Here is a 144179-nt window from a genome sequence, read left to right as displayed (position 1 = left end):
AAAATTGTTAAATTTTTTGCATGGAAATTTATTTTAGATTGTAGACTATAATTCACCGAATTACTCAATATTTACTTATAATTCACCAAATTACCGCATAACTCACCGAAACATGTCCAAACTTTTATAAATTTAATATTAAATTTTTTTTTATAAAACTTAAAAATCTTAAAAAAAGTTTAAAAAAAAAATAGTGTATAATGTAATGTACCTGTACAGTAGCTTATATAATATATATATAATACAATTATATATATATTATACAAGGGTTTCTTTGTATTGCACTCAATACAGCTTTTTTGTATTGAGTTCAACGCAACGGATTTTGAATTTCCTGCCCTGCCTCCCGCCCGCACCGACGCATACAGCTACGTCACCGGGAAACGCCGGTGATCGTCACTGCACTCGCCGGATGAAGAAAGAAGACAGAAGACGTGTCCGGAGGAGCTGCGGGGAGAAGGTGAGTATTTTTTTTTAGCGACCGACGCTGGACAGAACGGATCATCGCAGCAGGGACCAGGTAAGTGAGGGGATTTAAATAGTGAGAAAAGTTCGGGTTTACCGGTCGGGTGGTTATTCAGAAGCAATATGTACAGTAGTCTGTGATGTGACATTCCAGAAGCTTGCAAGGTGAAATTGCACTTTAACATCATGCTCCCGCATGTCATCCAGGTTGGTCCACTGTAAATAAAGGCGTGGTTTCTGTACAACAGTTGGGGACACTGTTGGAGGCTGCTCCTCACTTTCTCTGGTAGATGGAGTACCATATCTGCTTTTGAAAAAAACACAATCTCCTCCATAATCATAAATGCCAGAATGCGCAAATGCATACACATGCAGGCACCACATATATGTTGCGTTTGTAGGTGCGCACCAGTTATGCCAATGCCCACATGAACGTGCGAGCACCATTGCAACTCTATATATTTTCAGAGAAGTTCTTATCCCTTCTGCTTGCAACATTTCTGGCATAATATAAAAAAACATTTTGGAAAAAAACATAATTTATATTTAAGGTAAGAATCCACCATTTAATTTATTCCTCAAAATGTGTTTTTTGTATTGTCTCATAACTGTTTTTCTGTTTTCCTCCTAGAACTGTCCATTCCAAAAAAATAAAAAACACCTATGGCACCACCGCTGGCACCACCAGCACCACTTCTGCAACCACCAACCCTAGCATCCCAGGCATTCTCCAGCCCATAGACCAGCTGGCAGCTCCCTCAGTTAAGGTTGCCTAGACAAGCAGGCCAAGAACCATCTAGGCCCCTGGGCCCTCAACCTGGCAGCTCAGACAGTTTGAGCCAGCCCAGGGATTTTCACTCCTGAGCAAAATGCAACCCTTATGGAGTCCTACATTTTACCTCATTTTTTCAACAAATCCGTGGGTGCTTGCACTCCCAGACCTCACATGCCGAAAGGCAGGGACTCTGGGAGGAAATTGCTGGGAGGGTTAATGCAGTGGGCGGTACACAACGGACCATTACCCAGGGTCAAAAACGTGTGAGTGACATCTTCAGACACATCAAAAGGGTCCAGGGCACAGAGGCCGTAAGAAATGGGACATATCCTCAACACCTTGTGCAGCATCTCAGGGAGTATGAAAGATCAGCGTTGCCATTCATTGGACCAGAAACGGTGGTACGGGTAGACTACCCGGATGACTCCAATGGTTGGCAACCATGTAAGTACAATCCTTTTACACTAATTAGCTAACTACAAATATCTTTTTTTTTTGTTGTATTGCAACAGTTTAGTAATTTGTTCTAATGCCAAAGTTGTATTGTGTTTTTTCTTAGTTTTGTTTTGGTGGAAATCTGGGATCATTTTTCTAATATGAGCTGTTTATTGTTTTGTATCTTTGCATTCTTTTTACTTGCATCAACAATGTATGTATTTCTAACTTTTAACAATAATACGCCCTGGGATGCAGCAGTCGAGGATGAGGATGACGAGGATGCCACTTCACATGTAGAAGATGACACTGGTCCTCCTCCTGGTAAAATGAACCCTTATGGTATATCTTGTTTGACATCGTGCAGCTGTCCATAATCATGTTTAAAACAACAGTAATACAGTATCTGTAATATTTTCGCTCCCCCCAGTTACATTTCACGCATTTGTTTGTCTGGGTGTGTTATGTTTTTTTGTTACTTTTTGGGTAACTGATCAATACAAATGATCTTCTATAGTCAAGCTCACTCTATTTCTGGTGTTTTTGGGATATTTACCAGATCCACATAAACAGGAGGAGGCCTTGATGTGGGCAAAGTACACTCAAAATTAGTTACCAAAACATGATTGCATCTTTATTCACTAAATGAGCACAAATATAATTATTGGTAGTGAACAAATATGGCACGTTTCACTTCTCTGACACTTTCCCCTAACAAACAGATAAATGTGCTTGCTAATTAGCCAACTACATTTCTGTTGTTTAAACTGACATACTAAGCAGTTCAGCTGTGTATTGTATGCAAAATGTATTGTTGAATGATGTTATATTCACATTTAGCTTGAAGAGGACATATCTAACAAACACAACTACATTACTTTTAAGTTCAAATTATGTTTCAGGGATGACCATTGAGGAATGCAGGAATGGTGGCAACTCTTCAAAGTTTAAAAACTGGTGTAGGATAAAGAGCATGTTAGAAATGTTACTGTGCAACCAACCATTGTGTAAAAAATATTTTTTTTTGTTTTTGCTTTGGAGAACCAAGGATGTGAAGGAAAGCCTGTGTGGATGTTTTTAAATGTGTGTCAACAAAATAAATATAAAAATGTTGATATTTAAAATATAAAATTCTAAAACTTTACAAAACATATTTACATTTTTTATGTTATGTTATCTCATCAAGTTCTGACTGTTTTGTTGTTTACACCGAGCAAAACTGATTCCTGGGGCCCAAGCTAATAATGGCAAAGGAAATAAAGCGATGCAGTTTGTTGGCAATGAAGGTTGTGGGTTTTCACAAGGGACAAACTTGGCTAAGTGACATTTAACCTTTGGCTTCTGGTAAAAGCTACCTAGACATGAAGCTAGTCATACACTCCTAATGATACTTATTGGAGCTAGGCCTAACAAAGTATATCCTAGTTTATATTCATGGTTCTAAAGGAATGTATCAAGAAATACATTCAGGTGAGGAACTTGTGTTCACTGGAGGAGATAGTGTCAAGGTCGTTCCTATAGCTGTAAATAGCTGTAAATTTAGCCAAGGATAACAGGTTATTGCTGAACTTACAACAGATACTTTTTGGCTATGTCTAAAAATTGGGCTTAAACATTTGCCAGTAAAGTACAACTGAACAACTCATGTCTATTTTTATTCATGCTAGCCAACAACCTAGAAAGAACCTTCATTTGACGCATGATTAATGACTGGAAGCTACATGAAATCATGCTCGATCTTCGTATTTGTAACTAAAAATGGTAAAAGTAGTGTGAGAATGTGTTTGATTTAAACATTTTCAATAAAAGGTGATTATAAGGTTAGCTTACAGGCAATGTCCTTGGCCTCGGCCACCTCCTCTCCATCATCTGAGGACTAGGCTGCTCAGCAACCACCATGATGGAGAGTGGGATGTAATATAGAAAAAAACACAAACATTAAAAAATAATAAAGGTAAAAAATCTAGGAAGTGATAAACAGTTCTAAGTCCAGACAATACTACCTTCGCCAACCAAAATACATTCTAAAACACCGTTCCTTAACAATAGAAGAAGACAAAATGCAATACTTACCAGACAGGATGCGGTCCCGCACTTCGCAGAGGAAATCCAAGTAAGCTGTAACTGGCTAACACTCGGGCGGCTCCCTGCAGGTGCCACAGCCTGTCTGCTAGGCTCTCCATAATCTGCTGCTTGGCATATATTGACGGAGGCTGATCGTAGAGCCGGAAAAGCATTATCTAAAGAAAAACAAATATTTTTAATTTTTTAAACAAACACCCCTTTATAACAGATTGATTTTTTGGTGCAAATTGACACTGCTTGTTTGTAATTGTGAACTGTTAATAATGTGTGTTTATACAGATAGATACATTAGTATAGATATGTATGTGTAAACTATTACTAATAATCTTCATGATTCAATCCCACTAAACTAAATCTATAATAAATCTCTACTAATTAGTCTCCTAGATGTAAACTCTCTTCATCCTGTTTCAGTTTGAGTGAAGCATAAGTGCCAGACATACATGCAATCTAGGGGAAAAATATTAGCACAGTTGCATAGAGTCCAAAAATGCAGCACATGTTTATTTATTTTGTTGCCACTATAAGTACACCAAAAAGGGGAGAAATACAAAACACACTATCTATGTGAGAGGGTCGAATCATGTGCCTTTCCAAAAATCGTGATCCAGAGGACATTCTCCCACAAGGCTTCCACTGTCCTCTGGACAAAGAGAGTTTCCAGCCTTGTGTGATAGCTAGGAGACTAATTGGTGCTCTTCAAATGATCTAGCTATGAGTCAGCTTAGTGGGGTAGAATCAATAAAATTATTAGTAATAGTATACATACACACACACCTAAATATGTGCTTGTACATAGTTGTCACCAGACCCCTTTTAGTGGGTGAAACGCCCGGCTGCCATGCCTCCTCTACCCGGCTCTCATCCGCAGCTCTAATCCATTGAAAGGACAATGGAGAGGCCGCTCCGTTCTCAGCTGTCATCCATGGAGAGGATTCCATCTGCTGACAAGAGCTGAGCAGTGAGAACAGCACAGCTAGAATAAAATGGGGACACAGGCTGTGCCTCTCCCATTCTATAGCTCTGCTGTGGCTTCTATTAAACTTGTAAAAATATATACGCCCAGTGGGCATGTGTAATTACATCATTGGCACAGTGTGATAGCTGTTTGTGTTAATGCTGCATGTCATATCCTGCAGCCTTACAACACTGTAAAACTGTCAGGAGTCCCAAAGTTGTACTCATAACATGAATGCAGCTGTGGGAATCCTCCATTCATTGTGGGATAACCTGTAAAAAAAATAAGAGTTTAAAAGTTACACTAAACACACACATTTAATAAATTACTTCAACCTTAAAGCCTTGTTTGATTTTTTACACATATGTTTAACCCTTTCAGGAAATGAGTAAGGGGTTTTTTTGTACCCCTGTACTCATTCCCCAGGGTGGGGTAGCGGAGATCTGGGAGTCTCCAATGCTGCTAAGAACGCTTAGAAAAGTCTTTTCATATTTTTATACTGTATTTATTTGCAATTATATATTTATCATAGATCTGTATATGTAAGCAAACATAAATGTCGGTGGATGATCTAGTCCGCTGATAAAAGTGAGGTCTCACCTGCCACAATTCACAGGGATTTATCAGCAGGCGGGTCCTCGAGTCAGGCATCATAAGAGTTTAAGCATTGGCCTATGTAAACAGCTGAAATCAGTTAACTCTTTCCAAACCTGGAAATATTAGGGCATTTAAAAATATGCCTTTTCTAAGCTAATATATATGTTTTAAACATTTGAACACATCATACATTTTAATTTAGGGCTAAGTGGCTTAATGCAAGCTTGTTAGTCTCAAGCCGCCGGAGATGCGTGCCTCGAATCGCCAGATCATTTTGGTTCATAAATTTCAGGAGAATATATCAGTTTAATCTCAGCAGCTGATAATCCGTTGACAAATCGGTTAGAGGTGTTTGATGACGGATCGCAAATACTCGCGAGCGAACTTCTGAATTTGTCTGATAAATCAGGGCCAATGTCCAGTCATATGAAACACAACATTATTCGTGCAACCTGCATTATGTATGAAGTTAAGCAAACAAGAGTATTATTTTATAGCACAGTGGTGTCACACTAATGAAACTCATGGAAACAGAACACAAAACCAAAAGCTTTGCAAAGTTCAGAATTCTTGCTTTATTATCAGCTATTACCAGCTCTGTCACAACATGTTGCAATGCCAAAGTTTTGGGGCTTCCCAAGGTCCCTAGTAACATAGTGACAAAAGGTATGGATTATACCTGTAATCCCACCCCTGTTAAACCCACAATCCTGCCTATGCAGACATGACCAATCCTCCAAATGTGAGTTGTAGAAGTACAAAATAGGAAGAGATCAGATAAACCCAAATCTGTCTATTAAAAAGGGGAGGGGGGTTATCAACATTAAGGTTCTTTAATTCAAAGAGTGTATACATGTAACAATTTTATTATATCTCATGCACATTAGGATACCGCTATGCAGTATAGTTATTAGTATACAATCATTTGAGTTTCTGGTCTATTGGGAAACAGTAACACAAGTTTTTTATTGATATATAGGCTCAAGTCAGTCTTAAACCCCAGTGAGTTTGCAACACTTGCTTGTTTGGGGGATGTAGGTAGTCTGATATCAGGTAACTCAAAAGTTGGACATTGATGGATGAATGGACACCTGTTAGTTGAAATGTATGGATGGATGCCTTTTAGTTGGAATGTATCAAATGTCCCTTTTACGTGGAGCAGCCATATCCAAAGAAATATTGGGTTCCATTCATTTAGACTGAAGGAAACTTTCTTATACTGGTAAGACCAAATCTCAGTTTGGAGGTAGGGTTCAGAAAGAAAGACCCTACAACTCAATGGGGTATAGAAGAGGAAAAACCATGTCTCTGGAGTTATTTCTTGGAATGAAAACAGATCAGAATCATATCAGGTATCTAAATGTCTTCGGGATTACTTCAAATCTATTCTGGAATTCCACACTTACCTCTGACTTTACCCAGTCCATCCATTGGTGTAATTTGCTGTCCAGGTTCCTTTGCTGGTCCTTTCGGGGGTCGTCTTATACACCTAGTCGTCCAATATGCCAGAAAATACGGTAATCTTATCTGCCTGATCGTTGTTTTTTGAAACACTCAGTTGTGGGCCCTGCCATCTTCACTCTGTTCACTTCTGAGATACCGATCTTTGGCCACCTTGATTGGATAGGCCAGAACAATTCAACTCTAGTGTAGGAGCAAAGAGGTTCATTCATTCCTGACATCCAGAGACATGTTAAGATACCAGATATTGTATGCTGAGCTGTATGTGTGCAGCTCAGTATACATCAAGAAATCGACTGAGATCAGGAAGGTAAGGCCTGTGCCTTTTTAATATTTAACCTGCCTACTCACAATTTTTATATAAGGTAAGTTCCGCTTTATCACAGGGTCCCTACATTGGTATCATCACTTATGTGTCCCTATGTGATGTATGTACAGTCCTATTTTAGGACATGCATGAGGTGTTAGAGCTGTATGAAGCACACCAAATCACAACAGCTAAATATAAATGTAAAAAAAACTTATCTTCCTTATAGTAACATATCCAGTGGACACCTTAGATGAACCAGATCTCAGTGGTGATATGTCAGACTCCAAACATTGATTAGAGATCATTGGACACTGTAAATCCATTACCAGCACTGAAACAGCTGAAGAGCAAAGAAACAGCACCATTGCTTTGGCAATTTCATTGTTGGTCTTTTATCTTGTGGAGACTCTGATTTCAAAATTTTCAAATACATGCATCGTACTGGGAACCAAAAAAAACCTCGGCAACGGCGTGAAGATTCACCAAGTTGGTCTTATTCTTTTTGTTATGGGGATCACTAACATCCTGATGCAATGTTTACTGACCACCGAAAGCATCTGCTTAGTTTCTTCAGAATTTTATTGTTTAGAAGTTTATCTTGTTGTGGTCTTTTTTTTATCTTTTTTGTCGTACGCTTCAACTAGTGGCTCATGGCCTGGCTCTGTGCCTGTTACTGCACCAATATCACCAGCTTCAATCACAGAATCCTCATCTTTATAAAGAAGGTTATTTCCAACTCCTTGTTTCATCTACTCTTTCTGTCCAGCATCGTCTTACTTGGTCTTACTCTTGTTCTCCATGAAAGGTGCATTCAATTCTTCTCCAATTCAAAAGCTGAGAAACTTTTCAATAATCCTATCCATTTCTCTGGACTTTTTTTTTCCCATTTCCTCTTATTGTCACCTCTCTCGTGGTCACTGTGTCCTCTCTCCTAACACACATCTTGAACATGAACAAGGCCAGAACTTGAACAATAGATTCCCCACACATTTAAAACTTGGAATGTTGAACTCCTGTTGGAAAAATCTTTTTATTATTGCATCAGTTAACCTCCATAGCGGTAACCCCAAGTGTGACAGGGGGTAGAAAAAAGTTGCTAAAACTGGTAACCCCGAGTCACACTCAGGGTTGGAACACCTATGGAGTGTTAGTAAATAGAGCGCTTACCTTATCTGCCAGGGTCCCGCGCTGTCCAACGGCGCGATCTCCGTGTTCTTTCTTCTTCCTGCTTCTGCATCCGATGAGTCCCCGGGGGAGTACCCAGGGACGTTGGTGCGTGTGTACGCCCCGGCTGGGCGGGGTGGGAAATTCAAAATCCATTTGTATTCCATTCCATACAAAATAACTGTATTGAATGCAATACATTGGATTTTTATGTGGAAAAGCAGTACATTGTTTTCAAGAACATTTATTTTACAGTATATATAATAGTATGAGTATAATGTGTATTTTTTTAAAACATATAGATAAACTTTATTATACTCATACTATTATATTATACTGTAAAATAAATTTTCATGAAAAACAATGTACCGCTTTTAGACATATAAAACCGGAAACAAATGAACCGCAAGGGAGGTTAAAAACAATAATCTAATGACATGTAGTTATTCGTGTTTCAGAAGTATTTGCCTTTGTAAAACAGCACAACTATTTTTGCAGACATATTGATAGCCATCATTAACATAATAGAAGCCGGGGTCAGGGCTACACCTCCTGGCAGGTGACCCGGGGTTACCTGGGGTATGGAGCCTAAATATTTCTCCAGTCTTCAGCAGAAAATATAGGTTATAGGCCAGGGACCCTAGTGGGCACTGGACTACTTTGCTGCAAGGAGAACACTAGATCACTGCCCCCAGGCTCTCCCCACCCAGGGCTATCATTCCTGGCTCCTCGTATCCAGTATTGGGTCACATGATCTTGTTTTAGTTCACTTTAGATATGTCATTTCCAAAATTTAAGTTAGATGTAATGTTTACTGGAATTTGGTAGTCTAAATTAGGACTCTTAGAATATGAGGTTCTGAATTAGATTTTATTTAGTACATGTACACAGAAAATACATTACTCAGACAGCAATCTGAACAAAAACATTCTTAGAGGATTCTCTAAAACTTATGATACCAAAATATCAAATTAATATTTAAAAATGGTAAAGAGTAAAGAAGGTTCTAGACAAATAAGATGCTGTAGCCAATCAGAAAAAAAGTGATCTCCATCAGCACAGTAATAGTTAACAGAAAATGTACCTTTACTTTTTTAAAAAAAATTCTGCAGTTTTTGACAATAGATTTGATTTCTCTACCCAGAACCTTGCACAGTATGGGTGCTGTTTGAAATAATGTTCTAATAGCATTGAGGACAAATAGGCAATGCAAATATTTCCTGTGTATAACTTGAACTAATTGCTGTGTTTTCACTTGGTTAACAGTCACAATATGAGAAAACAAACACATTTTGTACAGAACACTGAAAAGAAATCTAACATTATAACTGAAATTAACTTCCATTATTTCACTTGCTTAGCAGCAGTGGTGGTTGTATAGTTCGATTTGGAGTCAATTCAAAATCTGAGCTTAATTCCGAGTTCAGATATCTCTCAATCATCCAACATAAAGTGACCATGTCTGTCTCTATCCTCTACAGAGGGCTGTCAATGCAGCTTGATTTAAGATGGAGCACAGCAACACAAGGTGCCATTTTCTGTTACAATGTTAATTAAACCGAGACAGAGCTTGAAGCATCTAACAAGAACAAATAGCAGTAAGGTTGTTTCACTATGGACTTGGGACCATGGGTGCAACATGGGAGGTCTGACTCTGCCATGCGGGATGTGAACTAGTGCAACATGGAAAGCCAGTCAATGTCATGGTGGATGCTTAGCAAAATCCCTACAAACATTGCATGGGAAGCCAAGCACTGCCATGGGGGATGCCTACTACTGCAGCATGGAGAGCAACATTCATTTTGTAAAGTGAGAGTGTTCTACTCCCATGACTAAAACTAACAGAACCTGGGAATACCTATATAGACTTTTCACATTGACTTGTGATTGCTGGTGATTGCATCATTTTATATGTTCATACTTACTATAATAAAATGTAAGATATCTTTTAGTAGTATCACTGAAACAAGACAAAGTGTGAAAATCTATATATTCTAATTTTGTGGTGTGTTGACCTTCACTTTTCACTGAATATTATAGAGTGTTTGGCTGTACTCAAGTTTTTGTGTGTGAATAGTTTAGTAAAATGACAGTGTCTAGATAAGTAAGTTATGGAAACAAGATAGAAATGTGCCTTGTACTGATAAACTATAGCTCCATAGTTCTGGATTCTTGACCTGTAGTGTATAACAAGATACAAGCAAAATTGTCAACGAAGATACTTGAGAAAACTTCAATAGGTCTTTGTGTGATAGTAAAGAAAAATAGAAAAATAGCCTCCATCAGCAGCTGCCCCTTAGCATAACTAAATGTAAAATAGAAAACGCTGGAAAGTTATTCCAAACATTTATTAATTAAAATAATCATACATTTGGTGCTCAACTCTTCTTGGACAACTGGAGCCCATCAGAAAATAGCCGGCACAAGGACTTACTAGAGAGTAGGAAGACGTACTACAGACTATACACAAAACTACTCTTAAAACATCTTAACACAGGGTCCTTGCAACATTAGGGATAATTATATCATCATTTTTTTAAATATACGCATCCCTAACACATCATTCTAGAACAATAAAACATATTTTTGTATAACCAAATTCCCTACCTTAGTAGTATATCTGTAATTTTTTCACCTGACCTATGTCAAATCTCGATGTCCATTTGCATTGGTCAGACTCCAAAAATGAGTTTAAAATCATCACACACTGCAAAGCCATTACCAGCAAGGAGAGAAAGAAGCAGCACCATAAAATATCTCGTTTGTTATCTACTTTGTCAGCTATCTGTCTTGTGGAGACTTTGACTTCATTTATTTATATACATGCATCATAATGGAAATAGCGAAAAGCCTCAACAATGGTGTGAAGACTAACCGATCTTTTTCATCTCATCATGGGAATCACTAGCATCATGATGCAAAGTCTACTGACTGTTGACATTTGCTTTTGGTTTCCAACATTTTATAATTCAGTTTTCCTCTTTTTGTTTTTTTCTCTTCTCTTTTTCAAACACTTCAGCTATTATTGCCAGTATTGCCAGGTTCAAATACAGAATCGTCTTCATAAAGAAGGTTATTTCCAACTTCTTGCTCCATCTGCTCCTCCTTTCCGGCATGGGGTCACTTGGTTTTACTATCATAAACTTTCGGCGTGTCGTATCAGTTTTCTCTGATTATATGAAAGGTGCATTTAATTCCACAGAAATGAGTAAACTAAATACATTTCATAACTTATATGAAACACTTTTCATATCTCTAGCCTATTTTTTCCCATTAATTTTTCTTGTCACCTCTCTCGTGGTCACCGTGTCCTCTCTTCTAACACACATCTGGAACATGAACCAGGCCGGTTCTGATTTCAGGCAGAGTATTCAGGTCCATGTCAATGCTGCAACAATGCTGCTACTTCTTTCAATTGTTTTCTACATCTCAACAATTGTTACCGTCACAAACACAGGAACATGTTTCTTACATGGCTATCAGATGGAGAGTTGCTTGGATGTGGGAAGTGAGCCTTAAAATTTATTTTAAGAAAGAAATGGAAGAGAGAGTTTGAGGTTCATCTCTTACATACTATGGGCAGATTGGGGAACTCTTACTTCTTTGCAGTCAGAGTTGTACTCTGACGCCTTATTATTTCAATATACCTATTATACTTTAGACTTATTTCTAAATTTTAATATTTAGCAGACCATTTTTCCCATATTATTTAGATAAAAATATCTGATTGATGTGGAAATAATATTGCTTGTGTATCAGTTCCTAGCTTATTTCTGTATTGGTTTATAACTGTGTTAAACTGTATTTTAAAGATATTTTTTTACTAGATTGGGGTATTTAATGTTACTTCTATATTGTGTGGGGGCTTTGTATGACAGTTTACTGTTCAGTTATTGTTTTCTAAATCTCAATAAAAATGTGACAAATACATGGCAAAGTCTCTCCAAAATATGTGTGTGCAATTTTTCCATTTTTTTATTCAGTCTCAGACCAATGACTCCATTAGTAAAACTGCAGGTGACAAATAAACACAATAATAAATACAAACTGCCATGTATTATGAGCTGAGATTTTTTTTACAATGCACAGTGTAATCTACAGAATAATATTCCTGTAACCTGCATTATATATCCAAGGATTTTTTATTCCAGATCAATGGAGTTAAGCAAACCAAAGTATTATTTATTTGTTTTTTAGCACAGTCAACATCAATAAAAAGGAGTGGCTGGGGAAAGTTGTTTTTTATTATTCACATTTTGTAGATTGCCACGTGTGGCTAATTGGTTTTGGAATGGATGGGTGAGAATATAGAGTTACCAAGGGTGGGATTATACTTTCCTTGGGTATATAAGTGTTCTGCATGCTTTACCTTTTGTTGGTAAATTTCCTTGAACAAGTAGCCTTGCACGACCCCAAAACACTGGCATTTCAGAATGTTTCAACAGTGTTTGATTAATAAAGCAAGAATCAACATAGAAGACTTCTGTCTCAATGAGTTCTATGGTGCCATCCATGGTTACCATTTCCTGGAACGCACTTGCTATTACTAAAAACTATGTTTTTGCTTCCTTTAAAGCATTTATAACTACACACAACTTTTTTGTCCTCCTACATAGAGCTTCTTGCTTAATTACTATTTAGATGATATTAGTCAACATATAGATTTCCATCTTGCAACTGATTCTGTTTCTACTTGCTACTTTCCTTTAACCTATTTTCTTTTCCAGACAGATCACACAATCACTTTCTGGAACAAATATTTTCCAACATGTTTCCAAAGTACTTGCAATGACTTAAAATCCAGAGGGGTCTCTATTTGTATCCATATGTCTCATACTTGTCTGGTTTTGGATGAATACCTTTATCCTGTAGGCAGAATTCTATTTAAGAAAATCTTTATTCGTGGTAAAAAAAATACACCACAGCACAGCTTTCCCATCCAAAACCAAATCACTTTCAGACTCCAGATTTTGACTTGACTTTTGAACTTTCAATCTTCTTCTAGGCCCAACTTTGGCCTCATCTGCTCGCAGTATACCTTATTCACTCAAACCACTGTTCTCACTAAAGCACCAACACACTTTGAATGCCCCCCGCTAGAAGGTGAAAAACTCACTCATAGTACCAATTTCATCAATCTAATTCTTCTCCAAGCAACCAGACAGAGCACTTCTCAATTTATGCATATTTGGGGGAAGGTAATTTGGGGGAAGGTAATTTGGGGCACCTTCACAGCAGCTGAATGGGGAAAACCCTTTTCCTTAACATATAAACTGTCTCTATCTAGCAGCAAGGTTCAGGTGGTTTAATCCCATGTACCCTACTCCTAGTATGATGACAAGTCCATTCAATTCCACTCAAATACAGAAAAAATATTCAATATTAAAATTCATTATAATGTTTTAAAAATCTTATCTTATTTTTTTAAACTTTTTTCCCATTTCTTATTATTGTCACCTCTCTCATGGGCCCTGATTTATTAAAGCTCTCCAAGGCTGGAGAGAATACACTTCATCAGTGATCAGTGAAGCTGGGTGATCAAGAAAACCTGGAATGGATCTGGTCCAGGATTCAAAACATTTGCTAGCAAATGATTTAAAGAAATCCATTCCAGGTTTTCTGGATCACCAAGCTTCAGTGAGGAAAGTGTATTCTCTCCAGCCTTGGAGAGCTTTAGTAAATCAGGGCCATGGTGTCCTCTCTTCTAACACACATCTGGAACATGAACAAGGCCGGTTCTGATATTAAGCAGAATATTCAGGTCCATGTCAATGCTGCAAGAACAATGATACTGCTCCCTCTACTTGCTATTGCTTTCTACATATAGATAAGCAAGCATTTGATAATGGTAGGGCATATAAATGGGACAATACACTGAAATAAAAAAATAAGGGGGGTATCGGGACACTACTCAATTTGAAAATGGAGATATGACATACACTGAAGTCACCGAGTCCGATAGTTCATCACATACAACACATGCCAATACACATTTGAGATCCCTGAAACATCAGGGATATAAAAGATCTACAAGCACAACGTATAGAAAAGAATCATCAACCAAAAGGCTGCCATCGCAGACAGATAATTCCAATATGTCAAAGACTTTCACCAAAGCACTTAACATGCAGGACATTATTTTGTCACTAATAACCAATAGGAATCATCACACCAATGCTCAACCTGGGCATGCCATTATGGAGATGCTCCCCCCTAATAGTGCTGCAAGACATAGGGGAACATCAGTACTACCTGTTCAATCTTTGGATTCTGCTCCCCCTTCTTTTTTAGGAAATCCCACAAAGGACAACACGGCAAAGGGCCAGATAAATAATTCTTTCAGAAAATCAATTAACAAACCCTAACTTTGATATCGTCAACTTATCAAGTTATACTAACTGAGATGGAGACTTCATTATTGAAATTAGGACTTAACTTTTGCCCCCCCAAAAAAATTGGATCACTTCTCCTTGGTGAAAGACATACATATATTTGCATGAAATGTCTACTTTAAATCAGTCTTTGATAAGTCTAGAGTGGAACAGGAGGAGAAAAAATATTTACAAACAGATGAATTTGAATCATTTAATATGCGGGACTTTTCGGTGGAGGAACTGGACGATTGGAGTGCGAAACAACCATTGTCTTTGGAAACTATTCCTGAGGTTAAAAAGAATACCCCTGAGCTATTGAAATTAATAAAGGATTTGACAATACTGTCAGAGTCACTCATCATTATCATAGATATTGGATGTGCTGATTCAAAAGAAGAAAAATAATGTATTGGGTTCATCTTTATATCGGAAAAGTACAGCCAGGAATACGTTATTGTTTGCTACCAGTGCCTACCCTGCCCCACTCCATAGCATCCCCTATTTGCAGTATCTGCGGGTGAGAAGGATGTGCTCGGATGATGGGGACTTTGAAAAACAAGCTAAAGAACTACGTGACCATCTAATAAAGAGAGGTTATAGTAAAAAAAAGTTTTATTAAAAGCGTACCAAAAAGAAAAAAATATCCAACCCACATAATTTACTCTATCCTAAGAAATCAACAGGAAAAGAGGAAACAGTAAGACTAATTACTACATACGCTAATGACCATCAACGAATTAGACAAATTATAACAAAATTTTGGCCACTTTTGATAAGTGACACTAGGATTCAAACACAAGTAATTTTCAAGAAATAGAAACCCACCAGAGATAAGGAAGGGGAAGGTAAAGTGCAACTCATGCAGTCAATGTAGATGGATTTATGAACCCGAAGATAAATCTAATAAAGGGAACCTACTCCTTGCTGTTAGGCTCAAATTGAAAAAAAAATGGTTACTTGTGGTACTGTTGGAGTGATTTATATGGCCTTTTGTACTTGTGGGAGGTATTATGTGGGCAAAACGAAAAGATGTTTCCGAAAAAGAATATACAAACATATTTATCTGATTAGTAATGAAAAAATCATCACTCCTCTTAGCCGTTACAAAGCACTACAACACAATTATGTCAAAAACTCCATCATTTTCCAATTAAAAGCTAATTATTTCCCTGGATTGAACGACGTTGTTAGCTTTAAATCCTTTCTATAGACAATAGGGAATAAAACTAGAGAAAAGACTTTGTCATCTCTGACAATCCTTGTTATTCGATTTGGTGTCTTTGATGTATGTGTTTTGTGTTCTGTAGTTGTCTAATTTAGTAGTTGTTTAATTTGTCTTAATAGTTTTGAATCTCACTTTTTGAGTGGATGCACTTCTGGCAGGGACTCGGAGGAGAATTATGATGCCAGAATAGGTGTCTTATGTCTCCCCTTCAGCCTAATACATCAGGCTGCAAGATCAGGTGACTACACCTTGTTACACATGAATTTATAAATTATGAATATAAATATGAATCTGTAAATTATGAACAGTACAGTTGATGTCCATTTGGGGAGTATATTGTAAACGTCATTGGTATATAGTAGCACACTGTACTGTCATATAACGGTGTGCGATGTAATTAAATGCTGACATTGTAATACATTAGAATGGTTGTATAAATCATACTGTACTGTTAATATAAATGCTGTGAAAGCTGTACTGTTCATGATAATTGTTGTAGAAACTATATTTTATAGATAGGAAAAAAGGATAGAGATAGAGATAAAATGAATGTAATATTTCCAAGATGTATTGAATGCAATAGTTGAAAATCAACCATGAGGCTACTGTGTATTGTCATCTTAGGATGCTTGCAACAATATGGCCACACAGATTTTTGGGGCTATGTGGGCAATATCTTTTCCCCTGTTTATAGCTCATTTGGAATTGCAGAAAACTGCAAAATAAATGCCCCTTAGAAGAATTATGATGTCAGTGTGGAGTATGTACCCAGTGTGGGGTATTCTGCGCAGAGATGAGCCGCAGGAAGTTTTCCTCCCTGGTCATTCCATTTTTCAGTGGGTGAGGATCTCCACAGTGCCTTGCATGCCGTTTGGGCACCAACAATTTTTGAGGACCATAAGGACTCCCTCTTGATCTTCTAGCTGGAAACACCGTCAGTGATTTTACAAGCAGAAGTAGGTACAAGGGTAGAATCTGGAAATGTATGTAACAGATGAAGGATAGATAAAAAGATCTAGTGGCTACGTATGGGTTACATATGGGTAATGGTTACATATGGGTAAACGCTATAGTATATGCAGTGGTACCTTAACTTAATTTGCTCCAGATCCTTGGACTTATACCAAACAAATTTTTCACATAAGGTATAAAAGGAAAATGATTAATCCGTTCCCATGAAAAAAAATCCTATTATGTTTGCATATTATACATTGATGGGGCTGTATGAAATAATTTAAACATTGCTTAATACCAAAATACATAAATACAAAAGCAATTAGATGAAATAAATTAAAATTTAACCTCACTTTACCTTGCTGAGAAGAGTGGAGTGCCTACTAGGATGGTGCTGAGAATGGAGGAGGAGGAGATGTTATGTAATTCACAGAGTTATAGCGCGGGTTGTTCACTGAATGGTATAAACTGGCATACTGACGCTCGTACCCAGTTGTGAACATATTATTGGAAATCTAAGATTATGAACAATATATGTGCAGATCCCCCAAGTTATTGACTCCCTGAAATTAATGAGAGGATCTAGGTCCTAATTGGATACCCCCTGTTGGAATGTCACATAAGTATGTTGATCATTGAATGAGAATTTGGAAGGTGTCTGGATCGGCTCTTGATTGGTGGGCCGTGGCTCTTGCCGTCCCCCTGTGCTTGCCTCTGCACTGGGCTACAAAGTGAATCCTTTATATTGTGAGAGTTACTGGTAGGTAATTAGTGAAAATTAAGATTGTGGCATGTAAATTTTTTTTTATGTTTATTGAATATGACATGATACATGGCAATACCAGTAATTTCTGTATTGTAGTGCTGAGATACATAAATGTGTTAAATTGCATCCCTGAAGAAGTGGACTTTGTCTGCAAAACGTGTTGGATAAGGAATAATCTCAGCATATGTATCAAATGCAAATATATGCAAATATGATATGTTCTTAATTTTTTAAGGACAATTTTAGTGGAAATATTTTGTAATAAAGTGTTTTAGATTTTATGGAAAATGACTGTAGTGAAAGTCCCACTGGTGTATTCCCAATTTGTTTCTTTATTGCAGTTTGTAATTGGGGGTGTTGACAGTATTTAAATAATTTGGTATCCTACAAGATAAAATACAAATTGCTTTCTACATCTCAACAATTGTTACTATCACAGAGACGTACAGTCCTTGAAATCTACCGATTGTGGTTTGCTGGGTTATGATCAACATTTTCCCAACAGCTGAAGGTGCTATTCTTATCCAGGCCAGCCCCAAGCTGAGGAACATGTTTCTTACATGGCTATCAGCTGGAGGATTGCTTGGATGATGGAAATGAGCCCTAGAAATAAAGAGCATTTTCAGAAGAAAAGTATAGGGGAATACTCCGTATCAAACAATGGGCAGTCAAGTAATAGACATCTGATTGTGTCTGGTATCATGCTGGTAGCCTGCGTCTTGTATATTCTCCTGTAGGTTGAGGGGTTCCTGGGGTGTTTTCTCATTATTTTATCAAATCTAATGATTTACCTGATTTATGGCATGATATTTAACACATCTGATTGCATACCACATATTGCTTCTTAATGTCAGTTTACATTGACAGTCATATTAGATTTTGGGATTCCAATGAATAAAGTTTTTCACAATTTATTCTCTTTTTCGTACGCTTTACTTACTGGTCCATGGCCTTGCTCTGTGCTTGTTACTGCACCAATATCACCAGGTTCAATTACAGAATCTTCATCTTCGTAAAGAAAGTTATTTCCAACTTTTTGCCTCATCTGCTCCTCCTATCCGTTATCCCGTCACTTGGTTTTACTCTCATCCACTTTATATATGTTATGTCCTTATTCTCAGATTACATTAAAGATGCATTTAATGCCACAGAAAATAGTCAGCTAGGTGCATTTTATAATATTTCAGAAACAATATTAATTTCGCTGGACTGTTTCTTTCCATTTCTTATTGTTGTCACCTCTCTGGAAAATTTTTCGTGTCCAAACAGGACTTATACCAAGCTTGACTTATTCCAAAGCGGACTTATACCGAGGTACCACTGTACTTGAGGGGTGGTTGTTACATATAAATATGACACTGTATTTTAGGGGCAGTTACAATGTACAAGCATAATATGATGAACATGATATTGGAAATCTAAGATAATGAATAATATATGTGCAGATCCCCCAAGTTATTGACTCCCTGCATTGAATGAGAGGATCTGGGTCCTAATTGGATACCCCCTGTTGGAATGTCACATAAGTATGTTGATCATTGAATGAGAATTTGGAAGGTGTCTGGATCGGCTCTCGATTGGTGGGCTGTGGCTCTTGCCGTCCCCCTGTGCTTGCCTCTGCACTGGGCTATAAAGTGTATCCTTAATATTGTGAGAGTTACTGGTAGGTAATTAGTGAAAATTGAGATTGTGGCATGTATATTTATACCAGTAATACCAGTAATTTCTGTATTGTAGTGCTGAGATACATAAATGTGTTAAATTGCATCCCTGAAGAAGTGGACTTTGTCTGCAAAACGCGTTGGATAAGGAATAATCTCAGCATATGTATCAAATGCAAATATATGCAAATATGATATGTTCTTAATTTTTTAAGGACAATTTTAGTGGAAATATTTTGTAATAAAGTGTTTTAGATTTTATGGAAAATGACTGTAGTGAAAGTCCCATTGGTGTATTCCCATTTTGTTTCCTTAATGCAGTTTGTAATTGGGGGTGTTGACAGTATTTAAATATTTGGTATCCTACAAGATAAAATATGTATTGCTTTCTACATCTCAACAATTGTTACTATCACAGAGACGTACAGTCCTTGAAATCTACCGATTGTGGTTTGCTGGGTTATGATCAATATTTTCCCAGCAGCTGTTATTCTTATCCAGGCCGGCCCCAAACTAGGGAACATGTTTCTTACATGGCTATCAGCTGGAGGATTGCTTGGATGTTGGAAATCAGCCCTAAAAATAAAGAGCATTTTCAGAAGAAAAGTATAGGGGAATACTCCGTATCAAACAATAGGCAGTCAAGTAATAGAAATCTGGTTGTGTCTGGTATCATGCTGGTAGCCTGCGTCTTGTATGTTCTCCTGTAGGTTGAGGGGTTCCTGGGGTGTTTCCTCATTATTTTATAAATCTAATATGATTTAGCTGATTTATGGCATGATACTTAACACATCTGATTGCATACCACATATTGCTTCTTAATGTCAGTTTACATTGACAGTCATATTAGATTTTGGGCTTCCAATGAATAAAGTTTTTCACAATTTCGAGTTTTTCACATTTTTTTTTTTCTGAGTTCCTACAGTAGGTCTTTTTCTTTTCATTATCATGTTACTGTGTTATTTATTTAGAGGATAACACTGGATTGGGGTATTTAATGGTACTATTTTAATATCTGGTGGTGATGGATCTTTGCATGACAGTTCATTGTTTATTTATATTAAGATCCTAATAAAAAAAACTGAAAAATAAAACAATAAGTCTTATTGTTGTTGTCTTATGAGTATTGTAGGTGCTCTTTTACCATCTATCTATTCAGTCTCAAATATTTTCTCTATAAACATATTTATAAATACAAATTGCCACTGATCATAAGCTGAGATGGATGAGATTTTGTCTTTTAATTTTTTAGGGTTATTAAATGTCGAGTGGTACCTACAGAACAGAACAATCCTGCAACCGTAATCAACGGGTTTTATATTCCAGATCAATGGAAACAAGTCGTATTGTTTTTTCATAGCTTTACCAAATTACATTTATTTCTTCTTAGCAATGTAAAAGTAAAGATGAGAGGAATGAAAAACATCTGAAATATTCACTATAAAAAAAAGGAATTAGGACTTTCAGTAATCAAATACAATATATTTTTTTTTTCAAATGACATGTTATTCAATTCATCATAAACTAAACACCAATATAGATATTCATTCTACAAAAATGGCTATCCAATTCTATAAATTAAATTCATTCAATAAATCCAAAAGATAGGCACACTTACTTTATTTCTTTACTCCATTTATGACTTTACTCCATTTCTAAAGATAGTAACCACATTGGCCTTACACCAATCCATTGGTACCATGCCAGTAATTTAGGACTCTCTAAAAATTAGAAATAATGGCTTTGAAATAACTGAGCTCAGCTCTTTGAGGACACGTGGGTGTAATCCATCAGGTCCTGGTGCTTTATCGTCCTTCATTTTATCCAACTGTTTCATATTTTCTGACCAGATAAATTCTAAACCATTGTGATTAGTTAGTAATTCGTCCACCACATGCCAAACCCTGGCAGCAGGGAAACAGCAAACCATTCGGTTGAGGTGATCGGGGGCACAAATTATTCCATCAGTCCTCCTGATTATAGAATTCCCTCATATTACCGATTGTTTCCTGTATTACCTTCCCCATCCCTACTAGATAGGCTGCTCTCCTGTTAGGGGCATTTATGACAACGAAGGGCACCATCTCTGGGTCTGCCAACATGTCTGAAACATGAGCATATAAACTAACATAGGGAATTGAGGGTTCATCTCCTAAATATAGCAGAAACTGACGCAAGATGTCTATTAATTTATGTCAATAGTTCATGCCTCTCACACTCCCTTGCAGATAGAGTTGTTCCTAGTCCCACCTCTGAAATATGTTTTCCCTCATCACAGAAATTAACTTTAGGATTTTTATGGAACTATAAAAAAATAGACTTCATGAGTTTATACTCTCCAGGAGAGAAATGGAAGGGGTGCAGCTCTTTCTGAATAATAAAATGTATTATTTGATTCCTCTTTCCGTATATCCCTAGGATCCCACTACACATCATACACATGTATAGAATGTAGTCTATATCAAGTCTTCTGAGATAAAATATTCAGGGTTTTATATCTAAATTTTCAGTACCTATCTCAACCTCACCCCTGTATTACTTAATATTACTTAATATTTATTAACATTTCCATGTTGCTGTGGAGCAGGTGTGTGAACTGAATAGAAGCTGTAGAGATGATGATTTATTAGGAGAAAAGCATATAAGAATTATATGAGCCCTCATTCTGACCTATAGTGCCCGGGGATCTCTCACTTAGAGGAGGATTCTCACCGCTCCATTCATAAATGCAGCCGTGGTACTTCTCCTCTCAGAGTGAGTCATGCGGCTTGCGTTTATGAATGAACCAGAGGATTTTTCCCACAGCTGCATTCATTTATGAGCAGCAAGTGAGAATCACACTGTGTTCCTGAGAAACTCTATCCAAGAACACATACAACCAGTAAAGGGCTGCAAGAGCAATCAGGGGAGAGGACAGCTCCGCTCCCCTGATTGGTCTTGCAGGTCCCAAAACTTCAGTCTCGCCAGCCGAATTTACAAAGGTCGTTCCCGTCTACATGTTTGGTAAGCCAGAACATCCCAAGACCGAATTTAATAAATGAGAAACCGACTTTAATAAATTATCTTGCTCATCCCTAGTCATGGCCATCTCTTCTCCAGCTGGGATTCTCACCTAGGTGGATATGGGTCCTGTTACCCTTCCCTCCACCCCATCTTGTATCTTCCTTAACCCTAACCCACCCTCCCACTTTTTACCCTCTTACCCTATCTCTCTCTCTCTGTGATCTACTCATTCTCTCTTCTTTCTTGATAACCTATTGTATCTTTCTGCAATTAATATAAACTGTTATAAAGCTACCATTTCATGTTATATCTCTCTTATTGCCACTTGTACAAGGAGGATGTGCTTCATTCAAACACTATTCCATGCAATATTTTGTGATATTTTCTCACTAAGTGCTATATTTTGTTTTCCTTGTACCTTAAAACCTAAAAACTAATTACACATATGTTGGACTTTTTTTATTATGCACTCATGTGTACACCGTATTTTAGGATACACATCAGCTTTTAGAGCTGTAACAAGGACAACAAATCACTTCAGGTACAGACCAGTTAAATAATTTTGCATAAAAACCCCACCTTAGTAGTGCACCCATCATTGTGTTAACTGACCTAATCCAAATATCAGTGGCCATTTGCATTGCTGAGACTCTAAACATGAATTTAAGATCCTCACAAGCTGCAAAGCCATGACAGAGAGCCAAGAAGCAGCACCACACAATGTCTCCTTTGTTACTTATTTTGCTGGTCATCTATTTTGTGGGGACTCTGATTTCATACTTTTTAAATACATGCATCGTATTGGGAACTGGGAAAAGCCTCAGGCATGGTGTGAAGACTAGGCAAGTCAATATTCTTGTCATGGGAATCACCACCATCCTGATGCAATGTGTAACGACTACCGATAACATTTGCTTTTGGTTTCCAGAATGTTTTTTTTCACAAGCTTATCCTGTTGTGATTTGTCCTCTAACTTTCTTCACACGTTTCAGCTATTGGCTCATGGCCTGGCTCTGTGCCTGTTACTGCAACAATATCACCAGGTTCAATCACACAATTTTCATCTTCATAAAGAAAGTTATTTCCAACTTCTTGCCCCATCTGCTCCTCCAGTGAGGCCTGGAGCAGGGAACGAAGTGAAAAATCAATGGAAGGCCTGCATGACTGGGAAGGGATGGGAGCAGGCAGGGGAAGGGTTAGGAGTTAACATAGAGAAGGGGGGGAAGGTGCTGAATTCGTATGGCAGGAGTGACGTGCAGGGGGGAGTGAAAAGGGGGGTGAGTCGGAAAGGGACGGTCTTTTTTCAGCGTGACGGAGAAAAGGAAAGACGTTTTTCCCACCCACCTGCCCTGTTTTAGGTGCGTTGGTGAGGTCCTCGAGGGAAGGAGTTGTATTGGACGGTGAGGGTCTCATCTATGGTATGGGACCCTTGGTAAAGTTGTTGTTGGAGTGTTAAATTGTTTTGTGGTAGGGCTGCGAGTGCTGCTGGTATCATTCCCGAGCTGGAGGTGCGGCTGGGAGCATTACATATCACGGCAGTGCAGACCAATTATGTGCAAGGGGTTACAATAGTGGGGCCTTCGAGGACCAGTAACCAGGGGGTGTGTTTAGGTAAAGGATGTTTTAATAATGTTATTATTTGTTGATTATGTGTTTTTAAGTTGTTATTTATGGTTATTTTAAGGTTATTTATTAAAAGAGTTAATATTTAAGTTATTTGTTAATTAAAGGCCCAAAGGGGCCATTTAACCAAGTTGTTGTCTCAGTGTGTGTTGGGGGTAAAGTGGTGGGGTGGGGGGAGGTGGAGTGGGGCACGGCCTCCAGGAACTCAGCCCTATCACAGTCATGTCCGGTATTGGATCACTTGGTCTTGCACCTGTCCACTTTGGTTTATATTTACCTGGTATGTCTAGAATCTCAGATCCCAAAAATTACATTTAATTCCACTCAAACACACAAAATGGATGGATTTTCTAACTTTTTAAAAATATTGTCTATCACTCTGGAATATCTTTTCCCATTTCTTATTGTTGTCACCTCTCTCATGGTCACCGTGTCCTATCTTCTAACACACATCTGGAACATGAACAAGGCCGGTTCTGATATTAAGCAGAATATTCAGGTCCATGTCAATGCTGCAAGAACAATGATGCTGCTCCTTCTACTCTCAGTTGCTTTCTTCATCCCATCAGTAGTTCTTGTTACAGTGATGTACAGTCTAGAAAATGTAATAAGTGTTGTGTGCTGAGCTACGATCACAATCTTCCCAGAAGCTGAAGGTCCCATTCTGATCCAGGCCAGCCTCAAGCCGAGGAACATATTTCTTTCATGGCTATCAGCTGGAGGATTGCTGGTATGTTGGAAGTGATTCTTACGTTTACTAGAAGAGAGCATCAGGAGTTCTTCAGAAGAATACATTTGGCAGACTGGTAATAGATGTCTAACAGTTTATTGAAGCCCACGGTTCTTGCATTCCCTTGCAGATTAAGATTTTAACTAGCTGATGCCTTATTGTGGTATATCCTGATTTTAAACCATGATATTTAGCGTATCCATTTGTACTTAATTTTTACTAATATTTCCTAATTGTAATTCTCAACAACAGTTAGATTGTATTTCTCTGTTATTTTATGTTATTTTTTGGTGTTTCCAAAAATGTTCTAAAAAACCTCTTTGGTGTGCACTAGAGTGTAGCTGCATTGTCCTGGATTTTAGTTAAATATGTTATTTAATATTACTTTGGGTTATTATATGATGCTGTGGGGGATTTGCATGATAGTGTGCTGTTCATTGATTTTAAAAAATCAATAAAACTGCAAAAATATAACAACAAATCTTCAAATTAAGTGTGTGCTATTTTGTCATTTATCTATTCCTTCAAACATTTGTTCTCAGTACAATGGACAGAACTGCAGGTTAAAATTAAACAGGTTAATAAAAGAAATGTGCCACTAATTTTTATTATCTTGCTTTTAAAATTCATGTAATTTGTAATATCCAATAACATTCAAATCTGGGGCAGCAAGTTAGATTATTTTGCAATTTGTGGTAGTGTTACATTTATTAAACTGATTTTATTTTATTAATAAATGATGACAAATCTCAAATACAGTAAAATAGACAGAGAAAAGAAAAAATGTTTTGTTAAATGTTTAAATGTTGCTATATTGCAAGCATTTTGTAAGATTGGAATCTTCCCTTTCTTTTTCCTTCTATTTTCTCCTCTTTTTCTTTCTTTCATTGATTTTCATTGCCTTTTCTTGTCCTAACATCCTTGTTCCAGTTTTAGTTAACATTTTCCTTTTCCCATCCATTCCCTTCTTCCTTAGACTTTCCTTTCTCTTTCTTCTAACTTTTTTATTTATTTCTTTCCTTTTTTTTCATTCCATCCTTTTTATTCTTTATCCTTTCCTTCTCGTGTTCTATTGTCCTCTTGGTTTCACCTGGATGTGATATTTTTAGTACCCCTTCAGAGTCACAAGGTGAAGATTTTCCTTGTTGCATTCTGCTAATTAAACAACCACCATATTATTTATCAATTCAAAGCCCTAAGATGAATAGGATTTCAAAGTTTCACATTTGTTTATTGTGAGCACAGACATGGACGTAGCTATTTCCATAAAGGCAGATTCGTTGTGATCCATGAAATCGAATCCATGTACTGAACATATACAAATCATCTTTGAGACACATGAAAAATATAGTAACCAGGAGACATAGGGAAACTATTTATTCTTAAAGTTACTTTGTAGATAGTTATATCATCTGAATGCATACAAATCATATTTGAAACACTAAATGTTTGCCTTTTAACTTGGTATAACCTCCATAGGAAAATCTATACATAATATTAGAGGGGAGAATGTTGAATGTCCATAGTTTTCTGGTATAACCATAGAAAAATATATTAATTCTTCCCAGGCATTGTACCCTTTATTGATATAATAAAGAAAAATTTATAATCACAAAAAGGAAAACAAAAATCATGTAATATTCATGTGTGATATATAGAGAGAGACACATTTCTTAGAGTAATGTTCCAGGACCTAGAAGAATGCTGTGCAGGAAATTTTTTTTTGTAATTACATGTCAGGTGACAGATTATGGTAAATGGGGCTAAACATATTTTACCTATGGTAAGTACTTACCTGAGGACGTGTTCTGTCTGCACAATGCGATTCATGGATGAAGACTTTGGCATTCTTGAATTTGGAAACATTAATATCAGCTTGTTGGAAATGACTGGTAACAACTGGCTAAGGCTCAACTCTCCTACATCAAGGAACTCAATATTTTCACTTTAAGCCTTCAAGCAGTGGTTTTTGGACTTTTGGTATTTTATAATTAGCATTTTCTGATGACCCCTGGACATCTTCTCTTCCTTAAATCTTCTCCCAACATTGGGTGGTCCAGGATAATGCAATAAACACAACCGACATAATGACATTGGTACTGCTCTCTGCATCCAGGGTGTAGGGTGCAAGGTTTTGCCCCTTAAATCTGACCCCAGTCCTCTTAAGGAATAAAATGTTCCCATGTTTATAGGCCCCTAAGACTGGGAACAAATTGTGGTGAAAATTAGGTATTGTTAGGAACAGCACCAACTTGAAGGTTACTATAGACGTCACACCTATTTCTTTTTAATGTCTTTTTTTTGAGACTCTTTTTTATTAAATGAATGGTCCAGTAGCAAGAATTTGAAGCACATATGTCTTGGGTAAAACTTTTGGACTGCTATTGCTCTCTCTCACTTCTGAAAATACTGGTTGCCCATCTGCTTCCAATTTAATACAGATCAATATATAAATATCACAAATTTATCAATTTTACAGAAAATGTCTCATGACTCATCTTTATCTATTACTGAGGTCAGTGACTCAGAAACAATGAAGTCAAAGCAACATACTGACAGCATTGGGCCTGATTTATTAAAGCTCCACAAGGCTGGAGAGGATATAGTTTCATCAGTGAACCTGGGTGATCCAGCAAACCTGGAATGTATTTATTAAACATCATTTGCTATTTGTTAGCAAATGTTTTCAATCCTGGACCAGATTTATTCCAGGTTTTCTGGATCACCCAGGTTCACCAATGAAAGTATATCCTTTCCAGCCTTGGAGAGCGTTAAAAATATGGCTTATTGTTTTTTAAAAGTAGGATAAGCAATGGCAGGCCTTTGATTTTGCTCCTGACAGATGTACGTTTAGTATATTTGACTGTGGTCAACTTTGTTCCAGACTGATAGCTTTTCTTACTTACAATATGCAGTATAAAAGTCAAAATATAAGAAAGAAGAGGATGAAAGCCAGGTTTTTGTTTGTTGTGGCAATGTATTAATTATAATGTACAATGTTATTCCTTAATTAAGGAACTTGAGGATATCGACAAAAAAATGTAAATAGAAGGGCAAATGTTTTTACAAACAATCCATTATATGTACAGTGAGATCCACCCTGATGTGTCCAAAGACATGAGGGTGGTTTTTAATCTCTTATCTAGACAAAATATCACTATTGATGTTTAGAGAATGAGAGATACGATTGAGTCCCGACGCGTTTCGCCTTTTGGCTTCCTCAGGGGACCATTGACAACAAAAGTAAATATTGTCCAATGCGATCCAATTAATCACTGATAGTGTGATTATATTAGAAAGTAGAGCATGAGTAAGCAGATAGTGTATCAATATCACAGTTTTCCAGTTAACTAAGGAATGATGATGAATATTCAAACAAAGCGTCCTAAGGCTGTGCTGCGGACGCCCTGGTTAATACCCTACCACCACACTGAACCACCAATGTTAGAAACTGGGAGTTCAAAGACCATTTCCAATCCTTAAGAATATTCATCATCATTCCTTAGTTAACTGGAAAACTAAATTGATATATGGATATAGATACACTATCTGCTTACTCATTCTCTACTTTCTAATATATTCACACTATCAGTGATTAATTGGAATGCATTAGACAATATTTACTTTTTTAAAGCTTCACTTACAAGAGTGTATCCTGCCCAGTCTTGGAGAGATTTAATAAATCAGGTCTCAAAATGCCAACTGAGGTTCAAAGTCTTTTGAAAAGTGTAAGTAAAAGGAAAAAATTAGGGTACAATAAGGTTGTGGTGAGAAATTGTAGTTAAGCCCACCAATGATAAAGAGCCTCTTCACTTTAAGCCATGGGAGATCACCTGTCCCTGAAATGGCCTTAAAAAAAAATAATTGCCTGGAAAATGGTGATCTGCCCTCCATTTTTTTTTTTAAAAAGAAAAGAAAAATAGGATTGTGTCAAGGAATACCAATAAATTGGTGGGATGACATACTGGGATGAAGTTTTACTGGAGGTGGATGTTCCAATTAACCTCTTTGGAGATTTGACAGGCCCAGCAGTATTTGTGGACGTCTGTAAGACTGATGCTACCAAGGTATTTATGAGCTGTCAAAAAGCAAAAAGATGTCTGCCCATATAAAAATGTATAAATCAATGGCCCTGATTTATGAAAGCTTTCCAAGGCTGGAGAGAATACACTTTCAGAAGTGAACTGGGTGATCCAGAATCCAGAAAACATGAAATGGATTTTTAAAAATAATTTTCTATTTGCTAGCACATGTTTTGAATCCTGGACCAGATCCTTCCAGGTTTGCTGGATCATCCAGTTCATTTCTGAAAGTGTGTTCTCTCCAGCCTTGGAGAGCTTTCATAAATCAGGGTCAATGACCGAGCAGCTTGTAAGAATGTCTCAGGAAGGCATATCGAGATGTCTTGCATGAAATAAAGAATCTGTGGTACGAGATTTATTTTTGGAGTAGCCGGTCTCCCAAACCAAAAAATGTGTAAAGTGTAGGTCTAAAAAAATGTAATTAACTTAACTAAGTTTAACTGGTGAATGGTGGTCTGGAAGTATATAAGAAGCCAAAATATGGGACAGAACTGGTTTTCCAAGAGAAGGGGAAAAAACGCTTACATTCATGCAGCATCTCAGGCTGAAGTAAACTATTGAGAGAAGGTAATTTACTATAATTGATTTAAACATGGAAAGAGCTGAGACTTCTCCAAGATTGACAGCAGGACTAGAAATGAGGTCTGAAATAGAATAAAAGAATGTCATCAACAAAAGCTGTTTGTTCGTATTGCTTGTTGCCAAACCTGAGTCTGGTGATTGACCCCATCCAGGTACATCTCAAGAGGAGCTCCAGGGACAACACAAAGATTAGAGGTTAAAGGGGGAAACGTTATGGTGAACCTGATTGCAGAGTGGTCAGGGATATTCATTTGCTCTATACAGGCGGTGGTCAAGTACAAAAGATCCTTTTGGGTAAAGAAAATCGAATGATGGTAGCATGTTCCTACAAAACTACAGGTTTGGGGGACATCAACAGCAATAAGTCTGCAAGGACCTCAAGAAGGACCATAGTAGGTGTAAGTGATAAGTTCACAGTCTCCCAAACACGAAGGCCATAGTTCCCTCTGAAATGCTGATGACAGTCCTTGTGGTTGTATGATGTCAGATCAAACGTAACAGCACCTGTGCTATGAGAGATTACAGGGTGCCTTGGCAGCCAGGCGCGATGAGCAGGGCCGATTGAAAAGAGAAAGGAGAATAGTCAAAACACTTTAGCCATGACAACAAAAACTGTGCGTTAGGCTGCACAGGACAGCATTATAGTATTGTGGTGAAAATAAAATGGTTGGCCTTGTCTACTAATCCCACCAGCTAAAGGCTACTGTTTGTTTAAGAGGATCTGGGAAGTGTTACAGCCGGGATACAAGATTGATCCCACGCTATAATAATAGGGTGAGGAGTAGAAAAGCTGCTATGCGAGAAGGGAATTGTGCTCAATGTGCTCAATGTGTCAGTGAGGTTGGTATCAGTGAGAGCTCCCTCTGCTGGGCTTACATGGCTTTTTATATGCCAACAACAGAGGTGTGGCTAATAGGACCATCCAATGATAGCAGGGTGGGGGCTTTCTGAGGGGCTATGACCACATGGATTGTGGACACTTACAAAATGCCCTGGTTCTAGCCATTATTAATATTTTCGTACAGGTTTTATAAACTGCCAACCCCCAGATTGTTTATCACCACAAAATACGATGTTCATAGAGTCAAAACTAGGTATGTCTGGGACTTATAGTTCCCCAGAACAGGGTAAATTAGGTTTCCAGGCTTCCCTGCGGCCTAGGAAACCAGTTCTTGGTCCCAAAATGCTCACCATAATGATCCAGCTACAAATCCGTCATCTATTACTTTATACAGAATGGTATATTGGAAATATAAAGATTAGGAATAAATACATATTAGAGATGCTCTGTCTGGCCTTATCTGAGGTTTTTGACACCTGGGACACAAGACTCCAACTTTTACAAACTGGAGACACGCTGTCTACAGACAATGAATTAACTGCACACTATTACAACTTAAGACCTTTTGTTATTTTAAAGGGGAGAATAAATTCAATTAGAATAAAGACATTACACAGGAAGACCCTTTGTTAATTTTAAAAGGGGAGATCCGAACCTAATATTTTCCACTATATCACACTAAATATTTCCACAATATCACACCTTCCCCCAATAGGAGAGAGAATGGGAGGGATTACTCGATCCTTGCCAGCGCAACTGTCCTCCACTGACTCGGTCCGGCTTCATCCGCGTTAGCATGTGTGCTGCCTTTTTTGTGTTGGATCGTGAAGTCATACTGCTGAAGAATCAGACTCCAAACGAGCAACTTTCCATTGCCTCCTGCACTACGGTTCAGCCAAGTGAGTGTGTTGTGATCAGTGATGACTGGGAAGCTTCGGCCATACAAGTATGGCGGCAGGCTCTGTAGGGCCCACACAATTTCAAGGCATTCTTTTTCAATGGTGGCATATGCCACTTCCCTAGGAAGCAATTTCCTACTAAGGTAGAAATTTGGATGCTCTTCTCCCGCTTGATCCACCTGGCTTAGTACTGCACCTAAGCCATAAGAGGATGCATCGGTTTGTACTAAAAATCGTTGGGCAAAATCTGGGGCTTGAAGAAGAGGAGTACTCGCAAGTGCTTTCTTCAAACTTTGAAAAGCTTCCTCACACTCCATTGTCCATTCCACAGTTCTGGGCTTTTTCTTCTGGGTTAGATCAATCAGGGGCTTGGCCAGGGTGCTATAATGGGGTACAAACTTTCGGTAGTCACCGGCAGTTCCCAAAAATGACATAACATGTTTCTTAGTTATGGGGGTAGGCCAGGTCATTATTGCCTCAACTTGTCCTGTCTCTGGTTTCAGGGTGCCACCTCCTACCCGATGTCCCAGGTATTGGACTTCAGTCATGGCAGTCTGACATTTGCTGGGTTTCACTGTCAGATTGGCAGATGCAATCTTGTCCAGCACCTGTGACAGATGATCAAGGTGTTCTTCCCAGGTGTTACTGAACACTGCTATATCATCCAGATAGGCAACTGCAAATTCGCCCAGCCCTTCCAATAGGTCATTTACAACCCTCTGAAGGGTGGCTGGTGCATTTTTATCCCAAAAGGCATAACCAAAAACTCAAATAACCCAAAGGGGGTGATGAAAGCAGATTTTTCCTGGGCTTCTGGTGATAGGGGAATATGCCAGTACCCCCGGCTCAGATCCATTATTGTCAGGTAGTCGGCACCTGCCAGCTTATCCAACAACTCATCAATTCTGGGTATTGGGTAGGTATCAGAGGAGGTGATGGCATTAAGTTTTCGGTAGTCCACACAGAACCTGGTGGGTCGATCCTTTTTGGGGACCAAAACTACCGGGGATGCTCATGCACTGTGGGACTTTTGAATGACCCCTAATTGCAACATCTCCCCATTTGCCTTCTGCATGTCAGAGAGTAGCCCTTGGGAGACATGGTAGGCTGTCTGTCTCATAGGAGGGTGCATGCCTGTGTCCGCTTTGTGGACAGCAAGGTGCGTTCTCCCGGGTTTTGCAGTGAATGTGCACCTGTACGGTGTGAGCACTTCTAGCGTTTGATCCTTCTGGAGGAGGGAAAGTTGTGAGTTGGGGCTTGGCTCATTACTCACCTCCTGGGTATCAGCTAACAAATCTAGCAATGGATCGGCCTCTCCCTGTTCAGACTGACTGCATACAGGCATGACATAAGCTGTTCCCTCATGGTGTAATTTAAGCATATTCACATGAAAAGCCCCCTGCTTCCTACCACCAAGGTTTACTATGTAGGTTACCTCATTCAGCTGCTGGGTGATTGGGTACGGTCCGTCCCAGGCAGCCTACAGTTTGTTCTGCTGCATTGGTAACAGAACATACACCTGTTGGCCCACCTCATATGTCCAGTCCCGGGCATTTTGATCATACCAGCACTTTTGTTTGACCTGAGCCACTGCCATGTTCTCTCGGACCATCCCCACCAATTCCTCCATTTTATCTCGGAATTTAAGTACATAGTCCACGACAGTAACTTCTGTAGCATTTACAATCCCCTCCCTAGACTCCCCAATTAAATCAAGTGGACCTCTCACTTTTAGCACACAACGCCTCCATCAGGTTAGACATGAACTGGGGACCCTGGTCGCTGAGGAGCTCAGCCAGAAATCCAACTCGGGTGAAGATTGCCAGCAGGGCAACAGCGACTTTGTCTGCTCTGAGGGAAGAAAGCGCCACAGCTTCTGGATAACGGGTGGCATAGTCCACTACTGTCAAAATTTCCCGCTTGCCTTAGCTATTGGCAATGGATACGGGCCCAATGATATCTACTGCAAAACTGAGAAAGGGCTCATCACTCAGTGGAAGAGGGTATAAGGAGGCCATGCGCACATAACCGACATTGCCCACCTTTTGACAAATTGTACAAGACCGAAGGTAATGAGCTATATCTGCACCCATGTTAGGCCAGAAAAAGTTTTGCTTTACCCGTACCTTGGTCTTGGCAACACCCAAGTGACCTGCAAGGGGAATTTCATGTGATTATGTGATATGCATTAAGCCCTATTTTATAAGACACTGATACATGACAGATGGGCTTTTAGAGCTATAAAGAGGACAACAAATCACTCTTGAACATTAAAATATTATTATAAATAAATTACTTCCCTACCCAGGACATTTATCATTCAGTCACCTGGCCTGAACCAAGTCTCAGTGGCTATTTGCATTGGTTAGACTCCAATTTTCTGTTTAGATTCACAGACACTGCAAAGACATTGCTAGTAAGCTAGTAAGCAGGCAGCACCACAAAAATGTCTCCTTTGGTAATTACTTTGTCAGTCATCTGTCTTGTAGTGACTCCGATTTCTTTTTTTTTTAATACATGCATCATAATGGAAACTGGGAAAAGCTTCATCAATGGTGTGAAGACCAATCAAGTCGACCTTATTCATCTTGCCATAGGGATCTCTAATATCTTGATGCAATGTATACTGACTACCGATGATATTTGCTATTATTTCCCAAAATTGTATAATTCGAAAGGTTATATTGTTGTGATCCTTCCTCTAATGTTTACCATACGCTTCAGTTATTGGCTCATGGCCTGGCTCTGTGCCTGTTACTGCACCAATATCACCAGGTTCAATCACAGAATCTTCATCTTCATAAAGAAGACTATTTCTAGCTTCTTGCCTCATCTGCTCTTCCTGTCCGGCATCGGGTCACTTGGTCTTGCTTTTGTAAATATTAGACGTGTTATGTTAGAAATCTCAGATCCCACCGAAAGTACATTTAATACCACTCAAATACAGGAAGAAGATGCATTTATATATCCAAAAATCCTATGCATTACTCTGGAATATTTTTTCCCATTTCTTATTATTGTCACCTCTCTCATGGTCACCGTGTCCTCTCTTCTAACACACATCAGGAACATGAACAAGGCCGGTTCTGACATTAAGCAGAATATTCAGATCCACATCAATGCTGCAAGAACAATGATGCTGCTTCTTCTACTCTCTATTGTTTTTTACATCTCAACAATAATTGATATTTTAGTGACATACAATCCTGAAAATATAGAGAGTAATATTTGCTGGATTATGGTCAGCATCTTCCCAGCAGCTGAAGGTGCCATTCTGATCCACGGCAGCCCCAAGCTGAGGAACATGTTTCTTACATGGCTATCAGCTGGAGGATTGCTGGGATGTTGCAGTGAGATTGCTAAATAAAAATATTGAGTTTATTGGAACATTGGGAGTTTATGAATACAATGGGCACAATGGTGAAATATTTCTATTACTCTCTGGTATGATGTGAGTAGCCTGACCTTCTCTTACTTCTTAGCAGATAGAAATAATCCTAAACTGGCACCCCATTATATAATCTTGTCTAATATAGTTTAGAAATGATAATAATAGATTAAATATTTTTTCCTATGTGTCAGTTCCTAGCTAGTTTTTAAAGTGTAGATGCATTAACCTGGCTTTCATAGAAGTTAATACTGCATGGGGGTATTCAGTGATATTTTGTTTTAATATCTGATGCTCTGTGGCTTTGCATGTTTGTTGTTGTTTATTTATTTTATATTCTAAAAAAAGGGAAAAGTCACCCAATTAAGGCAGATCTTAAGAAGATATACAAATTGTACCTTAGCTGTCCTCTTGGTGACCGGGATAAATCTCGGGCTCCATGTGTCATCTGTATCAGTTGTTCTAGTTGACTACAACTTTAGCTAAAGCAACAAAAGGCAAATATGCCATCTGCAATCCCAATGGTGTGGAGGGAAGAACATCTGAAGGTTTGTTAAAGTGAATTCTCAGCTAAAGACAAGCACCAAATTGTATATCCCAACCTGTATCCTGCAATCAGTCTGGTTCCTCATAATGATTCATTGTCTGTACCTGTACCAACACATATTGGATTTGTTTCTGTAGAGGTTGATGAGGAATTTAGTAAAGGGGCAACTGGTTACAATCAAAAATCACCTGATCCTATTTACATGGCCGAAGATTGGAATCCAGAGATTTTTACACATAGAGAGCTGAATGATCCCATTGGTGATGAACAGCAGAAGGACTTGCTTGTAAAGTGTGTTACTGTAATTAACTACAGAACATGAAATCATAACTTGACAACTTTTCTTCATTGATGACAGCTCATTGTACTATTGCTATGACACGAATAGACTCTTCTACAGTTTTTCACAAGATCGTGTTCCTTGTGAATGGCGTCTCTTTATTGATTGCTCACAAAATAACTTGAACACAGTCCTAACGCATAATGCCAATTCCAAGCCAAGTGTACCGATTCTCCATTCTGTTTATCAAAAGGATTCCCACAGCAGCATGAAGATATTGCTTTAAGCAATCCAGTACAAAAACACCAATGGAACACCTGTGCTGAGCCAAAGGTCATTGGCATGTAATGTGATTTCAGGTGTCAGATGCATGTCTCTGGTTGTTCCCTATAAAATCTGTCTGCAATATGTCTGCAGCTTCTCCATATTAGGCTAGGCTTAATGTAAAAGTTATGGTTTTCAGTGCCTTGTTAAAGAGGACATAAACTCAAAAGGTTTATTTTACAGAAAATGTTAGACAACCCTTAAAGAATAAATTGAATACATTTATTAGAATTATTAGAACAAATTAGAATAAATTATTTATTAGAATAAAGAATAAAATGTTTTTTTTTTATTGCACCAAGACCCTTAAAAAAAAAAAAAAAGGTGCAGTACCTCCTCTTTCTGTCCTGATTGCAGTGGTGATCAAGACTGAATGGGAGTGCAGAACCTCCCAGTATACATATGTCACACATCCTGGGATGCTCTGGGTGAAAAATGGTGATCTCACGCATCAAAGTCACCCAATTTCACACCTGCGCAGTGCAAGATGGGGCTACGTATCAAGAAAAAGGAGGGAAACTGTAGATGATGGTGGCACTTAGTGCTTCCTTTACGCCGGCCAAAGAAGGATACCGGGACAACGTGGGACCCGGTCAAAGAAACCTTTGGATGGATCGTTGGATCTTCGGGATTACAGGTAAGTGTGATTTTTTTTTTTTTTAGTTTAGTTTCGCTTTAAGAATATAAGCACTGCCAAAACGAAGGAATGATATTTAAAGGTACACAGATGAAGTCTGGTTTGCAGGATGAACTTTTTAAACATTCCCTCCCAGCAGCTAAGCTTGAAGCTTGAGGGGCCTTCAAATGGCTGTGGGAAACCTTTCTGGGTAATCATCAGTCTCCTGTATACAAGGAAGGAGTTCAGAATCTGCTTAGTTCATATCAAATTATTTATAAACAGTATTTATATAGCGCAATCATATTACACAGCGCTGTACAAAGTCCATGGTCGTGTCACTAGCTTATAGCCATAGTCATATGTCATTAATGTAGTCTAAGGCCAATTTTGGGGTGAAGCCAATTAACTTAACTGCATGTTTTTGGAGGAAACCGGGGTACTCGCAGGAAACCCACACAGACACGGGGAGTACCTGTAAACTCCATGCAGGTGATGTCCTAGATTTGAACCTGGGACCCAGCACTGCAAAAGCCGGAATGCTAACCACTGAGCCACTGTGCTAGGATGTCACATGTAAAACATACATTTCTCACACTCCGCTCTAGAGTTCTTTCCAGAAAATTTTGGCAGGTGAGTGATGAGCAAGGACAGGGATTCACCATCACAACCATAGCTAATAGAATAAGAATGATGGTCTACTGGATGCTGTACAGCAACAATCCGGGCACAGCATACACAAGAAAATCATACTCTACAATGGTAACTGACTGACCCCATTCGTATATCTATGCCATTTTGTACCTATATGACTTCACATGAATGTAGTGAAAAATTTACTCTGTTTTAGTAAAAAAATCAAGCAAGCACACTGAAAATTAACATTACTCATAATTCAAAAAGCTGAAGTGACACTTAAATCACAGGAGATCTGAAATTAGCGTGAACAACTGATTAAGAATTGTAATAATACTTTGTGGTCTCTGAAGATTCCAAAAAAAGTTTTATTTTTGTTGCTTTGTGTTATTTCTGCACTTGGGGGTGGTGTTAAATGTAATAAACTGATTTCTGATTATTGGGCTAACTAAGTTTTTGGTGTATTTTATTATTAAATAACAATCAATCTAACATTTTCAGAAAGTAGACCAGGAAAAACATTTTTTTTAGGTAAAATCTAGCTTTCTTTTTTTTTTTTCTTTTTCTCCCTTTCCTTTTCCATGCAAATTCTCTCCCCCTTAATTTCTAATCATTTTCTTTGACAATGCTCTATCTTCTACTCTCACTTTCCATTTCCTTTTCTTATTCTTTCCCTTTTTCTATCCTCTTCCTTTTTCATTGTTGTATACTTTTGTTTTGCTTTTATTTCCTGTTCCTCTTAATTTCACTCCTTTTACTGACTTCCTTTTTTCCTCCTATTTTCCTTCCATCTTTATTTTTCTTTCTTCCATGCCTTCCTTCTCTTGTCTTCATGTACTGTCCTCCTGGGTTCCCCTGGATAAGACATGTTTAGTAGACAGACCCTCATAGATTCACAAAAGGTCATTTTTTTCTTTTTTTGAGTTCTGCTAACTAAACAACCTGCATGTCACTATCCGAAGATTATTTGCTGTACCTGGCTGTGTAGCCTGAAGCATTTGGATGAATAGTATTTCAAAGATTTCCATTGAAATTTCCAAACACCCGTTTTTCTTTCCGAGATGAGCACAGGATTAATGTAAATCAACGTAGATATTTCCATAAAGGCAGATTAGATCAAGCTGTGAAGTTTAATCAATGTACCAGAACTGCATCATCTAAACACATTCAAATTATGCTTGAGACACATAATGCTTGTCTTTTTACCAGATATAAACCCAACTAGAAAATCATTTATTCTTAACTTTAAATATCAAGGAGACGATGTTTTGCCTTTAATAACATAGGTCCAAGATTCAGTTGTTACACCACAACACTGTGAAGGGAAATTCTGATCATTCTTCCCTTGCAGTGTACCGTTAATTGCTATATTAGTATAAATCAAAGAGAAATGCCAAAAAAAAGAGAAGGAAGGTTTTTTATTAGCATTTATATATAAAAAGCCTTCATTTTCTTCTCTCTATTTCCCTTTGATCATACTGTACTGTCTAATGTTCTTAGACAGTAATGACTTGGGACCAAACCTGCTGGCCCTTTGATCTATTTTTGTACAATTTATTTCCTGACCTGTCATACAATTTTCACCGAATATTATACATATTCATCTATGATAAGAAAAGAAAACCAAAGTCAACGAATATAATATTTATGTGTGATATATCAACAGACAAGTTCCTTAGGATAGGTAATTGGGATCAAGGAGAATGCTGTGCATGAAATTAGTTTCTTTTTATTTTTGTAATTACTTATCAGGTGACAGATTATGATATGGTAAGTACGTGCCTGGGGATGTATTCTGCGATTCATGAATGAAGACATCTACATGAAGACATATAAGCTTGTTGCAAATGATTGGTAACTGATTAAAGCCCATCATCCAGAGGACTCTGCATTCCCCCTTGAGCCTTTCAGATTATTTTACTTTTGGTAATTTATATTTAGCAATTTTTAATGTTTCCTGTCAGCTCCTGGTCTTCAAATCTTCTCATGGCATTGGGTGGTCCTGGAGGAAAGAGTGAGCAGAGCTGGCATGATGATATCAGCACTGCCTCCAGGGGGTGTGTAGGGTGCCGAAGTTATACCCCTTCAGGGTGCACAGCCATGAAGCCCTGAACTCCCAACCTAAGAGTTAAACTATACCCAATGTCATTAAACCCTTAAGACTGCGGACATACCATAATGAAAAAAAGGTATTGCCAGAGACAGCACCCCAATATACTTTTTATTTAATAAAATACTAGCCCAGAAGCAGAAGAGATTTTAATCACACAGGTCTTTATTCAAATGTTAGGCTGCTATTGTTGACTCTTGCTTCTGTAAATACTGGTTGTCTGTCTATATCTGATTTCAATACAAACCTGGAATAAATGTATCAGCTTTATGGAAAAAATGGAATGACTTATCTCCATGCTTGCTCCAGGTTAGAGACACAGCCAATGTTTTTCTGGGGCAGAGTAAGCAATGGCAGGACACATGAGGAAGTAGAGCACAAAGTTTGGGAATATTTATCAGAGCTCCTATTGGTAAATGCCAAGGAACTACCCTCTTGGAGGATTTGATAACGCACAATAGGACCTCTTCCCAGAAATAGTGAACAGTTGGGCATTCCCACCATATATGTAGAATAGTGCCTTTTGAGGGTTGGCAGCTGTGGACAAAGGTGATTTGTGGGTCAGAATAAGGGGCTTTTCCCTCCCAATTTCAGTTATTTTAGTACAAAGTTATAAAGTGGATGGGTCAAGTGGCCTGCTTCAGTATACCATATGGAGGCAGAATCAGGATACTATAAATTAGCACTCTTACCTTCAGTGATAAGTGCCAAGATCAAATCTTGGCCAGGACACTATTTGCAAGGAGTTTTAGGTTCTCCCCAAGTTTGCGTGGGTTTCCTCCAGCTAATCCAGTTTTCCTCCAAAAAACAGTTAGGTTAATTGGCTTTTCCACAAATCTGACTTTAGACTGTAATAAACATGACCAATGTATTAAATTATGAGTCTCTTTGACTATGACTTTGGACTTTGTAGAGTGCTGCATTATATGTTGGTGCTATATGAATACTGCGTAATAATAATTTACGAATAGAAAGCAGGTAGGTGCTAGAATTATGTGCGTAATGTGTCAAGGGAATGGCTTTCTTGGTGTTATCTCAATCTTGGTGAATGAGATGTAGCAAATAAGGGGTAAACCAATAGGTTTGGAAATTTTTGATTTCTACATTAAGGAGAAATGGGCCTATAATTTGAACAGACTGTGACTGTCTAAGAGAAGTTTAATAACAAAGATAGGATGCTTCTCTCTTCTTAAAAGCCAGGACAGAGCATTGATGGCAAAGAGATATGCAAAAAAAAAAAGATTACAAAATGAGTAATACATGTCCTAATTTATAGTCATACATAATATTGAATACAAACAGTATTGAACATACCATATATCACATATATATGCAGCACACATTAATAGAATATTCATTTGGATAAAACATATAAGCCATGCATACAAATATATACTAAGCACAAATAAATGTAAAGTAGAATACATCATTATAGGCATAATGTGTGCAGACAGAATCCTAAGCACTAAGGTGTTCATTAAGGCCAGGATATATGTTAGCTTCCATCCATTTTGTTTGGCTTTGTAAAGTAATTGGTATGTTGGAATGTACACAATCAAGAGCAGTTAACATTTTCCCGGTTGGGTGGCTTTCATGATGTCTTGTAAAACTCTGTACCCCAGGTGTAGAAATATCAGTCACAAATAACTTTGATGTGTTCATATATATGATGTTTGAAGGGGCATGCTGGTTTCCAAATTAGAACGCATTGCATGGGCATGTGAGAAGTTAAATTATATCTTCGATGTTGCAATCTACAAAGCAATCATTATCATATCTTCAGTTTGGGGTTGTTGACATTGATGACAATGGCCGCATTTGCATGTGTCTTTGGGCAAATCATGACATGGGTCCCATCCACTAGATCCTTGATAATGGTTTTATAGTACTTTTATCTCATTTTGATGTGGCTCATCCATATATATGGCCATTGGGACCTGAAACCTGAGAGTCACAAAGTGATCAATGCTCATGGAACCCCTAGCAATCTCTAGAAGAACCCCAAGGTTCCACAAAACCTTGGTTGAGAAATGCTTATGCAGAGGGTTTCACATATGTAGGAACATAAACCGATTACATGTGGATGGAGGAAGTCATATTTACCAGCATTGGCTGCAGGACTGCAGGACCCCATACTTTGGGTTTACAAAGCGGACTGGTAAGGGTGTTACCTTTTTAATCAGGGTTCATTGCATGTTTGGATTTTAGGTTGTTTTTAGAAAAAATTGGATGTTTTTTTTTTAAAAATCAATACATCTGTACAGCAATACATTGAGCAAATTACATTTAGCATCTATAACACTGGATACTAAACATCATGTTGGGTGGCTTTCTACAGTTTGGTTTAGACACACCTCTATTGGAGCCACCATTGCCTCTCTTTTAGAGCACACTTTAGGAAAAGGAAAAATAAACTTTCATGACGTTCCCAAATTTTCAGGTGCTCCTCAATGCCACAATAATTTTCAATAACTCTTACTCATTCTCTGACTTACTTTAGCGACCATAGCAGTGATTAGCTAATTTGTGAGTTTTTCAACAGTGAAAGCTTAAGCACCATAATTACCAGAATTTAAGAAGCTTGGGGACACTACGTCATTAAGCTTGATTTATAAAATATTGTAAGTCTTCTATTGCAGAAACAGGTGACGCTCCTTCCTCCATATTTCTTAATCAAATTTACCTATCCTTGCTGTGTCAGTAGTTCCGATACATTCACCTTGTCCTCCTCAGGGAGCTTGATCCTCAGCCAACATTGTATGTGTATGTTGAAGAGAGAATCCCAAACAGCAGGTTAGGTTATTTTATTGCAGATGTGACATTATCTGTGCCTTCTGAAATATTGAACTTGTCTGCTTACGATTGTTTTCTTAGTTCACCTTTAACACGAGGTCCCTATATTTGTATCATCATTCTTTTATATGTTTATGTATGTCATTTTATGATGTGTGCAGCCCTATATAGGACACACATAAACTGCCGAAGCTGTAAAAAACACAACAAATCACTCCTGATATAAAACAGTCAAATATTAATGCATAAAAAATGATCTTGCTTAATAGCTCATCTATGATTTTATTAACACAACTAAGCCAAGTATTGATGTTTATTTTCATTGGTGAGACTCCAAACATGAATTTAATATCATCACACGGCAAAGCCATTACCAGCACAGAGAGCAGACAAGCAGCACCAAAAATGGTTCCTTTGGTAATTACTTTGTTAGTCTTCCGGGGATTCTGATTTCATTTTTGTAAATACATGTATCATAATGGAAACTGGGAAAAGCCTCATTAAGGGTGTGAAGACCAACTGAGTCGATCCTATTCATCTTGTTATGGGGATCACCGACATCTTGATGCAATGTGTAATGACTACTGATAACATGTTTTTGTCTCCCAGAGTTTTAGAGATCAGAAGTTTATCTTGTTATGGTCCAGCTATCGGCTCATGGCCTGGCTCTGTGCCTGTTACTGCACCAATATCACCAGGCCCAATCACAAAACCTTCATCTTCATAAAGAAGATTATTTCTAACGTCATGAATCATCTGCTCTTCCTTTGCGGCATTGGCTCATTTTGTATTGCATTTCTACCCTTTAGATGTTTTAAGTCAAAAATCTTTGATCCGATGAAAGGTGCATTTCATTCCACTCAAATAGGTGACCTAAACACATTTCATAATGTTTCAAAAATCCTGAACATTTCTTTCATTATTATTGTCACCTCTCTCATGGTCACTGTGTCCTCCCTTCTAACAACATCAGGAACATGAACAAGGCCGGTTCTGATATTAAGCAGAATATTGAGGTCCATGTCAATGATGCTGCTCTTTCTCCTTTCTGTAGCTTTCTATATCTCAACAATTGTTTCTGTAACAATGAAGTACAATCCTGAAAATCTAGTGATCGAGTGTTGTCTTCTGGGCTATGTTGACCATCTTCCCAGCAGCTGAAGGTGCTATTCTGATCCAGGCCAGCCCCAAGATGAGGAACATGTTTCTTACACGGCTATCAGCTACACGATTGGTTGAATGTGGGAAGTAGAGATGAGTAAAAATGCCCCTGGCATTCTTGCGAAAATTTCCTCGAAGTTCTGATGGGTCCGTGAAATTTTGCAAAACCATCGGAAATCACTATGGCAGGATTATCGAGGCTGCATTCATAAATACAGCCGTGGGAATCCTCCTGTCAGTGAGTAATCCCGGGTACTACAGGTCAGAATAAGGTCCTCATTCTGACCTGTAGTGCCCGGGGATCTCCCACTGAGAGGAGGATTTTTCCCACGTTGCATTCATTCATGAGCAGCCTGCCGTGGACTCACACTGTGTTCCTAGATAGAGTTTCCCTGACAGCTCCGATCCCCTGATTGCTGTTGCATCCCTGTAGTATGTGTTCCTGGATGAAGTTTCTATCTTTACGATTGCTGTGAAGCAATCAGATGTTCCCTGGATTAGGAGTCTCTGTTGGATAGAGTTTCTCTATCCAAGAACTACAAATACAACTAGTAACTACACATACAACTAGTAAAGTAGCTGAGAGCTCCGATCCCCTGATTGGTCTTGCAGGTCCCAAAAATTTGGTCACGCCAGCCGAATTTACATAGGCCGTTCTCGCCTACATGTTTTGTAAGCGAGAACGGCCCAATTTGCTTGCTCATCCCTAGTGTGAAGTGAATCTTGAAGACAAATACAAAGATTTATTGTACTGACAAGTACAATAAAACAATAAATAAATAATATCTAATAGTCCAGTATAATGTCAGGAGCTCGAGCTTCTTACTCCCTTGCAGATGAAGGTCCTTAGCATATACCTTAATATTGCAACATGCTTATTTTACTTTTTTTTTATTTTCCATACTTGGTGTTTGCACTGCATGCTACCTAATATTATCAATTCACAAGAATTTATGTTTTAATTCATAAAGTTTTTCAGCTGTCAGAAGAAAATCACATTGGTGTAAAATTATTCCTTTTGAGTCTTAGCTCTTAGCTAGCATTAGAATATAACTGTGTTTAACTTGATTTTAGAGATATTACATTGACGTTAGAGACGTTGAAAAAAGACATAAAAGCCCATCAAGTCCAACCACTGGGTAAATTAACATGACCCAGATGAAACCCTAAAGACAATATTGATCCAGAGGAAGGTTATAAAAAATCTCTGGTTCAATTTACTCCAACAGGGAAAAAAATTCCTTCCTGATTCCATGAGGCAATCGGATGTTCCCTGGATGAGCAGTCTCGGTTATCTTTACTTTAAATCGTTAATCCCCAGTTATATTCTGTGCTTCTAGAAATCATCCAGCTTTTTCTTAAAGCAATCTATAAAACTTTACTCTACAGAAGCAAAATGTGTGTGTGTGGAGAGTAGCTCTTCCTGATTTTCATAATAAACATAAGGAAATGGGGATATTGTTGGAAGAATATATCATTGCTTTTCCCATAACTTCTATCCCTTGAATCCCAAATCATCTTAGACCCACTACACATTATACATACATTATACATATACGTATATACCATTATCTTTATCACTTTATCTGTATGAAATAATTTTTTAAGAAAAGGCCTGACATCATCTAGGTCATGGAACCCCAAGCACCCACTGGAGGAACCCTAGGATTCCATGGTACCCTGGGTGAGAAAGATTGGTCTAGACTACGCTGTGTTACCTTTGTTTAGTAACTAAGAATTTCCACCAACCCTGACTAAATTTTATCATGGATGGTAGAGACATATCGCAAAATATGCCATTTAGCATAGTCTTACCCCTTTTAGCAGATTTGGATGTTGCACTTGCCCTTTTTGGATAGGTAATCACCAACTGGCAGTTTTCCTTAACACACTTAAACACCTAAAAACGTCTCTATTGCAACTAGTAAGCCAAACTCCTTTACTCTGAAGATAAAATATTTAGAATTTATTTAAAAATGTGAATGCTGATCCGCACCCACCCCTGTGTCACTTTAATTTCGATATCCCTTGATATAATAGGAGGGAGTATGTCATGTTAGCTATGTTCAAAATAGCAGGATGTGGGATTCATTTATTAATACATATTATCCATTTCATTAAGTTCAGATATTTTCTATTTACTATGACCATCCAGCCTATGTAATAACTGTACAGGGCACAGGGTATTATATTATGTGTTTTATTATTATGTATGGTGTTATTGTATGTACAAGTTATTGGGAAGTCCTTAAGTGCAGTTTCAGGGGCAGCACAAAAAAATGGACCAGGAGGGGACAGAACATGGAGGGCCTTTCATTACAGAATCCATTTTCTTTTCTTTACAATCACAAAGTGATTCCAATGCCACTTGGTCACACGTACATCCCCAGCCTAAGTTTTATAGAGGGAACATTGCTAACACTCCTTGCTACCACTTGCCATATCATTTGTTGATGTTTTTAATGATTTGTTTTTAATGCCATAACAAAAATGTTGTCAGTCCTGTCCAACATATTGTTACTTAGAAATATGTGAATTTTCCTTGAGACTTCAGCCTGTTAAATGGGAGCTTTACATGGCAACATATAAATAGTAACACTGAAACATGTAAATTACACATACATACAACATATAAAAAACACAACATGTAAATGATATTCATCCCCTATCTCACTTTTGTAATTTACTGTTTTCATTCCCATACAATGGAGCTGATACAATGCCGACATATTTATTATTTCTAATGTTGCATCTATATAAATCACTTGTACAGAGAGAATTGTTTGATATGTAAAAAAATATTTGTGACTGAATACAGCGTGATATTATGGCATTTAGTTGTAGTTACATTTTTCCTATACAATACAAATGTGCCAAATCATAAAAAAAGAATTAGACTGGACCCATTGGGCCTGATTTATTAAAGCTCTCCATGGCTGGACAGGATACACTTCCATTGGTGGAGATCCAGCAAATCTGGTCTAGGATTCAAAACTTTTGCTAGCAAATTACTTTGAAGAATTCCATTTCAGGTTTGCTGGAGAGCCTTGGAGAGCTTTAAAAAAATCAGGCCTATAGTGTCCAATATTCCTAAAATTAAGAAACTTTTTCCAGCGATTTTCCATCCACATTCATTAATAGTAACTCTGGGTGTGTATATAAGAATGGTCACGGTATACAATGATATAAGGAGCACAGCGGGAAAACCACAAAAGTCACATCCAACCACAATAGGAAGAAAAAGCTGTGGTCTACAATACAGAAATAATAATACAGAGAGTACGTTCCTGAAACGTAATGTGGAGTACTGTATAGCTATTTCATCATGTTATTAAGATAATTCTAGAAGTTTTTTTACATTTATTTTTGTTATTGTTGTGTATCTTTACATCAGACCCAAGCTAAGTATAAAATATCTTCCCTGATATATGATAAAACTGTATATCTGAGTTTTCTACATTCCAATTTATGGTGTTATATATTATAAATCTTGTTATAATAGAACCATTTAAAGTGCTAAACCGCAAAGTGAAATGTTGATACTAAAAAATGTAAACTGGAAATGTCCAACCTGTTCAGCTTGAAGTCTCAAGGTTTTTGTGGGTGGAATCAGTAATCTCTATTTAGTATGACATAACAAGTTTAAGGAAGTCAATGTATAATATGAAACTACAAATGCCTATAGGCGTTTTATGTGTTTATGCTTTTGTAAACATACCTTTTAAAGAGCAGCAGTAAAGCTGAAATGGTATTTGCTAACAGACTTTATTTAGGAGCAGTTTGCATTCATAAAGGATCGTTACATATAGCAGATTGTAGAAGAAGACGAGGAATGTCTCTTCTCTTCCTCCTGGGTCTGCTCTTTGCATCCCAGGGAATGACACGTGAGTTAACCGATGTGGATAAACCTGGTAGGGGGAATTTGGGGAGGTCTATATTTCATGGTGATTGATGGTAATGAATAGACACTGCATGGAGGATGAAGTGTGAAGACTTAACTAAGAATCACCATTCTCTTTTTACCATTTGGCAGGTTCTCAACAAACTTGAGAGTATAATGTAAGTCCATTTCTGTTCACAAAAGATTACTTGCAGGACTGACATGGTGTGATAGTCAATAAGACAACCCCCAATTCAATATCAAATATTATCTTTAAGAACATTACAGATCCCATTTTATCATGTAACAACAACATTATAACTCAGAGTTGGCGACAGGAGACAAGGTGGGAACAAATCATAAAAGGCCATCATCATCACAATCATATTTATAAAAGGCCAAGTGGTTGAGTCACTCCCTTTCAATTTCTGTATAGATCTGTGATTATCACAAGCATGTTTAAATCAAATTACTGATAACTGATTCACCAGAAAATTCTACAGTTTAATTTTGAGTAAATTTGTGTCAAATAATGGTTTAGGCTCAGGTGGGAGAATTCAAGTTGGTGTATATTTCATGGTGGTTGTCGGTGATATATACACATTGCATGGAGGGTCGAGCTCCATTTCTCAATATAACATCTACTTCTTTAGGACTTTGTGAAAGGTTCATCATCATTCCTATATTTGTAATATTTGTCCGGTCCTCAAAATATTTGATTAAAAAAAAGTGTTATATAAGTTAATTTCTTTTCTTTAAAATCACAAAAGTTTACCAGCATCAACCACATGTTGTGAAAAGGAAAATAACATTTTATTGTTTAAATTTTATTAAAATATTTAGGATTATAAATGTTTATGTTATATTTGCTGCCTTTAAAGTCCCATATAGCGTTTGTTTTATTTGTGTTATCCAAGATATGTTTAAATCTAATTACTGATGACAAAGAAGTCTCCTCTAAGCATTCATTACTCTTCCAGAAATTAAAACTTTTTACAAATAAATTCGAAAAGTGACTCATGGTATTCTAATTTTCAAGTTTTTTTCTGGAAGTTAATTGAAAGTAACTGCAAACCTGTAAGTTTAACTTAGAAGACATTTGAGAATTTGATAAAGGGTGACAGAAATAATAAGGTCTACATTTATTGATATGTGCACGCAGTATTTTTATTTACAGCACAGCTTATATATAACACATGTGACAGTGTATCCATTAAAAATGTCAGGGAAAGTGTAAGAATGGCTCCAGTGAAATGAAAGTGGTTGTTTGTATAGGTTTTTAGGAAGAAAAAACAGATTCTTTAGGGCCCTGGAGCTGGCCAAAGGAAGTGAAGGGTGGATTCCTTGGCTGAACCCTGATTTGGGATATATCCAACTTCACTCAGATGCAAGGGGGGAGGGGATGTGATCAGAGGTGGGAATGACAGTCAGAGGGTTCCCGGCTGAGAAGGGAGGCAGAATCTATTCCAGGCAGGAGAAGGGAGCCAGATTGGGTTCCAGGCTGCATGAGAGGGGACAGAGCTTTAGGAAAGCCAGCGGGCAATCAAGACTTGAACTGTGAGTGAAACAGTGTTGATATTGAGTGTTAGAGAGACAGGCACCCAGCTAGATGCCCAGCCGGGCCACTGTTGTTTATTGTTTTTACTTTATAGTGATGGAGAAAGTGCTGTAACACTTGGCTAAAGAAATAAAACTGTTGGTATTTTGGACAGTTGGTGTCTGCTGTCTCTTATCTGCCCTGTAAGCATCCCCTTACCATGAGCAACCCCCAGTAATATACCACACACAGCTGATGTTTGGTTCTTGGCTGATTTGACATTCCAAACAAACAACACTTCTCTGGATCAACAGTTGTTTAAATAAGTTTTTTAGCTTTTCCACCTGAATAGGTATGCAAATACCATAAATATATGTTACAGCAGATGAAATGTCCACCATAATTAGTTATGTCCCCATCTATTCAGAGACTAATTGTGGGACAAGAACTGCTTCACATTAGTGAAAAGTGGCTTCTCCATTTTCTAGAAACAATGAAAAATACAATGCGCCCTTAAAAACAATGCCTCCTCCCTAAATTTACCTTTAATATTTCACCAAATTATTGATTTTATATTCGTACATGGCACTTTACAAATATCTTATTTTCCCTTTAATAAGTTTGTCTTTCTAACAATTTTCATACATTAGATCAGTTTTAAGATCATGTTTTATAATACAGGATGACACCTTCATTCTTTCCAAAAAAAGCAGGAAGAGAAACCACAAACATCTTTCTTTATAGTAAGTTTGAATGTTCATTTATACACAGAAAGTTGAGTATCAAGTAACTCTAGACTAGAACTAGAACAAATGTGTGGCCTTGATGGGATGATCTTGGAGAAGCTTCACCACCTAAAAATAAAAAATCATCAGTAAGATCATTTGCAATGCAATGGAATGGTCTACTGATTTCCAATGAACATTTCAACATGCCTCATATACAGGAAAATGTTATCAGCCCATTGCTATTCCTGCAGTTTTTGGGGTACTTTTGTCTGAACTGCTATCTCTAGGTTTCCCTATACGGAAATGTCCGCTCTCTCTATTAAATAACATACACTGACAATACAGCTTCTCTAAGCCCACACTTTTATAGAAAAGGGGCCAGGTTATTCAGTCCTTCAAATTATTGGCATTTGTGACTTAGCTGACCAGGAAAAAAGGTGAGAATCCCAAGAAATTGCAGCAACTGATCAAACCTTAAGGTCATCTTAATGGAGGTTCCAATTCATTTTGAGGCTACCCATTATAATTTTGTTTCTCCAACATCTATCTGGTATTTAATACAGAAATAGAGTAAAAAAGGTTCTTTGTGTATCACTATGGCTTACATTGACTTATGCAGCCCCCCTCCAAACAAAATGCTCACCTTACCTTGTATTGTATGAAAGCTAGTAACTCATGATGGTATGGATGCTGAGATGGCACATAGAGCAAACCTCCAAATATCTCTACAAACTGGAAATGCAATTGTGAAAACGTGTGTAGAAAATTGTGATGATATTGGCGGTCCATCAGGGACATCATTCTCATAGAGGTTTGCTTTTACCTTTTCAGATAGCAATTGATATTTGTGGAAATATTATCAGACTGTAAATAAGACTCCTTAGGGTAAAATCCAAACCCATCGTGGGCTGTGTTGGTCTTTTTTTTTTTTCACAGGTTTATGTGCATAATTTTGTTGAAGTGAAATGTTTGACATGCCCAAAATGGTACAAGAATTCTGTAACCAGAGGGCAGAAACATTAAAGAAAAGCAGTACTCCGAGGCAGTCAGGTGTTAAATAACACTCTTCCAGATTCACACAGCAAAAAGAGACAACGGGTCTGACGAATAGCAATTAGTGTTCAGTCACAACTTAGCCAGATCTGAAGAGTGGCAACAATACCAGGAATCTGTCAATACACAATACCTGTCTCTTCTAAACCAAAAAAAATGAAAACAAACTCTTACAGTAATCTATAATTTGAGGTCATCAGTTACTGATCTCTCTTTCACACACACACTGTAAAACACGTCATGCAAAAATGACAAAATAAATCGATTCTAAGGCAAAGTGCTCAAACAAGCTTCACCAGCAAACTTACTAGCTAGCATGCAAAAAAGTTGCCTACTTTTTTATATGGCTGGCATTTGGGCCCTTCTCCCTATTACCAATGTCTACCTTTCTGTAGACCATCTCCTTAGAAGCAATGCCCATCTATTTATAAACCACATAGTATAGTAAATACTATAAATCGGTCTAGATGGTGAGATGAATAAAATATATCCAACAGTACTTTCCTTATTTGTATATTGTATGAGTTTCTCAATGTGCCATAAAGTTATTTCTTTAAATCATTTCTTTAAGTTACACTTCCAGTCCACAGTTTGTGGAGAAATGTGTATTTGCCACTTTTCGGGGTGTTTGACTTACAACTTCATCAGGAATACAGGAGTTAACATTGGGAACTACATTTTGTTCCTTTATGTGGAATCCACCATATTGTTATAACATGATAACGATTAGCAGATTTTCTGCAGAACATTTGCTGAAAATTTTAATATGCCTCCAAATGAATCAAATGATCTTATGATTTGTGTCTGATATCCTAATAGTTCTGTGTGTCCTATCACCCCTACATTCACACTTCTCCCCTATTACTTTACCACTTGTTGCTGCTAGTCTTTTGGGTTACGTGATAACCAAGGTCATCCAACCTATATTCTGTTATCTCTGATTGTTATGGGTTTGCTGAGGTTATACCATCACACAATGTCAGCTTAGACTCGCAGCATTTATGGAATGAGTAATGCACACACAGACCGTAACATGTTAACTCAATCTTATAAAAAGAACCACTCATTGCTGGAACAGCCTGAAGAAATCAGGAAGAACATGGTAAATGTGTATGGACTGCTTGCATAAAGAGATCTAACCCCTCGCAGTTCAATAATCCTTCAAACTTACTTTACTGTCCAATATTATGACTGACGAATTCACACAGCATTGTGCAAGATGTAGCATGCCTGCCTACAGAAAGAGACAATTTTAGTTAAAATGGAGCCCTATATAAATATGAAATGGGGACCCCAAATGCCCAGCATTTACAAAGTTTATCCACACCTAAAGCCCCAGAGCCCCAATAGCTGGCACATTTCCTTGTTGGTTCTTTACATTTTAAAACAGTTTTCTTAGTGTGTTTATGTTGTAATTTGACGACTATAATGAATACTGCATTATGTACATATTATGAAGCTGGGGTGTCTAGACGAAATTATTGAGGTTTTGACATTCATTTGACATTCACTGATGTTTGTAGTGATGAATGATTTGCAAAGATCCCAATCATTTTGCTTTTTTTCAGGTACTGAAAGCCATCAATGTACACAGAGAGGTAAGTCCTGAATGACAAATCTGTGATACAAGATATCAGTCATATAAATAATGACAAATAATGAAACGAACTTCACAATGTTAGGCTTATTTTGGGTGAAATAAACTAGAACATGTTAATATTGCCATTTGGGTTTATTGGGTCAGCACAAAAGTCTTCATTTTATATGATCTGCCTGGATGGAGTCGATGGCCCTGATTTATTAAAGCTCTCCAAAGCTGGAGAAAATACACTAGCAAATAGCAAATGTTTTTTGTGATTCCATTCCAGGTTTTCTGGATCACCCAGCATCACTGATCAAATTGTATTCTCTCCAGCCTCGGAGAGCTTTAATAAATCAGGGCTAATAGGCTTTTATAATGCGCAGAGTAACAACTAGCTATCTTAGGTTTAAAAAAGACATCTTTGATGATCTCCCAGGAGCAGTGTAGTTAACTTACTAAAAGAGTAGGCATTAGACTAATTGGGCCTGAATTAATAAAGCTCTCCAAGGCTGGAGAGAATACACTTTATTCAGTAAAGCTGGGTTATCCAGCAAATCAGGAATGGATCTGGTCCAAGGTTAAAAACATTTGCTAACAAATAGAAAATTACTTTGATGAAATCCATTCCATGACTTTGATGAGATCCATTGCTGGATCACCAAGATTCACTGATGAAAGTGTATCCTCTTAATAAATCAGGCCCATAGAAGTCCAATTGCGTACAAGCATTTTGTTTACATGAATTATTTATTTATTTATTTTTATGCAAGCAGTATAAGTAACTTGATTTGATCAGAGCTCAGAGAGGGGGGGCAAGAAGCAGCAAGGAGCCAATCAGATATGCTGCAGTATAAATGAGAGATAAAAATGTGTTGATTACTGAGCTGCTTCTTTTTTACTGTCCATTCACATAGCAGGGTGTAGAAAAAACGTGTAAGTGAAAATAAAAAACTGGAGCAGGGAGTGATAACGACCTTTTCTCTGCTGCTTAGAGCTGTGTACATCTCATGAATAGATGTGAAGAAAAATAAATCTTTTAAAAACTCAGTTGCTTGCCTGGAGTTCCCATACTCTATGTCTTTTTCTTACAATAATTTAGCAATTAAAGTAACAGCAGCATTGCTTCATTTATATAATTATGTGGCAGCACACTGTGCAAAGTGAACACCTTGATTAATGAATTGTCTTTGTTAGCAAATCCACGCCAATGTTCCTCTAATGCTTGTGTTCAATAAATCATCGAAAGATAATCGTCTGAGCTGAGCAATTTGTGCTACAGATGGGGCATCCCTTACCGTAATGATGGATGAGTATATGACCTTTTGGAGTACTTCAAACTACTTAGAAAATGTTCTGAATATTTTATCCGATAGATTCCCCTGCGTTACACGACAATATGTGTCAGTAACCCTGGACTATGCAGGTAAGTACATCATCAGAACAAGAACTGTCATTTTAACATCTGTATGATCTGCTCTATTTAAGGGTTTATAATTCATTTTGGTGAATGCTCAGAGTTTATTATGCTCCTGTATTCAATACAATCAAAGTAATATTTCAGTCTGATATAACATACAATAAAATCCTCCCAACTCCTTACTACCCATATAACTATCTTACCCACCATCATTCTATAGTAATGTCATCTGTGTTAAACGCACAAATCCTCCCATTCCATAGTACATTGATTGGGTTTTTTATTTTTTAGACATATTTTTACTTACTGTCCTGGAAAATCTTGCTGGTTTACTAATTCATTAAAAGTGTATCTCCTGCTGAGGTTTTTATTTTTTTTTGGTTTATTGGTTCTATTGGTTTGTTATTTATATGGTTTATTACGTTATTACTCATGCTTTAGTGTGGCAGGCATCCAGTTTTCAATAAAACATTTTGTTATTTTTTTTTTAGAAGTAAAAGAAACTATTACCAATGATAGGATTTTTTTCTGCGGAAGCATAAGAAGAGACTATGATTATGACATTGCTGAGTATAGTATTTACTATAATCATTTACATAACTGTAACCAGTCCCTCCTCTATGGGCTAAAGAGATCTCTGCAGATTTCCCCCGCTGAGTCCATCATTGTAGTATTAACTTCTGGTTCCATGGTGGATTATGATGACACTCAGCTCCTGTCTGAAATTTATACATTGCTGGAGGAGAAGAAGTCCAAAGTAAGAACCTTCCATATATAATTATAAGTCATCTACGTATCTCTGACCCATAAGCAAACCTTTTATTTTTCTCTACAGGTTTATTTTCTGTGGTATCCATGGTATTGTACAGTGAGTGATTCAGTACTAGATGTGCTCAGTGAAATTTCATCTTTTTCTTATGGGGAATTGATAAATATGCGACACTCTACAGATGCAAGGGTAAGAATCATATTAGAAGCATAGAAAATATATTTTATTAATGATGGTGAACACCAATGAACATTTACTGTATGTACTTTTAGATATACTGTTTATGTAGAGCTCTTTGATGATAATACAAAGAATTGTGGGGTCAATACAAGTCCCATAATAATGAAACTTCTTTAATACACTTATGCTTGCAGGGAGTAATTTGATTTATTATTAATTTTAATAAACGGTATATATAGCGCCAACATATTACCCAGTGCTGTACATTAAATAGGGGTTGCAAATGAAGACAGATACACACAGTGACACAGGAGGAGAAGAATAGGAATTTCTTATAGGACCAGGCATTAGCTTTTCAATTTCTGTACTGATGACATATAGTGGATGGTTTGTGCCAATAAAGTCATTCTTCATGTTATTAATAAAATATCTTTGAGCTATACACTTGATTTCTTTCACAGGTTATGAATTTAGTGGAATTACTGTTGTCTATACCTCTGAATTCATCGTTGCACATCCTGAACGTCAATACCAACGTCACCGACACATACACTGAACAATTTGACGTTCCATCTTCCATAACACATTTATTAATCATAGGAGATGAAACATTCACTCTTCATTTCACTGATCCAAACGGTAAGTCTTTTATTGTACAATTACAGAAACAATTCATAAAAGTAGAACCTGAAAGAAGTGGGGAAGAATAAGAACTTCTATTAGGTTTTGCTATCCAGGTCATTGATATCCAGGTTCCTATGGCAAAAGTTCTCCTAATTTCCTGTGAAACTGACCAGGAATGGGAAGTCCCTCAAATGGAGCCACACATATCAGAGAAAAGCTATCAGAAGTCTTTATCCCTTTGCACTTTATTCAAAACTATAAAACTATAATATTTTGGGCATATTTCACTTTAAATTGCCTTTTACATTTATTTGTATGAAGAGACTAGAAGTACCTGACCATCATACTAAGAACTGACATCACATTCTAATATCTAGTAATCCCAATACATGCTCTGACGTCCTAACTCTGACCATAGTATTATATTACCTATGATTATATATCAATGTCGTTGATGAATTGCCAATACTCCATCATATTACAGACCATGAGATGACAGCAATGGCTGGCAACACAATTCAGATTCCGACATCACAGCTGTTTTATTGCATTTTGTAAAAACTGGCAACATTTTACAACAGACAATGACTATTGTTGACATCAACTATTTGCCTCCGTAAAAGTTATACCTAAAGTGAGGTGGCAAGTATGAAACATTGCAAAAGTTATAATAAAATCTAGGTTTGGACCACAAATGGCAGTAAACTCTACTGAAATCCATGAAAGTGGTAATTGGGAGCAATTTTTGACCATTTTCATCAAAATCCAACAAAAGGATAATTTAAAAATGAAATTTATCTTACATAAATCCTAAATTTATCCTAAATGTTTGACTTGGTACTGTCAGCAAAGTGCTGGTAAGGGTTGAGAAAATAAAAGAATGTTACTTGTTTTCTTCTTCTTACTGCACAATACTTTAATAAGGATGCCCAGGGGTGCCAAAGGGCTATTAGGAGCCTGGTGAATTCCCTGCTTTAGCCGACGTACAGTTCATCATGACGATCAATGTTAAATGACAATTACTGCAGAAATTCTGGTGCTTGTCATTGAATATTTAAATCTTTTTTTCTTAATATAATAATTATTATGTCATGGATAAGGCACGTTTCCAGCTTGGTGTCACTCTGGAGGTAATTTTGCGGATGGTATATTTATAGATTTTCTAACAAGTATTTCAAGTTACTTACAAGTATTTCTATTGTTTAACTTTTTCTATTTTAGGATACACATTTACATATGAGAAACCTCCTTCCCATTATTATTATAATCCCTACTACTATGATAATAAAGATATTTTAGGGTCCTATTTGTTGAAAAGTCCAGCTGCAGGATCCTGGATTATGAATGCTCAGGGGAGTTCAATATTGTTTGTTCAAGTTATAGGAATTTCTGGTAAGTTATATTATACCTGTGAATATGAATAATTCCTGCTCTGATTTGTCAAACAACATCATCCTCGGTGACTTTGATGTTGCAGTGGATAGACCCCAACCATCCTTCCTCAGCTAAACTGCTCTTCATTACTTCCTCCTTTAGACCCACACAGAACATAAACGGTCCCACACATATAGCCGGACACACTTTAGACCTGGAATTTTCCAAATTCTGCAATCTTCCTCAACAACCCTCCTTGACAACTCACCCTTTCCCCTTTCTGATAATAACCATATCACCTTCAACCTATAGAACTCTTGCCCTCCTTTGCCACATGCCAATGGCAAAGAGATATCCGTAAGTCTCCTCTCCTCTCTCATCCTCTCCAACTACTACATGTCCACTTGACCCGATTCCCTTTGATCTCCTCTGTCTCAGTACATCTCAGGATGCACCACTGTAGTCTTGCTAATTGTCATCTGCTACACTGCACCTATTTCTACTGCTGTTATCATTTTAACCCAAGGCTCCAGTATTCCAGGCCCACGTGGTTTCAATGCTGCAAAAATATGAATATGATAATTCTGATGACTTTTTATAATTTAATTTGTCTCAACAACTTACCTAATAGAATTGTCTACTACCCCCAGGTCCTATATTAACCCAGAACTATCCTTCCAAAGTCATCAGATTCCAGTACAAATTCTAAAATACCTTCTGATTATTTTCTGTCCTGTAAAAAGAAACCTTTTGTGGATTAAATATACAATTTTTTTATATACAAGGTTGTAAATAAGTTTGAGCCTAGTACCCCAGTCTTGCATGGATGCAATGCTATCCACACATTGTGCATGATAATGTATCATGGAATATAAGCAGTTGGGAATGATTTTGTAAAAATTGAAATTCATTCAACATTCACCAAACTTTGATTTGACTTTTGGGTCAGTTGCACAAAAAAGGTCAATAATACGTTTTTTTTAGTTAAATTTTTTTTTAAATAAAAAATTCATGTTAAAGTATAGGCAGGAACAGACTTTTTGTAGGCTGACTATTGTTGGCCGCTGAGTTTATACTATTGCTACTAAAGTTCATTTCATGGGGCACCCACGGGGCCATGACAGAAGACAAAATATTTGAAAAAAGCAAGTGAATAGTTTTAAATGCTGGCCACTGCAGGTTGCTGACTTTTGTATCTTTTTTGCAATTCCTTGAATATTGTTTTGTCACCAAACTATTTTAAATAATGGGAACATTAATAAAATAGCTATTGAATGTATTGCAGTGGAGTAATAAAATAACTAAAAATAAAATAAAAAAGAACTGTGTAGTGTAAAAGGGTAATGTGATATAACAGGATAGCAGCAGTCCAAGATGTTTTTATCACTCCACCAGCCCTAGAAGAGCTATAAACACAGCTTTAACTGCTGCCACACTGTTACCTCAACCTGTCATTAATGTCAATTAATAAATCAATAAAAGCTCCCCGGACTTCCCCTATATCTGGGAATTCTATAACTCCTAATACCTACTTTCTCATTGAGAAACTACATATCCACAAGTAAGCAGCAAACTCAATGTCTCTATGCTCCACCTATGCTCCGCCTTATGGAAAAACATGTTGGGAAATGCGATAACTGCACTCCTTTAATCATCTTTTTACGAAGTTCATGTCTTTTAATTTGTCATGTTTAAAGTCCAGTTGTGCATTGTCTAAATCTAGCTTCCAACTAATAGAATTTTTAGTAAAAATGTATTAATAATTACTATAAAGCCCTCTCTTTCCAGTTTTTTCTAATTTACATATACTATAGTAGGAACACCATTTGGGCATTGTTGTATCTTGCAAAAATAAGTATCAGTTAAAATTACAATACTTTTTTTATAATGCATTATTTTTGGGACTACTCTAAACCCTTTCTTGGTTTAGGTAGGATAGGGTAAGTAGGGTAGATAAGGGTAGCATTGTGATGATGAGGCTGACTATGGCTTTGGCCACTATTGGGGGCAGTCGAGTTGAAGTGGTTGCCAAAACAGATGCCTTCCTTTTATGTCATTCCTCTTTTTAGCAAACCAGACTGTAGAGGACCTTTAATGAACAGAAGAGGGGGCACACACCATTAAGGCCCCATTTATTATCTACGAAGGTCCTAAGCCTGTGGTTTTAGAAAATAGAGATGTATTTTTTAAAATTAACAAAAAAGCACTAGCTTTAGCACACCCTACAGTCATGCTATAAATGTCCCCATTACTTATATTGTATTCTATCATGCTACAATTGTTTCTCTAGTCCATTATAACACAATACATTGATTTTGATTTTTTTTTAACAATACTGTGCTCAGGGGTTTTGCAATTAACAAGTTGGTGTCTACCTAAAGACAGTACCTTGAATAAAATGCTAGCAACTGCTTTACTTCAATTAAAAAAAATACATTTTTGATATATTTTCTTTTGGTCCCACAGGTCCTATAGACATTCCCAGAAAAGAAGGTTGAATTTCTGAATTTTCCTATAGTGGATATTTTATGTATCTGGTTAAATTTCCTATGCTCCTCTCTTGTGATATTTTGTGTGGACCGTATAATTATAGTTGTCACAAAATGTCATTTCATGCTGAGTTGTGCTTTTTAAATTGCATGAGATATATGTTGAGGAACAAAGTCTAATGTTCTCATTTTTACGTTTTTTGCAGGGCCGGAAAAACCAGGTAAGCCAGAGTATGATGATTTTGTTAAGTATTATAGTTTCATATGTTATTATTATATATATATATACTTTCAAATGCAAAACATCCGTTCACAAATTCCATTCACAAAAATCCAATGTATTGCAAAAGTAGCTGGAAATTTTTTCAGTCTGCATCATTGCAACAACCTTATAACTCATTCATAATATATAATATAAAGCTTGTAACTTCCTAAAGGCATACATGTTATTAACTTTTAACACCACATCTTTCATCCTTCTTCAGGTATGGAACTGTTTGGTTAGTGAAGGTGGTGGGGAGGTAGTGAGCGACTGTACTTCTGCTGTCCATACCAAGCCCAAAGGCCTGAGAGGGCAATAAGCCTCCCTCCCCCCTTTTCTGTCCATATCAGTCATTTATCCTTCCTGGTGGGGGGGTATGTTAAATGAAAAAGCCTTGTCAAATAGTTGTAAGACATGTGCTCCTGCAATAATTCAATTCCAACAGCTGCATGACTGTGGCAGTGCCGCATTTATTAAATTCCCCCACCACCCTCACTTATTCGCTACAAAAAATCTTACACAACACCATATTGGACCATAGGCTTTATATTACAACCTGAAATAACCTCTTATATACCATTGGCAACTTAACAACAACAAACACCGATAACCACAAGACATAACATCCACAAAAACGCGCCCACAGTTTTATATATCATTCTCTTAACTGTATCCTGAGCTTCATAAATCCTTGGTTACTGGTCCTTGAAGGCCTCCCCAATCCACTAACCCCCTTTTAGGATCTGCACCACCATGACATATATGCTCCCAGCTGCAACCTCACCCAGCTTGGATATCACAAATATTCACAGTCCCCACCCCACAACCATTCCAGCCAAAACTGTTTATTGTTTGGTGTGAGATTTCACACAAAAAGATTGATCTCCCACCACCACTGATAGCACTTATAAAACCTCTCACTGACTCCAAAGGACTGACCCACCACCCTTGCCCTTTCCTTTATAAAACTTTAACCCCATGCCTACTCAAATTTTCACTCCTCCATAACAAACCTTTTCCTAGCCCCACCTTAACTTTTTAATCTTTTTCTGCCTGTCCCCTGTCCCCCACAGTCATGCAGGCTTTCTCATATGCTTCTATGTGTTCCCGGCGTGTTTTCAGAATCAAAAATGATATGACTCTTGACTCTTATTTAAATTGATCATTTAAATAAAATCCCAAAATGTCCCAACAGACCAGATGTGTTGTTTGTCAGAGACTTTCCTGACACCAACATAAAGTTTTAATCTGCAAAGGTAGATGGACCAGAGGGAAGGACAGGTGAAGGGATAAGAGGCATTGGACCAGCATGTCTCATTACACCTGAAAACTAACCTTTTACAGTATACGTTTCCAACTAAAAGTTAATTTTTTATTTAATAAAAAATCCATCTACTCAAGAAAAACTGTCTATTTGTTTTTTTTTTTTTGTTTTTTTTTAGGGACTTGTTTAGATTCTGATTGCCACCCGAATGCATCTTGTTCGGAGTTTGGAGGATATGGGCAATGCACATGCAAAAGAGGGTTTACTGGAGATGGAATGTCTTGTAATGATATAGATGACTGTCAGATCTTTTACCCCAATAATTGTAACAATTATGGTCCCTGTGTGAACACTATCGGATCTTATACCTGTAGATGTGAATATGGATTTGTATTTAAGGAAAGATTTGGCTGTGTTGATATTGATGAGTGTGCAGACAGCTCTCTTAATGACTGTGATCCGGTAGCTGTATGTGGAAATGGTTTTTATGGATTTTATACCTGTACTTGTCCCTATGGATATTACGGAGACGGAAGACACTGTGAGGTCGATGAATGCCAACAAGGAACTCCTTGTAGCTCAGATGAAGATTGCATTAAGTACATCGGATCATATTCCTGTGTTGACCCGTGTTACAACCACACCGTACTTAATGACCCCTGGCGTAGTACTTTTAAAACATATTATTATTATTATAATTTGCATAATCAGTATCATTGTGACACTAGACTGTCCGGCTGGTATCGGTTTAAAGGAAAATTTGACCAGAAAATTCCTGAGTACTGTGTACCACGATACAGCTGTGGGACTTCTACACCTATTTGGATGAACGGCTTCCACCCAACAGCTGGTGATGGCATTGTTAATCGTACAGCTTGTTCCAATTCTTATTATGATTGTTGCACACAACCTTTTAATATCTCAGTGAAAATGTGTCCAGAAGGATTTTATGTGTATAAGCTACAGAATACACTAGGCTGTGACTATGCCTTTTGCACAGGTAAGCAGTGACAAATAAACATTACAGTATGTTGTCTTAAAAACATTCTAAAGTCCTTTATTATAAAGCATTTTTATAATTTTTTCTTACAGAATTTAATTTTAGCTGTCCAGGGTTGAACTGTGCTCCGGACGAGGAATGTAGAATTGTGGATGGCATCCGTGGCTGTTACTGTAAAGATTTATCATATCCTACTAATGTGATACTACCAGAAAATCTAGCAGGTAGGTTATAAATAATGGTTTTTCCGGGCTAAGACACTTTAGAAGTAGCTTTAAAAACATTGGTAAATGTCTGATTTTGAAATATGCATTGTGATATGTTCTCAGTAACCACCAAACTGCTATTAGCTTCCGCCGTGTTTAATGGTATTTATCTGGCATGCCACCATCTTATTGGATTCATATTCCAAAATGGTTACTGAAAAAGTACAGCTGTTTGTTGTGTTTTATGTTTTAAAGCCCTTTACTTTGAACTGAGGATACTGCATACATATTCTGGTGAAAATTCACTGCTAAAGAAAAGAAATCTAGCAGCTGGTTGTGTTGAGTCCAATATGGGAGCCGACAATAATGCATTCCGTCCAATCCCTTCCAATACATTTTACATTATGGATAATGATTATTACAGCATCCCATGGTACTGATCACATAGAAAAATAATACAAACAAATACAAAAGAGTTGATTAAATAATTCAAATAAAATTAAAAAAAAAAAAAAATAACATAAAATAACTTGTTTTTGTTTTAAATATGTTGAATTCCTATTAAAGAACATATGTTCATGAATATTTGAAATTTTAAACAGAGTGAATGTTACCCAATGAATACTTGGAAAATTCTGGCTACATATCATATAAATTACCTTTATGTATAAAAGGAGCCCATAAAAATCTTTGTGTTGTGTCACATTACATAAAATTTGCATAAATTCAGCCTAAATGTTACACTTTTTCTTTTTAATTTTATATTAAACATAAAAGAGGTTACCATTGGATTTAATTAAAGATGAAGAAGAACTTCCATTATTTACTGATAACAGCTTTTATTTTCATTTTAAAATCATCACATGGACACGTTGTTAGTTAGCAGCAATCACAGCATGGTCTTCTCTTCTGTTTCTGCAGATTATATTACACCTCAAGTCACCTGCGGCCTGGAGAACATAGAAGTGAGGTTCAACAAATGTCTCCTGGAAAATCTAGGCTATAATACCTCATCCATCCACCTAAGAGACAATTACTGCCGAGGAGTCACTGAGAAAAGTGATAAAAGTTACATCATTCTAATCACACGGCCAGCCAATGGTGCCTGTGGGGGGTATACTCAGGTATGTAGGTGTACCCTAATGTTATCTCTGATTTGACACCATGGATGACTTGCTACGTAGGATTCCTAAATCTTAGAGGGAAGATATGATCCTGGTAGCACAGGGATAGAAAATATAAAATATATATATTTCAATACAACTGAACACAGATGTGCATGTGTAATAATTAATTAATAATTAATAATAAATATGCAATAATTTGCAGAGTTTTATGAATAATTACTGAGTTGAGTTACTTATAGACAAGTGTATGTGTTACCAGTCTGCCCACAGATTGTCTGTTTATAAACTTGCAGCCTGCCTTTAGTTTTACTCAATAAACCGGAGTTATTACAGCTTTCCAAGGCTGGTGGGGATACACTTTCAACAGTGAAGCTAGGTTATCCAGCAAACCTGGAATGGATCTGGTCCAAGATTGAAAGCAATTGTTAACAAATTGCAAATGACCTTTAAGAAATTCATTTCAGGTTTGCTGGATCACCCAGCTTCACGGATGGTGTATCCTCCCTAGCCTTGGAGAGATTTATTAAATCAGGCACAGACACAAATCCCAGACACACTGTGTACAGCTAGTGCCGATTAGGCGGTATGTCTTGCAGTCTATGAACAGATTAGGTCCTGGGGATGATCCTGTTCTGCTTTTGGCTTCTTGTCCTATTGATTTATGTCTTCCTAGTTCCAGGCTCTGGTAAATGGATTCTCAGGTGTAATCTGCTATTCTATCAGCGTGCTCTTGATTTGATTATTCTGGATTTGGACCTCGGCTTGATCTCTACTCTGTTTGTGATTGCCGCTTGTCCTGATCTCTGGCTGTTGCACAAACTGCCTTGGTTTCCACTTGCCTCAGCTTGGTAAACTCTTCTGCCACAACCCACTGTGTTCCTGTTTGATTGGTCATTCCTATCCTAAACCCTGTCACCCCTGGTGGGCAGAGCCTGGGGGCCGTGACTTGGTGACCTCCTTGCGTCAAAGCAATCTGGTGGTCAATGGCCAAACACAACTTGTGGAGTGCTCTGGTGAAGACTAGGAGCCAGTTTAGGGTTAGCAAATCCTTCATCTACTTTAGTTATTCAAATCAGAGAAAAATAAATGGAATAAATAAAAAGATTCAAGTGGCAAGTGGGAAGCTTTAGACAAACATTTGTAATCCTTGTATTATGTATTTTATTACAGTTTTCATTTATCTGCTCTTTGTATTTCTTTGTAGACTAGTTTTTGTCTTCTGATTGTTATAGAAAAAAAAATAAAAAATGGGGTGTAGCCTTTATATAGCCTTTAAAACATTGTATTTCATTTTGGTGTACTGTTTGTGTATTTGGTCTTTGTGGTTTTGCAGACAAGAAAATATCCAATCAGGAAAAAAATGAAAAAGAAGCTAACACAAGAGTTCAAATGTTCAAATATAACACATTTTACTCACACATCACTGCTTTATGATTTAATTCATTGGCTATTTGCATACCACCCTAAAAAGCTTTTTATTCTTTACTGTAAATGTTATTTATTTTTCAGAACAATGCAACTGATACTATATATAAAAATACTGTATACCTATTATCAACATATGATGGAGTGATAATGAGAAATGAGTATCCCATTGACTTCCAATGCTCTTATCCATCCAACATGGAAATCAGCGTTCTAAACCCTATCAGCAACAACTACACAAAGTGAGTCCCATCGCCTTGGTTTACTGTTTACAAGATGTAGGTGTAGTGATAAGTGGGCTGTCATTTTATTTTATTCAAAGCACATGAAATATAATGAGTGTATAATGTGCAGTATTGGTCAATAATATGTAATGCTATTGGCCTTGGTAAGATTGTAATAACTGGGGGATCCTGGAAAAGAAAGAGTGGGTGGTGCACGTAGCATGTCATGGCTCCCAGTGGATTTGGCTAACAGTGGGATGGACTTAAAGTGTCATGGCCGAATAAAACCTTAACATTCTCGCTGTTACATGCATATGCCATAGTCCTTTTACTGCAGGATCCTCTAAGCCTCAATTGCTGTGGGTTGTCCGACACTCTGGGCAAATTTATTCAAGCTCTGTGGACGCTGGAGATGAAACACTGTCATCAGTGAAGCTGGGTGATTCAGTAAACCTGGAATGGATTTCCCAAAAGTAATTTGCTATTTATCAGCATTTTTTTCAATACTGGACCAGATCCATTCCAGGTTTGCTGGATCACCCAGCTTCAGTGATGAAAATGTATTCTCTCCAGCTATGGAGAGCTTTAATAAATCAGGGCCTCTGAGCTGGAAGTAAAGGATTCAAACTCACCAGCTCCGGATTTTGTTCCAGCAGTGTGTGGGGTGGGGGGTGGGGGCACATGCTGTGTAGCGGAAGTGGAGCCAGCAGGGCTCTGTCGGCCATGTCTAAAGATTTCTATTTGGTGATAGGTGGGTTACTTTGTTTAGCTAACTCAAGTGACACAGCCAACCATAGGGCCAGTAAAATGTTATTATCGCCACCTTGAAAAAGATGAACCCAAGAAAGAATCAAGCTACTTGGGCACTGTGCTGTTCTCCTCATATTCTCCAAGACCCCCCACTAGATATTATTACTTTATTCCCACCAAGGAATGTTTGAGGGAATGTCAGATAGACCCTATAGTGTTTACTATAGAAGAGGAAGTAGGGTTACACTTTGATATATGTTGGGAAGGCAAAAAATTATGTTTACATGAATAATGAAGAACTGTTGGAATAAAATCATCCAATGAAATGCAATGGTGGGAGATATTTACCTTATAAACTTCTTTGCTCCACAAAACTACAGAGATCCCAAAATAGTACCAGTAACCCCCACACTTAAAGTGTCTCCTACTTACTTACCCACTTTTTAGAGCCACCCATATAACTTCTCATTTACAGCTCACTTCTTTGAGCTAAATGATATTGGGTTCTCACCCTGTAACTAGAGGGAATTGTGCTAGTCTTTGCAGATATGCAGTTGCAGTGTGTGGCTATAGCTCAGACCGGGCACTACTACAATGTGTGTTACCATAATCTCAATATTCCTCATGGGGTAAGAGATAGAAGGCAGACGGACTTATCATGGCAATAGCTAGTGCTTTGTGTTTAGATGGCCATCCATGCCCTGGAGCCTTGGATTTCTCAATCATCCCATATTATATTCACTCACAGATTTTATTGGTGTCTGTGTCCTCAGTAAGATTCACATTCTATGTCTCTTAATTTGTCCTGGTGACCAATGACCATTGTCACTGAAAATGTAAGAAAAAGAGAGCTGAGAAATGTCTTTTATTGGAAATACCTATTTCTGTGATAACTGTCTAAGATGGGAATTTCTCTAAATTTGGAGAGATTTCCTCTAATTTCTTGCTGTTTTTTTACAGAATGAGAAATGAATGTAAATCTCCCCAACAAGACCCATATAGAAAAAATAACATTATGAGAGTTGTAAAACTTGAATATTTTATCTTAAATTAAAAAAAATAATTATACTGTATATGTGCCCCAAATCTATTTATCCTGAGACATAAAACCTGCTATCTCTATATGATAACCGAGTCTAACAAATTGTTTCCTTCTTTTTTATCTTTCACCAGTGTAACTGTTATCAATGTTACTGGAACACAAAATTTCACAATAGTAATGGGTCTATTTAAAGATTCAAGCTACACCACCCAATATACAGACTCCGAGGTGTGGCTGGACTCCTCCTCCATGCTATATGTTGGTGCCATTGTAACTGGAGCTACAAGCTCATCTCAGTTTGTCCTGGTTGTGAAAAACTGCTACGCCACTTCAACCATTGACGGCACCTACGGCATGAGATATGACATCATAACGGATCTGTGAGTTTGTTGATATGTGTTGTATATCCCTCTCCCCAAACTTAGATAAGCATTGCATTTATTTAGATTTGTTACTTGCTTTACTTACCAATTTTCTACAGAGCACCCTGTCAGATTCCAAATCAGCTCCCTGTCCTCAGTCCCCCACAATTAGAGCTATATAGTGGGGATAAGGGCCTGTACCTCAGTGATAGCCATTCTTAGGGGCAGATAGGGTTTAAATGTTGTAAAAGAGAAGAGGGCCACACACACTTGGGCCTGGTTTTTGGTCCTGGAATGGATTTCCTAAAAGTCATTTGCTATTAGTTAGCAAATGTTTTCAAACCTGGATCAGATCCATTCAAGATTTGCTGGATCACCCAGCTTCCCAGCCTTGGGGAGTTTCAATAAAACGGGCCCTTTGTGTCCCCTTTAAGAGGTCCTTTTATTGATAGGAGAGGTAACACGCACATTGAATGTCCCATTTTCTATCCAGGAAGGTCACAAGCCCATTTTGTCCTTTTTTCAAAAAGTCTCAGCAAATCCGAGTGCTGAAATATGATAGCTGTCTGCCGGCCTAATTGGGTAAACTGTGTTCCATTTAGTGTTGATTGAGTTTTCCTAGATCAGCCCTAACATTGGGGTCAACTTGAGTGAACTGTACTGTAATGGCCATTTTAGCAAAGTTCTGCCACAGAAAGGATTTTTTGAACGCATTTGCATGTGGCCGCAGTTGCTCTGGACCACAATGTGTTTCCTAAAAGAGTCAGCTTTCTTCCAGTTCTGCGATTGCTTTTCCCCATTGGGAGCAAAAATGCACCTCAGCCTCACATAACTGCATGACAAAATGTTAAATTACGTGGAGAGAGGAGGAGGCAGGGAGTGGCTGTCAGCTGTGGTTCTGTATTTTAATTACAAGTCTGAGATTCACCTTGCATCCTTTTAAGGCATATATATATATGAACGCAGAAGATATGAAAGAAGATGTGCCCACCGCCTGAGCTACCTCAACTCTTGCACTCCCTCTGGTGGCAGGTTGTGTTACCAAATTGTCACATGGTCTCCTCATCACATGATTTTTCCTATTTAATTCACAGTCAACAGGATGTTGCCTGAACAAGAAGGTCCATCCAGTCTCTGTTTCCAGGTTCCTGCTTGCACGTTCAGATTCTGTTGGTGGTCTTTGTGACTTCACCTTTGCTTCACATACAAATCCTTTGGTATACCTACTCCAGCTCTGTCAAGACCATTCCTAATTGCTGTCTGCCCTGACCCGACCCAGAGTCTCTGCCTACTGCTCTTATACTACATCTTTGGTTCCTTCCCAGTCAGCAGTCAGCACCCCCTGCATGTACAGGGTACACACAATCTGGGTACCACCCTCCTAAAGTCCATACAGAGGGTCCATAGCAATCAAAGTAAAAAAAATAAAAAAATAAATAATCTCCTTTTTATTGGTGCTGCTATTGAATGTGCAAACAATTCTAAATTCATTTTTTTCTTTCTTCATATTTGAACTCTCACTACGTACTGCCTTGACTTGGTAAAATCCAGGACCACATACCTGCTGTTTTTGGCCCATCAATCGAGGACAGTTTTTGAATTAGGAAAGGTGAATCAATCCTTCAAAATACTATAGACAGATAAGGAAAACTGCTAGTGAGAATGCAAACATGTGAATTTCTCGCATTCCTAGATTCAGTGTGAAAATGTAATTTATGTTATTACTATTTCTCCTTCTTCTTTATTAATATTATTATTATATTCTAATCCTGTTCTGATGATTCCACTTTCAGATGCCCCAACAGGAATGATCCCTCAATCTCTGTGCTAGAAAACGGAGTGTCCCTCAAATGTCGTTTTTCACTTCAAATATTTAAATTCCTGGGAGGCTTCAATCAAGTTTATTTACACTGCCAGGTCGGCTTGTGTGACACCTCCCGGTATTCCTGCTCAACTGTGAGTATTGACTTATTCATTGTAAGGCCATGGTCCAACGCTCACCAGATGCCAGTTCCCCATTCTAATTCTGCACTCTTCATCTCTATGATGCCCCGTTCAACCTTGGGAGGCTAGTTGTCCCATCCCAGTTGCCCCTGGGATATCTAAGGATGCAATACGGCGAAGGACTTACCAAGGGTAGAGCACAGAGCAGGACAAGAGAAACAAAAGCAAGTCAGACAGTCTAGGGCCAGTAACCAGATGATTCACAGATGTTGTAGTACAGGACAGTCCAGCAGAAACAAGCCTAGAAAACAGATCCGGCGGTCATACACAGGTGATACGTCTACCAGACGAGATATCCAAGGATAAAGTATTTTAGTAAAGACAAAGAAAGACAGGCTTTTTCTAGCCAAATACAGTTAAATGTCACAGTTTTATTTTGTGAAAAAGAATATACCTGGTTAAGAGCTACGTATAACAGACCTACTACACTAGTTTCTGTGCTATTCATAGTTTTACTATGCTGTGTATTGCATTGTGGGTTCCGTGTTATCTTATCATCATCTTGATATAATTCAACTGGATCAATTGGTTTCTTTGTCTCTTTCCCGACACGTTTCCCCAAAGGACTTCCTCTTGGCGCTGTTTGAGACCAATATCAATTTCCAGTAAAGAGAATGTTTAGAAGAGAACGCAAAGGATGATATTTCAGTTGACAAGAAGCTTGCCTATAGGAACATCTTTTAATGTTGGTGTATAGTGTGGGTAAGCCGTATTTCAGCAGTCAGTCAGAAAGGCTAAAAATACTATAATTACCCCCAGGCTTGGCCAACAAACAGAACCACTATCTCACTTCTCACAATATACAAGGATAAAGACAAAGCAGACAAAGAGTCAGGGTCCCAGGCAAAGGGTCGGTCCAGCCAGTAACAGCTGCAGGGTCAGGAAACAGCAACAGAAAAGCTAATAGATACCCCATCAGCAGGGGGTCAGCTAAGCTAAACAATGTGACTTGGAGCAGAAGGGCCATAAAGTTCCAGCAGCCAATGGCAGGGCAGGATTGAAGCCAGGTACTAATCAGCTCATTGGCTGCAGCACACAACCCAAAGTTCCCTTCAGCTGAGCAAAACCTCGGTGTACGAGCTGGGGATGCTGAAAAAGCTAAATCTCAAGGGGAGGGTGCACAGCTGAATGGAAATAGTGAATACTGCGGGTTGCAGAGCAGAGGGTAGAAAAACAATTTCTTGGTTTTCCACACCTCCCCATTCCAGAAAAATTGGTGTTCAAATTTGGAAGCAGGCCTTTCCCTATGCTCAGCCATTAGTTTGTTCCAGACCTGTCTATACAGTAGCTCAGGACAGTCAGCTTTATTGAGACCGTGGTTGAATTGCATTTCCCATTAGTATGCAACACAAAAGCAGAGGTCTCCCTTCTACACAGGGCTCCTAGAACCTCTTGCTAGTGACTGGAGGTGAGTGAAATGGAAAAAAATTCTAAACTACATCGATTCTAGTAAATGGAGAAATCTAACCTAATTCATAAATTCCAAGTTGGATTTTTTTTTAACCAATTTAAGATTCTTGGAGTTTGGAGCTGTCTAGTTTAATCTAGTTTTCCTTTATTTCTACTTTACTTGTGATGTTTGTGGTTGTGATGATTCAACATTTATACTCACAATATGAAAAAAATGAATAAAAACTGTCTAAAGTGAATGAAACTGAAAATCCTTGTAATAGCCTTTTTTTCCACACACATGTATACATTGGGAGTTCTCCACATTTTAAATCAAATCAAAACATGATGGAAAATTATTAAATTTGTGTTCTTCCTTTACATAAATGGATAAAGGGGGAATATCAGGCTGTTCAGTATAATAGCAGTGTCTGCATCCTTCTTTATAAACATTTGTGTATAGGCTGAGAAATGTTTCCAGATTTTGTTTTCCCTTTAATCACTAAACTATTATTTAGTAGTATGACCTTGGTGTCTGAGAACTGCTGAACCTCTGTGTTGTATGGACTCCACCAAATTCTGTCACCTGTGTACATCCAGCCAAGGATGATTGGATGACATTCCACAATCCCTCTGCATTTCTTGGTTTTGTCTCCGAAACAACATTTTTATTATAAAATTAATGTCCAAGGATTGGGCTGACCATTCCATAATATCAATCTTGTTGGTCTGGAACCAAGACATTGTTCGTTTACTGGTGTGTTTGGGGTCGTTGCCCATTTCAAGGGCATTTTCTTCTCGGCATCAGGCAACATGACTTCTTGTCATGTATTTAAACTGATCATGATCCCTGGTATGCAATAAATAGGCCCAACACCATAATATGAGAAACATTCACATATAATGATGCTGCACCACCATGCTTCTTCACAGTACTTCTATGCTGTGGCTTGAATTCAGTGTTTGGGGTTTTTTGACAAATTATCTGTGGCCCCTACGGACTATGGGGACATCATCCCCACCCCTCAAATTCCAAATCTACCCCTGACATATATCTAACTGTTATAACACTGTTATTCAGCCCTCCCCTCAGGCACGTTGTCTTGGTGTTACCTTTGACTCTGCCCTCTCAATTACCCCCCATATTCAGAACATTTCCAGGTCCGCTCACTTTCACCTACACAACATCTCCAAATTCCGCCCCTACCTGTCCCCTGAGACCACCAAACTCCTTGTACACGCTCTTATCATCTCTCATCTGGACTACTGTAACCTCTTCCTCTCTGGTATTCCACTAACCCGACTCTCTCCTCTACAATCTATCATGAATGCTACAGCCAGAATTATATATCCTTACCTCCTACCTACCGAACTACCCATACACAGCCTTCCCACCACTCCTATTCATCTACATCTCTTTGCAGTTCTCTCCATTGGCTTCCTTTTCACCTTAGAATCAAATTTAAGCTCCTGTGCTTTGCCTTCAATTCCCTACACAGTTATTGTCCCACTTACATTTCTGACCTGGTAAAAAAATACTCCCCCTGCCGCTCTCTCCGCTCTTCCAATGACCTACTAATGACTTCCTCACTCATAACCTCATCACACGCACAAATACAAGACTTCTCCAGAGCTGCCCCGACTCTCTGGAATGGTCTCCTCGTCCTATTCGGCTTGCTCCTACTTTCTGCTCATTTAAAACAGCGCTCAAAACTCATTTTTTCAAACTTGCCTACCCATCCTCTTCTGTCTTTTGAAACCATCACTACTTCCCACCACTACATATCTCCCATCATATTGTGTGTAAATCCCCCCAGCTACTAGATTGTAAGCTCTTCGGGGCAGGGTCCTCTCCTCCTGTATCACTGCCTGTATTCATCTGTCATTTGCAACCCCTATAAAATGTACAGCGCTGCATAATATTTTGGCGCTAAATAGATACGGTGTGTGTAATAATAATATCTGACCTCAAAAGACTAAAGTTCTTATCAGAGATTGGAATAGACATGAATAATAAAATACATTACCACTCAGAAGTTATTTTTTCTGATTTCAGTGGTGTCCTTCAATGAAATCCAATTTAGATGGTAATATTACTGCGAGAAAGATGACTGTTGGACCTATTAAACAGAAAGGTAAGACCAGTTGAAGATAAAATATTTATATACTGTACAAAATTACTGCTCATACCTTCTCCCATCTATTCACAAATATTTCATATAACATGGATTATGGGGAAGGCAGTTCTCTTCTGCTATATCTAGGCACCAGAGTATTTCCCTACTTTAAAATCACATTTATTATGAGACAAATAAAATAACTAATATTCTGTTCTTATTTCCTTTTCAGTTACTGAAACTTCTGATGGAGGTGAGCTTGAAAAGTGAATATAATACGCTGCACTGTATGGTCATTTAGAGCACCTGTGCTCATTAAATATTCAGACAGGTGATATATTCAGACAGGGGATAATGGTCCCACCATTAATGGGATATATTTATCAAACAGTGAATTTGACATTCACCAAAGATTCTCTGGTAGAGAATCAATGACTGCCATTTATACTCAAAATGTCCCATAATTCCTCCAACCCCAAGGACATTACAAGGACTAATGTGTGATGCCATCTAAAAGTTCCAGGTCAAAGTAAATTTATGACGTAGATGTTTGACAACAGATTTTAATACCAGGGTTAGAAGGGGACACTTGAAGACCACCGATAGTCCACCAGATGGACTCCAAGCTGTCTCTTCACAAGCTCCTAACTTGTTGTCCAGCACCCAGGTAGCCATAAATGAGGTGACAATCCCCAAAGATCCATGTTCCCCAACTTATCTCTAAGTCCCACCAACCATCCATGTTTTATAAATACTCAAAATGGGGTTTCCTGATTTTGCTATATAATAAGGTTAATTTAGGTGTTTTGATCCGATACAGAACTCATATCATCTGAATAGTTGGCTGTGGTGTTCACAGTTTGGGAATGGGGGAGAGTTCACGTCACCGCAGACATCTATTCTACTGGGAAAATTGAGTTTTACACCCCTGATGAAAAAGTCTCAACTGATGCTTCTGAGTCTTCAGACCTCAAGGCTCCTAAAAATATGCAGATGAGGTTATTCTCATTTAATATTTGGGCAAACATTTGATCATCACCATTTCTATTTGTTTCTCTTCTAGGCACTGTTGTACCAACTCCAAAGCTTTTCATCTCCACCATTGTTTTCCTGTTACTAATGTATTAGTAATATTCTGGCTGCGGATCAGTATAAGGATATCTTAAGTAATCAAAGCAGATTTTATGTAGGAACAAACAGCGTGAGCTGCTACTGGAACCTGGACAAGCCGATGATTTACAACTATCTATTCCAACCAGAGCTCCAGCATATCCATGACACCCTATATGACTCAATATTACTATGATATCAGGACAGATAGAGGAAAGAAAAGTTTGCTGGGCTTAGTAGGTAAAGAAGTCAGAAAATACAGAAGGGACTTCTGAAACATCTACAGCACTATACATTCATCTACAGCAGTCTCTTCCCTGCATATGACATTTTACTGGGATCAGCTGGTTATATAAATGGGTGAAATGGCATCCTTAGTCTTTTAAATGATAATAAATAAAATCAGACTTTAAAATGATTTTTAGTGATTTTGCATGTGATCCTCTTCTATATCTAACTATACATATGATATAAAAATCCAAATAGATTTGTGATTATTGCACTCTTTAGAGATGGGAACTACATTTTAGTAGCTTTCAGAGAGTTGGGAAGAGGGAGGTATGGGCATTATGTGTAAGAAATGCTCTGTTTAAATTGAAAAATAATAAATAATTTCCAAGTATATTGGATAGCATATTGTGTATGTAGAATAGGTTAGGCAGACATCTTTACTTTTACATCAGTCATTTTTGTTAAATTGTCAGCAGTCGCCATATTTAGTGTACGTTATATTGTGTGTATTACACTCTTAGGTGTTGTTCACTGACTGCACATGCACTGAAGGTACAGTTGTGGTTGCTGCTACTTGTAGTGTCACGCATAGCTAGTCAGTTTTGTTAAATTGTAAGCAGTCAGCACATTTAGTGTAATCTATATTGTGCCATCTTTTTTTCACACTGTACATTCACTAAAGCTAAATAAAATCAACTGCAAGTTCCTATTTACCATTTGGTACAGTAAATTTCTGTTCTACTGTAAAATAAATGCAGATATTTTAGTGTTTGATACCTCTTCCTGTTTACCAAATAAACCGTTTGGTACAGGTGCATTTTTGCACGAATAAGTAAAAGATGAGCGGTAGACGCAGGGGAAGGCATGGCGTTGGCAATCTGCTGCATCTGGCAGGGGGCATACTCTCCGGGAGTCCGCCACTGTAGGGCAGAAGCAGCAGCAAACTGTTGGAGGCAGCAGCACAAGTTGTCACACAGGTCTGAGATGTGTGCGGAGCACCAGTATGCTGGTAGATTTAATGAGAGGGCGGACTACAATCATACAGCCACGTCATGTGGAAAGTATTGTGGACTGGGTCTCAGGGGCCTCAAGTGCAGCAGGCTCTGCAGCAGCAACCGGCACAGCCGTGACAGAAGCAAAGACAAAAGTTAGCGTGGCTAATGTGCCTGTACCTCACAATGACTTTCCCATGTTGTTTTACGAACAGCCTGAGGATCTCTCAGTACAAAGCTCAGAGCAGGAGGCAGACTTTGAGACCCTTGGAGAGTGTGGTCAGGGCTTGCTGGGCGAGGGTTCTGGATCAGTGGCTCCATTTGCAGAGGTTGGCTTAGATGGGAACCACCGGTGTGTGTAAAGGCTTACAGCAGTTCCGAAACAGACATAAAGAAAAGGCAACAGACTGGGGATGGAAAGGGCCACCAATCTGCCTCATGTGAGTCCCAAAGAAGAGACAGAGGAGTGGGCACAAGCAGGGGAACAGTCAGAGACGATGTGACCATAGGGGGGGGGGTGGAGCTGGAGCAGACGCAGACGCAGGGCACCCAGCAGACGCAGAGACAGGCAAAGAAAGAGTAGCAGAGTGGTTGCACGCATCTCTTCCGTGTGGTCCTTTTTCACGCTGAAAGACGATGATGAGTATGTAGCAATCTGCATCCTGTGACGCAGGCAGATCCGCAGAGGACAAGCCGGATCACATTTGGTTACAACATCCCTGCTTTCCCATATGCGCCAGAACCACAAACCAAAATGGAAGCAGTACTTGCGTTCTCTTAAATGAGGTGCAACCACGTCATCATCTCTTCTTCCACCTCCATTGACTCCTACTCCACCTCCAACTGTCATTGCTTCTACATCTCAGGAGGTTGGTGCCAGCCAGACTTTTATAGGTGGAAGTGTGAAGTGCGGGGGCATAACCAACCAGAACGGATGAAGTGCATGGTGCACGATTACATTGGCTCTTTTCTGGCTGGTGTTGGTGGTGTTGACAACAGCAGTTATGGAGGATGCCTGTCCTGACACTAGTGATGCCATTAATTTTTGAGTCAACAGGCTTGAAATCTGCTCGTAATTGCAGAACCTTCAGTGCCGCTAACAGAGTTGTCACAGATGACCGATCACAATGGAAAATGTCAATCGCCTCACCTTTTTGAAACGAAACGAAAGGTGGGTTAATAACAACCATCATACTCCCACTTCAGATGTCACTGATTGACTGACACAAGGACTCACTGGCCAACCAAGATGCCTCTGTGAACCCGCACTGCTCCTGTGCCGAGTCTGTGGCTGCCTATCACCAATACCCTGTCAGCTGAGCCGGCCTCGGTTGAATTTTAATGTTAGCTATCGCAACATACAGGGGTGGCATTCATCACCAATGTCATGCTTGCCATTGTGCCAGCTAGCAATATACTATACATTTCTGCTGCTTCTGCCACACTGATAGGTATCATTGCCTTTGCCTAATTTTTTAGCCATGTATTGTAAGATTTAGGGTTGGCATTCATGTCATCCACTTCATGATGCAAACTAGCAATATCATCTACCTTCTTACCACTTCCAGTACCACAGACCACAGCAACAGTGCTGGCCCACAAAACATCTTGGTCTGGCCCTTCTACTTTTAATCACAAATTTCAGATATTTGTATTACACACTTCAGGGTGGCATTGACGAGGCACTACACCAAGCTCTAGATGCCAGTTACCATTTATAAATGCATACCTGATCAATAGAAAACATTGAACATCCACCACATAACACCATATCTGGCAGGAACACAGAATATAAAAGTAACAAAATCAGAAATAGTACTGACTTGGTAAATAATATTTTCACTTTAATATTATTGTCCCTACAGACCAACCATATTTTCTGTCAATTTTCTTGCAACTTCTATACTAATCAATATTAAATTTTACTCATATTATACTTCTAATGGTACATAGAGATAGAGCAGGGGATTTATTTTATATAATTATAATTAATTTTATATAATACACACATACAGTATTTGTATTATCCATGTCATTGAGCATAGATCCATATACAATTATCTTCCAGTCCAATATTATATTACATTACTAGTGATAACTGTACAACACGGAGTGCAGGGGTCCCATGGATGGAACATAAAACATGTATGGAATTTGCTCTGAAGTCTTAGGATCCGCTCATATCTTGTACCACGGTATGCACATAGGAGGACGAAGAGGAGAACAGGAGATGGTGGGTCTCATGCCCTGGAATCCATGTTGCCTCCTTCATGAACCCAAACTGCTTCCATTGTCATCTGGGCACAGATACATCATCTGTGCTATATTGGGAACATTCCTGAATGCCTCATTTACTGGTAACACACCTTATTACTGCTTGTCATACTCTGACTTATTTATGTTATTTATTCTTTGACTTTACAGCCCAAACAAAAATCTTGTCACACCTGCCTGAAGAATTGTTACCCAGAAACATGTGCACTGCCCTTGACAACTCAACTTGAGGAAATGATAACGTGTATTACACAACGTATAAATGGCAGCATGGAAATGATTTTATCTCAATTTGTGTAAATCACTGTTTTTTATTCCCACATAAAGGAACTGACACAATCCCAATACAACATCAGCTGTAGAATATTCCTTTATGTTATATCAATAGATATATATATCTTTTATATATTATATTCTAATATTATATATATATATATATAATAGATATATATATATACATATATGTGTCTAACTTCTACCTGCTATACCATGATGTGAGTAAAGCTTTACAGATGTGTTTGCTGGAGACTTTGATTTGTTTGTTTTTTGTTATCTGCATAATCAATCACTAGAGGTAGGTTCCAGCATCAGCGGTAGATGTGTTCATGAATCACCAACAGGTAGGTACCAGAATCTCTGACAACAGACACAGGCCAGTGGTATATACCAATATCAGTTCATGCTTCACACCTTTTATGAATTTATTTCAGAATAACTTTTGGACATATAATTTTATTGATGTACTTTCTTATGGTTATGATTAATTTAGGTTTCCTTCTATGCAACATGTATGTTTGGTCAAGAACTAAACTTGGTTACACACCTACCTGTTTTGCATATCCAGGCACAAAGTTTTGATTTTCATTTCTAATGTCATGTGAATTTACCTGACAACCATAAAGAATATGAGCAAATGTCTGAAAATTTTCCAATGTTCGTTATTATTCTTCATCTGTGAGATTTAGTTGGGTCTGTTACGCTCAGTCAATGTTGCTGTCGCTTTTTTTTGTGCTAAAATATAATTGTAAATAATAATTTTGAAAATGTGTTCATTTACTTTTTGATTTGCTGTAGTTGTTGTATACATCCTTTTTTTTTTGTCTACTGGTTACTGGAAACTAATCATATCCAGCTGTATACATAATAACTAACATTTATAACATGTCATCACACAATAGTATTCATGTTAAACAAAAAATGTTCCACAGCATTGTGAATCTGCTCTGAATTTCATTATGGTCTTGCTTTAAAGAAATGAAGTCTTCTAAATCTTTTTTCCAAAATATTATAATACGTGTATCAAGGAACATAAAGTGATTTCACTTGTGTGAGTATGTAAAAATAGATTTTAATGTATGGAAATACATATGCATTTTCATTTTTACTATTTTACCTGGACTGGTTTGTGTGTGTGGGGGGATTATTCAAGTTTGCTTGTATGGTATGCATTGATGTGATTTGTTTTTCCTTCATTATTGTTATCTTCATCTGTTTCTGCAATGTTTTTGTGCCCCTTTGGAAATGATACAATTCTTCAACCTGTTTTCTTACAATGTATATGTTAATCATTGTTATTAAGGGTTTTGTCATTTTATCCATGAATATTTAGTACACATGTATGCATGGTTTCCACTACAAACTGGTACTTGACCCCACTCATTGCCTTTGTCCCATTCTCAAAGTCATATTGTCACATATTAGTATTTGAATGCATAATGTAAGTGTTCCTTTTATAAATAAATTGTCATGGTTTTTATGTACCTACATGGTTGTGTTATATGTTTGTTGTCATTGTGCTGTGCTGCCTGATCTTAGCACTATTGTATGCAAGCAAACTTCCACTTCCAGGCCAAACAGATTTTCAATTAGCACTACAGGTATTCCCTGGGTTACATACAAGATGGGGACTGAAGGTTTGTTCTTAAGTTGAATTTGTATTTAAGTCAGAACTAGGACAGATATTTGCCTCAACATTTTATTAGGCAGTGAGGTGTCAGTTACTGTATAAAATTCTCACTGTGAGTTAATCACAATCAAAGCAAAAAAAACCCATTATGGAGCCTAAACATTCATTACTTCTGGAGCAAGCTGTGCTTTGATATGCAAAAAGAAACAACTGCAGAGTTTGTCTTGGTGATTGAAGAGTTACAAGAGGCTGCATAAAGAGCTCACCCTATAAATCATCCACAACCTCAGCTGTGTTTAGCAAAAGATTTCTTCTGCAAGTCACGAAACCCGTCCCCCTCCCCCATCCAGCCCCTGTCCTGCACGGGAGCGAGCCGTTCATATGGAGGAGTTGTTTGTTTATTGGATGTCCTTAACCTGGGGAATCATTGTATATGTATGAACAGTGAAAATACCAAGAGGAAGAGAAGGCTGCCCGCTTTCCTTTAAAGTCTTAAACCAGCTGTGAGCCAAACCCATGACATCAGAAATCATTGGAAGAAATAAGCAATCGTTTCAATTTGAAGGAAATACATGTTAAGCAATTTGCCCAAAAAAACCTGTTTGCCTATTTCTTTCTATAATTTCTTTTATTTGTACACACATATATATGCATACATACACAAGTACACAAAACAAACAATATACACATAAAAAGAAAAACATACCTGAAAGCACACCAAACACATGTAAACCCACACTTCCATATAAAATATTTCAAAAATGGCCCAAAAATCTTGCATTCAAAAAATACTTACCAACCAATAGGCAATTTGTACCTATGAAGGGTGGAAACTGGTATTGGAAAATATTTATGCAGGACAAACATTTAAAGGTGATAATAAAGACATATTATTGCAATTAAACAATAAGGCCACAAACACAATAACATAGCATTACCAGTGACTTCTTAATTGCAAAATGGACATTGAAATTGAAACTCAAAGTTTAAAAAAACAAAAGCAGCTATTGTACTAAATGGTAAGCAAAGTATGAAATGTAGCAACATAGATTAGGCTAACACACCCAAAGTCACCCTTCCCCCCCTCCTCCAAGATAAAAAAGGCAAAGGAAAAAGCAAACTAGACAACACCCTTATATATGCCGATCTTTATGTGCACAGCTGCTACAAATTCACCTGTAATTGGGATGTGCACTATATAATAAAAATAAATACAAAATAAATATAATACATATATATATATATAATAAAATACACATATATATGTGTATGTATTTTAACATGTATATATTTGTAGATGCAAACAAGAACATGGGTGTATGATCTAGTCTGCTGGCGAGGTCTCGTCTGCCAGTTCTCAGGGATTTATCGCCAGGCGGATCTTCGGGTCAGATATCATAAGCGTTTACGGAGATGTAAACAGCTAAAATTGTTTAAGTCTTTACGAATCTGAAAACATTAGGTCATTTAAAAATATGCTTATTTCTAAGCTAATATATCATTTTTAAACTTTTGCACACATCATACATTATTATTTGGGGATAACGGGGAGATGTGTGCCACTTGAAAAAATGATTTGCTGTCCCAAGAGTTCATTTTAATGCTAGGGTCTAGCTGCCGCATGGAATCCCTTTATCATTTGAGTTCATAAATGCTGGGAAAATACACCAGAGTATTTTCGGCACCTTAAAGTGCGTTGTTAAATAGGTTGGATGGGTCATATGTCGGATCGTGAATATGCACTCATGCGCAAGCATACGACTTTGCTTGATAAATTACCCCAATGTGTTTCATTTTTTTTAGAAACTTTCTGGGTTTTAACTTGTCCTCAATAAGCTTTTTGATGTTTGAGATATATATTTTGTGCCAAACATTTTGGTGAATAACCATAGACCCTTTGGTTTTATTCTTGTGTTGGTTACTCTACCATATAGGGAGCTGGCAACCCCAAATTTCAAAACTAAAGCTGTTGGGGTTCCCTATAGTTATTTTTGTAGAGTCAATATCCCATGCTATATTACAATTGTATTTAACTGTGAAAAATATTGAAGTGTTAATGAACTGGAAATTCCTGACCTATTCAGCTAAGAGTCTCAAGGAATGTTGAAGATTTGTTTAGTATGACAACTGTCATTGTATGAGAAGAATAAGGTATAAGGAAGTCAGGTGAAAATATGAGGTGACTTTTGCCCAAAGGCTTTTATGTTTCAGCTTTTGTGAAAAAACAAATCATATGAAAGGCAGCAGTAAAGCTGATATGGTATTTGTGAACAAACCATTGTTGAGAGCAGATTTTGTTCATGACGGATCGTTACATATAACTGATTGTGGAAGAAGAAGCAGAATGTCTCGTCTCTTCCTCTTGGTCCTGCTGTTTGCATCCCATGGGATGACACGTGAGTAGATTCAGGTCAACTAATATGGTTAAACCCGGGTGGGAGAATATGGGGGGCAGGGGGTCTATGTATCATGGCTGGAGTCCGCTCTACGCATTCACTACTCTTCCAGAATTATAAAACTTCATACAGCTTCATTTTGAACTTTGATCCTGGTAATGTATTTGTAATTTCCAGACCTTTATTGATTCAAGTATAAATATTTATATATAAAGTACAGCCCAAATAGAACAGAAATAGGACACGGCTGATGTTTTTACACAATTTACTGAATGATAGATGTCCGAGCTGTACAGTACATTCAACGACATTATTCTAGATATGTCTGGTTTTTCAATGATCTCTAGATGCAATTTTGTTTATTTATTTCATAACTTGATGAGGATTTATTTTTCAATCTGAATAAGTATGTAAATGATGTGAAAACATGTCATTTATTTTATTTTGAAACTTGATTTTTTTTTAACCTAAATAAGTATGTAAATGAGGTAGAGATATGTTACAGTGGATGAAATGCCCACCACAATTTTTCATTGTCAAGTCATGTCCCAATATATTGGAAGGCTGATCAGGTTAGTTGAAAGGAGTTTTCTCATTTTCCAGGAAGAATAAAATATGAGCTGCACCCTTACAAAAAACCAAAAGCCCTCTCCCTAAATACACCTCCCCCAGTTACCCTGATGCATGTCTTCAAACTGTATGTATTACACCAAATTACTTTGCTTTTTTAACAACATTTTAGAGAGAAGAGAATATTTCCAATTTCACTTCATGGCATTTCATGAATTTCCTAATTTCCCTTTACTAAGATTGCCCTTCTAACAATTTTCATACACTTTTAGAACAGTTCAAATGTTCATTTATACTAAGAAATGGGATATCAGTTCACTCGGTGAAGACAAATGTGTGGCACTGGTGGGATTATCTTGGAGAATTTTCTGGGTCTGACTGTTTATAGGAATCAGTAGCAAGCTCTTGTACAATGCAGTGCTCCACCAATTTCCAGTAAATATTAGAAAATGCCAGCCAAGATTTGTTTCTGCAGTTTCCAAGGTACCCCTAGCTAAACTGCCAATATACAGAATCTTGCCTTAAACTTTGCATAAAGTTATGAAGTTATAAGGGAAAATTGTGTTAAATGTTCTGCCCTTCCATAGAACAAATAAGCAACCAATTACCAAAAGAAAGGCCTGGCACTACCATGTGGGTCAATGCCAAATGAATCCCTTTTTTTTTTTCCCTAGACATAAATACCCGCTCTCCTTATTAGATAACACACCCTGACAATATGACTTATTAAGCTCACCATGTTAGAGAGAGGGCTGGGTCATTGAATAATTCAATTTATTGTATGTTGTGACACCAATGACCAAGACAAAGGTTCTGTACTGCATTATAAGCTTTATAATATTTACCTAAATGTTGGGAGGACACAAAAAAAGAATAGAAAATCAATTACTGATTAACGCTCTCCCAGATCCACAAAAAAAAGGAGAAACAAATGGTCTGACAAGTAGCAAAGAATGTACAGTCACAATGAAGCCAGACGAAGGGAGCGGCAACAATACCGGGAATCTGTCAAAACCTAATCGATATGAATAAAAAAATCACAGCAATGCACATTCAAGGTTACCAGATTCTGATCTTTCTCATATGCTATAAAATACATCAAATCAAACAACAATGGCTTTATAAATAGCTTCAAGAGCAAGATGCACATGAAAACATGAAAAGAGATTTGTACACAGTTTACAAAGTTTTCCAGCACACTTACACTTACTGTTTTAAGTTGTATAAATACACACTCGTCATATTTGTGCTACTTGCTTTGTTTGGTGAGGGGTTATGTTGGGGGTCATCAACATTTCTTTTGGTGCATTGCTGCCAATATGATTATTTTGTATTTTTAAAAGACAAGTCTGTACATTTGTCATTAAAAATACTTCTAATTTTAAATTTCCTGCCGGTAATGCTCCATCCCCCCCGACACCTAGCCGGTATCTGCATCCCCTAGCCTTGCATCGCAAACGTTCTGCTTTATAGACGCCTGCACACACGTCGCATACCTAGCCGGTATCTGCATCCAAACATTCTGCTTTATAGAGGGGTCACACTGCCTGAAGGTCAATACATCTGATGATCAGCACCTATCAAATGATATAAAATGATTGACCTTTAGAAATTTATATTTTCTCCAGTTATCTAGTTTACACATTCTGATCTTTTTTTTATTCTTTTTTTTTTCCAGAAATGACCAGCACTACAAGCAGTAAGTTGTGATTATTTGACCATAGAGATGGAAAATGATACGATCGCTGCATATTGCAAATTAGAGATATTCAGAAATTCCCATTTTCTCATGTAATGTTTTACAATTTACAATATCTGACTTTTTTATTTCACTTTTCAGGGAGGACCAATACTACATACCCCAGTAAGTTTTGATTCTCTTTGTAGTGTTTCTTTTATTATTAATAAAAATAATAGTATATAATATATAAATATAAATATGTATATATTATGTGAGGGGTCAGCTCAATAGTGGTAGGCACAGAGACAGTGACACAATGGCACGGTTCACACAGGGATTTGCCTGTTTTCTTTATTTTCATCCACAAGCAAAATATAACGCCTTTACATAAAGGTAAAAACACAAAATAAATTCCTGCTCGGCTGAGCACTAACCAAACACAAGATCACGCTTTCTGTACGGGCGGCTTACTGCCAGCCACGCGACACAACTCAAAGTAAACTTACACTGTGCTTTTTGTCATTTTAGCAGACTTCAGCAGCAATGGTGAAAGACGGTCTGTTCAACCAGTTCCCCACATTCACATAGCCTAGAAATGAGCTGATCTCCATCACCTGGCTGAGAGCTATATAGGAAACTTGTTCTGGACAGGAAGGGAATGAGGAGCCGCACTACCAACCTGCTCATCAATCCATAAAAATCCAGACCCGACAACACCAACACCTAAGGCAACCCATCTTTCCTAGATTTCTGATATCTCAGCCAGTGTTTCCTAGTTGAGATATCCACTTCCTGTAGCCTAGTACTTTGTATATGAAAGAAACCTAGACGAAATATAACGATTTTCTACTAAGTTTCCAGTCACTGTCTCACTATATATATATATAAATGCTTTTTAAATTATTTAAGACATGTTATAAGTGGATATGGGGTAGGAAATTCAAAGATAAAATAGACTTAACAAAAACTTTTTGCTGTTCTATATTGTTAAAGTTCTGATATTTTTGTTTATGATGTTATTGACCCTGATGAAGGGGATCCATTTGTCGGAAGGAATGGTTCTGATCCCCCACTAATCCGCTTGCTTCGGATGGTTTTATATTGTCTTTTTTAATATTTGATATAATGGTGGGAAACTCAGTCCTGGCCAGTTTGCATGGGGTGGAATAAAAAGATGGTGGCAAACAAATTTGTTGTTAATAGATATTTTAAAATCTGCAAAAATTAAATTCCATGCAATTTTCCCCACAGTTTGGTTTGTTTTAACTTTTGTGCCAGTTTATTTAAAATGATTGATTAATAGTTTTTTTTTTTTATTGGCTGGGGTGTTTATACCTCAAGAGATGGCCAAAAAATTAGCAAAACAAAAAACATTTTAGTTGATTTATGGTACAATCCAGAATTGCAGCAGTGTAGATGCATATTACAGTAAGTACAATTGGATTGGATTCATCTGTAGAATATGACCACTTTAGCTTAGAAATATTGTAGAACTTTGTACTAGAATGTTTCTATTGGATAACAAATTTACTTGAATTTGACATGAATGTTTCACTCCCAAAGTTTTTTATTTATTTAATAAATGAGTGCGTCTTCCCACAATCCCCCACCATTTCAATAACCAAACCCGCAGCAAATGTGTGTTTGCTCTCTTCTTTCAAAAAAAAATTGTCAAAAGCATGTAGTGTCCGGGCTATAATTGTTCAGCCAATCCAGCAAAAGGGCGGCTGAGGACAGCTGGCACTGGAAAAACACCAAAAAGCAAATAAAAAATCTGATTCATTCCACACAAAATGTCCAAAACGTCCTAGACAAAATGATTTGCACCCTGAACTTAATATTGGTAGCACATCCTTTGGAAGGCATAACTGATGGCAATCTCTTTCTGTAACAATCAAAGATTCTTTTACATCTCCCACTTTGCCAGCTGCTCCCGGTCTCTCACATTTGGAGGTCTGTGTGTAACATACTGAGCACGGAGTAAAGAAAAAAGAGCAAAGAACTGTCTGAGAATTTGAGAACCAAAATTATAGAAAAGCAATCCCAAGGGTACAACTCCATCTCCAGAAATCCAAATGTCCCTTTGTCCGCTGTGCACAGCATTGTAAAGAAGTTTACAGCCCATGGCACTGCAGCTAATCTCTCTGGACCTGGATGATAGAGAAAGATTCATGATATGTTACAACGATATGCTGATTCTATGCTGACACTTTTCTGGAATGTAGAAGGATGGATTTCAGATTGTTTGTCCTTCTAACTCTTCCCAGATTGATGGACATTTCTGATATCTTTTCTCCTTGGCATTGTGGTAACACACACCTGAATGCTTCGGTCCAGAAAACTGCCAGAACATCTGTCTTATAGAGGGGTCACACTGGCTGGAGGTTAATCAAAGCATCTGATGATCAGAACCGCTAGCGATGTAAAATTATATGATTGCTAACCTTTAGAAATTCGCATTTTCTCATCTCCAGTTTTCTACTTTACAAATTCTAATCTTTTTTTTTTTAATTCTTGTTTTTGGCAGAGATGACCAGCACTACAATTAACAGTAAGTTGTGACTATTTAACCATAGAGATGAAAAATGATACGATTGCTGCATATTGAGACATGTCAGATGTTAATTCCTGGAGATTTTATTGTTACATGTTTTATAAGATGCAATAATGCAAATTAGAGATTTTCAGAAATTCCCATTTTCTCATGTAATGATTTTACATGGTTTTACAATTTACAATATCTGACTTTTTTATTTCACCTTTCAGAGATCACCAATATTACATACCCCAGTAAGTTATGATTCTCTTTGTAGTGTTTCTTCTATTATTAATAAAAATAATAGTATATAATATATAAATATATATATATATATGTATATATTATGTGATGGGTCAGCTCAATAGTGGTAGGCACAGCAGTCAGAGACAGTGACACAACGGCACGGTTCACACAGGGATTTGCCTGTTTTCTTTATTTTCATCCACAAGCAAAATATAACGCCTTTACATACAGGTAATGCTTTGCAATTTACAATATCTGACTTTTTTATATTTCACCTTTCAGGAATGACCAATACTACATACCCCAGTAAGTTATGATTCTCTTTGTAGTGTTTCTTTTAATAGTATATATTTATATATATGCATTATTAATACATTAAAGACATGTTATAAGTGGATATGGGGTAGTAAATTAAAACATAAAAAAGAAACTTATCAAAAAAGTTTTGCTGTTCTATCATATAGTTCTGATATTGTCGTTTATAAAGTTATTGACCCAGATGAAGGGGATCCATTCACCGGAAGGTGTCAACCAATATTACAATTATCTATACAAACACATTTATTGAGGGACATTTTTTCTTCATATACATGTAAAAGAAGTTTTGCTTCTCCGTGAAGTCTTTGTGCCAGATCCACCAAAGTATTGTCTCATGGTCGTGTTAGTGGATTTTCTGCAGTACATTTGAAATCTTGGTTTTATATTGTTTTTTATTTATACTTTTTATGGCTGAAAACTCTGTTCGGTTCTGGACACTTTGCACAGGGCAGAATAATATGGTGGCAGACAAATTTGTGGTTAATAGAGATTTTAAAATCTGCAAAAATTAAATTCTATGAAATTTGCCCAAATTTTGGTTTGATTTACTTTTTGTGATAATTGCTAGTGTAGGTCGAATATCTCACTATTTGATTCAACAGCTATTCGATCAAATAGTGAGAAATTCTCCGGGTGATCATATGCCTAATTCGAACACTATTGAAGTCAATTGTGCAAGAATTCAGGGTTTTTTTGGGTCTTTTACGGGCTGCAAGAGCAATCAGATCGCTCTTGCAGCTCTTAACTAGTTGTATGTGTTCTTGGATTGAGCTTTTCCATCCAAGAACCCATAGCACAGCGCTACAACAGCAATTGCCTGTGCCACGTTGTGCTACTACTATAAATTCTTGGAGTTTCTCTATCCAAGAATACAAGGCACTACATGTGATGAATGGGGACGAGTCTCCACTCATCACTTGTAGTGCCCAGAGGTCATAGTGGAACTGCAGAGGTAATCTACAGTTCAGTTTCCCATGTGACATCACCTAGTCCCCTTTCTTCACCTTTAATGCCCAGAGATCAAATTGGAACTGCAGTTGAGATGTCACGCGGGTAACTGAACTGCAGATTACCTCTTCAGTTCCACTATGATCTCTGGGCACTACAGGTGATGAATGGGGACTTGTTCCCATTTATCACCTGTGGTGCACTGTATTCTTGGATAGAGAAACTCTATCCAAGAATACATACCCTGTTTCCCCGATTATAAGGCACTGTCATATTTTTTGAAATGCCAAAATATGCCCTAGGTCTTATTTTCAGGGGATGTCTTATTTTTCCATGAAGAAGACTACAGTACACATTTATTGTTGAAAGTCACTCATGATCACTCATGTGCCATTGATTGTCCCCTGCTGATCACTCTTGTGCCGTTCATATTCCCCTTCTGATCACTCTATGCCATTGATTGTCCCCTTCTGTTCACTTACCGGTAATTAAGTGTAGGGATCTCTGTTAGGGCAGGGATCAGCAGCTTGCTTCCTGGTGCAGAATGCCGGCTTGTTACTTTCAGTTTCACTCTGCACTGCAGCCAGGAGCAGACAGGTGCTGCAGCCAGCATCAAGGAGACACACACAAGATCAAATATAGGGGGATGTCTTATTCACAGGTGAGTGTCTTATTTTAATTATTTTTTCAAAAATGGGGGGTGGCTTTTTTAATGGGGATGACTTAAAATCGGGGAAACACGGTAGCAGAAGCACAGCGCAGATGATGCAGTCCCCATTCATCACCTGTAGTGCCCGGACATTGTAGTAGAACTGTATAGGTCTGCAGTTCAGTTTCCCAGGCGACGTCACAATGGAACTGAACTGCAGATTACCTCTGGAGTTCCACTACAATCTCTGGGCACTATAGTGGATGAATGGGGACCCCCATGGGGACAAGTCCCCATTCATCACCTGTAGTGCCCGGGGATCCCGCAATGACAGGAGGATTCCCATGGCTGCACAGCCGCAGGAATCATAATGTCATTGTGGGAAAACCTGTAAAAAAAAAAGTTAAAAAACACAAACATTCAATAAATTACTTTAAAAGTAGTTTTTTATTTTTTTAAACATTTTTTACCGAAATTTTACCGTCCAATCCCGTGTTTTTCGGGTTGGGTCTATCCGAATTTGAACAGCCATATTGGGGTCGAATATAGGGACAACCTGAATTCGAACACCAACACTACTAATTTCTTTAAAGGAATTGATTAATAATTTTATTGGTTGGGGTGTTTATCTCTCAAAAAGATGACCAAAAATTAGCAGAAAAAACCCAAAAACCTTTAAGTAGATTTATAGAACACTCTAGAATTGCAGCTGTGAAAACGCCTATTACAGTAATGTACACTGCATATGTTTCATCTGTAGAATGTGGCCACTTTGACTCAGAAATATGGTAGAATTTTGTACTAGAATGTTTTTATTGGATGAAAACTTTACTTGAATTTGACTGGAATGTCTCACTCCCAAACTGCTTTTTTTTTTATAATATTTAAAAAATGAGTGCTTCTTTCTCCCATACCCCATCATTTCTACAAACAAACCCTTTCCTAAGCTAGATTTATAGATGTTGGGGCAGCATTGTGTGTTTTCTCTCTTCTTTCAAAAAAAAAAATAAAATAGTCAAAAGCATGTGGTGTCCAGGCTACATTTGTTCAGCCAATCCAACAGCTGAGGACATTTGTCTTTTGCTGACTTTGTGCTGAATTCTGTTAATGCACCCTAGCTGCTCTCTTCACTCCTCCAATCATCTACCAATGACTTCTTTTCTAGAGCTGCCCCCAGTCTCTGGAATGGTCTTCCTTGTCCTATTCATCTGGCTCCTACATTCTGATCCTATAAAAGAGCACTCAAAACCCAATGTTTCACCCTCACCTACCGGTCTTCTGTCCCTTAAAATCCTCACTACTTACCTACCATTCCATATTTCCCCTCCTATTGTGTAATACTTCCCCACCTTCTAAACAGTAAGCTCCTCGCGGCAGGATTCTCTCTTCCTCCTGTATTACTGTCTGTATCTGTCTGTTATTTGTAACAACTATTTAATGTACAGCGCTGTGTAATATGTTGACGCTATATAAATCCAGATTAATAATAGTAATATTAATAATAATACAGAATCTGAGGGCAACCTATAATAGGAGGGATAGTCTTTATGAATTATTTGGACTCTGCTGGACCATCAGTGGTAAGTATTAGTCAAAGGAAAAAATGAATAATGAAGATTTGTAATCTCAGATAACGGAAAAATAGGCGACATTTAGAAATTCAGATTTTCTCATCTACAGTTTCCCAGATCATACATTCTGAGCTGTTTTTTATTCTTTCATTTCAGAGATGACCAGTACTACAAACTTCGGTAAGTTGTCACTATTTCATGATAGCGATTCCTGCATTGTGTGATGTCAGATGTTTATTTCTGGAGATTCTTTTGCTTATCCTTGGATGGTGAAACAAGTGACTGGGAATAAGTGAGTTTGAAAACAAAATGAGTTACAACTTTAAAGTAACCACGAACTGTAAGCAAATGTTTATAACACCGTGAAATTAATAAATTGTAACTAGGAAGATGAGTGGTAGCAAGGTGCAAGGTCACATGTATGCAGAAATGGAGCTCCTAGGTGAATACGGCTGTGATAGATGTGAGTAAGTCGCCCTTCTGGAATCTCGCATTGGAGAGTTGGGAAAGTGCATTGCAACTGGAACTGGAAATCTCTGGAACAACTTGAGAAGGGTCTCACTGAGCGGGCAGTTATTGGTATAGATGTGGAAGATGGAGAGCTTAATCAGGATGAACATATAGGGAATTGGGTTACTGTAATTAGAGGGAGTGGTAGGGGCACCCAGAAAAGAAGGTCAGCCCTGGGTTGGAGGACCCTAACATGTATACAAAGTTATGTGAAGATGTGCAGGTGGCAGACCCAGTGGTGGCAACTCTAGATGTTACTGCTACCCCTAACAGCCGGGAGAGCAGCAAATCTAGCAGTGGTGGGGAAGGCAATGCAGGAAGGCGTAGACAATTGGTAGTCATCGTGGATTCTATGATCAGGAGGACGGGTAGAAAAGTTTTTTTGCCTAGATCCTGTCAACCTAATGGTTTGCTGCCTACCTGGTGCCAGGGTTCGACTTGAGGTGGACCGAGTGGACAAACTACTGGGAAGGGCTGGACAGGACCCAGCTGTCTCCGTCCATGTTGGAAGCAATGAGAGGATTGATGGAAAATGAAGAATCCTTAAAAATCAGTTTAAAGAACTAACAGCTAAACGCATGGCTTAAGTCCTGGTGTAGAAGGGAAGGGTTTGGGTTCATAGAGCACTGGGCTGACTTTTCATTGGGGTACAACCTGTATGCCAGAGATGGTTTGCACCTAAATGGAAGGGGATCTGCTGTGCTAGGGGAAAGATTTAGGGGAATGGTGGAGAGATATTTAAACTAGGACAGGTACAGAGGGGGGGACAGGTAATAAGGTGGCAGAAAGGTCAGACAGGGGTCTGTCACTAGTAGAAGGTAGATTGGGGATAGTTGGGGGAGCATTATGGATTATTGTAGGGAGCTTCACATGTTACAAACAAACATTGAATTGTGCAATACTAATGGTACTAAAAAACAAAAGGATTTAGCAAACAACTCTGGTAAAAGGTTTAAAGAGCCTGTTCACCAATGAATTATGATTATGACTTACTTGGTATTGCTGAATCCTGGCTTTGTTCTTCGCATGACTGGGCTGTCAAAATTCCTGGGTATACTCCCTTTCGTAAAGACAGAGTCAAATGAAAAGGTGGAGGTGTATGTCTGTATGTGAGAGGTGATCTGAACGTAAAAGAAGAAATTGTTGATGAAGCATGTGATAAGGTTGAGGCATTATGGAAGGAGGTGAATGTGTGGATGAATAACACACAATTAATGATTGGAGTCTGCTATAGGCCCCCCAGTGCTAAGGAAGAAATAGAAATTCAACTACTAGCACAGATAAAAAAAGTTGCAAAATCTGAAAATGCTTTAATCTTTGGAGATTTCAACTACCCTGACACTGACTGGAGTAATGGCATTACAGGAACAGCAAAAGGGGGGAAATTTGTGAATTTAATACAAGATAATTTTATGGTATAGTTTATAGAAACCCCAACTAGAAATGATACTCTGCTGAATCTAGTATTTTCTAACCATGCAGAGCTTATAACAAATGTGATTTGGACTGGGGATAATGAAAAGGCAGATTTACTAAACACTTTTTTTAGCTCGGTGTACACGAAGGAAAATGTCAGAATTCAAGTACAAATCCAATGTCACTGCCTTAACCAAGTCACAATGGCTCAAAATTGATATGACTGAGTAACAGTTGGGCAAAATTAAAGTTGAAAAACCACTAGGACCTGATGGATTACATCCACGTGTCCTGAATGAGCTGAGCTAAGGTATTTAAATAACATTGTTTTTAATTTTTAGAGACTCTATAATCACTGGCTTGGAACTGATGGATTGGCGTAAGGCCAATATTGTTCCTATCTTAAAAAAGGGAGCAAAATCATTATCAGGTAACAACAGACCCGTTAGTTTAACGTCCATAGTTGGAAAGGTCTTAGAGAGTTTGATAAAGAGCCACACAGAGGAGTTTCTGCTAGAAAATAATATTATAAGTGATAGTCAGCATGGTGCCAAGAAAGACAGAAGTTGTCAAACAAATTTACTCTCTTTTTATGAGGAAGTAAGTAAACAGGTAGACAGTGGAGTGGCAGTTGATATAGTGTACTTGGATTTTGCTAAAACATTTGACACTGTACCCCACAGACGGTTATTATGCAAGTTAGAGTCAATAGGTTTAGAAAAGTCAATCTGTAAATGGGTAGAGAACTGGCTTAAAGATCGCATCCAGAGAGTTGTAATTAATGATTCATACTCTGAATGGTGTAAGGTTATTAGTGGTGTACCCCAGGGTTCAGTGTTGGGACCTTTACTGTGTAACATCTTTATAAATGATATAGAGTTTGGGATTTCTGTGTTTGCAGATGACACCAAACTATGTCATGGAATTAAGTCCATACAGGATGTCTATAATCTACAAGCAGACCTGGATGTACTGTGTGATTGGGCAGCCAAGTGGCAAATGACATTTAATATAGATAAATGTAAAAAAAATAAAATGTAAAACTTGGGGGCTAACAAATGGAAAAGAAAATGGAGACGGATCTGGGGGTTCTGGTAGATCATAGATTTAATAACAGCATGCAATGCCAAGCTGCAATATCTAAAGCTAGTAAAGTACTTTCTTGTAATAAAAGAGGAATAGACTGCAGAGATGGAGACATAATCCTGCTCCTGTACAAAGCATTGGTCACACCACATCTGGAATATGCAGGCCAGTTTGGGGACCACAAAAATTATATTGTGGGATTATAGAGAGTGCAGAGAAGGGCAACTGAGCTATGAGATCATTACAAAGCACAAGGGGGCGCTCTTTGCGTCTGGAGGAAAAGAAGTTTAAGCTCCGGATAAGGAAGGGATTCTTCACTGTAAGGTGTGATAATGTGGAATCGGCTCCCTCAGGAAGGAGTTTCAGCAACTACTATAGATTGCTTTAAGAAAAAGCTGGATGATTTCTAGAAGCACAGAATATAACTGGGGATTAAGGAGTTATAGTAAAGATAACAGAGACTGCTGATCCAGGGAACATCTGATTGTCTCATGGAATCAGGAAGGAATTTGTCCCCTGCTGAAGCAAATTGTACCCGGGGTTATTTTGCCTTCTTCTGGACCAACTATGTCCTATAGGGTTTTATGTCTGGGATATGTTTATTTCCCTAGTGGTTGAACTTGATGAACTTTTTCGACCTGGCTTACTATGTAACTGTTTTATTGCAACATGTTTTATAAACAAAAGTGTGGCAGATCAAATCAAGCAAATTACATACTGCATTTTTCCGGTTTACAATATCTGAGTTTTTATTTCTTTCAGGGATGACCAGCACTTGGAACTCCAGTAAGTTGTAATTCTCGTTGTGATGTTTTACTGCCTTCATGACATCAGACTGGGATTTTGTTTCAGATAAAGCGCTATAAATATATATACACACACTTCACATTGTGATGATTGGCTTTAATAAATATTATATTATGACGTCTTCCTAGGGAAGGTGGGAAGTGTAGACAGAATTGTTGGGGTTGCTGCATTTTCGAAATGATTTGAAATGAAGTTAATGCTTTGCAGCAATATTAATCATTTTGCCTTTTTCCAGGTACTGAAACCTACAACTGTACAAGGAGAAGTAAGTTGCAAATAAAGAATTCTGAAGACAAGTAAATAAAACAAGTAAAAAACACATCACTTTGATTCATTTATTTGGGGTGAAATAAACAAGAAAATGTTTTTTTCCATTTGGAGATTTTGGGTACTCAACACAAAACCCTTTATCCTTTGTTTGCTGCAATAAAGCTGCACAACCCCGGGAATCAACTGAGCACCAAAGGTCTAAGAAAGACATGTGATCTCATTGGAGCCAATCAGTGGGGATGATTGAGTAGAGGCTGTACACATTGTAATCCAATCATGTACGAGCTTTCTTATGACTTCAGACAGAGTTCTGCATTCATGAATATATCTTTTATTTTATTATTATTGCTCCAACAATTAATAATCGGAAGCAACATAAACAGAGAAAGTTTGTTACAAAATTATCAAGCAATCCTGACTGTATTCAATACAATATCAGCAAATAACTTGTATTACAGATGGGACGTCCCTTACTCTATTGATGGATCAATATGCACTTTATTGGGGGTATTCATACTACTATGAAAATGCTCTGAATTATTTAGCTGGCAGATTCCCCTGTGTTACACGACAATATACTACATTAACCCTGGACTATGCAGGTAAGTACATCATCAGAACTTTAACATTTACATTATCTACTCCAAAAACAATTATTCATTTTTTAAAACTACTACTCCAAATATATCCGGCCGTGAGTGACAGTCAACATGCTTTACACGAGTTTTGGTTTGCTGTTCTGTTTGGGTGACGTTTTTTTAAAATATTTTTTTGTTCTTTTTTGGTAAATGCTCAGTGTTAATCATAGCTGCAGTACAGTCATGGTGTATAGCACTCTTATATTCAGTTATAACAAAGTGGAATTACAATCAAATATAACATACAACAAATTCCTCCCAACTCTTTGCTTACTGTTAAGCTGCGTACACACTTCCAATTTTTATCGTTCAAAATGAACGACAAACGAACGACGAACGATCGATTGGGCAAAAATCATTCGTAAAAAAAGTAACCAACGACGCCGACGAACGAGGAAAGTCGTTGGAAATGAACGACCGGACCGGCGGATCGGATTGGACGACGATCGTTGACCATCGTTCGTGTGTACGGTCGTTCAGTGATCGTTCATGGTCTAAGCATGCGCAATGAACGAACGTTCGCTCACTTCCTGTGTTGCACGTCACTTTCTGTATCGTTCAAACGATCGCATCTATTGTGTGTACAATATCTGCGAACGATCGTGTCGTTATCTGTTTGTACAGGATCAGTGCTAAACGATCGTTCACAGATATCGTGCAGGAACGTTCGTCGTTCGTTTACCAACGATAATAATTGGAAGTGTGTACGTAGCTTTAGTTTATCTATTCTGAAGAATCCTCCTGGTTTGTTTACTCATCACTTAGAAGCTTATCTTTTGCTGTCCCTAATTTTTTTATCTAATATGGTTTATGTTACTATTAGTGTTTCGGGGTGTGTCAAGTATCACATTTTTACTTTTTTAATAAAATATTTTTTCAGAAATAAATGAAACTATCACCAATGACAAGAATAATTTCTTGAAAAGCATACAAAGAAACTACGGGGATGATCCTTCTGCCTATGATAATGCCTATACCCATACAGCAAAATGTAACCAGTCCCTCCTCCATGGGCTGAAGAGAGCTCTGCAGATTTCCCCCGATGAGTCCATTATTATGGTTTCTACATTTGGTTCCATGAGGGATTACAATGACACTCAGCTCCTTTCTGATGTTTATACATTGCTAGAGAAGAAGAAGTCCCAAGTAAGAACCTTCTATGGAAAGTCACACATCATCTACGTATCTCTGACCCAAATATAAATCTTTTGTTTTTCTCTGCAGGTTTATTTTCTGTGGTATCCATGGTATTGTACAGCAAATTCTTCTGTGCTAAATGTATTTAATGCAATTTCATCTTTTAGTTACGGAGAAGTGATAAACATGGAATATTCTGATATGTTTAAGGTAAGAATCACATTAAAGCATAGAAAGCATAGCGCATTAGTGTCCGTGAAGACATTTTGATGGTGAATTCATCATGTACCCGGTTCATTTCAGTTTTGTGTATCTGTAGAGCACATTGGTGATAAAATATTAATCTGTGGGGTCAAGGCAGAAATATTCATATATCCTCATGATCTCACTAGGCTCCACTTTTTGTGACCCTTCTAGAAAAACACCGGTGGCAATACTCATGAACATCTTCTCAAGTCAGTACTTTTTTCTCTGAAGTTTCCATAACTGACACTTCTTAGGACCCCACCTTGTATGGCTGCCACCCGGACTTTGGTATCTGACCCGACCTTTGCTTAGTTTTCATTCCTGCTTCAAAAGAAATCTTGTGGCAGCAGAAATAGCCCATAGAGGTTGTACATAGTGTGTTCCAATGGTTTATTTGTGTAATATTGAGGAATAGCAGACAATTTGCTCCAAAAAATACAGTTTTCCCTTATATTCCTTTAAATATTTCATGTGTTTGATTTATGTATTTCTCTTCTTTTCTTTTGGCAGATAGTTACCTCATTGCAATTACTGTTGTCTAAACCTCTGAATTCATCTGAGCGCATCCTGAACATCAATGCCAATGTTACTGATAAATACACCAAGGTGTTTAATGTTACATCGTCCTTAAAACATTTACTGATCATAGGAGATGAATCATTCACTCTTAATTTCACTGATCCAAATGGTAAGTCCATTACTGAAAAAATTAAGGAAAGATTTCTAAATGTCCATTTTTTCAAAGGAATTTGTAAGGATCAGAACTTGTGTTGAGTTTTTAGTTCTTTCTGGGTTCCATTATCAAGATTTATCCTCATTTCTTGTGAAATGAACCAAATTTAATAAGACAAAAAAATCTTAATATTGGGGCCTCTAGTAACCCAAAGTCTACCCAAACTCGGAATTATTATTAGTATCCAAAATTATTTCAGACAATGTTCACTTTGGGTGTGTGGAACTAAAGTTTTATTTTAAAAAATGTAATCAGGCAAATATTTTTTGCAGAAATGGACAGAGAGTGAGTGAATGACAGTTTCACCAGCTTTTTAGTTTCTTATCCCACCAATCAAATGCAAAAAGCAGTTTATAGATCTATCTCCTGTATATAATAATTATTATTATGCCACAGTTAAGGAAACTCACCATCCCGGTGTCGTTGTGAAGGTAATATTGTGTGGTGTATACACAATACCGTCATGTTGGCTGCAGAAATCGTTGCATCCGTTAGATTGGATTTTGACATTTCTTCATTTTAAATCTAGAAGCTTTAATGTAAAATGCTTCATCCACAAAAGAAAGACTTGCATGCACAGAAGGGGCATTTTCCTTCACTGCAGGAGAAGAGATGGTGATCTCCTGTAAGGGCAGAGAGATCGGCACTCTTTTTTATTCCCCTTTACCAATGGTCTATGTCACCCGATCTCGCGCCTGCGCAGTGTGAGAACGAGTAACGTACCCAGAAGGAAGAAGATATCAGCGCCGGGCCCAGAAGCCTGGAACGAAGAAGAATTCCAGGACGGCGTGGGACTCAATTGAAGAAAGGTCCAGTGCGATTGTGGGATCTGCGGAATTAAAGGTAAGTGCAATTTTTTATTATTTTTCACTTTAGTTCCTCTTTAAAAGCTTTTGGTAATAGCATGCTTTTATTCGTTTTGTTTTAAATTTATATATATATTGTTTCACTTTTTTATTAAAGGACGCACATTTACATATGAAAAAAATCCTTATTACTCTACTTATTACTACTACTACTACTATGATTGGGATGTTCTAAGTTCCCATTTGGTGAAAAATCCAGCTGCAGGATCTTGGGTTCTGAATGCTCAAGGAAATTCATCACTTTCTGTTAAAATATTGGGATTTTCTGGTAAGTTTTATTATCTTAGTGTATATGAATAATTAGTATAAGGATTTTCAGAGATATATGCTGATTAATAAAATTTAATGTTCTCATTTTTTACATTTTTGCAGGGCTGGGCAAACCAGGTAAGCTGGACGTATGGTGGTAATGTAATTCCCTTCGATGTATTATATCTCCATATCTTACTAATATGTGCTGGGCCTGGGCCTAGGGCAATACTCCTCTAGCAATTTAATACACAACTTTTCTATGGACATTAAACTGCATATCCAGTTTGGGACATCTGGGGAGAAAAGGGGTTTATTGAAATGTCCTTACACATAAGAGCAATGGTAACTGATGGGGTGATTGTCATTACTAACATGGATTTATAACCCTAGACAATGTGATTGGTGATATATTTACTTCTGGGACATAAAACAAGTTTTTTTTATTAATCATGTGTATGTATTGTTTGTGTTTTATTTGGAATATTTTTCCCACGTGGTGTGTTTATTTCCAGGTCTTCTCTTTAATCATTTTTGGGAATAGGTGAAGTGTACTATGTACCCCTGTACTCATTCCTCAGATTAGGGAGAGGGGCTATTTAGGGACATAGGGCTCCTTTTTAGTGGGGATTTTAGATTTCTCATTTTCTTGGTTTTGATACATAAAAAATACTCCAAATACACACCTGGGCCAGGAAAGGTTGTATGGACTGGTTTCAGGTATAGTTCTATTTTATAGAAAATTCATATAACCAGAGAAAATATTGTTTTTTTTCCATTTTTTTAGGGACTTGTTTGAATTCTGATTGCCATCCCAATGCAACTTGTTCTGAGTTTGGAGGATATGGGGAGTGCACATGTAAACCGGGTTTTGTTGGAGATGGAATATCTTGTAATGATATAAATGAATGCCAGAGCTATTACACCAACAATTGTAACTATTATGGGTATGGTTACTGTGTGAACACTATCGGATCTTACACCTGTAATTGTAGTAATGGATTCGTATATAAGGAAGATTTTGGCTGTGTTGATATTGATGAGTGTGCAGACAGCTCTCTTAATGACTGTTCCCCGCTAGCTGTATGTACAAACCAATATTATGGATCCTATACCTGTACTTGTCCCTATGGATACTATGGAGATGGAAAACATTGTGAGGTCAATGAATGCCAACAAGGAACTCCATGTGGCTCTAATAAAGATTGCTTTAAGTACAATGGATCATATTCCTGTGTTGACCCGTGCTACAACCACACCGTACTTAATGACCCCTGGCGCAGTACTTCTAATACATATAATTATAATAGCTGGTATTATTGGTATCATTGTGATTATGGACTGTCTGGCTGGTATCGGTTTAAAGGAGAATCTGTCCAGAAAATCCCCGAGCACTGTGTACCACAATACAGCTGTGGGACAAATAACCCCATTTGGATGAATGGCTCCCACCCTGCAGTCAGTGACGGCATTGTTAATCGTACAGCTTGTTCCAATTATTATGATGGATGCTGTACAAACCCTTTTAGTATCTCAGTAAAGATGTGTCCAGAAGGATTTTATGTCTATAAGCTACAGAGTACACCAGGCTGTGACTATGCCTATTGCACAGGTAAGCAGTGACATATAAACATTACAGTATGTTGTCAAAAAACATTCTTTTACTATAATATATTTATCCTATTATTTCTCTCAGAATCTAATTACAGCTGTTCAGGGGTGGATTGCGCTCCGGATGAGGAATGTAGAATTGTGGATGGCATTCATGGCTGTTACTGTAAAAATTCATCATATATTACTAATGGGATACAACCAGGAAATCTAGTAGGTAGGCTAAAAAAATCAGAGGGATTTTCTATTCAAATACATTTCAAAATATGTTTTTAATGCTTTATTTATTATGAATTATTTATTATTAAGGATTTGTTGTGCTTAGTGGTTTTTGGAGAAATCCAGTGGAAGGTAATTCTAACCTGGAATGTATGTCTTCTGAATCTGCTAATGAGAGGCACACCTTCATCTGTCTCCTGGACAAGGCTGACATCCCTGTAGAAAAATGGGAGCACAGCAATAAACCCAAATCATGCAAAGCAGCAATAGGGAAAGAACCAGCACTGCTAAGCAAACCACCATCACTGGTAACTGATGACTGAAAGGAAGAGGTTCCATTGTACATGTTTTGAGTCAGGTTCCTCCCAAACTCCCAGCCAAGTTTGGTTCCTTGTGTACTGGCTGGCCCATTAAGCATCTTAGTCACAGTAAGGAGATGAAAACATAATACAAAACCTGTGAGCTAGAATACCTGTTTAATTCACCACTTATAACCAAGCACTCTGAGGGAAAGGGTTCTCAATCCCCTCTACTGTTTTCAGATCGTGTTCCTGTCTATCCAAAAATGGAGACAGTGGCCCAGATTTATTTAAGCTTTCCAAGGCTGGAGCAAATACATTTTCATTAGTGAACCTGGGTGATCCAGCAAACCTGGAATGGATCTGGTCCAGGATTCAAAGCATTTGCTAGCAAATAGCAAATGACATTGAAGAAATCCATTCCAGGTTTGCTTGATCACCTAGCTTCACTGATGAAAGTGTATTCTCTCCAGCCTTGGAGAGCTTTAATAAATCAGTGTCAGTGGGCCTGATTTATTAAAGCTTTCCAAGGTTGGAGCGAGAACACTTTCATCAGTGAAGCTGAGTGATCCAGCAAACGTGGAATGGATCTTGTCTAGGATTCAAAACATTTGTTAGCCAATAACAAATGACTTTGAATAAATCTATTCCAGGTTTGATGGATCACCTAGCTTCACTGATGAAAGTGTATCCTCTCCAGCCTTGGAGAGCTTTGATAAATCAGGGCCAAAAAATTTGTGGGACTTGCAGGAAACACGAGTTAATGAGCTAGAAGATGAGCTGTGTGATGATGCACATCTTTTACTCAATTCAGAGGAGCTTCGAAAGAGAAGTGTTATGTTGATAGTAGCCCAATAGGTATTTGTTGTCTTGGTTCTGCAGCTGTTTCTGGGGGTTGCAGTTGAGTTGGTGGTGCTGGTATTAGTGGTGGTAATGTATTACCAAAAACCAGGTCTCAAATTAGTGCAAGAAGACATGCAGCACTTGTTGACAAATTTTGGCACATTTTTGCCAGGGAAGGCGGGCACATTTTACACTTAAATACCTGGGGATGGGGCAAAGCAACAGAAAGCAAAGTGGCATAAGTCAAAAAGTTTGGTAATAATTCCAACCTGAAGTATAAAAAAAGAAATTGCATGAAAGATGACTTCACTTTAGCAACCTAGGTCACAAACAATTTCTGTTTAATCCGTATTTATTATGAGTGACTGTACAGTATTTTTTTTAAATTGGAGAATATGTTTAAAAACCCAGAAAATATAATATAAGTAAGTTGTCATTTAGAGGTAAGTCTCAGCATGGTCTTCTCTTCTGTTTCTGCAGATGATATTACACCACAAGTCACCTGTGGCCTGGGGAACATAGAAGTGAGGTTCAGCAAATGTCAGCTGGAAAATCTGGGCTATAACACCTCATCCATTAATATGAATTACTGCCGAGGAGTCACTGAGAGAAGCAATAAAAGTTATATTACTCTTGTCACATGGCCGACAAATGGTGCTTGTGGGGGATATACTCAGGTATGTGGGTGGTCACTGATATGATAACAAATTTCTTATGGAGATATAAAAAGAGTATCAATCTATGTCTCACAGGCGCCTCCGACACCCTTCTGAATATTGCTAACAACATTATGATCCGGAGTTTTGTAGTTAACTTTGTGTTTTCCTGACCATGGTTTACGTTTGGTTCATGGAAAGGATACGTTCTTGTTTTACTTTCCAAACTTGAGCAAAGTTTCCTCCCAAATCCTAATCCATTTTTAGTGACACATTCTGGGCTTTATAGTTAACTAAAAAAGTTTTGCAATATTGTTCTCATATCATTCATCACTAAACAAAAGTCTACAAATATAATGAATAGCTGGAATCAGAACAAGATTTTCTGCAAATTTTGCAAATCTATCATCCACTTTTGTTATCAAAATATAAAAAAAAAAGCCAAAGTAATTCAAAATTCTTGGGACAAGATGAAAGCTTCCAAATAATCCTGATCCCTGTGTGCTGCACTCCCTTTGGATATTAGACAAAGGCAATGACATGTTTGCATGACCATTGTTCCCCACCAATGGAGTCCCACTTTTTGCTTAAACCGAATAGGTATTTGATGTTTATATTTCGTTCACTTACTAAATGTGGTAATTTAATATCTATTTTATGTGATCGTTATTACAAAATATCAAATTCAAACTAACATCAAATGATTGAATACAAATTGAATGACTATAATATCTACTTCATGTTCACAATGTGGTCACACCATATTTACTTTATTGATTTGAATACATGATATCATGACAAAAATATCAAACACTTTATTTGTCTGAGCAGAAAAGAAAACTTGATATATATATGAGGAGAGAGGGGGAGAAAGAGACAGATCCTTGACTTTTTTGTTTTTATTCTGACTGTAAATGTTCTTTATTTTTCAGAATGATGGAACTAATATTATATATAGAAATACTATAAACCTTTCATCAACATCTAATAAGAAGTATGTCATTAACTTTCAATGTTCCTATCCGTTCAATATGGAAATCAGCCTTCTAAACCCAATCAGAAACAACTACACAGAGTGAGTCCTATCGCTTTGGTGCGCTGAGTACACGATAAATGAGCTTTAGTTGTTTTTCAATGTTTTCCCTTCAATTGGTGTTCAGGGCTTTTGCTAGAATTTGTATTATATATTGTCTAGAACCATTTAACAAAACTGATCCAAAAACTCTGGATTCTAAATGTCCAGAATCTGGACCCTAGTTAATAATTCTGGTGGTTGGTTCTGTTCCCTGGAGAGTCACTATAGTAGCCACATGGAAGTGATGATGGTAAGTGAAAATAATACAAACTGTATTTTCACTTTGTTGTGTTTTCCCTCATGTGGATGAAATAATGTTTAACTGCCCAACAGTGTCATCTTCTGATACCGACAATATTCATTTCCTCCCAAATTCACCTCCTAGCTATGACCAGGCTGGGTTCAGAAATGATGGAGCTATGCAAAGCCCCTAATATTCAGATTTTATTTGAGTAACCTGGGTACTGGAATGCTCTGCTCATTACTTCTAACATTTTTGTAAACTCCTTATTCCTCATGGGGTTAAGAGATGGAAGGCAGATGAACCGATCAGTACATGGAAATAAGTGGGGCTTTGTGTTTAGGTGGCCATCTATGCCCCGGAGCCTTGGACCTTCCAGATTACCCATATCTGTGTCCTTAAAAAGGGGATTCACCTTTTCTATTTCTTTGTTTGTCCTATAACAAATGACCATTGTCACTGAGACAGTAAGTAAGAAAAAATCCAAATCTTAAAGTCTTCTGAGAGAGAGGAGATTTCCTACATTGGAGATGCCCCTTTATATACGAATTCCTTAAACTTCTGTTGGATTTCCTAAATTTTACTGTGGTTTTTACAAATTTCCCCAAAAGTGCAAAAAAAAAGAAAAACTTACAGGGGATTTGATTATTTTATCTGAAATGAAGAAAAAAAAAATGCAAATGCACCCAACTCTTTATGCATCCTGACACCTAGAACCTGCTATCTCTATCTATTAACAACATCTAACACATTATTTCCGTCACTGTTAATATATTTTTTGTTCTTTTACCAGCGTTACTGTTATCAATGTTACTGGAACACAAAATTTCACAATAGTAATGGGTCTGTTTAAAGATTCAAGCTACACCACCCAATATACAGACTCCGAGGTGTGGCTGGACTCCTCCTCCATGCTATATGTTGGTGCCATTGTAATTGGAGCTACAAGCTCATCTCAGTTTGTTCTCGTTGTGAAAAACTGCTACGCCACTTCGACCTTTGACGGCAGCTACGGCATGATATACGACATCATAACGGATCGGTCAGTTCATATTTATGCGTTGTACATTTGTTTTCCCAGACTATAATAAGATTTGCAGTTTTATATTTGAACTTGTTTTGTAAATTTAACACAGAGCACCCAGTCAGATCTGCAACAAAGAAAATATAAATATTTTATATCCAGGCTGGAGAAATCCCTGGAATGCCTGGATGCTGGGAAATGGAAGTCACAAGTCATCTCTTTGTTACTGATTGGCTGTTTGTTTCCCCCATCCTTTATGTAATTAGAGTCCATAGGGTCGCATTATGTAGAGTGTAAAAGCAGATTGTACTACTGAGTATTTAAAGTGAGTGAAGAATGACATTGACTGCGGTAACCCCTTCTGTAAATTGGTAGGGTGCCCTGGATTCACTTTTACTCATCACCCAGGCCGGGGGGGCTGATATCTTGGAACCCGTTATTAAAGAGGTTTTTGGCAAAGAAGAGATTATTAAAAGAGGTGCCTAGACATTCCTAAAAAATTCCCAGAAAATGTTTTCTAGATTTATTTTAAACATTCATTCATAATATATGTTAATATTTATTAAAAATTCAAGTATGCTAATCCTTGTCTGATGATTCCACTTCCAGATGCCCCAACAGGAACGATCCCACAATCAGTGTGCTAGAAAACGGAGTTTCTCTTAAAAGTCGTTTTTCACTTAAATTCCCGGGAGGCTTCAATCAAGTTTATATACACTGCCAGGTCGGCTTGTGTGACACCTACAGCTACTCCTGCTACTCTGTGAGTATTGATCCATTCATGCACAATTCTTTATCTTTAGATTAGAAATCCAGGACAATGCCAGGAAGAGATGCGTATGAGCATTCTTTGCATTGTTTTTGCATTGTATTTTTCCAGAAGCTTCATGGAGCGTCTCAGGGCAATCTGCCGGCTCCACTTTATTGGGAATGCTTTCAAACACTTTTAGTTTAGCGTTCATCAGCTCATTGCAACCAGTGGCCCAAACCATGCAAACACCGGACACAATCTCTACTGAATGCTTCTGGACACCTTATAAGTGAAAGTGAGAGCCCAAGGAGTGAATAACCACGTGGGCAGCCAATCTAAAGTTTTTCTTGACACTCAAGGCTCTTAGGACCTCTTATGTGGTCCATTAAATATTGAAATCCCATTCTACCCTTTATTCATTTCTTCACATTTTGTGAAATTACCAGTAAATCATCGCTTGCCCGATTTGACCCCAAGAGGTCAGGATGATTTAGTGGCAGAATCCATATCCGGGTGTACAGTGCATTCAGATGGCTAAACCTCAGCCAATGACAGAGCCAACATGCGGCTCAATGATTTCAGCCCAGGCCACTGACAGCTGTCATCATCCGGACTGGCTGAGCTGCATGCCCATTGATATTGAAGTCACTGACTGATATATTGTATGGCTCGGACAATCCACAACTCTGAATCTTTATTCACTTCAAATGGCTGATGTTTGAGTTGTATTTAACACAAACCCAACCCCGACCACCAAGCAACTTTTCAGTTATGTTCTGAGTATGAATATGATGCGCAATGTTCTAATTTCAGTGGTGTCCTTCAATGAGATCCTCCTTGGATGGGATTACTGTGAGAGATATGACCATTGGTCCTATTAAACAGAAAGGTAAGATCTGTTCATGATAAACTATTCGTATTTATTTATATTTGGGAAATCCAATATGTCACATATATTTATACCCATACTTATCTCTCCACAAATATTTCTTATTACAAGGAATGTAATAAATGCTTTTCCCTCAATGTGATAACAGGAGGATTGGGAACAGGTGACCATATACATGAGATTATTTATTTAGCAGGAATATTATATAAAATGTCTTATTTTTAATGAATAAATCACTGATTTTGATGAAAATAATGATTTTTGTTTGTTTTTTTATTTCCAGCTAATGTGTCTTCAGATGGAGGTAAGCAGGACGAGTTATATTATATTCAATTATATGCTAGTCAAAGGGTATCACACAGTTGTATGGTTGGTGGAGCAACACACCGGGGGATAAAACATAGAATCTGATCTTGTCATCTATTCCAGAAACATGTATTCATTTCAAGAATTAAGTATTAAGTTATTGGGAATTTTGTATACGGGACAGGCGATGAGTCCTCCAACCCAAGAGCAATCTAAGGACCAATGTAAATGGGATGTTTTGAATCCATCTAGCAAAGCTCCAAGTGAATTAGTGAGATCGATACAACAGATTGTGATTCCAGTGAATGGGAGAGCTCTAAGCTGCACTTTCACAAACATGTACAGAATCCAGATAACACATAATTGAACATTTTACATATGGGGGTCAGTGGGAGGGTTATTCACAGAAGATCTCTTTGAGTCTTTTGAACTATAAATGTACGGATTGGTTGTCATCTAATGTTTGGGCGAACATTTGAAAATGACCATTTCTGTTTGTTTTTGTCTTTCAGGCGCTGCTGTTCCAACGGCAAAGCTTTTCATCTCGGCCATTCTTTTCCTGTTACTATTGTATTAGTATTACTCTGACTGGCTGTATATCAGTAAAAGGATTTCATATTGCCACAGGGTTCTATAAATTATCAAAGCGGATTTTTCTTCTATGGGAATAAACAGTGTGAGCCGCTAGTGGAGCCAAAGTCTGGACAAGCCGGTCATTTACAGCTGGTTTATTCCAATCAGAGCTCCCAGCATGTCCAAGACTAATAAATCAGGACATGAATTAATCATCAGGACAAATGGAGGGAAATAAAGACATTTGCTGGGCTTAGTAGACAGGGAAGTCACAAACTTTCATTTACAATTGGGGATATAGAGGGTTCACGTGGCACCTTCAGCACTTTGTGTTACTGATTACAGTCAAACGTCTGAATTATTATTTTATAGTCTTATTGGATCTTTTTCTATTTCTAATTACTAATATTTACACTTACCATTACTAGCTTGGAATATAAACCTCGCTTATTAACGTTCAAAATCTTCCATATAATATATATATATTATCAGAATAAATGTGTGATTCATGAGGGATGAAATGTGTGTGTGTGTAATTATTATCATTTTATCAAAGAGCTTCACATAGTGATTAAGCATAGGTCTTTGGTTGTTCTTTATTGCTTAATGTTCAATTTCAGTAAATTAAATAAAATAAAGGTGCAAAGAAATGGAAATACATACAGAGTTATTTTTTGAGTGGCAATATATAATAACATAAAAGTAAATATACAGAGCAAGACATTAAGTACAGAAAGTTGTGATAAGTAAAATCCCTATCCCCAAAACTCTGTGTGGGGTTTTCTGGGATATTCAAACTAAACATGTAAATAATTGAAGCCCATATTTCCCATGGAGGAACATTTTTTAGGTCTCTTAAGTTTAACGTGTTTTGCCTTATTAGGCTTCCTCAGGGGAGCACAAGACAGGTAATTGTTCTTAATGTTTCAAAAAGCTTTAAAAAAGGGAAATATTACTGAACAAAAAATCAAACTAGCTAAAACGTGCTTTATGTTATTATTGTGGTGTTTCCAAGTGTACAACATGCGACAGAACCTGACAGCAAAATCAACCAGAAGGGTTTTGAGTAGTCCAAATATTCAGAATAAAGAAACCAGTATCTTCAGTATCTTCCAAACATACTATGCGCTCTTCCACCAGTATGGAGCCATGGCATTCATTAAAAATATTCAGTCCCCATTTGATGACCTTTTTCAGCCACCTGTCCCTGATGTCATGCTGTAGTTTTGCCATCACCAACCACCCTAGCACCAGTACAACCACCAACAGCATACTTAGAGCAGAATAGCTGCAGAATATGTGAAACCCCCAGGAACATGTTGATTTCACACCAAAAAGAACACGTACAATACTAGACTCGAGAGTCAATAAGCCATTTCCCGGGGCTCCCGACCACATCTTGTACCCTGTTACTTTCAATAGTATTTTCCTGGGTTGATATATTATGAGAATGTCCAATAAAATCTTTGTGACTGATTGTTTTACTAAAAATAATTGGGTGGGAACATTGTGGTATTAGATTGACGTAACATAAATGAGTATTGGATTAGGATACATGCTTCTTACTGGCCATGTTAAATACAGCGACATACAGGATTGGTTGAATAATACATATAGTTCTTCTATTATCCATATACCATTATCTTCCAGCCTACTTTTATAATTATATTACTTGTGATAACTGTATAGATGGATGCAGCTTATAATACGCATGGAAGTTGTTGAAATGTCTTAGAATATTCCTGGACCCGCTCACATCTTGTACCATGGGAAGCCCATAGGAGGACCAAGAGGAGAACAGGACGTGGTGGGTCTCACACCCCATAATCTATGTTGTCTCCATCATGAATAGTGTTGGTGTTCGAATTCGGGTTGTCCTGTTATTCAACCTGAATATGGCTGTTCTAATTCGGATAGACCCGACCCAAAAAACACGGGATTCGACTGCAAAAATTTTGGAAAAAATGTTTTTTAAAAAAATAAATAATAATGGTAAATTCATTTAATAGAGGTGTGTTTTTATTTTAAATGTTTTTAAAAATTTTTTACAGGTTATCCAACAATTACATTATGAATCATAATGTCATTGTGGGATCCCCAGACCGTGGGAACTTTTGGTGTTACAGCTAATTTGAAGCATGTGCCTTCTATTAGCTGTAACCTCAGGCAATACCAGGGCAATAGAAGTTCAATGGGCATATGTATCTCCATTCATCACCTCTACTGCTCTGTGATTGGCTGGGGAGAGAAAAATATATATATATATATAATAAATATATAAATAAATATATATATATATATATATATATATATATTAAATAAATATATATACTAATAAAGAGCACCTGTCACATCAATATTAAAGAGCACCAGTCACATCAATAATAAAGAGCACCTGCCACATTAATGATAAAGAGCACCTGTCACATGAATATTAAAGAGGACCTGTCACATCAATATTAAAGAGCACCTGTCACATCAATAGTAAAGAGGACCTGTCACATGAACAATAAAGAGGACCTGTCACGTGCATAATAAAGAGGACCTGTCGCATGAACAATAATGAGGACCTGTCACATGCACAATAAAGAGGACCTGTCACATGAATAATAAAGAGGACCTGTCACATGAACAATAAAGAGGACCTGTCACATGAATAATAAAAAAGGACAGATCCTCTTTATTATTCATGACAGGTCCTCTTTATTATTGATGTGACAGGTGGATGTAGAAGCTCTACACAGTCCTGAAAAAAATTTCGCTCCCTTTGACTTTAATGGTGTTCGAATTTGACATTCAATCATCTGAATAATTTTGGTCTATTTGAGCGAATAACTGACAAATCCAATAGTGAGCTATTCCACCAACACTAATCATGGACCCAAACTGCTTCCATCACTGCGTCTCATTTTGTCTGAAATAAATCATCTGTGATATTTTGGGAACATTCTTAACACGCCTCGTTACCACTTACTGTATTGCTTTGAGCCTTTTTTTACTATTTGATTTTACTGTCCAAACAAAAATGTTGTCAGACTTGTCAGAAGAATTGTTACCCAGAAATATGTGCAGTGCCCTTAAGACTTCTACTCAAGGAAATGATAACGTGTATTTCCCAAATATGACAACATGTAAATTACTTATATCTCTCATCTCATAATGGAACTGACACAATCCCAATATAACATCAGCTGTAGAATATTCCTTTATGTTGTATCAATGTTTATTTGGGTGTGTGTGCATTTATATATATGATGTCTAACTTCTACCTGCTATACCATGATGGATAAAACTTCACAAACATGTTTGCTGGATACTTTGATTTTTACTTTAATTTTGGAATATATATACAGTCATGACCAAAAATATTGGCACCCTTGCATTTATATCAGAAAATGTACCAATTCTTCCAGAACATTGCTGCAATTACAAATGCTTTGGTATTGTCTTGTTTTTTTTCTTTTGTTGGCACTGAAATAACACAAAAAACAGAGAAAGAAAATCTAAGACATTCCACACAATTTTATCCTGAACAAAATTATTGGCACCCTCAGCTTAATACTTGATAGCACAGCCTTTGGAAGAAATAACTAATGTTGTCTAGAAGTTTTACTTTATAACCCCATAACAGAGTTTTCAACATAAAACTTCACTAACAAAAGAATAAAGCCAAAGGGTCTATGGTTATTCGCCAAAAAGATGAATCCAAAAGTAGTGAGTTGCGTGGCACAAAATATATATTTAAAACTTTAGAAGGTTTATTGAGGTTAAGTTAAAACCCTCAAAGTTTCTAATAACATTAAATACAATGTTCATTGCTAAAGCATACCATGGTACATAATTACAAAGTAGATGTGGTTTACAACAATAGAAATTAGGTGATGGTAATCAAACCCAACGCATTTCACAGGAACAACCCAACTCTTTAGGAGCAATACCATAGGCATAAAAAAAAGACTCTTTAAAATCAAAGCAAAAGGAAAGTTATCAAATAGAAGTATTATTCGTAGAGTTCATGTAAATCAACTTTACGATATAATAATTAGGATAATTACCATATGAAACCTTGCAAGAAATAAAAAACAAAATCTTGGGACGGGACTTCCAAAACAGGCAGGTGTGTAACCAAGTTTAGATTTTTGTAGATGTACATGTACACATCTATGTTGCATAGACGAAAACAAAAATAAGTCATAATAGTAAGGTAGGACATTCTTAAAATGATATGTCCAAAAAGTTATTCTGAATAAGATAAAAAAAATTAAAAAATGGTCTTTAGAAAAAAGTATTTAAGAGAGTATCCAATTATGCTCTAGGAAAGCTAAGAATTGAAAAATAACCAATTAAAGAGGGATGCTGTAACTTTTTCTCAGCCAGATAAGTTATTTGTCACTATGTTAGTATTGTAGTAAGGTTGCCTATAGCAGATGGTTTCTGTGGTGAACTGACATATATTCTTGGGACTTACTGGGAGAAACAGGATGGAATTGTTTGTATAATGGTTTCACCACAGAAACGAACTGCTATAGGCAACCTTAGGTCAATATACGGGGGATGTAACACAACATTTCAAATATCAATCTGTTGGGGGCTCCCCATAGTTATTTTTTTTTTTTGTAGAGTCAGTATAAGTTGTTATAATATATTTGTATTCAAAAGTTTCCTAAAGAGATAAACTGAAAAATATTAAAGTGTTCATACTTCATGAATTGGAAATGTCTAACTTGTTCAGCTTGAAGTCTTGAGGAATGTCGAGTTTGCTTCAGACAAAATAAATGACTTTTCTTTGTATAACAATAAAAAAATATAAGGAAGTCAGGGTAAAATATTAGGTGACTTTTGCCCAGAGCCCTTTTATATTTCTGCTTTTATGAAACAAATCATTGTTGGGAGCAGACTTTGTTAATGAAGGATCGCTACATAAAGCCGATTGTAAAAGAAGAAGAAGAATGTCTCTGCTATGGTAAAACCCGACTGGACGAATATGGGGGGGTGGGTTTAATATCTTGCTGGTTGATGTATGAATAGACACTGCATGGAGGACTCAATGAAGAATGTACAGACTTCACTTAGAATGTGTGAAAGCTGCATCACCATTCCCTTCGGTTCTCAAACTCTTGAGTAAAATGTAAGTTCAATACCGTTCTTGGTCATCACAAAAATTTACCGGCAGGAGTGATGTGTTGTTAATGTCAATAAGACATCTAACAATTTCTTATAATATTCATGAAAAGATCCTGTTTCATAATGTGAGTCCAACAAGATAACTCAAAGTTGGTCATGTCGAACAAGAAGATAAATCATAGAAGACTGACCACAGAAAATAGTGGTTGAGACGCCCCTTTTCAACTTTTCTTTTTTTGTTCTAGTGTATTAGTATTAATCAGTATCATTATACAGTATTTATATAGCGCTGACATATTGCGTAGCACTTTACAAAGTCCATAGTCATGTCACTAAATCTCCTTCAAAGGAGCTCATAATCAAATGTCCCTACCATAGTCATATGTTATTAGCACAGTCTAAGGTCAATTTGGGGGCAAACCAATTATTCCAGCATAATTAATAAATATTCCAGATGACCAATGTCATATTTTGGCTAGAAGTCTGCTCTAAACATCCACTTCTCATCCTGAAGAATACAACTTTCAACAGCTTAATTTTGTATGTTGCTTCTAGTAACGTATTTTTACTGATGAGATCTTTAAAGGTCAGCTTGGTAAATCTATATACCAAGTAATGTACATACCTGGGCAGCACCGTGGCTTAGAGGTATCACTTTTGCCTTTGCAGTGCTAGGTCCCAGGTTCAAATTTCGGCCAGGACATTATCTGCATGGAGTTTGCAGGTTCTCCCCGTGTCTGTGTGTGTTTCCTCTGGGTACTCCGGTTTTCCTAAAATATGCATTAAGGTTAATTGGCTTCCCCTCAAAATTGACCTTAGACTACATTATTGACAGATGACTATGGTAGGGACATTAGATTGTGGGCTCCTCTGAGGGACAGTTAGTAACACGACTATTGACTTTGTACAGCACTGCATAATATGATGGTGCTATATAAATACTGTGTAATAATAATATATTTATATATACAGCAAAGCTCATATGGAAAACAGCTAATGTTCCTACAAAACTTGTCAGAATGTTAGATGTCCAGGCTGATTATACAGACAATACAACAACACTATTCAAGATTTGTCTGTTGTTTTAATGATCCCTATATGCAGTTTTTTTTATTTATTTTTAAACTTGATGGGAATTTTTTAATTTTCATTGAGGACAAAGGAAAAGGACTGACAGTACCATGTGGGTCAATGCCAAAAATTATAATATTAGAAAACAGTGATTCTCCCTAGACAGAAATGTCAGCTCTCCCGATTATCAAATTTTTTAGACTATAAGACATACTCCCCCCAACCCACATCTTATGGTCCAAATACTGCCTCACTGCCAACCCACACGCGCTTCCAAGGGGAGCCAGGCAGGCGGCTGCAGTTCCATCTTGCCTGGCATGCCCCCTGTAGCATGGCCCCTTCATTCTGCAGCCTCGTAAACACTGATACCGGGATCATTCAGGGAGAGGGAGGGGAACGCCTGCAGTGCACTTTCACCCTCTTCAAGGGACCTTGCACTAAAATCATCAGGCAATGCAGAAAGACCTGTCTTACCCCTCCCTGCTGTTTCCTAGCAGCCCCATGTATAGGGATGCCGGGGATGTGTTTCAGTGTGACAAGGCTCCGTGTAACAGTGGGGAGGGAGGCAGAGAGGGCAGGAGGGTTGTCTGGTGCAGCAAGTCATTCTCATGACAGGCGAGTTTAGCTTTCCTGTCTCTATAGTCTTGTAGTGCAATATCTGTGCAATGTGTCTGTGCACTGTTACATAGTTACATAGGTTATGTTGAAAAAAGACATAAGTCCATCAAGTTCAACCACTAGGGAAATAAACATATCCCAGATATAAACCCAATAAGACATAGTTGGACCAGAAGAAGGAAAAAAAAAACCCCGGGTACAATTTGCTTCAACGGGGAAAAAAATTCCTTCCTGATCCCATGGGGCAATCAGATGTTCCCTGGATCAACAGTCACTGTTATTTTTACTTTAAATCCTTAATCCCCAGTTATATTCTGTGCTTCTAGAAAACATCCAGCTTTTTCTTAAAGCAATCTATAGTAGTTGCTGAAACTACTTCCTGAGGGAGCCGATTCCACATTACAACTCTCTGGATGCGATCTTTATGCCAGTTCTCTATCCATTTACAGATTGACATTTCTAAACCTAACTTGCATATTACCCGTCTGTGGGGTACAGTGTCAAATGTTTTAGCAAAGTCCAAGTACACTATATCAACTGCTACTCCATTGTCTACCTGTTTACTTACTTCCTCATAAAAAGAGGGTAAATTTGTTTGACAACTTCTGTCTTTCTTGAAGCCATGCTGACTATCACTTATAATATTATTTTCTAGAAGAAACTCCTCTATGTGGTTCTTTCTCAAACTATTTAAGTCCTTTCCAACTATGGATGTTAAACTAACGGGTCTGTAGTTACCTGGTAATGACTTTGCTTCCTTTTTGAAGATAGGAACCACATTGGCTTTACCCCAATCCATCTGTACCTTGCCAGTGACTAAAGAGTCTCTAAAAATTTCAAATAATAGCTTTTAAAAAACCGAGCTCAGCTCTATGTGGATGTAATCTATCAGGTCCTGGTGCTTTGTCAACCTGAATTTTTCCCAGATGTTTCTCAATCATATCAATTCTGAGCCATTGTGACTCATTTAAGGCAGTGACATTGCTATTATGAATTTGGACTTGAGCTCTGTCATTTTACTTTGTGTACACAGAGCTAAAAAAAAGTTTATTAAATCTACCTTGTCTTTATCCCCAGTTACCAACCCAGTGACATCCTTTAAGGGGCCTACATGCTCAGATCTGATATGCTCCTTGTGGTTTTCAGCAGCTTCACTGTTTTGTTGCTGGGTCGTCAGTTCCAGGTGAAACGATCTGGTACTCAGCATTCAATTTTGTCTGGGCCTGTCCAATGCAATTAAGGATATTCTCATAATTCACCAATTGCCAGATTCTTTAGATGAATCTATCCAATTGACCATCAAAATTGACCACAGACTTTGTGATCACCACATGTAAGACTCTCTCTACCAGCTGAACCCTCCATACCTCCGAACTTCTCCAGTCCAGACCTCCTCCTTCCCGGACCCAAGAAGCCAAAGTAGTTGAGCTCCTGTAGGCTGTTAGCCATTGAGAGGTTGAGGAGAAGGTCTGAAGGGCTGTTTGTATTGTGGTAAATATGGTCATTTTGTTCAATCCAGTCGTTGGAGGAAGTTAGGTAAACATCAATGACTAGGTGGACTCATTAAAATCCCCCTAGGAAAGTAGGTATTTCCCCTGAAATCTAATTGTTTCCCACTACCTGTTCAGATTTCCTGGGATTATTCGGTTGACCATTGCCAGGCATTCCTTGGCAGTGGTGCTGCTTGTAATTTTATGGATATATCTCCGGCCTGCTCTTTTGGAATTTCAGTTGTTAACCTACCTGACTCATTTTGTGTATTGGTAATAGATGATTCTCCTTTGCAGCAAGGAAAACCAACATCCAGAACTTCTGAGGTTTTAGTTAAAGTGGATGCTGTCCATTCAGAAATGTTAACATTTTTGGTGTGCCATGAATAGGTAAGCATAACCTGATAATTGATTGGGAATCTGAACAGATTGATGATGGGGGAATGCACGTGTTAGGAAGTGCTTGGCAAACTCTTTGCTATGCTCTATGTTGTCAGTGCCAGTGAGAATGCTAAATCAGATACCTTATCTCATTCCTTCCCTAATGCAAGATCTTCAATTTTTATTCCTGAACTTATCTTTTGCTCTAGTAACTGTGTAGTTGGGGTTCTGTCAACAAATTGGCTCTCTCCTATCCTATCTGTTCTCTTAGCACCTCACCAGTCAGTACATCCTCTAGGCAAATCCTCAGGTCTCGTGCCATTGTCCCTCGGCTGCAGGTCCTTCAGCAGTTCCATGATACCAGCACCAAATGAATACAGCAACTTGTTGGGCTGCAGGACATTCACCAGCACTAATTTACAACCTCACATGAACAAAGTCAGTAATGTTTAATTCCTTAGACTTAGTGCACAGGTGAGATGAAAAACTTTCACGCCTGTATGAAAAAAGTGGGGCAACATCTACATAGTGGGTATTGATGTACCCATGTATGTCACATTTAAAATGTTCAGGTAGTCCACAGGTTACATATGAGATAGGGACTGTAAGTTTGCCCTTAAGTTGAATTTGTATGTAAGTCGGGACAGTTACATTATTTTAATAAATGCAATTAGGACAGATGTTTGTCTCAACATATTATTAGGCAGCGTGGTGTCAGTTACTGTATACAATCCTCACAATCACAATCAAAACAAAAAAAAACCTTTATGGTGTCTAGACATTCATTAACTTCTGGAGCAAGCTCTGCTTTATTATGCAAAAAGAAACAACTGCAGAGTTTGTCTTGGTCATTACAAGATACGGATCAACTCAGCTTTGAAGATCACCCACAACCTCAGCTGTTTTTAGCAAAATATTTTTTCTGCAAGTCTAGCCCCCTCCCCCCTTCAAGCCTCCATCCTGCACAGGAGCAGGAAGCTCCGTTCATATCTAGGAGGCGTCTGTATGTCGGATGTCCTTAACCCGGGAAGTACCTGCACCAGGAAGAGTACTGAAAATATGTTAAAGTTTCCTCAACAGAGAGGGGTTATAAAGTGAGAATCCTGAAAACCTTTGGGTTGAGGGTCTGAAGGTTTCTCCTTAGAAAGGGGATAATGTAAGAGAAGTTTATCTGGCTGATCGGGCGCTATGCGTCATTGCAGTAAATCACAATCTGTGTATTTTGGTTAGCATTGTCGCTCACAGCAGCAGCAAGGAGAACAAAATGATTTGGCGTCTGGTCAGCGGCTCACGTCGTCTCCTTCCTTTACACGTGCAGCCTGAGATGTACTTTCCCGGCATCCCTGGCATATATACTCAGACTGTGACCTGCTAAAGAGGATTTTATTTTTTGTGGTTTTCTGCTCCTCTGTCAGTCCTCCGCCAGATGCCAACTCTTGTCCTGGTGGAACTGTGTGCCACGGTTTAGAAAAAAAGGGCTGGGTCATTAATTACTTTAATTTATTGTCTGTTGTGACTAAACTGATCAGGAACTTTATAGGCATTGAAATATTTACCTTAATGATAAGAAGACACATAAAAAGAGGAATAACCTCACCCCAAGGACAGCAAGTGTTGCCTAATACTCTCCCGGATTAACTGGTCGGACAAGCAGCAAGGAATGTACAGTTACAGCTAAGTCAGACGAGGGAGTGACAACAATACCCGGAATCTGAGAAAACCTAATCCTCGTAACATCCAAACCATCAACAATAATGAATAGCCCCCAGCAATAAAAATTCAAGGCTAGCAGATTCTGATCTCTCTCTTTCATACACTGTAAACATCAAATAAAACAACAATGGCAATATAACTAGCCTCAAGGGCAAGGTGAGGTGCACATGAAAAGGGTTTTCACACAACACACAGGGCAAAGCTTCCCAGCACACTTACCTTTTCAAGTTGCATACATTTGCTATACAGTGGGCATATTTATTTTGCTTGCTGTGCTTGGTGTGGGGTTATGTTGGGGGTCATCAGCTACAACTGTGTTGGACTTTTGCTGTGTCCCCGTGCCAGTAAGCCTCTCTGAATAACTGCTCCGATCTTTTAATTGCTATATACTGTATGTTTCTTGAAGGAATTCTGATTGGGGTTTAGAGTTGGGGATCACACTTCAGAAAGGGGCCATGATGACGCATTGCTGTTTTTACAAATATTTGCAAATGATTAAAACTAGAAACCTGCTCCATATATAATCAGGGCTAAAAATAGTGATAGCTATTTTACCATGTCATATTTTATTTACCAAAAAAGAATCCAAAATGGAGAAGCCATGAGTGAAAAACTAAGTACACCCCATGAATATATAATATATATAATAGCTTGAAGAAGCCCCTTAAGCAGAAAGCTATTATTTTCTAAATGACTATCAGTCTCTCAGATCATTGTGGAGGAATTTTGGCTGACTCTTCCACATAAAACTGCTTCAGTTTATTGGCGTATGCGGGCATTAGTTAATAATATTAATAATAATGTGGAGTTCTCTTAAGGTCCCACCAGGGCATTTCGATTAGGTTGAGGGCAGCTCATTACCTGCAAGGTTCCCAGGTTCTATGGCTTCCATTCATTCCCCCTTCACCACTGTGCTTCAGACCTGGAATGAGGTGTTTGTGCCAATATACCGTTTTTACCCCACCTGGCGCTATGCATTATAACCAAACATCTTTAACCTCATCTGTCTAGAGAACATCCATCCAGACGTCTTGTTCAGATGGAACTTCACATATCTAAACTGTGCTGCCATGTTCATTTTAGAGGGTGGAGCCTTTCTTCTGGCAACCCTTCCAAACAAGCCATACATGTTCAATGTGTTTCTGTGTTCATCCAACTGCCTAAAGCCACCAGGAAATCATTTCTTTCCCTGTTGGAGAAAAGAGAACCGGGCTTTATAAGGTTTTTTTCTTTTCCTTCCTCTGGATCAGCTATATCTATAAGGTTTTACCTTGGACATGTTTATTACCCCAGTGGTTGCACTTGTTGGTCTCTTTTTACCCTAGTACCTATGTATTGGTATGAACTTTACCATGTAGCATGCAAAGTGAGGCCTGTAGAGTCTGAGATAGGTATGTTTCATATACTAGAAGCATTGCATAGTCTGGCCCCGGGGTGAATATGCTGGGACATCCACTCCTGGGAAGATTGACAACTGTCTGGAATATTTTCCTTGTGAATAATCTTTCTCGCTGTAGAATGATGGACTTCAGATTTTTAGGTCTTCTAGCCCTACCCAGATTGGTGCGCAGCAACAATTGCTTCTCTAAGACCATTGCTGATATCTTTTCTCCTTGACATGGTAGTAACACACACCTGAACCTTTAAGACCAGCTAAAACTTTTTCTTTTATAGAGGTATCACGCTGAATCAATTAATCAATACATCTGATGATCAGCACCTGGCTATTATTGGTAGAGAAATAAAATTATATGACTGCTAATTTTTCCAGTTTAGAAATTCTGAACAATTTTTTTCTATTTTTTTCAGAGATGACCAGCACTACAAATTCCAGTAAGTTGTATGATAGATCACACTTTCTCATTGTGTTTTTCAGTTGTTTTCATTTCTTTTTTTTTTATTCAGGGATGACCAGCACTTGGAACTCAAGTAAGTTGTGATTCCCTTTGTGGTGTTTTACTCCTTTCATGACAGAACTCAGGGGGACATCAGGCTGGAAGATTGTATGTTTTATTTAAAGTGCTAAATATTTGTGAAACTACAATAATACTGAACTGAGATAAATATGGATTATAATATTACATGTGTGCGTAAAAATCTGATTAACACATTGTACAGGTGAATGAAAAGGTTAGAAAGTTTGGTATGTGATCAGTTTCTAAGGGATACAATTTGTAACTACTTAGATAGTGTTGTCGAGCCTGAACATTTTATGATAAGGAGAGGGTGAAGAGAAGAGTGGCTCTTTAAGGCAATATTTGTATAAAATTGATTAAAATCTTTTATTTATATTCAATAAGTTAAAATAAATGTCTTAACATACACACAGATATAGTTTACTACTCTGACATTATGAATCTAGATACATTACATTGGGTTGGTTATATTTGTACACTAACCCCAGTGAAGTGAGGGTCAATATAGGTAATTATCTTATTAATGGTCTCCCCCGACACATTTCGCCTTCATGGGCCTTCTTCAGGGGAATTGAGACCCTACAATTTATGCAAGCACATATAAATTAGTATGTAGAATTAACAATTCAAATAGTAAATATCCGTTACACAACCATATCAGAAGCCATAACTTACTTGGTATATTAATCAGGTAGCAATGTAAATTTAAAGGAAAGAAGATCAGTAATTCAACTTGTACCCAAATCCCAGAATCGTACAAAAAGGGGGATAGTGGCCTGAATACACTCTGTGGTGGTAAACAATTTCAAAATTAGGATTAGAGATATAGATAAAATATAAGTTGGATACTTGTAATATACATTGAAATATTCTTAATAAATTATAGTTTGGATTAATTGTTAGAATCGTTGATAATGCAGCATGCACAATTAGGCTTGGTGATCTATAAATGATACAATAAATATTTCAAATTTGAATACAAAGGTAATACATGAGTAGCTAGAACAAACTGCACTAAATTAAATTAAACTATCATTTAATAGAACAGGAAGACTCAGTTAAGGGTAAATGTGCTTCACATACCTTTCCAAAAATGTCTGAGGGAGATTGAAACACTCTGTATGGCGGCCACCAGCCCCCTCTGCCTGAATCCTTCCCGTTATCAACCTAAAAAAAGTTCAACCTAGCTCCTGACATTTCATATTTAGAAAAAAGTGGTTAACTTTCTGCTATGCTCCCCTATTCCCTTTGCTTGAGATCTAACCAGCTTGTACCCTAATATGTCTCTGCAGCACGGACTATATATACCAATCTCCCTCAGATACTTTTGATTACATTTTTGGAAAGGTGAAGCACTTTTACTCCTAATTGAGTCTTGCTGTTCTAATAAATGATAATTCACTGACTGAGAAATCTATTTGCTCTTTAGTTCTAATTATGAACATGGAATATCCTTATTGAAAGTCTTTGAGTTCTATATTGGAACCTCCTCAACAGGTGTGCCACCTTGTGGACATTTCATTTAGTGCAGTTTGTTCTAGTGTTCATGTATTAACTTCTTATCTAATTTTGGAATATTTATTATATCATTTATAGGTCACCAAGCCTAATTGTGTATGCTACATTATCAACGATTCTAACAATTAATCCACAATACTTTAATAAGATATAGTCCAAGTGAGTGCAACTATCATTTAATAAGAATATTTCAATGTATATTAGAAGTATCCAATTTATATTTTTATCTATATCTCTAATCCTAATTTTGAAATTGTTTACCACCACAGAGTGTACTCAGACCACTAAGCCCCTTTTTGTGTGATTCTGGCATTTGGGTACAAGTTGAATTACTGATCTTCTATCCTTTTAATTTACATCACTACCTGGTCAATATACTAAGTAAATTATGACTTCTGATATGATTGTGTAACTGAATATTACTGTGGGAATTGTTAATTCTGCATACTAATTTATATGTGCTTGCATAAATTTTAGGGTCTCAATTCCCCTGAGGAAGCCCACGAAGGCGAAACGCTTCGGGTGAGACCATTAATAGGAAAATGACCTATATTGACCTTCACTTCACTGGGGTTGGTGTACATTATAACTCGATTCATAATGTCAGAGTACTAAACCATATCTGTGTGTATGTTAGGACATTTATTTTATCTTATTGAATATAAATAAAAGATTTTAATCAATTCTATACAATTATAAAGACACACTCTTCTCTCTCTTCTCTTCACCCTCTCCAGGTGAATAAAAAAACAAGAATATTTTTATATTTATAAATACCCCCCTTCCAAAAAAAAATTGAGAAGATTCATTGTATCAATTTACAGATTTCTGCCAATTCTCTCTTTTTTAATCTGATATATATATTTATTTTGTAATAGAATCTAATACATACGTTTTATTCATTTTTCATACATTGAAACCACACTATCAATACTCATAAGGTAGTAAAAAACAAAATAAAAACGAAATAACGTTCAGTATTGTGATATATAAAATTTGATTTCCCTGATGAAGGAGATCCATTCACCCGAAGATGCCAAGCAACTATACAATAATCATCTTTTCTTCCTTTTCATCTTAAAAAGTTTTTGCTCCTCTGTGAGATATTTGTACGGAATCCACCAAACTATTGTCACATGATTGTGTTAGTGGGTCTTATAGATAAATAGATAAATAGATATTTAATCAGATAAATAAATGTCGCCAGTCCTAAAGTAACAGTGAGGGACAAATACCCGTATGGGATATTTATAGGCACATTCAAGAAATGTACATCTTAAACCCAGATACTACTACACATCCTAACTTGTGAGCTTGCTGTAGGACATTGCTCATTACAACAGGCTTGCAGTAACATGAGGTCAGTTTCTTAGTATACAGAGTTCAGGTTAATGGCTGGGTGCTTTATTAGATCACATGGAGACAATACAATATAATACAATACAATACAATACGATAATACAATACAATATAAACAGGAAAAAAACATTAAAACCAATCCTAGCCTGGATGGGCCACTAGCTACCCCTTTGTTATCCCTCTCTGGCTAATCACATGGCATAAACAAAGAAAATCCTTCCGCATAAACCGAAAACTGATATCTTACTTTTCAAGTTTTGGGAAACCAGTTTGCTCACAGCAGTCTGCGGCTCCAACTCTAAATAGAACTTCTGTGCTCTCTAAGTTCCAGGTGAAGACCAGGACATGGACCGGGAGGCCAAGGATCCCTCCCAACTTTTCCTTGGCTTGTTACGGGACCTCCAAAACTAGCTTTTCATAAAAGCCAACTATCTGACCGACTATCACACAATTCACTGAAGCTTTTACCAGACAAAGCGCCTTAGCCCGGGTGCTAAAAACACCCCATCCAACACATTTCCAGCAATTCCATGAAACACCCTGTCATACTCTATTTTAATATTATTATACAGTATTTATATAGCACCATCATATTACACAGCGCTGTACAAAGTCCATAGTCGTGCCGCTAACTGTCCCTCAAAGGAGCTCCGAACTCATGTCCCTACTATGGTCATATGTCATCAATGTAGTCTAAGATCAATTTTAGAGGGGAGCTAAATAACCTAACAGCATGTTTTTGGGATGTGGGAGGAAACCGGAGTACCTGGAGGAAACCCACACAGACACGGGGGGGAACCTGCAGATATTGTCCTGGCTGGGACTCAAACCTAAGACCTAGAAAAACTCAAAATCATGTATTTTCTTGGTTCTACTCATGAAGGTCTTTTTGATAAAATATGACTATAATTTGCTGCAATATTATAGTAGTGGGACCTTTACTCAAGGCGTTTCACAGTGGAGGATAACGCTGCTTCTTCAGGATGTAGGGAATGAAAAAGACAAATGTGACCCGATCTCTGAAACATCAACAGGTGAGAATTGTGCAATTAACACAGGTAAGAATAATATATCCTAATGGTTGATGGATGAACAGGAGAGCTGCATGTGCCGGGGATTATTAGTTATACCAGGGGGTTGGCTGAGTGTGAATGTGAACCATGCTACGTCCGGGAGAGGTAGGAGGGGTTTTGCACTTGTATTGGGGCAAAAAGGAGTTTTAGGTTACGGGGACAAAAAATAATTATATAATACTCAAGGGGTACATCAGAACTAATGAGAATGAACAATTCAGATTTTCCCATCTTCAGTTTTCCAGTTTCCTGATCGGAGATGACCAGCACTACAAACTCCAGTAAGCGGTGAATATTTAATTATAGAGATCTCTGCATATTGTGACATCAGATGTTTATTCCTATAAACTTTAATGTGACATGTTGTATAACAAAAGTGTGGCAGATGCAATCATGCAAATTAAAAATCACATTTCTCATCTCCAGTTTTCCAATTTACAATATTTGAGATTTTTTTTTCCTCTTTCAGCGATGACGAGCACTTGGAACTCCAGTAAGTTGTGATTCTTATGTGATGTTTTACTCCTTTTATGACAGAACTGAGGGTGACATCATGCTGGGAGCTTTTATCTTTCATATGAAGTGCTATATATAAATAATATATAATATAATAATATATATTAGATAACATATTATAAAAGAAATACTAAACAGAGACAACTATGTATTCAATTATTACATATGTGGATAAAAAGCTAATTCATGCATTTTACAGCTGAATGTAAAAAATTAGTATATTTTGTTTAAAAGTTGGGTGAAAGTATAAATACCCCTTACGCATTTTTGCCATTTATTTTTTATGTTTCTAATTCTTCTTTTAGATATGACCAGCACTCCAGACATTGTGATTGTCTTTGTGGGGTTTTACTGCTTTCATGACATTTATTTAATGTTTAAATTGGAGCATATTAAATGATTGTAACTGAACATAATTAAATGTTAAAAACACAAGACTGCAAATGATGCATTTTAATAAATGCTAAAATTGTTATAGGGTAGTAAATACAAAAAGAAAAACGTATTGTTGCTCTATGCTATTATAGTTCTGCTATTGTTTCGTATTATTTTTCTAGCCCTGATGAAGGGGGTCCATGTGCTGAAAAGTGTTGGTGGTAATTTAATTATTCTATACAAGTAAATGTAATCTACATTTTTTCTTCAATTTTATCTGCAAAAGGTTTTGTACCTTGGTGAGCTCTTTGTATGGGATTCACCAAAATATTCTCACGTAAAAGTATTAAACGGATCTTCTGGAGAACATTAAATGAAGGTTTTATTATGTCTCCAAAAAGTCATATTTTGATGTGGTTCGGGTCTGCCTTCGTAATATTTTGGGTCTTCCTATGCCCCTCTATCCGCAGTGCTGCTAGGCTGAATAATGGCCAACATCTTTCAACCTACAATCTATGATGCAAAGCTGTTATGGATCCGCTGAGAGCTACATCATCACGCTGCGTTAGCTGGAGTACACACATTTCTACCAAGTCGGCTAGTGACACGAGGGTCATATATTTTATAAATCCTTCCAGAGGAAGGTGGGGAGTCTAGACAGAATTGTTGAGGTTATTGCCCCCTTGACATTAATTTGACATTCACAGATTTCCTAATCATTTTGTCTTATTTTCAGGTACTGAAAGCTACAACTGTACAAAGAGAAGTAAGTTGCCAAATGAGGAATTCTGATACAAGAACATACACAAGTAATATATATATATATATATATATATATACATATATTAATTTATCTATGAATTTATTTGGGCTGAAATAAAATGTTTTTTTTTGAAATTTTGGGTACTCAACACAAAAACTTTCATCCTAAGTTGGTTTCCCGGCAGCTAATAAGGCTGCACACTCTCTGGAGAATGAACTGAGCACCAAAGGTCCAAGGAAGACATGTGACCTCATATGAGCCAATCAATTGGCTAGATTCACTAAAATAGTAGAGTTTGTACACATTGTAATCTGATCATGTACACACTTTTTATCAACTTTAGACACAGTCCTGCAATCATGAATATACCTTTTACTTTTTTTAATTATTTTTTTTTTATTCTTTAACATACACTCAGCACCAACATAGACAGATAGACTTTGTTACAACATTTTCTACAATCCTGATTGTTTTAAAGAAAATTAAAAAAAAAAATTGTCTGATCCGAACAATTTATGTTACAGATGGGGCGCCCCTTACCCTATTGATGGATAAATGTGTACTTTTTTGGGGCCATGCATACCAGTTTAAAAAAGCTCTGAATTATTTATCTGGCAGACTCCCTTGCGTTACACGACAATATACTACGGTAACCCTGGACTATGCAAGTAAGTACAGATACAGACCATGTCACAGCTCCTCTAGGGCTGCAGGGGTGATCAGGGGAGCCGAGCTGACATCATAGTAAAGCTTCGCTGACTGCTCTGCTCCCTGATTGGCTGAGGAAAGGGAAATCCTGATGATGCTTGAGCTGTCATCAGGGTTTCCTATTTCTCAGCCAATCACAGAGCACTAGGGATGAATGGGCACAAGTCTCCCCATTCATGTCTGGTGCTGAATGGCTGAGAAACGTAAAACCTCAGCCAATCACAGAGCACTAGGGGTGAATGGAGAGGCTTGTCCTCGTTTAACCCCTAGTGCCCTGCAATCCCTCACTGTCAGGAGGATTTCCAGGGCTGTGCTCATTGCAACCCTGCAAATCCTCCTGTCATTGGGATAACCTGTAAAAAAAAATTTTGTTACACAAACACACACATTAATAAAATAATTTAACATTAAAGTCTTGTCCATTTTTTTTACACATAATTTAACCCGTTCAGGCAACGATTAAGGGGTTTTATGTACCCCTGTACTCATTCCCTGGAAGGGTTAAAAGTAAAACTTTTATAAATGCTTTTGTAAAATTGCTGCAATTCGCAGTAAACCGTGTCATAGGTGTTTGTAAAAGTTTTTTAGCGTTTTAAAGTTAAGCTTTAAAACGCTTGTAAAAGTGCATAAAATGCATATAAATGTGATAGGAACATTTATATGGATTTTAAAACTGTTCCTGTAGACCCAGGACCTGTCACATCAACATTAAAGAGCACCTGTCACATCAGTATTGTGACAGGTGCTCTTTAATATTGATGTGACAGGTGCTCTTTAATATTCATGTAACAGGTCCCTTTTAATATTCATGTGACAGGTCCCCTTCAATATTCATGTGTCAGGTCCCCTTTAATATTTAATATTTAATATTGATACATATCTCCATTGAACTTCTATTGCCCTGGTGTCGCCTGAGGTTACAGCTAATAGAAGTCATGAAAATACCCCAATATACTGGTAAATAACATAACTGGGTAGGGTTACTCCAGTATACATATATTATTTCATTACTAATCACAACCCAACACCTCATTCCTTTAGATTATTGTACCATTTAACCCATTTTAAGTCCACAATGATTTCCTGTTTTCACATAGTTTTGTGTGTTTTGTATTATAATAAGTTGTCCATTAAAAAGCATTTTTATATTATTCAATCCAGGCAACAGAATATTTCCCATGGTCTACTTACACTAAGGGGGTATCTTGTCGTGGGCTGTACCAATATGGGGCTTCACCTTTCTCAAGTAAACATTGCTGAATGTATATGTGGGGACATTTAGAATGTGATGGTGCAATGTCGAAAAGAATTAGGTGAGGACAAGAAAAACCAGACTGTAATGGGACCTGGGTACTATAGCAATTACTATTGTCAAATACAAGAAAAATAAAAAACTAAATCCTATTTTGTAACTCTAAATTACTTGAAAAAACTTTTAGGATTCCCTTCTACAAGTCATAGCTGTACCATTCCTAAAATAAACCTAAAATTCTAATCCTAAAACAACATGCTTTGATGATCAAACATTGTATATGGTCAACAATATATAAGTTGATAGCCGTTATATGTCTAGTGAAAAAATCACTTTGTCTGTGGTTGAACCCCAAGGGTAATAAGGTGGTTCAAACCAACCTTTGATTACTGTTTATTGTATTAAGTAATCATATGACTTCAATGATTATACCTGACCACTAGTTATGTACAGTGGTATTTTTTAATGTACAAACCCTATTACAAATTTTGTTAATGTATGTTGAATACATCGTTTGTGCCGAAAAACCCTGCTTAAATCTCTGTCCTTGTTGTTTTTTGATAAATTAGAAATGTAACCAGATAGAGATAAAGAGAAGGAATCGTCTAATGGAGGGGTATTATCTCCTGAGCGGCTTCAAGATTCCCCTGTAAAATTTATTGTTAAATGAAGAAGAGAAGGTGGACATCATTCGTGGTGGAGCTATGCGAGAAACCTTTAGTGAAGAGCCCTGGAATTCAATAGAAAAGGTTTCCTTCTAGAAAACATTTGGGGCTTTTAATAGTCCTGCCTATGAATGCACTAAGAATAATGTCAGATGTGTAACATTAATGTTGCAAGTGTTTGGCAGATGCAATAACGCAACACAAGAAACATCAGGAGAATAATAAACTCTTCTTTGCACAATTCCATATTCTAAGTGTTGGCTTAATAACCAGTTTCAGTACAAAATACTTTCTTCTGCAAAAAAGATAAACAAACAGTCTAAATGGGAGCTAGATTTAGTGATCTGTGCTTCTAATCCCACATGGTCCGTGGCCCCTTACTCTCTTTGATAGACTGGTACTCTTTGTATTGTAACCACTGGTTCCCCCTACCCCATATTTTATAAAGAAACAGTGAAACTAGAAAGATATACATCCTGAGTTATTAGTGAGAATTTGGGTAGTTCTCCTGCTTTTTAGTAAAAATTGACCCTTTTGGTTTATATTCAGATCAGATTATATTCAAGTATAAGTATATTCAAGCCCTAGCGACTACAATCAGTGATGCATTTGCATGTTATAGTTCCCAAACATTGCTGAATTTTGATGAGTTTACCATTCTCAAAGATGCTTTACAAAATCATGATTAAAGCTTTAATTGCCTCCCATATTTTTGGTATTATTAGATGCTGAAAACTACAACTGCAAACAGAGAGGTAAGTCACCAATCTTATAAGGTGGTAAGTGAGGAAATTTGGCCAACAGACCCTTTAAAAGGCTTAAGGCCTTATTGGATTAGAAATAAGGCAGCTGATATGAGTGGTCTTATATCCATGAAAAAAAGAGGAAAAGGGACACCCATGTTAGCCTCTTATGTATTTATAAGTTCCCTCAATGTCCTCCTCCGATACCTGCTCCCTCCTGAGAGATGAGTACAGGGGTACTTTGCACCTCTTACCCATTTTCAGAAAAGATTTTAATAATTCCTAGAAAATTATAATTAACTAATGTTTACCTTTGCAAGTGTAGCATGTAAACATCCACTGGCATGATATACTGACCGTTATGTTACATAGTGTTAAATAAATTTCAATAGGATTCAAATTCAGCCACAAATCAACCCAAGGTCAATTTAGGTCAAACTGTTGGCAAACCGAACAGCTATAAATTTGACAAATAATAACAGAAAAACATACTGACCCCAACAACAATAACAGTAATACGATCTGAAAAGCAAATACTTTCTACAATAGCAGGTTCCATGGATTGCTTTAAGAAAAGGCTGGATGATTTTGGAAGCACATAATATAATTGGGGGGTTAAAGTTTTGAAATAAAGAAAACAGCCTCATGGTATCAGGAAGGAATTTTTCCCTTGTTGAAGCAAATTGTAGCAGGACTATAGGGTTTTTCTTTTTTTTTGCCTTCCTCTGGATTAACTGTCTATCGGGTTTTATCTGGGGTGTTTATTTCCCTAGTGGTTGAATTTGATGGACTTATGTCTTTTTTCAACCTGATTTACTATGTAACAGTAACATAGTAATAAAAAATTCACTGTATAAATATTTCTGTATTGAGTGCAGCTGATTCCACATCTTAGTTTTTGAGATGTAAGCGCATGTCTTAAATCACTGTTATCCAACCCAAATCCCCCATGAATTCCAAGCCATACAAACCAAAGAACCTATTGCAATCTAAAAAACAATCCACAGAACTCATGTAGCCCATAGAATCTATGAAACTTGTTCCTTTTCTGTTTCCTATAACAAAACACATCATTTGCTCACATATTGATATTGGTAAATAATGATTATGATCTGTTTCAGCTCGGCTGTTATTCATGTATCTGGAACATCCAATTTCACAATAACAATGGGTCTGTTTCGGGATTCAAGTTATACCACATTGTATACAGAATCTGTGGTGTGGCTGGACTCCTCCTCTATGGTATATGTTGGTGTTATTGTAAGTGGAGCTACAAGCTTATCTCAGTTCCTGCTTGTTATGAACAACTGCTACGCCACTCCAACAGCTGACAATACCTACAGCCCTAGATATGAAATCATAAAGGATCAGTAAGTTTGTTACATTGGTTGTATGTTGACAACCCCAAAATAAAAAGCATCTGGTAGTTGTGAAGACAATGCAGGCAACCAACAAACAAGATTTGACGAAATTACAGAGGTGGATCGGTCTTGGAGATAGAGCATTTGTCTTCCCCCCCAAGCAGTAATAAAAATATTTATTGGGTTGGTGTCCCTGAATCAAGATGCTTTATCCTTTAGCAACTGATCAGAATCTGGCCAGCAGTCAGTGGCACATGGTAAACATTTTACACCTAGCTCTCCCCATTTGGACCTGAGAACTATGAGGTGTCATATGACTAAATGACGAGAGCTGCAAAGAAAGCTCATAATGAAATTTATGAGGACCTCATAACAAGACATGTCCTTTGAAAATGGCTACATTTCACCATGACCACCAACTGATGTTGCACCATGGAACACTTAACAAAATACCAACAGTTCCTATAACAAATGAGCCAAATTGTTATGTTCCGGAGCCAAAGTTTCAAGTCCTTCTCTGTCCTAATATATAATCCTGTGGATGATATACCATAGCAAGACATAAATGCTGAACCTAGATAATGGACCTGATTTATTAAAGCTCTTCAAGGCTGGAGAAGATACACTTTCCTGGTTGACCTGGCAAACCTGAAATGGATCTGGTCCAGGGTTAAAAACATTTGCTAGCAGATAGCAAATAATTAAAAAAAAACATTACAGGTTTGGTGGTTCATCTAGGTTCATTGATGAAAGTGTATCTTCTCCAGCCTTGGAGAGCCGTTGGCTGTAAATTTGCTAAAAGTGGCCCTGTCATTTTATTATTAATATTAAACTGTATTTGTATAGTGCCATTACAGCCAATGGAGTGTTAGCAGTAGAAGCTGCAGCAGGCAGAAACTGTCCACCTCAATTTCTAGCTGGAGAACATCCAGTATTATCTAATCCAGGGTTTCTCAACCAGGGTTCCCCCAGGGGTTGCTGGAGTTTCCATGAGCAATGAGTAATTTGTACTCTCAGGACAATTGCCACTGAAACCATTTAAGTATTTCACTTTCTGTAAGGGTGACATCCTTCCCACTGGAGTAAAAGTAGAAAGATTTGCTTCCATTAATATGTTGACAGGGATGGTGGGTGAAAATGAGGGACCAGCAAAATATAATCGAATTAAACTTCAGCTTTAAGTAAAAAAAATTGACTTTAATTTTTGAAATAATTTATTGTTAGATTTTGAATAATGAACTACATATTATCCTTTTAGATGCCCCAACAAAATTGACCCCACAATCTCTGTACTGGAAAATAGCGTGTCCCTTAAAGGTCGGTTTTCCCTTCAAATATTTAAATTTTTGAAAAATGAATAGCATGGATTTGCTTTTAAATAAATAAATCCAAAGAATAATGTAATTTTATATTTTCAGTTTCAGCTGACCTTCTGGTGGAGGTAAGATGAGAAATTAAATAAAATCTTGTTTTAGTCAAAGCATTGTCACACTTGGAGAGACTGGACCACTTGGGGGCCGTATGGGTTCCTTTGTTGTGGTGTGAGCTTTATGAAGGGGAAAGGTGCAAAGTCTAAGTCACAACCTGGTCTTCTCCATAGCCTCTAGTGGTAAGGGTATTGCACTTGAAGACTGTTAGAAGTTTGTGGTCCCTGGGCACACCAGGGTGAGAAGAACCTTGTAAAGTACCAAATCAGCGGGCAAGAAAATAGTAAAAAAAAGTCTAATACCATAAGGCTAAAAATTTCAGTGACACAAGGATCACTAAAGACACATACATGAAGAATACATGAAACACAGGAGGTACAGGTGACATGGAAAAATCCGAAGACACAGAGGAACACAGGAGCCACTGGAGGAGACTGGAGGCACAGGAGATACGAGGGTCACCAAAAACACAGAGGAACACAGGAGACACAGAAAAAGACTGGAGGCACAGGTGATACAGGGGTCAACAAAAACACAGAGGAACACAGGAAAAGACTTGAGGCACAGGTGATATGAGGATCAACAAAAACACAGAGGAACACAGGAGACAGTGGGGACACTGGAACAGCAAGACAGGAACTGCACAAGAGAACAGAGCAGGGAACACAGCAGACTGGTCATCAGGGGGGTTAGAACCAGAGCGAGACTGGGAAAACGCTCAGACAACGGGTAAATAGGAAATGCTGAACAGAGCGAGGGGGCTCCGCAGTAGTCTGGAGACACATTGAAAAAACTCTGAGCACTGTGTCTGAGCCAATTAAATAGCTTATCAAGAGGCTATTTCCTGATTGGTCAGCGCAATGCTGATTAAACTTGCAGGCCCACCTGGGGTCAGAACTGCCCACATGTGCAGAAGAGAGGCATCAGCCAGGCCTTTGTTACACTTGTCCCTGTGTGATTAGTTCCAAATTGTCTGCTGGACTTGAAGTCATCTTCTGTATAGGTGGATTAGGAATATTCTTTCCTTAAAATAAAGTAAAAATTCAATCCCATGTTTTACCCTCTCCATTTACTATTAAAATTACTATTTCTTTTTTGTGTTCCAGACATTGCTGTACCAAGTCCAAGTCTTCTGATCTCTGTCATTGCTTTCCTGCTGATGTTGTACAAGCAGATTTCTGGGTCATCATAGTAAAATGATAAAACATTGCCCTAGTTTAGTGCAACTTCAGATTTCCAATAGAGTTCTAGGAGAAGGAGAAGATACAGTAAGAGACCTTATGGACACGAAAGATTTGGGAAGATGGTAAATACCGAGAACAACTATAACACTCAGAGCTCCCATATCATCTAACAAGAAATATGGAGAAATGGGTAAATGAATATGGAGGGAGTTGAAATGTTATCTGACAGGGCTAGGAAAAGAGAAATATGAGAAAAACGAGTAGAAGAGAAATGAATGGGGACGTGGGAACATAAAACAGTCTGACCTCTCTCATAGGTTTGATTTATGGCTGAGATACAAAGGGGGTTACATCGGGAAATACTTTCTAGTACAGATATGCTGGTGACAGTCAGGCTGCAGAATTATTTTTTCTTTTACTTCATGTGATATTTTCATTTTCATATATATTATTACAAAACCTTTACTGAATCTACATGAAAAATAAATGAGAAAATTACCTGTAAACATATTAAACATTGTCTCTAAAAGAATGAAGGCTGAATTGTCTTGTAAACCTACACACCGTGAAATGAGAAAACAGAATTCACACATCATATGTACATTAGGATGCCATCAATGCAACCATAAGAAAAAAAGAATGGGGCCCTGCTGGCTCCGTGCCATGTAATGGAGAGCCAAGGATTATGATTGGCCGCTCAAGCTACATACACAGCTCACCCAAAGGCACCTCCATTATGCTGCAATACAGAGATAAGAAGTCAATGATGAGCTTTGTTTGCCAAAAAGCATGAAGTGGGTTAAGACCGGGTTTGATTTGTCATGGCAGTCCATTTATTTTTTTATGAATAATGAAATAATTCAGAGCCAAAGGAGAGCAGGGTTTTTTGTAGGCCAAGTAAGATATATATATTCTTAATATAAGTTGTGCTACAATATTATACAGCAGTTAAAAACATATCCATGTATATCACAAGTGCAAAAACAAACAAAATGGTGTAGTATACATTATAAATATTCAGTTCATAGAGGAAATGATATAGAGCAGTGCCTTGGTAAAATCTTCTTTGCCTTTGCACAGTTTTCATACATAGAGATAGAAATGCGCACATGGATGACTCAAATGCAATGGATATAGACCCAACGCGTTTCGCCTTAAATGGTTTCTTTAGGGGTATGTGTGATAACCAATGAGTTATATTTCTGGGTGTTAGTATGCAGATACACTGATTATGGGTGCTGGTAGAAGGATTGTTAAAGTGTGTATGGTAGCAACATATACATATATACAACTTGTTGTCTTGTTTATAAAGAGTTAATTGTGAGAAGATTCCCAAGTTTTGGTGGTGGGTGTCTCAGTAGGTGTTTGTGGTAGCATATTATCCAATCTGTAAATATTTTGCCTTGCTTATGAAGGGTTAAACAGAGAGGGATTCCCAGACCTTGTTGGTGATAAGAGTGGGCTGGATTCTGCCCAAACGTAGTGTCGGTGGGAGTAGATCCCTTGGTGGAATTCCTCTGAGTAGACTTTTCTGCAGCATTGATCAGACTGAAAGGAGTAGGCCCGTTCCATTCTGTCTGATCAACACTGCAGAAAAGTCCACTAGGTATTGCCTCTTCTGGGTTTCTGTTGTTTACCACCGATGTAGTTCTATTTGGTGGCATAGATGGGGGGGTTTTATAGTACAGTATTTGCCATTGGTTCATGTACCTACTTACACATCTATGTTAGTACAAGTGAGACAAATAATGATTTCCTCTATTATTTATTTATTTTTTAAAATGAAAATGGAACAGATAGAAATGATCTAATAAATAAAAAAGATTACAACAATTTTAGGTTTACGGGATACGGGAACAGGCACTGAGGAGAGAGGGAAAAAAAAAGAGATAAAGGAAAAAGAAAAAAAGAGAGAAGGTGCATTCAGCAAATAGACATATACAAAAAGATATAACTTCATAACGTGACATAAACCATACAATGATAAATACAGGAAAAGATGAGGAGTCATAGGCAAATGCAGAGCTTTTTTACTCATTGAACTCCCCAAAACGGAGTTCCGACACAATGTTCAATTTTCAATCAACAGATTTATCAAAGAAAAATTACAACTAGAAAGCGCTCATAAATCTTTCCTTACTCTCCTCACATAGCTCTGTATGGAGAGCTCTCTGGGGGAAAGGTCTGGCACGGTATTTGGAGGAGGGGGGAGACAGACAGCGACTGGACTCTTGAGTTCTGGCACTGGGCAAATGTATTGAGGTTATGGAAGATATATAGTCAAGTGTCTGTGTCCAGAATGTTTGGATAGCCGTGCACAACCAGATGGTGACCACATTTCGGGCAAACTGATCCGATTGGCATGAGAAGAGTTGACATGGGATTAAAGCTAAAATAAGCTATGTGCAGTAACGCAAACCGATTTTCCCTCCCTTATTTATTAACAAAGTTTTTACGGACCAAATCGTGTCCGGATACCAACTTCGAGGTGTTGTCATCCGTCGGAAGTCTTGAGCCCATTTCATTGTTGTTATTACTATTACGATTTCATTGTTGTTCTTTTACTGTAAAAGTTCTTTTAACTGTAATTGTTCTTCCAATTTTTCCCGTCTGTTGTGCTGAGATTTCTAATATGTGTATTTATTGTTTCCTGTTATTTTATAAATAAAGAATGTTATGAATGAAAGGACAATATATATTTTTGTTGAAATGCTTTGGAAAATAATAGATGCAGGGATGTAAATCAGATATTTGGAAACAATTTCCCTGGGAGACATTTGTGATCTGCTGGTGAAAAATGATTATGGGAAGGAAATGTATACATAATAAAAAAAACTAATAAAACATTTTTAATACATTTTCTTCCTGGTCCTGTTTGGAGTCATGTGAAGAACAGATTCGTGAGAACATACAAGAGAATTTCAAATTCCTTTAAATGACATAATTTACTAGCCATTTCCTTGTGTATAGAATAAGCTCACTTTACAGAACTGTTTTTTTTTAGCCATTATTTTGTTGGTTAGGAGCTTATACTCAATAGACCATGAAAGCATATAATTGAGTTAATATGTCCTAATAGAAGTAGCAAGCACAAAAGCAAGTCATACCCTCCACCACCGGGTGAGGATACAGAGTAGATGTGGCGGTTACATACTATTATTATAAATACTATTATTTTATGCCTTTTGCTAGCTATAAAAAATTTAAAAGTTCTCTAAGTTTAGAGCGTCTTCCCTATGAACCCCACGAACTTCTATGTGACCCCTTGACCTTCCCCACTGTGATATCAACCAACCTGTGGATTTCTCACTGGTATTGGGCTGATGCTGACATTATATTGGTACTACCCTGAGAACAAGGCCTCACTTCAATATTTTCAATATTCATGAATGTTCACAGTCCATACATTGTAAATATTGATAAATATTGGTTGCATTGGCCATGACTCCCCTATTTACCCCTCTCCTGAAGAAGCCGAACATTTGTGAAACGGCATAGCCAACTTGTGTGCCTAATGAGTCTTTTATGTTTATATGTATGATCAACATGTCCACAGCAATAGTTTTATCCTTTAAATAATCATGAGGCAATTCTATCTGTGGTATCTCTTCATTTTTAACACTATTGCTGACAATTATGTGTATCACACCTAATGGCATTGAAAGGGTTAACGGAGATCGGAATTTGCAACATTTACAATAAGAATGAATAAAGTACCAAGCACCCAATCATATATGAGGAGTAGATGGAGATTTTGATTTCTATAGAATATAGTTAATCTGTGTTAAACTGCTGGTGGTTGGCACTATTTCTGATTGAACATTAACCTCCCTAGCGGTCTAGATCTGCCCAATTTTTTGCATGGAAATGTATTTTTCATTGTAGGCTATAATTCTTAGTCATAACTCACCAATATTTACTAAATTAATTTATAAGAAAAAAAATATTTAAACATGTAAAGTAAGTGTACAGTAGCATATATATTATATGTACAGACATCACCGCTAAACCCCATAGATCTCACCTCTGCACTCCGTGGCTTGAGATCGAGGAGGAAGGACGTGTCCCCAGGACCTGCGGGACCAGCAGGATGCCAGGGGACAGCGACAGAACAAGGTAAGTTTTTTTTAGTTTAAAGAGAACCTGAGTGTGACTCGGGAATACCGAGTCACGAGTAGCCTAGAAAATCCACCCCATGTCACACTCAGGAATACCGCTAGGGGGTTAAAGGGCATCCGAATGTCTGGAAAGTCAGCTTCCTGCCTATAAGAAAACTCTGTGGGCCTGATTTATTAAAGCTCCCCAATGCTGGAGGATACACTTTCATCAGTGAAGCTGGGTGATCCAGCAACCCTGGAATGGATCTGGTCCAGGATTAAAAACATTTTCTAGCAAATAGCAAATGACTTTGAAGAAATCTATTCCAGGTTGGCTGGATCACCCAGCTTCACTGATGAAAGTGTATTCTCTCCAGCCTTAGGGGACTTTAATAAATCAGGTCAATTGTCTCATGATTTCTTGCATTGTGTATAATGGATGTGGGGGCCATGCTTGTAGTCCCGAATCTCTACAGCACAATTGGGGGGCTACAAATGAAGACAATGGAGCATAAATTGTAGTCACATGCATATGCAGCTCTCTGAGAAAGATAGAAAAGTATAATGGGGAACACAACAGAAAACTGATTTCCCCAAAATTCTGACGTTCTTGTCACTTAAAATCACAAAGCTAATCTTTGTTATGTAAGCCACCATGCGATGGAGATGAACAAAAGCAGACATGTTTGAATTCCGGCCTGGGTGACAACCTCGCTATGCTCCATAGATGTAGTGGAGGAGTGACCATTGTCAGAGACATTAAAGGTTCTTTTTATAAAATAGGAAATTGACATTCTCTCACACATTCCCTGGTGGGAATCATTTGCTGTCATTGAAACACATAGACCTGGAAGATTCCCTGTTTTATAAATGGAAGCCTAAGTGTGCTATTTACAGACCCATCAGATGCCCGAAGAACACATGCAGCTACTATGGACCGGAAAGCAACAATATATGTACACATCTTTTGGGGGGTTTGAGACAAAGTGAAGGTCAAAGTTCTGCTTCTATTCTTCCTATACTGAAGAAGTGAGAAAACTTGACTGACAGCTTCTTAGGTAACGCTATGCTCATACTGCTCTCGCTTTGGGCAATATCACTTACATTGCTTTGTATGGGTGAAAATATAAAGTACATAGAAGGAATTCTAAAATCTGCTGTCATGTGACACCGGTCTAAGTGTTTTCTATGCTTGTAGAGGAATGGTATAAAAGGAAGACAGCAAAGCTGAATTATATTATCTGAGCAGAGCGTGTTGGGGTGAGTTCTGTTAGTGGAGGATCCAAAAGGAAAGACAATTCCACCATGAGGGTCCGAACGTCTCTCGCCATCCCGCTGGTCCTGCTGTGTGCTTTTAATGGATTGATATGTGAGTGTTTTAGGAATATTTGATTTATTTAGGAACATTTCCTTCATAATTTATAATTTTATGTATTCATGAAGTGCGTGGGGAAGGTATATGGAGGGAGGATTGTATACTCGTTGAAGAAGTATAAGAATGGATCATGAATTCTGGATCCCTGGTCAGTTCATACAGACTGCTGACTAAGCATTGCTGGTGTAAGTTTAGGTTTATTTTTTATTCTCCAGCCAACAGGAAAACACTTTTGTATACCTTAATAAATGACCAAACCCCCTAAAGTTTACCCTGATAACCAAGATGCCTTGGAAGAGGACCTCCAACTCTGAGACCCACAATTTCCCATGTACATGAGAAGGGGGGCGCCATCAGATGTGGTGCTGGTCTTGTTGTGCCATTAAAATATGATTGGAGCTGGAGGCTAAACCACCATCTAAAAGTGAATTATTTTAACTTGACTTTATGTCATGTCCATTGGTTCTCTTTATTTAGTCAATCGACCTCAGTAGTAAAAATGTTCCGCCAGTGTAGGACCTTATATTTATGTTACGTCCTTTATTTCCTACATTTTGTAAATATAATTTATTATAACAATTCATTAATTCAGACATCACCAGAATCATTCTTTTTCAATATTAATTACAGATCTTTATTGTCAATCATTATCTTTATTCTCAATTTATTACCCTAATCTAGTAGAGATTCTCTCCACAATGGTCCATAAAGATGGATAACCAGTGAAGACAGGGAATAACGCCGAGTTCTACTGGAAATAAGTAGCTTATAGAGCAGAATTTCATAATCTGCCTCTTCTCAGCTCTTGTTTAGTGTCGATGTCCATCCCAGATTGTTGGTTTGCTCTACAGAGTTAACCAATCTGTTCCATGAATAGGTAAAGCAATGGGGGGGATGGTGGGGACAGAAGGAAGGTGAGACCAATCAAATACATATGTATTGGGTTATACTGTATTGGTTATTTATATATACATATATATATATATATATATATATATTCATTCACACAAGTACGAGAACCAAAAGATTCAAAGAAGCTGGGCTTTCAAGGCGTATAAGAGAAATAGCATAAAAAAAAATCAACCTTTTTATTTAAACATAAAAAAATAATAAAAGTTTATACAAATATTTTTTTTTACTTGCCTAACCAGGGGCCAGCGTAAACTCAGTGGTGTGAAAATAACTCCCATATGTATAGATAACTCCAAGAGCATGTGAAAGGGTAACAAATTTATTTATCGCGTTTTGCCGCATTGGCTCACTTCTTCAGGAATACAAAAGGGGTCTGAACATAAAGTAATATTCAAAGAGCAAATAACAAAGCACAAACTATTACAAAAAACAAAAAACATTCAAAGTTATCCAAAAATATCCAAAAACTTAATGAATATTAGAGCCCTAAAAGATCAATCGCTTTTGTGTGCCAGGAGTCACATGCAAACATCAAAACATTGCTTTTATGTGCCATTGTGTTAAGTTTCATTTTTGTTTTTTATATATATATATCTTTTTTTCTAATTATAATTTTAAAATTATAATATAAAAAATGACAAACCTGATCAGTGACATTGAGAATGGCTGGAATAAAAGGTATAACACAAATTGGCCGAAGTATTTTCTTTCTCTCTTTTTTTAACATTATACCACAATAATCTAAGGTGATGGCTGTGCACTACTGGCTGAGCAATAGCTCGCCCCTCCTTTTCGTACTCCTGACACTCGTGACTGATGAACAGATTCTATAATGGCGTGCATTTACCAACCATTTACATGTCCGAAGTTCATCCTTGGTGATGACCTCACCTTATGAGTAGAATATAAATGGGAGATGTCTATATGAGGCTGGGTGGTCAGGGTTGTTGCCTTTTCAAATTTAGTTCATTCTTATCCACATGAATTTGATTTTTTGATGTTTTTTCTCTTTAGATACGAATGCTGACCGCTGCACACTCAGAGGTAAGTCACCAAATGCCATTCACAAAGAACTCATTGGAGGACCACCAATGCAGGAAATCTATTTACCAGAAGAGCTGGAAATCTTTAAACAACAAATGTGAATATTCCCTTCAATTATCCAATCATGTGAAAAAAAAAACATTCCTCATCTTTTCATTTTCAGGCAACTGGATAATTAAAATAAACATTGACACAATTTATTGTATGAATTGTTTGGTAAATCAGCCCATAGTGTGGAGTCTTTCTCTCTTGCATGTTGGTAGCACCATATCCCTTAGTGTCAGTGTTTATATACATATAGGAGGCATGCAAGGAATGATTTATCATCATAGGGTTACTGCCACGGCTCCACAGGGCAGAGGGGTGGACCCTATGTGTTACCTACCCCGTGGCTAGAGACGTGTGCGGGGCGCAGGGTCTAAGCAGTAGCTAGGCCAAGGCAGGTGACTGTTAACTAGCGAGAGATAGAGAATGATCAGACAAGCCAAAGGTTATGGCAGGCAGTGATCTGAAATAGTCTGGAAAATAGTCAGGAACAGGTAGAACAAACTGGAACAGTGGAAGCCTGAGAGCAGAACCAAAAAAGAACTTCTTGTTCAGGCAACCTGCCAGTCACTTCCTTATAGATGGAAGCTCATGTGATGGATGAGGCCAAGTGAGCTGCAGACATCCTAACCTACACCAGAGGGAGTACTAAAGAGGAGGCAGCTCAGGTTCTGTTCGCATGTTCGCCAGCAGGTGGAGTGCATCTGTGGAACACTCTAGTCCTCTGAGGCAAAGGGGCAGCTGACAGGAAGTCATATGACCTGGACGAGGAAGTAAGACGAGACTGGGATCCCTGAGCAGAGCTGGTGCTGGCAAAAGGGGAATGCAAGGTGAGTGACAATAGGGAGGACACAGATCCCCTGACTTGTTACAGTTAGGACATCATTCATTCTCAAATCTTTTATCATTGGGGAACCATTGGAATAACTTTCATGTCTTCAGGGTCCCCCTTTACAATTACTATATTTACAGCTCACAGTACATTAGTATGGTGGTCAATAGGAAGGATGCCGCATACATTGCTGGTCAGTAGGAAGAACTCCTCTTATATTCCTGACCAGTGGGAAGAATGTCACCCTCACAACAGCCATAAAGACCATGGGGGTCACGTAAACTGACCTGAGATACACAAACTGGTCATTGCTCAAGGAACCCCTAGGAAACTTTAGAGGATCCCTGGTTGAAGTACACCGGGTTAGAATGTGGTTTGAGTTGTGTCAGTGTTAAACCTCCAGGTATTGATCCCACTATACGTTATGGGCTCTACAGGAAAATTGATTTAGACAGGATCTTCATGTTGGGATTTTATTTTTACAGAGGGGACCTCTCTTACTGTACTAATGGATGAATTTATGACCTCTTTCGCTTACTCACGTTATTTTGAACATGTCCTGAATCGGCTATCAGCAAGATTTCCTTGTGTTACCCGGCAGTATACTTCTGTCCGGTTAGACTATGCAGGTAGGTACAAAGTCACAAATATTATCCAACATCAATGTTGTTACATTAAAATATTTTTTTTAGAAGATTTCTACCCAATCCATGCAGTTCTAAAGCAACAAGTCAGTGATCTATAGCTATCTGCATTTATCCTGGAATAGATGTCACTAGCAATGTTGTAGGGCTGCAGAGATTTGATGGATCTGTAACAGATAGAGACTCTATAGTATGTGTTATGAATTGTTATAGAAGTGTTATGATATCTTTTGTGACATCACAACCCTTCCCCTGTAAACACAACATGGAAGCATTATGTTTTCAGTGATCTTCTACATGGAAAGGTGGATCTTCTTTGATCTGGAAGCCCAGAAGCCGATTGTCCAACACACCCCTTGCACGGTTCTATAATTAAATATTGTAAAGACTGACAAAAAAAAGTAGGGACACGTAACACCGTGTTTACACACATGCAAGCCATATTTTTTTGTTCTTCCTTTACATGACTATTTAGTAAATTCAAAGTCGATTTGTTATAACAAACTCTCCATTAAACTTCCATTTAAACCTATTTTATTGACAGATATTTTTGGGATTAAAATATAGATTCATTTTTTATTAGTGATTCTTTTTTTCTCATTTTTGTATTTGACAGTTTTTATATTCTCTGGAATTACTTTTGCCTAAACCTGTAAATTCCTCTGTGCAAATCCTGAATCTACAATTAAGTGTTACAACCACATATAGAAAAGCGTTTAATGTCACAAAACCCATGACGTATTTCCTGATCTCAGGAGATGACATCTTCACCCTCAATTTCACTGATCCAAATGGTAAGAAAATTATTTCTGCAAAATAAAATACCCTAACCCATAAACTCTATGGGGTGGACCGTGTTTGTCATTCCTCTCTGGGTCTTCCTTACTGATAGAAATCACAATTTGGGGGAGTACAGGTTAATGCACAGGTAAGGAATGGTTTGGAAATCAGGAATTCCAATCAAGTTTTCAATACACCAATGTACTTTAATCAAATCAACTTTTCCTTGAGAGAAGGGTTAACCACATGAACAGCCAGCCTTAAACTTGGCTGGCTACAGTATCTTTCGAAGTGTAGGAAACCTGTCAGCCAAACATCGGAGCAGACGTTCTTTCCTGTCCCAGAAAAAAAAAAAAACCCTTCTCCCAAGGAAACGTAAAGCAAACTAGTTCCTTCACCAGCTTCAGTACGAAATACTGCTCTACTTAATATAGCTCCCTCCATTTATCAACTAGGACATCTGTACTAGACATACCACACAATCTTCTTCATACAAATAATAAACTCTTTGTTACACTCTTAACATCTCACTTTCTAAAATGTAAGTCTCTAAAAAAACCCTGAGGAAACCAATAGGCGAAAGGGTAAGTATAGGATAAGAGAGATGACCGCTTCTAACCCCATACTTCCATATCGACATACTTATTGATTGATCTTTACTCTGAAAGTATCTCTACTATTTACAAAATGGTTATTGTACTACTTTGTTCTATCATGTATAATTTAATATTGCTTGCTAAGAAAGCCCCTTCTCTTGTCTATGTCTTCTATATTTTGGAAATGAACTACTTGGGCATTAAGAGACACTACCTATAGAGTTATATCTTACTCTGACAAATAAAATATGGTTGGGCAAATGTTTTTGATTTTGTAAGTTATTATTTGGTAAAAAGTCCGGCTGTGGGAACGTGGACTCTAAATGCTTGGGGAAGTGGACCCCTCAATGTTCAAATATTAGGATTTACTGGTAAGTAAGGCTACTATCTTTTTAATTACAGATACCTTGATGGTAAATAAGTTAGGGGTCAATTATCCTTCTAGATGAAAATTTTAAACCAGTGACATAACAATGAATGGGGTCAGATGGATTGGTCCGCCCAGTGTGCAGGGGGAATATTGGTGCATTGCATTCCTTCCTTCTAATGAGTAAGATCTAGCGCCTCCCTAGCAGCAGCGACCATGAGCACAATTATAGGGCTGTAGGTCTGACTCACAAAGGGGAAGCCAAACCATTGCTGCTTTCATATGGAGGTATGGGTATCATCAGGGTATCTCCGCCTTTTTTATTGTGGAGGAACCCTTGAAATAACTTTCAGGTCTTTAGGGAACCCCTTCTATAATTACTATATCCACAGATCACAGTATATTACCATAGTGGTCAGTAGGAAAAATGTCTCTTACATTGCTAGCCAGTGGGAAGAATGTCACCCTTACAGATAGTAAAAAGGAAAAAAATGATGTCAGTTAAACTGACCTAAGAGGTAAAAAGTGCTTATTGTTCATTGTACCTCTAGCGCACCGTGGAGTAGCCCTGGTTGAAAAACACTAGCGTTCATTCATCCAATGGATAGAAGACACTTGCAGAGGTGCTGTAAGAATTTGTTGCTAGGTACTGCTCCACCTTATAGTATATCAGCATATATCAGGAAATTACTAATATTCTGTGCATAGTGTGCCATTTAAAATCTAATTTTATTACAAAGACTAATTATCTTATCCTTGTGTTTTTTCAGGTTTGGGCATTTCAGGTAAGTCCAATGAATATTGGTTCTGGGACCTCCTTAGCTGTATGTATAACAGTTCCATATATAGAAAGTTTTCTCTTCTTTTTCAGGAAACTGTTCAAACTCTAGCTGTCACCCCAATGCAACATGTGGAGAGTTTGGTGGGGATCAACAGTGCACATGTAAGAAGGGTTTTGGAGGGAACGGGTCGTATTGTGAGGACATAAATGAATGTCAGGAAAGTTTTTCCAACAACTGTCTTTATAATAGTTATTCCTGTGTAAATACAATCGGATCTTACTATTGTACATGTGTCACTGGATACCAATATAAAGAAGAGTTTGGCTGTGTTGATATTGATGAGTGTGCAAACAGTACATTGAATGATTGTCACCCACTGGCTGTATGTAGCAATGGATTAGGATCTTATACCTGTACTTGTCCCTATGGATATAACGGAGATGGAAAACATTGTGGGGTCACCTATTGCAGCCCAGGAACCCAATGTAACTCTATTGAAGACTGTATCAATTACAATGGGTCATATTCTTGCATTGACCCATGCTCCAACCATATCATACTTGATGACCCTTGGCGCAGTACTTCTAATGTACATAATTATTATGACTACTCGAATTTTTATGATTGGGTTCATTGTGACAATAACCTGAACGGTTGGTATCGGCTAAAAGGAGAATATGGTCAGCACATGCCCGAGTTTTGCGTACCCAAATACAGCTGTGGCACACATGCCCCTATGTGGATGAACGGCCAACACCCATCAGTCAATGACGGCATTGTGAAACGTACAGCTTGTGCCAATTGGAATGAAGATTGTTGTTTATGGTCTAATACAATTTCAGTTAAAAAATGTTCTGAAGGATATTATGTATATAAACTACAAGGGACACCAGCCTGCTACCTGTCCTACTGTATAGGTAAGTGTCCATACGAAGCCAAATTGTACTTTCAAGGCATCAACATAATATTTCTCATTCATGTTTCCTTTATCAGAATCCAACTTCAGCTGCTCAGGGATGGGCTGCGCTCCAGATGAGGAATGTAGAATCGTTGGTGGAGTTCAAGGATGTCATTGTAAAAATTCATCAAATATAGCTAATGGGATACAACCAGGAAATCTAGCAGGTATTGATGGAATAAACACTTATTTCTAAGGAAAGCCATCATGTATCTTCTTTTTCTAGTTTTAGTTTGTTCATTTTAAAATGAACTCTAGACAAAAATTAAAATACACATTGTAAACATGTGCGGTTATGGTGGCTCAGTGCCTCACCTTCCAGCATGAGGGTCCCAGGTTGGAATCTTGGACAATATCTACATGGAGTATGTTCTGCCCATGTTTAAATGGTTTTCATAACAAAATTTTTGTAAATTTCTACCCCACAGAACTGTTCATAGACAATGCCAGGGATTACAATATAAGTAGATCATTGGGGTGACCATCCCAGCCATGAATATCAGTAAGTTAGGTATTGGTCCATACCGATATGGGATAAATACATCTTCATCTTTGTGGTTTCTCAACTTTTTCTTATCCTTTTATTTAGATCAAATTAAACCCCAAGTGATCTGCGGCCTGGACAATATCGAAGTGACATTCAGCAAATGTCTCCTGGAGAAGTTGGGCTATGACACCTCACACTTTCACCTGAGGGACAATTCCTGCCAAGGAATCATCAACAAAAAAGACAAAACCTACATCAGTCTCATCTCACGACTCACAAATGGGGATTGCGGAGGAAACCTTTCAGTAAGTAGGGATACGCACGATGATGTCACCAAAATGATTTTGCCTATAAATGATAAGGACAGGGAGCCTCCAATCTGCTTGTACCTCTGAAGGATTTATACCCAAAATTGATAGAAACTGATAAGTTCAAAGGAAAAGAAATCAGGAGATCATAGAATGTTTCACAATCATTTGC

General features: G+C 37.6%; 3 protein-coding genes and 2 long non-coding RNA genes across 5 annotated transcripts in view; all 5 read left to right on the top strand.

Moving 5' to 3' along the window:
* The first annotated feature begins 53568 nt into the window (after positions 1-53568).
* LOC140334469 (uncharacterized) lies at positions 53569-54574 on the top strand. Its single transcript, XR_011921563.1, has 3 exons — positions 53569-53799; positions 53878-54000; positions 54453-54574. It is a non-coding gene; the product is annotated as an uncharacterized lncRNA (long non-coding RNA).
* A 735-nt stretch (positions 54575-55309) lies between these two features.
* LOC140334631 (uromodulin-like) lies at positions 55310-61015 on the top strand. Its single transcript, XM_072416870.1, has 3 exons — positions 55310-55343; positions 58685-58699; positions 60183-61015. Exons 1-3 carry the CDS (start codon positions 55310-55312, stop codon positions 61013-61015), a joined length of 882 nt encoding a protein of 293 aa, XP_072272971.1.
* Positions 61016-71596: 10581 nt separating this feature from the next.
* LOC140334468 (uncharacterized) lies at positions 71597-73564 on the top strand. Its single transcript, XR_011921562.1, has 3 exons — positions 71597-71668; positions 71883-71903; positions 72714-73564. It is a non-coding gene; the product is annotated as an uncharacterized lncRNA (long non-coding RNA).
* Positions 73565-89468: 15904 nt separating this feature from the next.
* On the top strand, positions 89469-130788 carry LOC140334630 (uromodulin-like). Its single transcript, XM_072416869.1, has 21 exons — positions 89469-89541; positions 92853-92876; positions 94686-94951; positions 95030-95152; positions 95699-95876; positions 97160-97174; positions 97824-98648; positions 98733-98864; positions 100489-100685; positions 101660-101739; positions 102774-103022; positions 103614-103767; positions 104569-104644; positions 104928-104948; positions 105463-105520; positions 117730-117753; positions 117826-117849; positions 122256-122279; positions 127930-128178; positions 129428-129486; positions 130703-130788. Exons 1-21 carry the CDS (start codon positions 89469-89471, stop codon positions 130786-130788), a joined length of 2937 nt encoding a protein of 978 aa, XP_072272970.1.
* A 5394-nt stretch (positions 130789-136182) lies between these two features.
* LOC140334629 (uromodulin-like) overlaps positions 136183-144179 on the top strand; it is a 9195-nt gene continuing 1198 nt past the window's right edge. The window contains exons 1-8 of the mRNA XM_072416868.1: positions 136183-136246; positions 138179-138208; positions 139571-139700; positions 141403-141476; positions 142243-142257; positions 142344-143171; positions 143248-143379; positions 143802-144004. Of these exons, the coding sequence (XP_072272969.1) occupies positions 136183-136246; positions 138179-138208; positions 139571-139700; positions 141403-141476; positions 142243-142257; positions 142344-143171; positions 143248-143379; positions 143802-144004 (1476 nt within the window). The remainder of the gene's footprint in view (positions 136247-138178; positions 138209-139570; positions 139701-141402; positions 141477-142242; positions 142258-142343; positions 143172-143247; positions 143380-143801; positions 144005-144179) is intronic.

This window comes from Pyxicephalus adspersus, chromosome 7 (assembly GCF_032062135.1).
Source record: "Pyxicephalus adspersus chromosome 7, UCB_Pads_2.0, whole genome shotgun sequence".
Taxonomy (NCBI): Eukaryota; Metazoa; Chordata; class Amphibia; order Anura; family Pyxicephalidae; genus Pyxicephalus; species Pyxicephalus adspersus.
Note: the sequence above shows the minus strand (reverse complement) of the source record. Positions and strands in the feature narration are given on the sequence as shown.

Bases quoted from the DNA above. Each gene is read 5' to 3' on its own strand.
- LOC140334631 (XM_072416870.1), top strand. From the start codon at position 55,310: ATGGCAGTAAACTCTACTGAAATCCATGAAAGTG.
- LOC140334630 (XM_072416869.1), top strand. From the start codon at position 89,469: ATGAGTGGTAGCAAGGTGCAAGGTCACATGTATGCAGAAATGGAGCTC. The intron at 92,877-94,685 runs GTAAGTTGTAAT...ATATTTTTTCAG, and splicing joins GACCAGCACTTGGAACTCCA to AAATAAATGAAACTATCACC. The intron at 129,487-130,702 runs GTCGGTTTTCCC...TTTGTGTTCCAG, and splicing joins AAATAGCGTGTCCCTTAAAG to ACATTGCTGTACCAAGTCCA.